The sequence below is a fragment of the Sceloporus occidentalis genome, unplaced genomic scaffold (genome assembly GCF_023333645.1).
Source record: "Sceloporus occidentalis isolate IW3139 unplaced genomic scaffold, rSceOcc1.0.p SCAF_1, whole genome shotgun sequence".
Classification (NCBI taxonomy): domain Eukaryota; kingdom Metazoa; phylum Chordata; class Lepidosauria; order Squamata; family Phrynosomatidae; genus Sceloporus; species Sceloporus occidentalis.
In genome coordinates, this window is record NW_028316981.1 from 272,732,443 (window position 1) to 272,841,606 (window position 109,164).

The following is a 109,164-nucleotide window of genomic DNA, read 5'->3' on the forward strand; positions in this document are numbered from 1 at the left end:
ACTACAAGACAGTATCAAGTAACCTTCAAGGCTGGAAAATCAGGTATAAATATTAGCCCCAGCTGTAGCCTTATATAGGCAGAGGGTCTCTTTCACTCACTGTCTTGCCCTCAAATGCATCTGAGCCACACCTCACTTTCTGTGGATTCCTCTGAAAGACTAGTAAATTTCACCTCCTCTACAACCCTAAGCTTCCATTATCCAATTTCCTTACTTCTATTTCAGCTAGCCTTGTATGGTGTCTTAAGACTGAATTGTTACTTTGTGTTTCTACCTATTTCCAAATAATACCTTTGTTCATGAAAGGTGGAGTCCTCCTCCCACAGTTAGTACTGGTTCACATGGGTGAAAATAATCCTCAGAGTTACTCAGCTTCTCGCAGGCTCCCTACTGAGGTAGTACATCCCCTCCCCCCCCCCATATGCTATCACTTTTGATGGGGGACCTGGGGTAATAATCTGGGATGCATGGGAGAGTTTCCTTTTCTTTTCTAACCTCTGCTGCATAGATTGGAAAGGAAAGGTTTGCTATTTTGTGGTTCCTCGCCAATCAGCTACTCCTCTTTCAAAATAAAAAGCATTGCTAACCACCCCTTTGCTTTTCCAAATGTGTGTTTCATATCATGCACAGCTAGGCAGATAGTATCAAGAGATCTACACCAATTAGGTCACCTCCTGGACTCCTCTGGCTAGGCACAGCTGAGAAAATATATATTGTGTGATTTCAGGCACGCGATCTTGACCAAGCATTGCAACAACATAATAGACTAGTTCCCAGGCCTACAAATGCCAATCTCCTTTGCACTGAAGTTCAGAGGCAAACTGAGGAATGTAGACTGCTGCCTGAGTCTGCGCCCCCTCAGCCCTCATCTTCAAGAGGATTTGGGACTCTCTGGAAAGGTGGACTGGGTTTTCCAGGGAGCAGGGTGACCAGATGTCCTCACTGCAAAGGACAAGGTGCCACAAAATGTAGGACTCTCAAGAAAAATGTAGGGACATGACCAAAACAAAGCTCAAAACACTCATAGAAATAGAAGTGCATGCTTCTTAGTCCTGCTCCAAATGGAGGACATTTGAAGGGAAAGGAGGATGTGTTGTCATCCCAGCCCAGAGGCTTCTCTTGCCTGGATTGTTTTTCAACACACATCATCCCAGGAAGAGGTGGAAGTGAAGAAGGAAGGAAGGGAAGGAAGGAGAGAGAGGAGGAGGGAAGGAAGGAAGGCTTCTCTTCCCTGGATTGATTTTCAACAGACACCATCCCAAGAAGAGGTGTAAGAAAAGAAGGAAGGAAGGAAGGAAGGAAGGAAGGAAGAAAAGAGAGAAAGAAAGGAGGGAAGGAGGCTTATCTTCCCTGGATAGATTTCAACATACACCATCCCAACGAGTGATGGAAGGAAAGGAAGAAAAAAAAGAAGGAAGGAAGGAAGGAAGGAAGGAAAACATGCAGGCAGGCCTCTCTTCCCTGGATTGATGTTCAGCATACACGGTCCCAAGAAGAAATGGAAGGAAAGAAGGAAGGAAGGGAAGAAAGAAGGAAAGAAAGGAGGAGGGAAGGAAGATTTCTCATCCCTGGATTGATTTTCAACACACTCCATCCGAAGAAAAAGGGAGGAAGGAGGGGGTTGGCGTGAGGAGGAGGACTAGGAAAAGGAGGAGGAGGAGGGCAGAGCAGCCCAGCCTGAGGAAAGGGGCTCATGTCCTCCTCGCAGGTGTGGCTCTCTCCTTGCCCTGCTGCCAGGGAGCCCTTTCACAGTCACACACACCCAGAGGGGGAAAAGGTGTGCCCCCTGACTGCCCTGGGGGCGAGGGTCGGGGCGTGGGCCGAGTGCCGTGAGGGGTGTCCTCCTCCCCTGCCTGAGCCAAGAGGGCAGGGCACCTGGCAAGAAGACCCTCCTGAGGGAAGGGGAGGCACTGGGGCTCGGGGCTTGAGAGGCGGCTGAGAGACGCTCTTGGGCACTGGCAGGGTGTGTGTGTGTGTGTGTGTGTGTGTGTGTTGGGTGTGTGTGTGTGTTTGTGTAGCTCTCCTCCCCCGTTTCTGAGGGGGACGGTTGTGGGAAGAGAGCTGCCCTCCAGCTGTAACCACTGAGCCCTCCTCCTTCTGGCAAAGGGAAAGGACTCCAGCGCCCGCGCTCTCTCGTTCTCTCCAGAGTTTGCCTTGGAGCGGGACGTTTCTTGCACCTTTAGCCGGGCGGGAAGAAAGAAAGAAAGAAAGAAAGAAAGAAAGAAAGAAAGAAAGAAAGAAAGCTTGGAGGCGGACGAAGCTGAGAGCCCCTCTCTTTGCACTGAGGGACCAGAGTCCTGAGACTTGTCGCTTTGGAGCAGTGTGAGCAAGGTAAAGGCAGCCAAAGGTGAGGGGTTCCCCTCCAGCCACTCTCTCAGCCAATAAGCTTCTGGGGGATGCTCTTCAGTTGTGAGGGGATCCTGGAAACAGACTTTTTGTTCTCCTTGAAACAGACTTTTTTTCCTTCACTGCAGCCCCCAGAGGTTGGAAAAGTTACTTTGGGGTAGGCACAACTGTAGTCCAGTGGCAGCTGTAGTCCAAAAAAGGTAACTTTCTCAAGCTCTGAGGAGGGCTTTGGAAAGAGAGGGCTTTCCTCTCTTTTTCCCACAGCTGAGTTTTTCTTTCCCTGCATGGCTGCTCTGAGGAACCTTTCACTTGATACATAACTCTGATGCATCAGGTTACCTTTTGTAACTCCAAGGTGGAGTTTGGAGGTGAAAACAGGATACTGTCTGAACTCTGTCATAAGTGTTCCCACTTCTCTCCCCTTCTAAATTGTTATTGTTGTGTGCCTTCAAATTCTTTCTATCACAGGGTTTTCTTGGCAAGATTTGTTCAACAAAGGTTTGCTGTTGCCATCCCCTAAGGCTGAGAGAGTGTGACTTGCCCAGGGTAACCCAGTGGGTTTCTGTATCCAGGATTTGAACCTTGGTCTCCACTTGAACCCCTACACCACACTGGCTCTCAAATTGCTTAATTCCTATTCATTCTTCATTTCTAAAATTTATTAGTCACTCATTACTATTATTATTATTATTATTATTATCATCATTATCTTGTCCCCCCCTGAAAAAATTAGGAATCAAAGTATTTACAATTTAAAAAAATAATACAATTTATAAAAATACAAGTGACCAATTGAAGCAATAATGTTTCCGAGCATCCTTAAATGAAAAGGAAGATCTTTGGAGGCATCTTTATTCAAGGAGAGCAAGTTCCCCAACCCAGATTCCTTCCAAAGTGTATGGGTAGACGTCCAATGGCCTTTAGACAGCCTAGAGCAGGGGAAGAGTAGTTCAAAAGGACAGCCCAAGTGGCTGACTTGAAAGAAATAGGAAAAAGCAAGGTCCACAAGAACTGCCAAATGTTAGTAGGGATATTTGGAATTTTGCACCTATGCCGGATGAGTTGCTTTGCTAAAGTCCCAAAATAACATCCCTCTGGTCCTCTTTTCCCCCTTTGCTTCATATGGAGATACGCGATGAAGGGCTGAAAGGACTAGGGATCCATTCCATGCCAATTCTTGAAACTTGTTGTTGGCAAAGGGATCTGCTACAGAGACCATGATTCTCAGATAAATTATTTCTAATAATGGTCCTCTTGAGAGAAATAGGGGTAGGAAAAACTTGGAAAAAATAGGAGCCTCTATCATTGTGGTTCTCAAGCTTCCTAATGCTGCAACCCTTTAGTACAGTCCCTCATACTGTGGTGACCCCCAACCACAAAATTATTTTCGATGCTACTTCATAAATATGTGTTTTCCAATGGTCCCTGTGAAAGGGTAATTCGACCCCCAAAGTGGTTGCAACCCACAAGTTTGGAAATGCTGCTCTAGCATAACCTGTCAATAAGATTGGTTGGTCTCCAGTAGTTGGGAGTGTTTAATGGGATCAGAAATGGGGTTTACCTGTATGAACACTCTTGCGCACATGCTCAAAGGGAATCAAGTGCTTCTGGCAGCTGTCAGTCTACTTCATGCATGTAATATCAGTTATTTGCCCACAGGACATAAAAAGATCACAGCCTCCAATGTTTGGTCTTACTGGGGGGGGGGGGGGGGGAATGTTACATATTTTTCAATACTTACAGATGATAATAGTAGACCCACAGCAGCATTATCTCAAAATTCTAAAATGAGCTGGTTTCCTGACTTTTTTTATTTAAATAGAACAAAATATTTCTTAATTCTCATCCTAAAAATGCACGTTTTCTTAAGAATGGGTTAAATGTATTACAGCTTTTTCCTGGGAAGTAGTTGTGCTATTCTTCTTTGCTAGACATTGCAGGTAATGTGTACCATGATGTTAATGTTGCTAAAGTATCTGGAAAATATTTTAGATGGTTTTGGAAGGATTTTGCCATGTTGGAAAGGCACGTATTATAGCTTCAATAGGCTGTGATAAAAGTGAACTTTCTAAATTCTAAATATAACTGAAAAAAAATATTTGTACGTTATTCATGCATTACAATTTATGACAAAAGCTTAATGGAAAACTAACTGTAAGTTTAATATGTTCAGTCTGTAAGTACTTCAGTGAATGTAAAAAAAATCAAAACAAGAAGGTGGTAGCAAAATGAGTTTTAGTAATTCTTGTGTGGAAAAAATCTGTATGATGTGGCACAGTATGTCTTATAATTCACATTCCAAGAAGACAAAAGAATTGCTATCATTATGTACCGTACTTTTGATAACTGTGTTTTCTAAAACTAAATCTTACATGATTAGAAAGTGACAAGTTGACAGAATAAGCTGTTAAACTTTTGGACCTGGATTTAAACCAGTGTTAGTCCCTTCAGTGTCACAGCTGCTCAATTCCTTTAGTTCTGTATCTTAGCATCATAAAACACTTTTTAATTGCAAAGTGCTTTACAATATTTTTCTTGTTCAGTCCCACAATTGTAATTCATTCATTCAAAACAACACACCATGTGTAAATTTGATCAAAATGAAGTGCTTTTTGGTCCCATTAGTTTCAAAGGAAAGAAACCTTTGTTTCTTGCCTGACTTTTCCATTGAAATCAGTAAATTCTGAATGTTGTACATTCCAGCTGGTCACTCTCCAAAACTGTCCAGGTAAAAGTGGAACTTTTTTGTCACTGAGTCATGCTGGGTTTTTCTAAGTAATCAGTTTTCTGAAGAAAACTTCTTTCCAAGAAGAGAGTCAGAGTCGCAGTGAGGAACTCATCCAGTGTTTGAACAACAGGAGGCATTTGTGTTCCATCACCTTTCTTTTCAAAGCAGCTGACATGGGACACAAAATAAAACTCCCTGGTTTCTCTCTTTCACTCAGCAACATTCAAGCAATGATCTTACATCAGGGTGATGGTGAAATCAGCTTGCGGTGTTAATGTGCATAAGCTCAGAACCATTAGTGGAGGCAGATATCCAGCCAGCATCAAATGGCACAGCTCTCCTTAGTTTAGTGAACATGGTCTATTAAACTACGTACTCTTAAACTGACAAGACTTGCAAAATAAACAATAAGCCTAAATTCATTACTGAATATGTGCTCTCTTCAAAGAAATAAAAGTTAAAACCTTCAGTGATGCAATGAAGAAACATCTGCTCTGTGGCACATGTGTGCCAAGAGTCTGTCTTACTAATGAGCCTTTATGCCCAAGATTTAGACAAAATATAATGTTCTTATGCTTGTGGTTTTAATGAGAAAAACATGCTTGTTGTAAAGTTTTTCACTGACATGTGGGTGTGTTCTGATTCAGGAGGGAGAGATCAAAATTATAAAGAAAAACCAGAAGCTACTGAGAAGACAATTATTATAAATAATACTTCCGTTATATAACTTGTAATGGAATCTGTTCACTGTTGCAAATAATTTTGTTTTAAAAAATAAGCTATGATGAATATAAATTAAAAGCCTACCAGAAAGGTAGCACCCTTTGCAATATTATTAGGTTTACTTCATTGTCCTTTGGTAAGATTGTTATTTAGTAAGTTGTTTAATTTCTGTAAGACTTTAGTAATGATGATAAAATTGGCATCATCATGTTGAAGATTCATTGAACAAATTGATATGAGAGGACACCAGAACATTTGCTATGTATTTTTTTACAAGTTATATTATTATAAGTTGTTATTTTATCATTTTTGCTGATTTTGATTTTAGGTTGTATGCTGTAGGCAGGGTTTATCTGTATCTTGGTTGATGACTATGGAAGGTGTGTAAACTTACGGCGCTATATAAATAAACTATAATGATAACAATAACAACAACAACAACCATTTTTCAGGTGTGATTAATATTTCAAATGTGAGGTATGACGATGAATGGGCTGAGAAGAGTAGGTGTGTGAACTTGTCCAGAATCCTTGTTAGAACTGTGACAAGAAATGGAAGGATGTGGGGTACTCTTGCTGCAAATCTGGGCCAGGTTATCTGGAACCGGAATCAAGACAGAGTCAAAGTGGCAGTGCTGACATTCAGTTGGTAACCCTTATTAAGTCTCTATTTTTTAAGACTTTGGCTGGACAGTAATACTATTAGCAGTTGCGTACTAACACCTCTGACCTTCACCTTCTTTGGCATTTGTAAAGCAAACTCAAGAGAAGCAGGGCTTAGTCAAGATGAGCAAGAATGGACTCTTTGTCTCTCACTTAATGCTGCTGTAACTGCCAAGGTGAATCCCACACTGTCACATTTTCCAATGTTGTCCGTAATCAGGCTCATCCAGCAAAATCTTAGCCAAAAACTATGCATGACTTGAGCTGGTACCTCTAGTGAAGACCACTCCCATCCTGTTTGTCCATGCTACACCATTACCTGATGAGGGTGAGTTGTGAAAATAGACATGACTGAAAAGATCCATGAGACTGTTTAGAGTGGGTTCCTATGCCAAAGTAACATACCATTTCACATCTGAAATGTATGAGGGACAGAAGGAGTGCTCACTACACCTCCTACCCCCTCCCTTGCTGCTGGGTTCCAAGGTGCAGAATCAAACCAGCTGGGTGTGTCCCTAACTGTCAAACTGTTGCTCCCCATCCAAGTTGGCAGCAGGAGCATTGGATAACATGGGTAGAGTGCCAGATACATTGGAAGCATGAGCAGGATTGGACCAGCTCCAGAGTAGAGGAGGACAGGGAGGAGTAGGAAAGGAAAAGGAGGAGAAGGGGCTGTAGTTGTAATTGTATCTGCTGCCAGTAGAGAAGCAAGGAGAAACACCTTGCAAGTTACCACTGGAAGAGTGAAGGGGGCTCTGGTGTTGTTTGGGTGAGTAGCTTGATATCTTGGCCAGAGGGAAGATATTGGCTTCCCACCAAGCTTGGTTCTGGCTAGTCCTACAGATTGCTTGCTAATTTCTGCTGCCTATATCCATGCTCCTTCCCTTCCTCTCCTGATCCCCTGGTAACCTGAGGTTGTGAGTGGGCTAGGCGACTGATAGAAGGCTTGTTCACAGCTACATAAAGGGACAAAAATCAGAAGTTAGGGCAAATAGGGAAACCAATGGAGTAAATTGCCTACAGAGCCTTGGTAATATAACAGGAACCACGGAGCGCTAAATGGCGGAAAAGTTTGGAATTTGGGCTAGATGTTGGGGGAGCTGAAATGCTGAGAAAGAGGCAGGGCAGAAATAAAGTGTGACTGCCCCATTCAGACTGGAGCAGCTGCAGGGTGTGAAGTAAGCAAGAGAAAAAACATGCTTAAAAAGCAGGAGAGGGTCTCTCATAGTTTATTAGTAATGGGTTCTTCAGATGCATTCAGAAGAACAATAGGAGGAGTTGTGTGGACCTAATTCAGTTAGAATTTAGAGTGTGGCTGACTGTGATTAGAAACATGATGGCATTTTATTACTATAGTGCTAAAAGTAATTACATCTCTCCCCTTGTTGTTTTTGATCTTTGGTGCTCAGCGCAGTGAACCTCCTTTCTGATTATGTGGAATGTATGGAATTATGTGGCAGTGACTTTTGTTTGGTGCTCAGTTATCAGATAGGGATGGGCAATCTGGTATGGGGTTTTGCAGATCCCAAAGCATTTTAATGGATCTGGATTCTATCAGACTTGACAGCTTATGTTATTGGCCATGGTGACACAATACAATTATGACAGATTCCCCACCAGATTTTTTCCCAGCACTGATATCAATGAAACACATTGTGAGAAAGTCTGTAACTCATAGATGGGAAAGTATTTATACAAAAGTCTATTGTTGCAGATATCCGAGCCAAGAACTACAATATATGAATGTTGCGTATTGAGCAGGGGATAAGACCGCCTATAGTTAGCACTGAGGAGAAAAGGGTGTGTGAGTGAATGGTGACACAGCTAGGTTGAATCTGGACTAGCCTATCACCACTGCAGAAATAGATCATGCCTTCATCTCTGATAAAATCAACATACTAATAGCAGAACTTGTAATTAACTACTAGCAAATAGTGAAGTATTTGAAATTAATTCCTTTTCCAATAATCAAGTATAACTAAGCTCTGTATAACATAGACCCCACCAGCTGAGGACTGTTTCATATTCACTACATCCTATTTTATGCATGGCAGGTTCTGTTACATAGGAGGAATTCTGGTCCCAGTTTGGGCAGTGTTTGTTGATTTAAGTTTGTCAAAGTGTGGGAGTCTTCCTGTGAAAATCAGAAAGATAGTCTATCAAAATATACAGAAAAATATTGAAATTCTGAAGATGTTTTAGTGGATCATTTTCAGTTCACAAACTTCTCTTGTTTCTTCTAAGGAATTATTAGACATTCTGGCTCCACAGTTAGCAGTTCAAGTAGAGTTAGGTACTTGAAAAAGCAGCTTGTAATTTTTAAGTAACAAAATGTTCTTTGGGGTAAAAAAGAATCTGAATGTATTTGGGATTTTAATCAATAGTGTTTAAGCAGGATTAGAGGAAACAGCTGGCTAAACAAATATTGGGGCAGAGTGGATGCAATGGTATAAATTAATAATGCTAGTCTTTCTTTATGCCATGAATGGGAGGTTTTGTGGCTGTATAGTATATTAACTATGGTCATCATATGCCACCTAGTGGATATGACAGTATTTTGCTGCTATCATTCACACATATACACACGCACATATGTGCACACACATTTGTAGCCAATTTTGCATTCAATTAACTCTAAGAAAACATTAATAGCCAATGGTAGCTTTATTATCTCAAGAACTAATCCTCCTTCTAAAAATCACTGTAGTATTAGTTGACCATATCAGCCAGTTGATTGGCCTTTGTTGTTTCTGAAGCATTTATTTATTTCTTTATTTTATGGTATTTATACCCCGCTCTTAAGCCCTAAAGGCTCTCAAAGCGGGTTACAAATCAGGTTTTAGATACAGCTATCTAAAAATGACAACACTTACAGCCAATACCAATAGGGTTTTCAAAACTACATTGCGCAAAATGGAGGGGGGGAGGGGACCTTTCAGTCTCTGAACTTTCATGCTCTAGACTCCTCCTACTCTTTCTTCATTTCTTATCTTCCTTCTTCCACTCCTCTCCCATGGTGGCATTTCTGGTTCCTTCTTTTTTTCAGCTGCTATATTGTGATGATAAAAGTTATGAGGAAAGGTTGAAGGATCTGGGAATGTTCAGCTTGGTGAAGAAAATACTGAGGGATGACATGGTTGCACTCTTCAAATACCTCTAGACTTGTCGCATGAGAGGAGGGGGCAAGCCTGTTCCCTGCTGCCCCAGAAGGTAGGACCAGAGCTAACTATTTTAAATTACCAGAGAATAGATTTCTATCGAACATTAGAAGGAAGTTATTGACAGTAACAGCAGTTCAGCAACGTAACTTAGACATGTAACCAAACTAACCAATGAAGCCTAGTAAGGTGATGGGATCTCCTTCTCTGGAGGTCTTCAAAAAGATGCTGGGCTGCTACTTGCTGGGAATGTTTTAGCAGGAGACCCTGCATTGAACAGGGGGTTGGACTGAGTGGCATCACCAGGCTTGGTGATACCTGGTATGGGGAGGAGGCTGCCAAGGAGGAGTGGCAGCAGAGGCCTGCACACACACACACCCGGCCACTGCTTGCCCCTTGTGGCTTCATTGGTGGCCTGTCTCCCTTCCTGGAGAGAAAGCTGGGCTAATGACAAAGCCACAGGGGGCTCACTAGCCCCTCTGCTGTGCTCACTCTCACTAGTACTTCAGCTCCCTCCTGAGGGAGAAAGCCAGGGTTGTGGCAAAGCCATGAGTGGCACGCTCACCACTCTGCTGCAGTGGTAGGAGGTCCCAACCAAAGTGTCCCTCCTCCTATGGGGTGTCACCTAGTATGGTCCACACTCCCCTCACCCACTCAAGGACACCACTGGTTGGACTCAATGGCAATGAGGCCCTTCCATCTCTATTTTTCTATGATTCTATTTCATCTCCCCTTTTATGTCCTATAATCATTATAGTATAATGGTACCTTTGGCTTAGTACATATTAGCTATTTTGTATACAGGATAACAATTGGTATGTGGATTAACAATTTTCTAGTTTTGATTTTTGATTTTTTTTAATTACCCAGTTTGACATATGCACAGTGCACACTGGAGCAGGCATAAAGGAAAGACAATCAAGATTATGAAAAGTAAGTCCTATATACAAGAGGTTGCAGGAACTGGGAATGCTTAACTTGAAACATGAAGAAGGCACTGTAGTCTTCAAATATCTAATGGGCAATCCCATAGGAGTGCACTGTGCTCCCCCAAAGGGCAGGACTCATTCTACTGGGCTTAAGTTATGGTTGAATATTAGGAGGATTTTAACAGTGTAAGAAATTCAACTGTAGAACCAGTCACCCAAATGAATGGAAAGTGTCCCTCATTGGAAGTCTGCAAGTAGCAATTGGACAGCCATCTGTTGGAGATTCTGTAGTTTTGGATTTATTGCACTGAGCAGTCAGTTGAAGTAGATATCCTTAAAAAGCCTGCTCAAATTCTGTGATTCTAGTCTATTGTTCATGAACCATGCCACAATTTCTACAGCTAACTGCATCATGATGCTTTTGATTCCCTGTATACAAGCTGGGGAATTCTGGACCTTGTAGTTCAAAGATGTAACCTTTCTGAGTTCTGGCTGAGAATCATCAGCCCTTAATAAAAAGAAATAAAAGAATCCAGCAGCAAGTGTGAGACTCAGGAGATTATTGCATTACCTCCACTTCCGGCATATACCTGGGATGTAACTTTCTTAAGGCAGATCTTATCGCATTCACCTATCGCTGGACAGTATACAGCCTTTATGCAACCCGGGCTTCTCCAGGCTTGTCCCGCATCTTTTCAAGAATGTGCAAATCCCATTTGAAGCTAATGTGATTGGAGGTGTGGCAACCGCACACCGTGGTGTTTTTTTGCCCCCCTCCCCCCCAAAGCAGGAAAATGCTGCTCCTTTTGGAGCCAGAAAAAGGGTTCTTTTGCCACTACTGTGGCACTTTCCGGCATTCCTTTTGGTATGTGTCATCTGGACGTTGCACCAAAGTAGTGCTGTGATGCTGCCTGCCGTGCAGTTGGTTTGTTGGCTGGCATGACAGTGGCTTGTGGGTGGAGTCAGGGTGTGCATCATGCAGCTGCCACGCCCCTACTTCACCCAGACATCGGCCCTTTTGGCCAGTCTGTTCAGTCCCTCAAAACTGCTACTGGATTTTTTCACTATTAAAATAAATGAACCTGCTTATCTCTTTGAATATGCCTTCTTTGAAAATACTGTAATAGAAAGTGCTGGTAGGGCAGTATGGAAGTTCTACTGCTTTGTAGGAAATGTTCTTTGCCTCTCATTTCTGGGAAAGAAATTGGATCAGATCAAAGGCTAAAGGTTCCTACCATCTCTAAAATTCTGTGATACTTTGCTCAAAGCACATGGCACAACAAGTCTGATCTATTCTGGATTTAGGCCATGCTGGGAAAAATGAATGAAACTGTTCATTTAAAAAAATAAATGAAACACCATGTGGAAAGCTTCCTTTGCCTTCTTCACTCAGCTTCAGAACAGGTTGTTTCCCTTTAATTCGTACAACAGGGTGGAAATCCTGAACATGACTGACAGCAGTGAACTCAAACATATAAAAAAGGCAGTATGAATGGTTTGCCTGAAGACTGTTCACATTTTGTTTAACCAAATGATGTGAAATATTACTTTAATAACCTGTTGGTCTGATGCATGAGCTAATGGCTGAGGCGAGCAATAATTTCCTCTGTCATTAGAAAAGTTAAGTTTACAAATTGAAATTGCACTTGATAAAATAGCTCAGCAGATAATAAAGCCAACACATATGATTTCAGATTTCATGTGTGGAGAAAACAGATTTGGTTTCACAGGTGAGAGATGTAGAGTGCTGTACTTCAGTTTCCTACCTGGCAGAATGGAGATCTTTTGTAGGGCCAAAAAGCCTGGAGCAGTATGAAGCTTTCCATTAAATGCACACAAAACAATTCTCTTTATAGCAGATATAATCTTCATTGCTTACATGTCACAGTTTAACAGAAAAGTTTTCTTCCTGTTTAGAAAATAAATGTCATCTTGGTATTTTATCCCATAGCAAGAGATCTTGTCACAGCGTTATGTTAGCAAGTTTCCTTTTGGAGGGACTGATGTGGATTTAGGAATTGGTTTCTCTATATTTGTCTTGATAGAAGGATAGATGGTTATTTATTAATAGTTTGAAAATACAGGGTTGCCCTCCTATACAGGACACACATACACACACAAGCTGTAGATATAATTTTTATGCATGGGTTCCCTGAGACCTGAAAATAATTTCAAGGCTTCCTCCAGGGTAAAAGGTTAAGAAAGGATGGTATTAAAAAAATAATGCATTTTCTAGGGATATCTAATGAGAACTAGGATTGCAGATGTAGCATCCCACATTTTTTCTGAGCTCAAGGTGGTTCAGAATAAACAAGTTTGCAGCAGTGGAGAATTTTAAGGGTTTTTGGCTGCTACTTAGTAACATAGGATTCTGCTTTATACTGAGCCAGACATTTGGGGCACTAGCTTGCTATAGTTTACCTGCCCTAGCATCAGCTCTTAAGACTTTCAAGCAGGAAAGTTTCCCAGTTCTGTCTGGAGATGGCAAAGGCTGACTATGGGACCTTTTATATATATTCTGCCTCTTGATATCCTTGTAATGCAGTTCACATTTTTGTTTTTTACTGTCAAAATGTTCCATTTGTGATACATGATCCAACCATATGCATGTATGTGCATATATTTACATACAAAATGCATATTGATTTTATCTGCGAACAAACTGTTCTGACTAGGGAGTTTGTTTTTGCTGTTCTCCCTGATTGATAACTCATTATTATGGGCTGTACACTATTGTTGACTTATGTTTCTTTGCACAGTGGCCATCATCTCCCATTGATTCACAACTGGTACCTCATTGTTTGCATGGCTAGAGGCTGGTACCAACTGTTACTGTTTTGAAGCTTATTTCCGAAAACCTCACATCACAATGCAAACCTATTCATTTAACCACCAGTCTCATGAATAATAATGCAAGTCACAGTATCAGATTTTGTATAGCTATACTTGGGAGTTAAACATAATTGTGTGTATTGTTTGCCAAAAGTTGGGGAATAGATGGGGAATGTGAAGAAAGGCATTAGAATGGAAATGGGTTTTATAATAAGTGGAAGGATAAATTCAGTGGGTGATTAGATAAAGTCATGTTAAAATTGAAAAAAGAAGTGGTTTTCGGAGGATTATGGGATGGGGTTGTTTGTTTGCTTGCTTTAAAAAATTAAGAAACTTTATTAAATATTTCCAGCATGCACAGCTCTCAGAATTATACACTGAGGCATGGATCCCCTCAGGAATCAATAATACCCTATCAGAGGAAGGAAGTAGAAAATACACATCTGAGTATTCATGGCTTAAGAAAAACCACAAGTCAACAGTGATTAGAAAGCACATGTTTAAAAAGTTAATAGAGTGCTGAATGAATGTTAGCTGCCTGGACATAATGGGAAGTGCAAGTGTGTGAATCCAGCAGGCCAAACTCCACTCATGTATGACCAAATGTAATGCAAGACACATTTAAGGCCACTGATTTAAGGCATTGGATTTTAGGCAATGTGATAATTAAATTCAAATTCTTGCTGTCTCTTGTTTAAAATTGCAGTATTTCTTACAGCTCATGAACATTTAATGTTCATAGTATGACTTTAAGGCACAAAACAACAAAATGGTGTTTATTGTGCTGCCACCCAGTGGCATACTTTTTTGTTGCCTCACACAATATAGAAATTGATAGGAAAAGAACATCTTGCCTCATGCACAATAATTGGGAATTTTAAGATCATTTACATTACAATTTAGGACATAATGTTAATTCTACATACTCATGAGCACTTAACATCTTTATGTCACTGATTTTTAAAAAATAACTATTTTGCTTGTATTAAAATTAAATATTAAAATTTGTTTCACTTTTCTCTCAAATAATTATTTGTACAGTCTTTTCTTTCTGCAGTAAATGGCTTGCTCTGAACATCAGAGCAATGAGTTGCAAAGAAGTAGGGGGCAGTAGTCAATAATATTTTATATATAATTTACATATTTGCTTAGATGATGGGAGGAAAACCTGTAACCTTCTAAATGTTCATGTCACTCCCTACAGTCCTAATCATCATAACTAATATAGTCAGCCCTTCTTATAGGTGGATTTGCCATCTGCGGATTTGACCATACGCTGATTGCAAATCGGGAACGCCGCCATTAGGGACAACTTCTTTCTCCTCTCCTCCCTTCCCTCCCTCACATCCCTGCTCCCTGCCTCCCTCCCTCCCTCTTACTTACCTTGAAGGCCTTCGCTTGCCGCCACCGCTGCCGCGGGAAAAGCCAGGTGGCGGCGGCGGAGGCCAAGCCTCGGCCTCTACGCCACCGCCATAGAAGGGCCCGATGGCAGTGCTGGAGGCCTCTTGGCCCCGAACAGCACCGCCACCCGGCCTTTCCTGCGGCGGCGGTGAGGAGGTAGAGTTGCTGCACTGGAGGCCTTTAAGGCCTCCAGCGCCGGCATCCGGCCTCCTCGAGGCCTCTGCCGCCGTGGAAGGGGCGGGTGACAGTGCTGGAGGCCAAGAGGCCCCCAGCACCAACACCCGGCCCTTCCGCGGCAGTGGTGACAAGGCCGGGTGATGGTGCGGGAGGCCTTGAAGGCCTCTGGTGCTGCTGCTGTCCACGCCTCCTCTTCGAAAGGAAAAGCGCGGAGGTGGCGAAGAGGAGGTGCGGAGAGCAGCAGTGCCAGAGGCCTTCAAGGCCTCCCACACCGTCACCCAGCCTCCTTGTCACCGCTGCCGCGGAAGGGCTGGATATCAGTGCTGGGGCCTCTTGGCCTCCAAAACCGGTATCCGGCTCTTCCGTGGCGGTGGAGGCCTCGAGGAGGCCTCCGGTGTGGCGGCTCTGCCTCCTCACCGCCACCGCACGAAAGGTCCGGTGGCGGTGCTGTTCGGGGCCAAGAGGCCTCCAGCACTGCCATCGGACCCTTCTACAGCGGCAGCAAGGAGGCCGGGGCTTGGCCTTTGCTGCCGCCACCGTCGCCGCCACCACCCGGCTTTTACCGCGGCGGTGACAGCGGTGAACGGAGGCCTTCAAGGTAAGTAAGAGGGAGGGATGGGAGGGAAGGAGGGAGGCAGGGAGGAGGGAAGCGAGGGAGGGAAGGGAGGATAGGCCAGGGAACAAATGCGACTTGAGCATACGCGGATTTGGGTATACGTGGTGGGGTCCGGAACGGATCCCCCACATATACCAAGGGCCCACTGTAGTGAGCAATGCTGGGAGTTAGTGCCCAACAAATTGTGGAGGGCTGCATAATTCTCAACCTGAGTTTGATGCTGGAGACTTTAGACCTTATGAGAAAGGCATGCTGCATTTCATTTGCTGTATGAAAGTTAATGTGATTGTTTGGGGGAACAATCAATTGTTGAATGGTAGTTATGTAGGTCATGTATTTTCTTTTGAAATCTACAACTTCAACAGTGTCATCCTGTACATGTCTAATGGACACAAGCCCTACTGAGTTCAGTGAGGCTTGATACAAGATAAACCAGTATAAGTCTCCAGTGTTACATTGCAAACCCAAATATAGCTACTGGAAAGTACGTTCCAGTGATCTTAGTGGGATTTACTTCTGAGTAAAGATGATGGTGGTGGTGGTGATGATGATGATTCAATGTATGCCCTGCCATTCATCATAAGACCTAATGATTCTATTTAAAAACACATGGTTAAAATAACAAATACAGATACATAAAATTGAAAATCACAAAATTACAAAGTCAAGAACTACAAACATCTAGTACAATAAATTACAGATGTCTGCTAAAATACATTAAATGCAAAACAAACAGCACCAGTCAAAGACAAATTAAACATTGGCTTAATCCCTGACACATTTTGCAAACAGCTGTTTTCAAATGAAACTACAAAAATAAACGTGTAGATACCCTTGGGTCATTCACACTATGAAATAACCTGGTGTGGAACCCAGATTATTTCATAGGCATTCATATTTCCCCCGACATCAGAGGGGTTGGCCATGGCCATTCTGTGAGGCTGAGAGAGTGTGGCTGCTGCCATGCTGCAGCTTTTTCCTTCCTGCTCCTCTTCTCCCCCCACACCGCTGCTGCACTGCCGCCTCTTCCTCCTTCCTCCTCTTCCTCCTCCCTCCTCTTCCTCCTGCCCCCTGATTGCCGCCGCTGCTTCCCTCCTCTTCCTTCCCGAGCTTCCTGCTTTCTCATCTTCCTCACCCCCTCACTGCCACCGCTGCTGTTTGCCTCCTCTTCCTCCCCGGATCTTCCTCCTTTCTCATCTTCCTTGGCCCCTCACTGCTACTGCTGCTGTTTGCCTTCCTCTTTCTCCTCTTCTTCCTCCTTCATCTTCCTCCTTTTCCTTGCCCCCCTCACTACCGCCACCGTTTCCCTCCTCTTGCTCCCCTTCCACATCTCCCCTTGCTGCCAGTGCTGCCAAGTCGCTTGCAGTGTGAACTTCAAGGAGGAATTCTATCAGTGCGAACTGAACATAGTGGGAACTATTACCCTGATCCATTCGGTGGGGCATCATCAAGGAGACCCCAGAGCTTTTCAATGCAAAAAAGTGAGTGTGAATGAGGCCTCTGATGGTTTTGTGATGAACTGGGTTTACATGTATCAAGAAAGTCCTGCCACAGGTGGTAGTCTACAGGTCATGCACAAGCAGAACTTCCCCTGAACACTTTTTAGAGATGCACTGCACAAGAAAGATCTCCTGTTTTAAGTATTACTGTGTCCATTGGTTACTGATCAGACAAGCACTGCCTCCAGATAAAAATATACTTAAAATAATAGAGCTGAAAAGGCCACAAGTGCCATCCAGTCCAACCTCCTGCCATACAGGAACTCACAATAAAACACCCCCCACAGATGGCCATTCAGCCTCTGTTTAAAGACCTCCAAAGAAGGAGATTCCACCTCTCTCCAAGGGAGTGTGTTCCACTGTGAAACAGTTCTTACTGTCAAGAACTTCCTCCTAATTTTTAGGTGGAATCCATCCATTGTTCCATGTCCTATTATCTGGAGTAACAAAAAAATAAGCTTACTCCATCCTCAATATGACACCCCTTTCAAATACTTAAACAGCCCTCTTCTGGACACGCTCCAGCTTCTCAACATCCTTTTTGAATTGAATCCAGTGCCCAGAATTGGACACTGGATTCTAGGTGAAGCCTGACCAAAACAGAATAGAGTGGCACTATTATTTCCCTTGATCTAGAAACTATACCTCTGTTGATGCAACCTAGAATCACATTGGCCTTTTTAGCTGCATCACACTGTTGACTCATGTTCAATTTGTGATCTACTAGGACTCGGTTCAGCTGGTCAACCAGTTACTAATCCACTTACCTACCAGTTTGCAAGAATATCAAGGGGGACCTTGTGAAAGGCCTTTCTAAAATCAAGATATGTTATATCCACAGCATTTCCTTCATCTATCAAACTGGTAATTTTATCAAAAAAGAGATCAGATAAGTCTGGCATGACTTGTTTTTCAGAAACCCATGTTGACTTTTTGTGATTATGGCATCCCCTTCTAAATGTTCACAGACTCTCTGGGCCAGTACAGTAAAGCAGCGTGCTGCCAGCGATACTAGGGTTAGGGAGCGCACACCAACCACACGCTCCCTAACCCTAGTCCATGGCAGCACCAGCATCATGGCAACTTCCCGCCCACACAGGGGCTACCATGATGCCGGTGCTGCCGCACAACGTCCCCATGGTCACTGCAACACAGCCCTTATGATGTTGCAGGAAGGAACTGCATTTTGCAGCTCCTTCCTAGAGCGGCTTGTTCCTGCAGCAACTACACAGCTCAGAATGATCCTGAGGAGAAAGGGGACGCCCCTTTCTCCTCCTGGCTGTCTGGGTGTCCGGGGGCATGAAGCCCCAAGGACACCCCTTTTCTGGACCATGGAGAAGTGGCATTTTGCTGCTTCTCTGTGGCCCAGATAACGATGTTTTGGGGCTGCCAGGCTGCCAGTGAGGCTGCCCTGGCCCCAGTCCAGCCTGAAAAGGGGCGAGTGCAGGCCAACCCTTTGGGGCGGTCTGTACCAGGCCTCTGTTTAATGAGCTACTCTAGAATCTTTCCTGGTATTAATGTCAGACCAATGCAGTGATAATTGTTGAGATCCTCTTTTTTTCCCCTTTTTGAACATGGGGACGGCGTTTGCCCTCCTCCAGTCTGCTGGGACTTCTCCTGTTCTCCAGTATTGCCAATGGCTCTGATATTACATGTTCCATTTCTTTCACTACCCTTGAATATAGCCCATCTGGTCCCGAAGACTTCAAATCATTTAAATTAACCAGATATTCCTGTACTACCTCTTTATTTATTCTGTGCTATTTTTCCTCTATTGTGCCCTCTGCTCCATTTTCCTCAGTTTGAGGTCCCTTTTCCTTTTCTGAGAAGACAATAGTTCTGCCTTTTCTCTGTCCCCTGTTAGCATTTTTCCGTCTTCTCCATGCATTGGCCCTACCATTTCCTTCTGTCCCCTTTTGCTACAGAAATACCCCCAAAAGCCCTTTTTATTGTTCTTAACCTTTCTAGCAAGCCTGAGCTCATTCTGCACTTCAGCTTTTCTGACTTTACCTGTACACATATAAATAAATAATAATAATAATAATACACATGCTAGCTATTTCTTTGAAATCCTCTTTGGTGATTTCCCCCTTTTTTCCATTTCTTATACATCTCCCATTTAAAACTTAGCTCAGTTGAAAGTTCTTTAGTCATTCATCCTGGTTTCTTGAAACATCTCCCCCTTTTCCACCTCAATGGAACAGTTTGAAATTGTGCCTTCAGTATTTCCCTTTTGAAAAACTCCCTTCCATCCTGAACTCCCTTCTCTTCTAGTATTCCTGACCACAGGATCACCCCCAATATTTCCCTAAATTTACTGAATCAGCTTTTCTAAAGTCTAGAACGCATGTCTGACTATGCCTAGCTTCTCCTTTCCACTGTATAACAAATATATACATGAACTAGTTCCAAATATGAAAGGTGAGGACCATCTATGTAGACCAACAAAAACAGCACATAGAAGGATTTATATGTCTTTTGAATACCTTAATACCTACTGGTCTCTTCTTTTTAGAATTTTTAGAATGTATTCTTTCACATTCTGGATGCCTGACTAATTTGAGAAACAATTTGTCACAAATGTATCCACTGGAAAAAGTCAACATGTGTTTACTTCAAGAAGCCAAAAAAAAATTCTTTAAAAGTTGTTTACATGAAATGACTATACCAGTTAATCAACTTGAAAGTAATTTGGTCTAATGGGAATTTGTACTTGAGGTTTTATTATAGTGAAGACTTGGCATGGGTAGAACCCATTTCATGCTCCACTTGCCATTATGTTTATTCCACTGAGTTTCTTGTAAATGTTGTTTATGACACCATAGTTATTTCTTTGGACATATGGTAGTATGTTCAGTCAGGACCTCCCCATCCATTAAATTTCCCTCACCAGTTATTTCTGGCAATGTATGAAACATTTCAACCTAGTTTTGGCAATATTTACCAAACCTGTATACTTTTTGTTGTTTATTTACACAGATGAACAAAGCAATAATACGGCTGACTGCAAATGTTGCTTGCTAAAAATTAGGCCTTGTTTTGAACCTTGAAAATAACAGAATTGGAGCTATAATTTTTCAGGCCCATGAAGGTTCCGCTTCAGACAGCATAGTAAATTCAAATTAGATACTGAATGATTCCCAGCTTTAGTTTCCCTGGTGTTTTTGGATTACATTGCCCATCATTGCAAATCATTCTGGCTAGGGATGATGGATGTTGTCCTACAATAACATCTAGGATCATGTTCCCAAATTTGGGTCTTCAGAGACTCTCACTTAATAAAGGCCCTTTCAGGTCACTTATTATCATATGATCAATAAATGGAGGAAACAGCTCAGCATCAACAATATTGACAGCATTATTGATCACTATGGACCATTACTTCTCTCTGTCACTTACTTTTTAGCTCTGGATTGCACCATTATTATAAACGATTCTATTATTTGTTTTATTTCAGAAATCATCATTATATTTCATCCTAGGAAAAGAAAAATGAAAAATTAGAGCTTTCAATACTTCAAAGAGGACTGCTGTCAACAACAGCAACAACCAGTAATTAGGAGGTAGCATAACATGAATTGAGCATTTTACACAGGATAATGGTCATCCAGTGTCAGGGAAAGAATAGGACCATCTGATACAAGGAGATGCTATCCAAAGAAAGCTGAAGCATTTCAAAGCAGAAATCACTGATCCCATCACAGTGTGTTTTTTATTTTGGTTAGTAAAAAGGCACTTAAGGGTGTTTCAAGACAAGAGACACAAATGTCATAATTGTCCAGAAAGCAAAATAGTGTTCTTGAAAAAGGCCCCAAATTAATGAACAAAGAACCAGGTGAAAATACTAAATGCGCAATAGCACAGTTGCAAGAAAAAGAAAAGAGCACCACTTCTGCTGCTGACTGAAAATGTGTCTCAGATATAGTGGGTCCTTGTTATCCACTGGGGGTTGCTCAAGTGCTCAAGTGCCATTAAATATAATGGCATAGCAAAATGGCATCCCTTATATAAAACAGAAAATCAAGGATTGCTATTTGGAATTTATACTTTTTTCAAGATTTTCAAACTGTGGATACTTGAAGCTGTGGATAAAAAAATGGATAAGGTGTGCTGACTGTAATGAAGTGAGTTGAAGTATAGGATAGAGGGTATGGTCAATCCTTATTTCTATCAAAAGAAAGTATGCAAAAGATCCTGCTGTTCAGAAATGTGTGGCTGAAATTCAGTGCTGTTGTTCAACCCTTGAGTGCAAGCAGGAGGGCCATAATCTCTCCTTTCTTCCACCTCCTCCTCGGAATCCTAAATATCTTAAAAACCTGTTTGAAAGGGTGGTGAAACTTTCTAGAACATATTTTCAGTGCTGGGAAGGGGGAGAGGCTGAAAATCCAGTGCTACTGTGAATGTCAGCTTATAGTTAGGCCTATGCCTCATGTTAGTGATACTAATGTGAAAATTACAGGTTGTTGTTATGTGCCTTCAAGTCATTTCTGACTTATGGCAACCCTAATGTGAACCTATCATGGTTGTGGTTGGTGTTTCTTTTCTTCTTCTTCTTCTTCTTTTGCAGGGGGGGGGATTTGTTCTGAGGAAGTTTGCCATTGCCTTCCCCTGATGCTGAGAGCATGTGACTTGCCCAAAGTCACCCAGTGGATTTCATGGCTGAGCTGGGAATTGAACCCTGGTTTCCAGAGTCCAGCACTCATATCACTATGCTGGCTGTCTGAAAGTCGTAGTCACAGTATATAAAGTATTTTTTTTTCATGAGAAAAAAAAATAAACAGAGACAGTAATGGTGTGCAATGCATAGTAGTCTTAAAAGCCTAAATGAGCAACTTTATTTTGAATCAAGAGCTGATAGCATGAAAGAATCTGATTTCATGAAATACCTAGCATACAACCTTGAAATGATATGTTTTGGCTTGGACCTTCAGTGTTGTTGTTCTATGGCAAAGCAGCATCTCTCCTTACAAGGATGGATTAAGTTCAGAATGACTACAAACCCATTTGGATTCCTTGGTGTGATTGCTCAGCTTAAAGAAATTCTATGAATGAGCCTGTTCGCAATGATTCTGGTGTAGGTGCCTCCTTTATTCTTCCTAAATTACAGATGATGCAGGAAGAGAGATGCAGCTGCATGTAATAGATAACTCCAGGACTAGAAAGGTCATGATGATATCACTGAAGTACAGATTTCCATTTAACTGCTAGTATACATTATGGCAGCATTTCTTATCAGGTTGTGGTAGTAATATTCCAAATACAGTTCCTTTTCTGCCCTTTGACCTTTTGCCAGTGGGATTAAGCATTCTTAGAGCAGAAATTGCTACATCAGCAAAGAGCAAAAGGGAGCTGCATTGCCAAGGAATGTCCAAGCACAATTTCAAAATTGCAGGTGCACACTTCTGAAATCATCACACTTTCTTTATATATAAGAATAACAACATGTAAAGCAATCACTTCAAAACAATGCTAGTAACTAGCTAGGCACAGGATACTGTGAAACCATGCTTTCTCTGCAGTTGCAAAAAGGATACTATGACAGTAACAGAATCAACGCTTAGCTCCTAATTTCACACCAAAGTATTTAATCAAGCTTTAATTCATTTTTCTTGGATTTCTGTTTTTATTGTTTTATGGGTCACATGATAGGAGAAAGGTAAGATAATAAATAAATAAATAAATAAATAGGTAGCCACTTTGCATTTCTGAAAGGCAAAAGTGCAGCCTAAATAAACAAATACACATTTTGTAATACTTTACAAAACTACTGATTAGTGTCACAGTCAAAATCAAAGGTTGGGAACCTCAGTCCTGGGCCAAAATCCAGCCTTCCCAAGGTCTCAACATACCCCTTAAGGATTTCCCAGAAGGCTATGTCCTCTTCTTCATGCTGTCATCATTTGATGGCGTCCCAGGTTTTGTATGTCTTTCCCCCATTGTAAAAGGTAGAAATGCCTCTCTCAAGGCAGTAAAAGTTTTAAGCTAAAATATACTGGCATTTTTAGTTCTCATCATTTTTAATTTGGCCTTATGTATTGATGGAATGTGGTCCTTGAGAACGTTTCTATAGCTAGATTTCTTTTAAACTGAAAGCTTTTTTCGTGCCATACTCTGAATGTTGGTTGAGACTTGAGAGGGAATACTGACCGGCACTTTGTGCTGGCCTGTTGGTGGAGTCACGGCATAGCATCTGCACACTTGACACTGTGACCCTGCCCCCATAGTGCCATTTTGGCACATGCCCATTTAAACGGTGTGTGCCATGATGATGCCACTGTGGCTCAGCACCCAAATGGAGCAGCGTGGAAGGGGTGTCATCATGGCACGCTGGCGCACCTATGATGCCCCTTCCAAGATGCTGAAAAGAAACTGCTTTCCGTGGCTTCTTTTTCTGTCCTCTGGAGACCGTGGTGTGCAATTGCCATGGCCCCAATCTGGGGCAAAAAGAGGTGGCTACATGTTGCCTGTCTGTATAGCCCCTTCAGTCCTATACCCAGTTTAAATGAGAGGAGCCCCACTGAGAATGTGATGAGAAACATTGCATGAAAAATGCTCTGTGTGCTGGTGTGATATAGACCCCAAATGAAGTTTTCTGTTTAGGAGATAAATAATGTCTGAAGTATGTACATTAGTAGAGCTGAGCTGGACATATATTCTGAATTGCTGCCAAGCGAGAGTAGTGGCTAACAAGTAAGACAAATGATGGACTGCAAATACAGTGAACCTTTGTTATCTGCTGGGGACCTACCATAGATACAAAAATCTGTGGATTCTCAAGTTCCATTAAATACAGTGGCATTATTAAATGGTGTCCCTTATCTAAAATGGCAAAATCAAGGTTTACTTTTTGGAATGTATACTTATTTTGAATATTTTCATGCCATGGATGTTTGACTCCTTGGATAAAGAATCCGCAAAGGGCTGACTGTGTTACCTCCTGATTCAAAATACTAGCGAAATACTTCACAAAACATATTGTAAAAATAAATTCCACAATGGAGTTTCTATAAATGGAATCTATAACCTGAAAAGTGATTCCGCAATAGAAAGATACACTTTATTCTATGTGTGTGCATTAACATAATTTTTCTTCAATAAAATGTAATGTAGTGGATATAAATAGAAAAATTATAAGAGGTGAACTGGGATTTAAGTCTTTTGTTTTAAAATAAATGTTATTTCCATTATATCTGCATATTACAAATTGTAACCTTAGGCAAGACCATTCAGCAGGAATGGTGCAAAGTTGCACTGCAGAATCCTTGTTCCTTTTTGGAGCAAACTTGCTCAAGGTCAAGCAGGAATATGGCACAGCTCTTGCAGAGTGTGGATCATTCCTTACATCCTCTATGGTGAAAATTTGTGTAGCTAATATTTTCTTTACATTTGGGACACATCTGGCTGATATAGTGTTTTCCACCTGTGCTAATCTCTTATACCACCTTGCAGCAGTGGATGCAACAAGCAAGGTTAATGTAAAATCAGCAAAAATGCAGAGGAAGCTCCCTGAACAATATGAGGTAGAAGAAAGCAGACGTGTATGGAATTCACTGACAAATTAGGTTCTGCTAGACCACTATGCCATTTCATTGCTGGAGGAAAAAATATAGCAGCAGCAGTACTCACCTTCTTAGCAAGAAAAGGCAGGAGGGAAACAAAATCAAAAAGGCAACACACCATTACCCTCTGGACATGGAGGTGGTTCAGTTAAGCACACCAGCTTTTGCTGCACACCTCTTATGTTTGGCTTGTCATTCTGCTACATTTGATGCCTATGCTTTGAATTAAGATAGCAGATGAACCTTGAGGTTTCAGTCATGAGCAGCAAAGAAAGGGGGAAGAGAAATGGGTTGCAGTGGGCCCAATTAACTACTATTTATGTATTTGAGGGTAGGCCTATGATAGCCTCCAGCAAATAGGTGATTCTCTTAAAGAAAAGGGCAGCTTGTTCTTCAGTGCAATCAACATTAACTGTGATGGAGGAAGAACAAATGGTATATCAGATTCTATCACTTGGTTATTTGACAATTTTAAGATTCTGGCAATTTGCCTAGCTTCCCTCTTCCTCTCCCCCTCCCTCCTTACTTCCTGTCTGTCTGTCTGTTTCTTTTTCTCTCTCTATGTGCTTCTGGAATTTCTGTTCTACTTTTCAAAAATGTAATCAACATAGCTTACAAATGATGCTGAGAATTAAATTTGTCATAACATGGGTAACTAGTTCAGGAATCACTGCCTATTCCTATACAAAAGTAGCCATGTTGATCCATGAAAAAGAACAATAACGAAAATCTACAACTGGGCAAGAGAGAGAGGTTTTTGAGCTTTCAAATGCTCCGTATCGGTTTTGAAGAATTCAAAACGCTTTTATTGTACTTCCATTGGTCCTAATAAAGGTGTTGCCTGTTGTTGTTGTTTTAAATGCATGAACAGTGTGTTCACACAGAGGCCTTCCCCAGTTCTACAAATTAAGAGTCTCTTTTAATTGGAGAAACAAGATTGAACAAGGCAGCTTCTTGTTGTTGTTAGTTGCCTTTAAGTCAATCTCAACTCATGGTGACCCTGTAGCTGAGAAATCTCCAAGACACCCTATCCTCCACCACTCTGCTTAGGTCTTACAAATTCATACCCATGACTCCTTAATAGAGTACATCCATCAAGCATGTGGTCTTCCTCTCTTTCTGCTTCCCTCCACCTTTCCCAGCATTATTATCTTTTCCAATGTATCATGCCTTCTGATGTGGCCAAAGTACGACCAGGGACGTAGCCGGGGGGGGGGGTTCTTGGGGTCCGGACCCCCCCTTCTATTAGAAAAATGAATGGTGTGTGCTGCTGCGCCGCCACACCCAAGCCCCATTATAATAGTGGCACTTAGTCTGGACCCCCCCCCCCTTCCTAAAATCCTAGCTATGTCCCTGGTTCGACAACCTCAACTTTATCATCTTGGCTTCCAGGGAGATCTCAGGCTTGATCTGTTCTAGGACCCATTTGTTTGTCTTTTGAGCTGTCCACATTATCCTTAGCACTCTTCTCCAGTACCAGATTTCAAATGAATTGATTTTCCACTTACCCATTTTCCTCACTGTTCAGCTCTCGCTTCCATACATGGTATATGGGGAATACAATGGCTTGTACTATTCTCACTTTCATGCTCAGTTGTATTATCTTTACTAGTTCTTTTCACAGATGCTCTCCCCATTCTTAGTCTTCTTCTGATCTCTTGACTGCAGTACCCATTCTGATCAATGTCTGATCCAAGGCATGGGAACTCTTACTATTTTGATTTATTCATTGTCTAGGCTGAATTTGTGTAAATTCACTATGGTCATTCCTGCCTGCCTTTGCACTTTCTTCTTAAATTTTCTTTAGTAGTTGTTCCAAATCTATTATGTTTTCTGCACCAGGCAGAAGATAGGGCCAGTCAGTGTGATCTTTTCTGCCTGCTTTCAGTTCAGTGTTTACAGAGTGTACACTGTACAAGCTTACAATAACAAATATTGTTCAGACACCAATGCAAGAAATATAGCTAACTAATCATAGCATACACAGAAAAAACCCTAGGTTGTTTTTTTTAATTACATGCATTGCAACTAAATAAAATGCATGACCCACTTATTCTGCAATAATAGCACAATTGTATGGATGTTTATTCAAATTATTTGAATTATTCTCTAGTTATTTAGGAGTGCAGAACTAGAAGCCACTGCTCTATATGTCTCACTTCTGTCTAGTCTAACTGGAAGCAGGTCTTTACCAGAGGCATTTCCTATTTTCAGGTTTTCTTTAACTGGAGAAGCTAGGGATTGAACTCGGTAGTTTCTGTATTGAAATTATGCATTCTATCACTGAGCAAGAGACCTTCACTTTCTGTGTGCCCAGGTTAAAAACAATGTAGAAAGAGGACTATGAATATAGAACCCAAAACTGTGATCCACAGAGTTTTCAATCAGGTGTACTTAAACAAGGTTAGTCATGCTGATTCCAATCAGACTGATCAGGAGTAAGCGCAAGTATAGTTTCTACTGCATTATGGAATGTAGCCATTATGACTCCTGGCATTCCAATGGATTTTGGAATTCATCCCTAAAAACCATCTGGTGGGAACCTCTAGCATCAAGCTGGAGCATTGTCTTTTGTTCCAAAATTTCTTTGATATTTTGTCTTGAAACTCTGTTTTACCATGTGTTCTGTTTCAGGGGCATCTCCTGCTCCCTAATATCATGCTGGGTTTGAATCAGAGAATGCACCTGTACTCACACAGGGGCAGGCATGCAATACTTAACAATGTGTTTGTTTGTTTTTGTAGAAGAAATTCCTTTTAGCATTAATACCTATATGACCAGGTAAGCTAAAGTCCTACATTTCATTCTTCTCAAAATAACTTTAGGGGAAAAAACTTGGGCTTTATATACATACTGCCCAATTTAAATCACAACCCTTTTAAAAATCACTTCCATAGCAATATGGTGGGGCTGAATGTATAAATATCCCATATGTATGATAAGGGCCCTTGGCCTTTGCATAAGAACATAAGAAGTGACACACTGAAGCTGACAAAAAGCAGTTCTTGTCCATCATTCTCTTCCCAGTGGCTAACTGAATGCCTATAGGAAGCCCACCAGTAAGATCCAAATGCCTTCCACTCATGTTCCTCATTGACTGAGAACTCTTTGAAAAGGCATAAAGTGTGATTGTTATCACATCAGATTGCTCATATGCCAGTACATCTTGTACACATATCGGTTGTATACATAATTGTAAATTAATGAAGACAAATTAAGGCAGAGAAAATGAGATTAATCCTACATCTTCTTTTGTGTATTCAGAATTCCAGTGTCTAGCCAAGATTTTAGTACAAAGTGAAAGAGTTTATTAGTCCAAGAAAACAGTGTGCACAGAATTCTCCTGTTGTGTTTTGTTTTTAATATCTTAGAGCAAGTGATTCACATTTCTAACCCCAGCAATAAATTGTCAGCATAGGTTGTTTGGGTAGCAGGGCAATATCAACAGGGAAACAAATACAAAAAGTTTGCTATTCATTTTCTGGAGGCAATTGTTACTTGACATGGTGAGCCTGAGCCAGTGAGTGGCAAAATCAATATCTGCTATAAATTATTATATATGATTTTGAATATAGTGCTTACGGTATGTTGCTTGATTGGGGGAATCTCCTCTGCATATTAGATTTTGTTTTGTTTTGGTTCCTCTGAAGGATCAGGGTCAGCCACAGTAGACTAATATATTAATAATGTTTTATCTCAGCCGAACATGACAACTCGATTTCACTCATATAACTTATATGTTACAACTGAAACTAGTATCACAGCCATGAATTCACTGGGTGGACAGTTGACAGTAAGGGGAAATTACAACAGATATAAGAATAATTTAAAACTGTTAGGAAATTGTTTTGAGTAGGACTTGTTGCTGAAATACATTGGCACTGAATAATCATACTGTATTTGTATATGTTCTTGTTTCAAAGGCATGGTATAATTTCTTCTCATTTGATCAAATTCTTTAGGGAATTGGAAGTCAGCACTTTATACTTTGCACATCATCTGAGTATTGTTCTATATAGTCTCAGTGACTTACATTAGAATGCTTTTGTTTTTAAGGGCCAAAACAGACGACCATAAAAGGGTGGCTCTACACTGCCTCTTTGAGTACCGAATCGGGGCCACAGAAACCACATGCCATGGTCCTGATCTGGCATTGAAGCAGCAAAATGTTGCTCCTATATGCCACTGTGGTAGTTTTTCTGCATTTCTGCAGTGCTGCGCTTGTAAATGTTGTGCCTCAGAAATGCTGTGACATCACATTCTGTGTGATCAGTGGAGTGGCATGGCACTGGCTTGGTGGTGGCATTGGAGTGTGCAGCGTGCATATGCCACACCCCCATGCCACCCTGAAGCTGGCATTTTTTACCGGTCTGCTTTGCCCCTAAGTCTGCTTGTTGTTGTGTGCCTTCAAGAAATGTCTCACTTATGTAACCTTTGGTTTGCCTTTGGGCTTGTCTACAAGTACGTGTACTATGTAAGTAGGTGTGTATTTTTGCACATTTATACTGACTTCATTTTCCTGTGCAAATTTGCATCTACTCAGATATATCCACCCTGCCTCTTTTGAAAGTGTGCAGCCATCTGAATGCATGTGAAACAGATAGATGACCACATATGCAGAGACATAGTCCAACACTCATACCAATACTCATTTTAGCTCTCATTCTATGGGCTAGTAGAGATTAGAAGAAAGGGACGGCCAGAGGCCATCCCATTCTCCTCCGGATCATTGCCACATGACCTCTACAATAATCCACTGCAAAAACAAGTTGCAAAATGCAGCTCCTTCCGGCGATGCTGCCAAGGTGCCATGAGTGCCCTGGAGCATCGTGGTGACGTGTCTTGTGTGCTGCACCATTTGGACATGTCGCACAAGAGACACTGGGACGTAGCCAGGGGGCAGAGGATCTGGACCCCCCCTTTAGATACAATGAATGGTGCATGCTGCCACACCCAAGCCCCATTATAATGGTGGCACTTAGTGTAGATCCCCCTTCCCAAAACCCTGGCTATGTCCCTGAGAGACATCATTGGTACGTGCACTGTGTAATCACACATGCACCAAAATGGCTCTGCCGGCACGTACTAGGGCTCAGGAGTGTGTGCTTGCTGCGTGCTCTCGAACCCTAGAATCGGCTCCAGCACGCCACTTCCCACCCGTCTGTACCGGGCCTATATCTGTACATGTGCCTATTCTTTAATAGTATTCAGCCTTTTCCCCTTGTGTGTGTGTGTAAGCTTTAGATGTCAGCTTTTGTTGCAGCTTTTTATGCCCAGTCTCTTAATATACTAGCATAATGACTTTGCATATTAGGTGCATAGGTGCACATTAGGCAGGGAAAAGGAGGGCCTGACATCACAATATCTCTGCTATTGAATATTTAGCACAGCATAGTTGTGTGGTAGTTGCACTGCAACAGTTCTATTACCAATATGGAGAGCAGAATCTGGTCTTAGATCCTAGCTTACATTCTATGGTACTGAAAACTCCATTTTCATTTTGTTGCCATCTGGACATTATAGTAACTCATAGGTGTGAACACTATAGAATATAGAGAAAAATGAATGAAATTACCTCAGCTGTGCCAGGTGTATACATATTCATGGGATCAAAGCCATTAGGCTGAACAAGATGTTTGCATCTCATTTATATCTTGCAAAGATATGACAGTCAGCACTTCCACTAAGGGTGGTTTAATACATGTACATTAAGATTGTAAAACAATTATTCTGTTAATGGTTAATGCAGATTTACATGAACTGCTGAGTCTTTAGCAAATTTACACATTAGTATTAGTTTATCTTTTTGCTGTGCCAGCATAATGTAAGAGCATGATGTTCACTGGCTCGGCTGTTAGTACATTATTTACTACTAGAACAATTCTTAGAACAATATTATAGGCATACCTCACTAATATGGTAAGTTAGTTTGCATACCACTACTGTAAAGTGGATATCACCTTAAAGCAAATCACAGCCTTCTGTTCACGTGCCAGTGCATATAAAAGCCTAAAAATATATTTATGCTACCATTTATTAAGTGTGCAATAGAGCTAGGCTTAAACAAAAATTCTAAAATAAAAATAATTTTAAAAATTGCCAGAAAGTGACACTGAAATGTACAAAATGTTGTTTACAGACTGAGCGTGGGTAACAAAATAGCTCAGGCTCTCTTCAGTTAAGCACTTAAAGTGAGGTATGGCTGTAGTCTATTGTCCTGTAAATGTAACAAATGTATCTTTCAACTTTTCATATAATTCCACTTAGGCAATATAGGTAACGTAGGATTTATGTGGAGGGGCTTAAAGACCCTAGAAACACCAGATCCTGTCTGATCTTGGAAGCTAAGTGGTGTCAGCCCTGGTTCATACTTGGATGAGAGACTGCCAAGAAATATCAGTTGCGGTAGCCTATGAGGCTTATTGCACAGGCCCTGGAATGGGCCTGTTGCATTACAAAAGGGGGCGTGATGGGAATGGGAGGGGCATAGAATGCTGTTTACCGCACAGGAGGATGCCGCCGCTGGAAGTTCCCATCACGTTCTGGATGCGTTCCAGAGGGGGCAATTTTCAGAAATGGTTTACAAGTGTTCCTGAAAATTGCCCTCTCTGGGATGCATCCAGAATGCAATGGGAACGTCCGGCGGCAGCGGCATTCTCCTGTGCAGTAATAAGTGTTCTATGCTGCCTCCCATTCCCATCGCACATCCTTTTGTAATGTGACAGGCCCATTCCAGGGCCTGTGAGATAAGCCTCTATATTTCAGAGGAAGAAATTGACAAAGCCACCTCTGAGTGTTCCTTGCCTAAGAAGACCCTATGAAATTCATGAGGTTACCCTAAATCAACAGGTAATTTGAAGGCATATACACACAAAAAACAATCAACTTACTATTCCATGGTTTCTGGTTGTCAGAGAAGATTTACAGGACACATGACATAGGAAACCAGACCGGTACTTATTGTTATTCTCAAAAAGAAACAAATCAATAACAGAAAAGTTCCTGTCTTCCCTTGGATACAACTAAATCCATTGTCACCTACTAAATGAAGTATCAAATGACACTGTGAATACATTGAGATATTGGGCTGTACAAACAGCCCCGAAGGGGTGGCATCCAGCCACCCCTTCTTCAGCCAGATCGGGACCTTGGCAACTGCATACCACAGCCCCAATCCAGCCTTTCCAGGGTATGAAAAGGAACCACACTCCTTCAGTGCTGAGTCGTATGGACACAGCGCCAGAAGATGCCACATGGAGCAGCATGTGGCATCATGGCACACTGGGGACAGTAGGGTGTGTGTCATGGAGATGCTATGCCCTGACTCCTCTCCCCAGCTGGCCCAAAGTGCTGGTCTGTACAGAGCCATCCTTCCCAGACAGCTGGTGAATGGGTGTTTCTATGGGAGAGCAGGGGAGAGATGGAATGACTGGGTTACTGTTTGCTGTCTCCACTCAGAATTTCCCATACATTCCTCCAAAAGTCTGAACAACTATACATTGGATTTGCAAGGTTCTAAGCTGGAAAGCAACAACTACGGGCATCTTAACCTAGAATCATAGAATAATAGAGTTGGAAGAGGCCGCAAGGGCCATCCAGTCCAACCCCTGCCGTGCAGGAAATCCAAATCAAAGCATCCTCGACAGATGGCCATCCAGTCTCTGTTTAAAGACCTCCAAGGAGGGAGATTCCACTACACTCCGAGGGAGTGCGTTCCACTGTCGGACAGCCCTTACTGTCAGGAAGTTCTTCCTAATGTTGAGGTGGAATCTCTTTTGCTGTAGCTTGCATCCATTGTTCTGGGTCCTAGTCTCTGGAGCAGCAGAAAACAAGCTTGCTCTCTCTTCAATATGACATCCCTTCAAATATTTAAACAGGGCTATCATATCACCTCTTAACCTTCTCTTCTCCAGGCTAAACATCCCCAGCTCCCTAAGTCATTCCTCGTAGGGCATGGCTTCCAGACCCTTCACCATTTTAGTCGCTCTCCTTTGGACATGATCCAGTTTCTCCATGTCCTTTTTAAATTGTGGTGCCCAGAACTGGACACAATATTCCAGGTGGGGCCTGACATGGAACCTGTATGCCATATACCTTGAAGGCTCTATTAGGATGTTCAGATGAATGTGTAGACACTGGCCTCCAGGAGCTGCTTCCCTCTCAATTCTCCATTCACATGGTTTCCAAACATCTGCACAGAGACAATGTTTTATAGTGAGACGCTATAAGCAAAAACTTTTCCAAATCATGGAAACTCCTTGTGCTGTGACAAACAAAATGATTTGTGGCTACTTCTGCTAAAATCAGACCACATGATTTTGATTTCGCATGGGTTTATTTATTTTGCTAAGATAAAAAGTTGTTGTCTAGAGTCAATTAGATTAAATTAGAATGCATCCTAATTTCTTCCACTGAACTTTGTAACATTCCTGTGAAGCATACATTTAAAATGATAACAGAAATTCATTGAAGTCAGATTTTTTTATAAGATACCCAAAAGACTGAAAATGAGTTTTCAGAGAATGCATTTATTGGCGGGATACAGACCGCCGCTTTGCGGCGGTCTCCCGCCGGCGCCATTTGCTCCGCGAGGGAGCCGCAGCAGCCAAACCGCGCGGCTCCCGCGCGGAGCAAAAAAGAAGCTCCATTTCGGAGCTTCTTTTTGCGGCGCCTTTATGACGTCGCGAGGCGCCTGGCGCGGACTCGCGACGTCATAGGCGCCGCGACACGTACGGACGCTCAGCGTCCGATACGTAAACATGGCGGCGCCCATGTGGAAGGGGCGCCGCCATGTTGTACGTATTCTATACGTACTAGGGTTAGGGGGGTGCGGAAGCACCGCACCTTCCTAACCCTAGTACGTATAGAAGACGTACTTTATGGCCGTCTGTATCCCGCCACTGAGTTGGCATAATAATAATAATAAAAAATCACACACACAAAAGTTTACAAAAAGACTTGAGATGAATGAACAACATTTTACAGAAAATAACTGAACACCATAAATTCAAATCATTTCTCAGTATAATCTTGCTATGATTGAAAGGAAATGTGACAAAATAGTAATGAAACCCCTTAAAGTTTAGCATGCAGATATACTGACAGTACAGCATAGTTAAAAGTGAGGAATTTATTATAATGTTACAGTATTTGTGGTATTTTTTACTATTCAAGATGTCTTAAGGCTAAGCTACAACATTCAAATAGATATTTCTACAAGCTCCTTTTTGGTCACACAAGGACACAAATTCATTTTAGCCATTTAGTATTTTTATGTAAGTCCTCTTCTGTCTGACACATCTAGACAGGAAATTTCTTATTTATTTATTTTTCCCCCTCAGTGGAACTTTGTATGACTGAATTATTTACCTAAAAACCCCACAAAAATGGGCCTTATAATTTTTCTCATGCTGGTGCCATTTGCTACATGTAAAAGTATTTAAAACCACAGCAGGAGGTTCACACAGTACAGATGCACTGTTCTTCAGTGATCTTTGCCAGATGAGGTGTTCTGATGCATCTTTAACCAGTTTGACTCATATTCTGGGAAAGACTGCATAAGTAAAATAATTTTAGACTTAACATTCTGCTGGTGGCAGTTGAACAGCACCAGCGACTTTTCACATATTGTGACCCATTGATCACATAAAGACCTAAACCTGGATTCTATAAAATTCTTCTTTGCCAGTGTAGTTATGTAGGAAGAGGAAGAGTGATGGTACACAGTGGAGCATGGTGACAAGAAAAAAGGTGGAAGTGCAAGCAGTAGAATGAAGAAGGGGCTGCCCACTTTTCTCTAGAGGCACAGGCAGTTTTCCAAGCCCCTCCACCCCAATTGTCTTATTCCTAAGAAGCCCTTTAAGTTAATCTGAGGAAGTAGACTTTAGTCTATGAAAGCTCATGCTGCCAATTCTTTTTTTCAGTTAGTCTCAAAGGTGCTACAAGATCTTTCTATATACTGATTCTACAGACTAACATGACTATTAAGTTTATCGCATGGGGGTTAAACCGCTCCCCAGCGCGTTCTAACGGGGGTGAGCGGGGGCGCACACGGAACGCGATGGGCACCGGATGGGGCCCAAAACGCGATTTTATCGCACGGGGGGACGCGGACGCCGGCGCGCGTTCCCATCGCGTCCCAATTCGGTTCCAGAGGGCGCCATTTCTGGGGACGCTTTGAAACAGTTCCCAGAAATGGCGCCCTCTGGAACCGAATTGGGACGCGATGGGAATGCGCGGCGGCGGTGGCGGCGGCCCCCCGTGCGATAAAGTCGTGTTTTGGGCCGCATCCGGTGCCCATCGCGTTCCGTGCGTGCCCCCGCTCGCCCCTGTTAGAACGCGCTGGGGAGCGGTTTAACCCCCATGCGATAAACTCTTTTATCTTTGAATTCTACCAAATGGACAAGAAACAGGCTACACAAAGAGAGATTCCTCCTTTTGCCACCATGGCTACCAATGCTGCCCTTCCATTTGCCCAAAGTAGTATTGGATGCCTCTTTGTATGATCACCAAGGTTGTAAAATTACTCATGTCAGGGCCCATTGCATGAGCAATTTACCATGACAGAATCCTGGTCTCACACAGTAACTTTTGCAATATCAACTATCCTGTGGCCTGTGATAAACCTTAATGTGGGACATTGAATAGTCATCTTGGGGGCTTAAATGTTCTCATCACAATGTTCATCAACACTATATGATCTCTCTCATGTTTAAACCAACCTACTTTATCAATCATATCTTATAATAGCTCTTTACCAGGCATTCAAGAAGCATGTAATGAACCAAAGCTTGACAATTTTACTTTTGGACTATAATTCACAGAATCCTTCAATCAGTTGGGGGTTTATGAGAGCTGTAATCAAAAAAGTATTTTTTCCAAGATGTCTAATAAACATGTGATGGAGAGGCAGAGGCTACTTCTTCCCTATATACATTCATTAGGATGCTTAGATTGTGCATGTAGCATGTAGGCTACATTTATATAGTCTAAGAAGCATTCATAGGTTATAGCATCCACCAAATAGACGTTTAGTGCCAGAACATGACTACTCTTACAGACTTGTCTACGTGAGGATCTTTGCCTAAAATACTGAAAAAACTTCTGGAGCTTCAAGAGTTTGTTCCATTTTCCAGACATTTTAAGGTGCCAGCATCCCATAGGAAATTTATAGAAACAGAAAAAATTTAGGCAGAAATTCAGATGAAAAGTTGAGATCTGACATAGCAGAGCTGTGTGACTATTTCATTGTTAATCTGAATCCTGTTAATTTGACAAATCATCGCCCATATATTTCTTTGCAAATATATTTTACTATAACAAAATCAAACAAGATGGCTTCATTTTAATAGACCTTATGCTTGACTTGTGGTAACTAAAAATGAAGATCTGAACCCAGATTAACCATGAAGATGGAAGTCATTTTGTTGGGTTTGTTGTAATAGCTTGCACAACATGCTAGGAGAACACAATCATGGCAGTCCTGTATCAATGCATTTCTATATGGCAGGAGCAGAGACCTTTTTGACCTTTCAGATATGTTAGATTTCAGCTTCCAGGAGCCTCGAACAGCATCACCAAATGTGAGATCTTCTGGGGGTTCTTGCCTGAACACCCAGAGAACCAAACTTTCTTCTTCTATAGGCATTGTGTATTGGTCCAGATAGCAGAAGATGCAATGTTAAGAAAGCAGGACTAATGTTGAGATTGTGCTCACTTTTTAAAAGGTAGCAAAATCAAGGTTTCAGTATTTTCATTTAGAGATTGTTGAACCAATGGGGTGTTCTGAAGTCAGCATTGATGGAGGTTATTAGTGTGGGTTTCATAGTAAGCCTGAATCTGACTTTTAGCTGAGTCCAAGAACTCAAGCAGCTAAGGCAGGGCTAGGCAACCTGCGGCCCACAGGCCGGATGCGGCCCGGCGAGGCCTTGGGACCGGCCCCAGCCCAGTCCTGCCGCCGATTGCCGCCAGGGCCTTTGGCATCTCGCACAAGGGGCACGGTGGGGCAATTGTCTATAGAAGCCTCAGAAACATGCATTTATCTTAACATTTTTTTAAAAATCAGCAAATTTTTTCGCATGACCTCCATTTTTTATTTAAAAAGTGCCCTCCATTTGAAAATTTTGTCCTACATTTGTCCTGGTTTATTTATTTATTTAATTTTTTTAAAATTATTTAATTATTTATTTTTTGGCTTCGGCCCCCCAGTTGTCTGAGGGACAGCAACCCGGCCCCCAGCTCAAAAGGGTTGCCTACCCCTGAGCTAAGGAATCCCAGGAAACTTAGAGAAAGCATTAAGGCATATATATCAGAACCAGTGTGGTATAGCAGTTTGAACATTGGATGACAACTCTGGAGACCAAAGTTCAAATCCCCACTTTAATATGAAAACGCACTGACTCTAAGTTCCTCAACCTCAGAGGAGCACAATGGCAAACCCCCACTGAACAAAATTTGTCCCATGATAGGTTTGCCTTAGGGTTTCCATAAGTCAGAATTCACCTGCAGGCACACAACAACTTATAACACTGCTTTCCCCAAATCCTGCTCCCCCCCCCCCCCCCAGTTGTCACTGTTTTATTTACTTAGAATACAGATGCTTGTTTGTGCTTAGCTTTACTGGTCAAGATTTAAAGCACCATGTGAAGATCAGACTAGGATGTCTGATGAACAATTGAGGAGCTGTTAAATAAACAGCCGGCGCAGAAAAGTTCAGCATGTTTCCAAATTTCATTCAGGATTCATACTGATTTTTGCTGCTAGGTTAGCAATATCTTTTTAGGGGTATTTGAATGACAAGCCCTAAATGTCGAAGTTGGTATTAAATTTTTCCAGGATTACAAAAGGAGCTTTACTAATGAACAGGGAGTGAAGACTGCTGAGTCTGTTAAACTTTTCTTTCCTATACTGTGGATATAAATGGAGGCTCTATTATCAGTGCCAGTTCTCTGCTACATTTGACCAGTTTTGAACTAACTTGTAAGGCATCCTCCACTGAAATGAAATGAACTCTTCCTTTATTCTTAAAAAAAAGTTGGAGTGGATCAGCTATGCAAGAGCAGGGATAAAGAATTAATCAGAATATTACATACTGTGGTTCTGTGTAACTCACTCTGACGCAGATACACTTCTGCTTAGTTATTGTTCTTCAAAGCTAAGAGGGGCCATTCCTGCAGGTTACTAAGATGTGGACAGCCATTCTTCAAGAGAAATTCCTGGTCAAGAATTCTTGATCAAGTGGGATGGAGTCTACAAAAGCTTATGCTAGATAAAACGTTACTCTTTATGGTTGTGCTGCCTCATTTGTTTTGTTTTGTTTTGTTTTGTTTTGTTTTGTTTTTCCTTGCTCAAGAAATACCTTTCTGCATCCTTGACAACACTATTTGGTGACTAGTCTTGTATCAGGTGAATAAATATCCTGAAAGCTTTGTTTTCAACAGCAGCTCGGACTAATCTAAGTTACCACAGACATTTGCAACCCCCCTCCCTCACATACACACCTATACACCTTAGCTTCAGCATTAAAGTCAATGACACTGATTTCTCTCACTAATGATATATCTTAGATAATTTGTTGTTTATATTGTACAAAACAGCCTGAATTTTTTTTGTCATGGTGTATGAAAATGGAGAAATGAGGCATGCAGTGAACCTTCTCTATCTTATTTATCAATTGAGTTCTGTTTAGCACCAAATCTCCTTGTGGCTTTTTCCTTCTTCCTGGCAAGGCATCTTCTCTGAATCTGCATTATGGCCTTCTCCCACTGCTTTCTTAGGAGCCTGCACCACACAAAAGACAACAGCAGAAAAGGTCCACAGTTTCAGGCTGTATTGCCCCTCTTGTGAAAGCTCAGTGGTCTTCTGAGGTGGGGTTACTGTCTCCCTACAAACTTCCTTCCCCATGTGCGCAGTCTTAGCCTTGTCAAGAGAGCCTAGAGGAAATTTCAGACAATGGGAATGATGACACAGATGTAGCAGACCTTTTCCTCCTCGTTCACCTCCAACTTCACACAGAAGAGATGAGATCCAATCACAAAGATTCCCCTCCATGCACGTGCTTAATAGCTTATTAGAATGGGATGTGTATTAGTAGCTTGAACAAGCTTTAAATGATTCAAACTCTTCCTTGAATATTGGAGATATTGGTCTTCTTTTCCTGAAAAACAAGAATTAGGAAGATAATTTTCATTTTATTGGGGGGGGGGGGGATCTCAATTCACTATTTGATTCCCCTTATACAGTGTTGAAAACAACTTAGGTAAATAGGAAAAGAGCTATATAAAGCATATGGAGTGAAAGTTGGACAGTGAAGAAAGACACAAAAATCCAGTCATTTGAAATGTGGTGCTGGAGAAGCGTTCTACAGATACCATGGGCTGCTAAAAAGACAGATAGTAAATGGTTCCTAGAGCAAATCAAGCCACAGCTCTATCTACAAAATCTGAGCAGGGCTGTTGAGGATAGGCTAACTTGGAAGTCTTTCATAGGGTCACCATAAGCCAAAGTAAACTTAATGGCAGTTAGCAACAATAAAATGGTATTAGACATTATGGTGATATTTGGATCCTTAATGTTCATAAATATAAAGAAGTAATTCAAACAGCAGATATAAATACAAAAATAAGCAGGAAAAGAACTATACTCTGTAACATTTACACTTCAAACCAGCATTAGCAAGGCTGTATTTTCCAAAATGCATGGAAGTTTTTTTAAGTAACCCTTTTAACTCTTTGCGTAATTTAGTTCTTGGCACACACAGTGAACATGTAATTCTAGATAGTATTGCCAGTGTGTGTGTGTGTGTGTTTGAGTAGTGAATTATGGTTTGCTTGCAGTATTGCTGAATGTCATTGAATATAATGGAAAGAAGGGGCTCAGAACACAGTCTTTTATCTTTTTTTTCTTCTGCTGATCTCACTCACATGACCACAGCCTTGAACACAACTTTAATTTTGCTGTTACTATAGTGACACAGTACACAACAGTTTCACTGACAGACTCTTCATGGAATGTATTCCTTAGGAAAGTCATTAAAATACAGAGATCAGAATCTGAAAAGGTATGCATTTCCTAGAGAAGGCAAATAAGCTTATCTGACATACTTCGTATACTACAGTTCCTAGATTTTTATGCAAAAGGCCCCCCACACACACATATTCAGTGGAACATATGCCCAAGTAAAAGATGGGTGGTAGTATTTGTTTTCTGATACTATTGTTTGCTTGTATGATTGGTTCTCAGAGCTTTTGCACTATGTTACAAGTTCTTTTATTTTATTTTCAGAGCAATCAGGTATATACACTGCAAACATTTTGAAAACTTTTTTTAAAAAAATTCACTAGTATCAGAAATACCCATGTGTTACTTGCTTACCATATGGATGAGAAGCCTGTCAGGAGAAAGGTGGAATTTAGCACCACAAACAAAAATGAAGATATAGATGTGAGCACTCAAATCCCTCTGCCTGGATGACCTAATTTTTCAGTTTCACTTTCTCCCACATTTGTTGTTCTAAATCTCAAGTTTATTCCGTCAAAAGAATGAAGACATCTGCAAATATAGTAAAGTTCTTGGTTCTTTTTTTTTTAAGTAGCCAAATAAAGTTCCCACCTAACCCCAAACTGACATTTTGATTCCTCATGAGGCTATCATTTAAAAATTGCCCATGCTTTATAAGAATTGCTGTTTTTATTATTCCCAAGAGCAATGCAAACTATGAAATAAAAACATAGCACAGTTTCCTCCTAGTACCAATTATAGAACTGAGAATCAATTCTGATAGAACATTTAACACTGATGAAATGGTTCCCAGAAGGATCAGTCTGGCTGCAACACTAAGTACTGATTTACATTCCATGTAAATGGATCATCCCTGTAACTTGCTCTTTCGTGAACCCATTAACTGTAACTAACTTTAAATTTAATCATGACTTGTCCTAGAACTATTTACTCAAATTCACAGGAAGGATTTATTGCTCTGAGAGCTATTAAAAGTTATTTTCTGATTGCAAAATCTCACTGTAGAAAAGGACTTGAGAAAGCCTCCACCACAATATGCTCCAGATATTGGAGTTAGGATGGCTTTTACCTCTACCATACTATGGTTAAATTTACAGGGACAATATGATGTTGCATTTTATGCAATAATTAAGCATGCAAATCCCCAAACAATCATGATGTGGGATAACAGGGCCATCAAATGAAACCAAAGCTGTCAGTATTAATTACTTTGCTCATAAGTAGAAAAACTGGCTTCGTCCTATTACCTTTGTATTGTTTGACCTATGAATCAAGTATTATATGTAGAGAATTTGCATGAAGTTATTTTTTTTAAAAAAAAAATCCATGCTTAATTTTGTGAAAAGAGAAAAAAACAACTATATTTATTGAAAAAGCAAGTGCAGTGTATTAGCAGCTGGCTAATACTTTTTTGTTGCCTCCCCACCATGCATGTGCACTGTCACACAAACACACTGCCTGCAACCTCCAAGTATTTCCCATATCTGCCTAGATGCCACATTAGTTGGCCACACAGTTGCATGTGCAATATTCCACTGTACATGGCATTGGTTCATCAATATGTCAGTGATATATTGATGACTGTTCAACAGTGGAACATACTCCCTCAGAGTGTGGTGGGATCTTCTTCCTTGGAGGTCTTTAAGCAGAGACTGGATAGCCATCTGTCGAGGATGCTTTGATTCTGACTTCCTGCGTGGCAGGGGTTTGGACTGGATGGCCCTTGTGGTCTCTTCCAACTCTACAATTTTATGAGTCTGTGGAGGCCCCCCCATGTATGACCCCTGCACCCCAAGCCCCCCCCCCCCCATTGGACTGTCTAGTTTGTATTGTAATTCTTTCCTTCTGACTTGGGCAAGGAGGCAGCCACACTCTCCTCAGCTGAGAAAGAAGCCCTTTCAAAGCAAAGATCCAGTGCCATTTGCACTTTCAAAATGTCCTCTTCCTGATTAATTTTGATTTTTAGAAAGCCTACAAATCTGCTAGCTTTATTCTGTATACAAAACATCCCATCACCAACATCTCAATAACAGCGCCACGATACTTTGCCATAGTAAACAGAAATAACAGTTGTCATTAACAGGCATAGGACAGTATGCTCCTGTGCAATGCCAGGTCCGTGAAAAATAAGACCCACATAATTCACGATCTTCTTGAAGATAAGAACTGCGACCTGGCTTGCATTACTGAGACCTGGCTAGGGCCTGAGGGAGAAGCTGTGTGGGCACAGGCCCTCTCTGCCGGGTTCTCAGTTAAGGACCAGACCAGGTTAGGTGGGCGGGGGGGGGGGGGGGAGTTGCCTTGATCTATAAGAACACCCTTCCCTTAACTAGGAACCATGTTCGACAAACCTCCTATATTGAGTGTATTTACCTGACCCTAAAAGCCAGAGACAGTCTGGGGATTCTGTTGGTCTATCGGCCACCCCGTGCGCTAACGGACTCCCTGCTCGAGCTGACACAGCTGGTCTCGGAGCTGCTGTTGGAGTCCCCCAGGCTTCTTGTCCTGGGGGACCTCAACATCCCCTTCGCGGCCAGCTATAGTCCATCTGGTGCAGCTCGAGAGTTCATGGATACCATGACAGCCATGGGCCTGACTAAATTGGTCATGGGGCCAACGCATTCTGCTGGTAATACTCTCGATATGGTCTTTTGTACGGACATGGAAACTCCGTGGGCGGAAATAACTAATATTTCTGCCTTGTCATGGATGGACCATTTCCTGGTTGAGGCTAACATCAAGGCTTCTACCCAGATCCCCCCCCCCCGGGGGTGGCGGACCCATTAGAATGTTCCACCCTCGAAGGCTGATGGAACCCAAAAGGTTCCAAGAAGCCCTAGAGGGAAACATGGTTGGATCTGACGGCGATTCTGTTGATGCCCTGACTACCATCTGGGACACCAGTCTCTCCAGGGCTATACACAGTATTGCTCCCAAGTGTCCTCTCAGGCCTCCTTCCAAAAAGCAGCCCTGATATACCGAAGATCTCCGGGCAAGGAAGCAGGTTCTGCGACGACTAGAGCGCAAATGGCAGAGACATCAGGACTTAGCCGACAAGGCACTCCTGGACTCCCTTTTGGAGGACTACGGAGTGGCGATAGACACAGCAAAGAATTTGTTCTATGCTGCGCTTATCGTGTCCGCTGAGTCACGTCCGGCAGAGCTGTTCAGGGTAGTGAGGGAGCTTACTCAGCTACCCTCCTCCCTGAACCCTATTTTGGAACCATCTAAGGCCTGCTGTGATGAATTTAACAACTTCTTCGTGGATAAAACCTCTCGGCTAAGGGCTGATCTCGACACCATTATTAGTTCAGAAACCAGAGCAGAGGTCACCAGAGCTTCCGTGGATTCAATTGTACTGGATCACTTTGAGTCTGTAAGTACTGAGGATGTGGACAAGATCCTTAGAAGTGTTAGGAAGACAACTTGCTCTCTCGATCCCTGTCCCTCGTGGTTAGCGGCTCAGGGGGGAGCGGTTGCAACAACTTTGTTACACCGCATAATTAATACATCTTTCAGGGAAGGGCAATTTCCATCCAGCTTAAAATTGGCCATTGTAAAACCGCTGTTAAAAAAGCCCTCCCTAGACCCCCTGATGCATAACAATTATCGGCCAGTTTCGCTATTGCCTTTCTTGGGGAAGGTGATCGAGAGGGCAGTTGCAATCCAGTTTCAATCGATCTTGGATGATACTGATTATCTAGACCCATTTCAAACCGGGTTCCGGGCAGGCTATGGAGTTGAGACTGCCATGGTTGCCTTGGTCGATGATCTCCATCTGGGCATGGACAGGGGTAGCGTGTCCCTGTTAGTGCTCTTGGACATCTCAGTGGCTTTCGATACCATTGACCATGGTATCCTTCTGGAACGCCTGAGAGAGCTAGGAATCGGGGGCACTGCGCTCCAGTGGTTCCGTTCCTACCTCTCGGGCAGATTCCAGATGGTGCAGCTGGGGGACGAATGCTCCGATAAGAGGGCGCTCACATCTGGTGTCCCTCAGGGAGCTATTCTGTCCCCCATGCTATTTAACATTTACATGAAACCGCTGGGAGAGATTATCCAGAGGCACTGGGCGCGGTGTTATCAGTACGCTGATGACACCCAAATAGTCTTCTCTGTGTCTCCGACTGATGCAGTGACCAGGGATGGCATCTCTCCTCTTGATGCCTGTCTAGACTCGGTAATGGGCTGGATGAGGGAAAACAGACTCAGCCTGAATCCAGAGAAAACGGAAGTGCTCGTGATAGGTTCCCCCGGTCCGGGATTGGAGGTTTGTCCACCTATCCTGAACGGGGTCACGCTCCCCTTGAAGGACTCTGTTCGCAGTCTGGGGGTGCTCCTGGACTCGTCGCTCCACCTTACATCTCAAGTGGATGCGACGGTCAGGAGCACCTGTTTTCAACTTCGGTTGATACGCCAGTTGCGACCCTTCCTGGGCCGGAGGGACCTTGAAACGGTGGTACACGCTCTGGTAACCTCTCGTTTGGACTTCTGTAATGCGCTCTACATGGGGCAACCCTTGTACCATACCCGGAAGCTACAGTTGGTTCAAAATATGGCAGCTAGAGTCGTTACTAGATCTTCCAGGGCCACCCATATAACACCGATACTAAAAGATCTCCATTGGCTGCCCATCCGCTTCCGAGCACAATACAAGGTGTTGGTTATCACCTATAAAGCCCTAAATGGCCTGGGCCCAGGGTACTTGGAGAACCGCCTCTCCCCATATAATCCGCCCCGCACACTCAGATCTGCTGGGAAGCATTTGTTGACAGTCCCAGATTCTAAACATGCCACAACATCGCGTAGAGCCTATTCCATCTCGGCTCCTTTGCTCTGGAACATGCTTTCCAGTGAGCTCTGCTCGGCCACCTCCCTTGAGCGGTTCAGGAAGGGATTAAAAACCTTCCTGTTCCAAACAGCTTTCCCCTAACTTTTTCCCTTTGTAGCCTCCTTCCTCCCCTTCACTATTATTATCTTTGTTGTAAACATCTTATGCTAGTTGGATACTGCTATTGTGATTTTAATGTATAGTTGCTGTTATTGTGTTTTTATTCTGTAACTGTTATTGCTGTAACCCGCCTTGATCTACGAAAGGCAGGCTATAAATAAATATTTTATTATTTTTATTATTAGTACAATATCACCGTGTTTACAAGGATAGTGAACTTGTTATTCTGTATCTTGAAATGGACCACCTATTTGTTCCTATATGAATGTGTCCCTTGGTTGTGATGGACTGCTGTCCCCTTATGTGATGTAAGCAGGTACTTGAGACAAATCTATTTTATTATATGTAAGATATAAATAGAAATGAAAATGTGTTTTGATCCCCCACCATGAAATAAAGAGGCCAGACACGTAAATTGGATGTAAATAAATGGGCCTTTATTAGACCTAAAACCTATTTAAACTCCAACTGATAACTGTAAACTTTTGAGACTTCAACTGAGGGTGAAATCCTGATGCGGGTTCTGCTGTCTTTACCTAGACTGGCTCTTCAGCCTTCCCATAGGGTGAAAACACCAGACTCTGAGGGCAACCAAATCCTCGGATTGTACCCTCAGCCAGTCATAGGGAGGTAGATATGAGGCATGCCCTCCCAAACTCCCTCGAGTTTGTAAGAGAGGGCAAACCCCCCTCCCCCCATATCTTCCCCAAAGGCTGTTTCACGAGCAGCCTCCATGGCCCTTGACATGTAAAAGATGCCCCAATCCAGATGTTTCACCTCAGTGGGGTGCCTGGGTGCACACCGATTGTTCCCCCACCCCCATTTAGGCCAGGGGAAACCTATTTAACATCCTGCCCTAAGCCCATTACCCATCCCTAGAAACAGTATGAGGTAGGCAAAAAAAAAAAAAAAAAACAGGAAAGAGGGGAGAAATTCCTACCTGGCCCAAAGCGACCAAACATTTACATACTACCATGAGGGTGGGATGCAATCTCGCAAAAGAGGCTGATGAGGGGACAAGACAGCTTAAATAGCTTTGGTCTGCTCCCTGTTGGCAGGTTGAGCCCATAAGGCCCCGCCTTTTATTATAACCCTGGTCTGAATTCATGGGCAGTCTCAAATATTACACCCAAGCCTATAGTGACAAGCCACTGTTTGAGTGTCCATTAGATGTGTAAAGAATACTTCCAAACTTCATTCTCCTTAATGAGAAAGGATATCTTGACAGTCAATAACTTATTGAGAAAATAATCAACCACAGCAAGGGTTTGTTTGTTTGCATTTCAGGGGCACGTTCCCACTATTTTTTATTTTTTATTTATTTACGGTATTTATACCCCGCCCTAAAGGCTCTCAAAGCGGCTTACAATTATTATTATTTTTAATAAGACAGTTCCCTGCCCTCAAGCTTACAATCTAAAAATTGTAAAAATCACTATGATTTAAAGTGAATTCCTGATCCAGGTACTGTATATGACCATCGTTCCCATTTGAAACCAGTTCTGATCCTACTTTGATCGATTTCTGTGACAATAAAGCAAGGCAAACACACACACACACACAAACCCAGACAAGTGTTTCAGACACTAGTTTCCTAGCGGTTCTTTTGAAGAGAATCAACTCTGAAGTGTGTTCAAAAAATGGGAGCAAAGGATCTGAATCACATCATTCTTGGGGGGGAGGGACTAATAGCTGAAGGGTATTTACCATCCCCCCCCCCCCGCCAGCACTGCCTTTGTGCTTGTGGTGTGACCTATGGGCACATGATTTTTAAAAAAATAACATTTATAGAAGATTCGATTGCAACTACTTGCCTCACTGATTGCAAGTAGTTGCAAAATCAGTCAATCGAGTCTTATATAAACTTCCCAAGCTGTGCTGCCCAGGCTGCCACTTGCATCACTGATGATGCACAGATGATTGACATGCATTTTGAAGCAGTGCAAACAAGTGGGGATGACAATTGTGCCAAAAAAAAAGTGATTACAAGGGCATAATGAAAAGATCCACTTTCATAGTGGAAACGACAGACCTTTTGGAAACAATTTACATATGTAGAGAAGGCGAATCATACACTGGGTTAAATGTAAGTGGGAAGCCCCAGGTCTATTTTGTGGAAGCCTACTGCCACCCTACTCCCATGTTTTGTACAAAACCTCTGCAGAAAGTGGTTTTCTGTGCAATGATTCTTTTGCACAAAAGCTTGCCTTTGTTTAAAATGACCAGCTGATTTTTGTCCAAAAAAGTCCTGAAATTCTTCCTCCTTCCCCCAAAAAACCAATATAATCTCATTAAGTGATGAGAAAACTTGAAATGCTTCATTGTGGTGTGCAAGAACAAACTAGATGTATTTTCAGGGGAGAAAGGGGTTGTTTTGAAAAACCAAGGATATATGATATACTTCAGTGTATGGTGAGGAAAAGCAGGAAGGCATGAAGAAATAAGAGACAGGTTTGCTGTATTTCTCTGGACAGCTCTTATCCATTGCTAATCCAAACAGGAACAGTACCATGCTAAACTAACATATGTTGTCACCAATCTAGCTCAGCATGTTTCATTTAGTCCATGAAGCCAAAACTTTTCCTGGGTTCCAAACCCACTGTGTCCATCACTGGCATAAAAATCAGTGACTGTAATGGAAACCAAAAAGTCTTACAAACACTTTGCCTGCTGGAAAAGCAAAACCAATTACAGCCAATACACACATTTATAAAACAAACATTTCCTAAATAGAATCTTGACTTAGAACTCTTGTATTCAGATAAAAGGATGTTTTGCAGTGTATGCCACCAAATATGTTTTCTCAGTTCTGTTTCAATTCCTAGACTAGCAGTCAGTTGAGAATGGGAAAAATAAATATGACCAGCATCACACAAGACAAATTAGTGTTGAGAGGCATATGGTAGTCTTGAGAGGACCACTCCTGTTCTTTTGACAGACTAGGGAAAGGTAATAATAATAACAATGATAAATTTTATTTATGTTTCCCTGCCTCTCCAATTGGATCGAAGCGGGGTTACAGACTGAAAAACCATTACAAAATTGTAAGGTAAGCATTGTGGTAAAACAAACTGGAGGTGAGATATATATTTACTCAAAACTTTTGGAACCCTAAACAAAATCAAGCATCAGAATTGTTCTGCAACTGTCTTCAAGAAATAATTTAACAAGTTATTTCACATCCATAGGTATAGGCAAATAAACAGACAGAGATAATTCCTACTTATTTTTCTATTTAGTAAAAAGTTATTTTGGAAAAAAAAAGTTACATTGGCCATGTATTACTTTTGAATTTTTAAATAGAAAACAAAGAAAAAGGTCCCCAAATAGACTGAAATGAAGCAAAAAGAGGTGAATTCACACTATACAATCATAGCACTATTATTCCACATTAACAGCTGTGATTCCATCCTAGGGAATCATAGATTTGCAGGTTAGTGAGGGGTATATGTTCTTATATCTCCCAAACTACAATACCCAGAATTACATAAAATGCAGCCATAACAGTCAAAGTGGAATCATAGAAGAATAACTGTGTAGTGTGAAATGTCCCTACTTGATCGCCTACTTGATGGCTACTCCCAAGCTCCCTTAGTACTCTCCTTGCTGTCCTTTCTTAAGCAGGTGAAGATCTTTTTGGTTTCAGCAGGCCTTTAAGAGCTGACAGCTCAGGGGGCAAAGGCCTTTCATTTACAATACTGTGTTGTTTATATTTGTTCTTTTTATTGGTTATACTTTTAACTCCTTTTAATTTTATGGATCATTTAATTATATTTTTAAATTTTATATGATGTATATTTTTTCAGCTGTATCTGATTTAACTTTTGTAAGCCATTGTCAATCTTAGACTGGCAAAAAGGCAGGGAGATGACGACGATGACGACGATGATGATATAGCAAGTTGGCTGTTTGTCCATATCATTACATTGCCTGACACCTGCAATTTAAGAGGATCATGTAGTACCAAAATTAAGTACCGTCACTGGTTATGCTGATATCTGTATTTGTTGTTGTTGTTGTCTGCGTCCAAGTCATTTTTTACTTATGGTGACCCTAAAGTGAACGTATCATAGGGCTTTCTTGGCAAGTTTCTTCGGAGGGGGGGTTGCCATTGCCATCCTCTGAGCTGAGAGAGTGTGACTTGCCCAGGGTCACCCAGCAGATTTTTATGCTGCAGCAGAGAATTAAACTCTGATTTCCAGAGTCACAGTCCAGCGTTCAGACCACTACACCACACTGTCTCTCTATTTTACATTGCTGGAAGTGCATGTGCCAAGCTGCCAATGGTCCTGGATCAATAATTTCCTTTTAGCCTAAATTATAGTGATGCTTACCTGGGAAGCAATGCTGCTGGCATGCTCTTGCTGCAGGACAATATCATGGTGTGACTCTGGATGGTGATGCAGTGCCAGAGGCTGTGGCTGCAATAGCTTTTGCACCTACTCCTAAGCAAGTAATTTCTTGTGAGAGCAGCAGCTCATGGATTAAATTGCAGAACAGATGATGGTTAAAATAAACACTGCCTGTAAAATCAAAAATAGGTCCCATTTTGCTCTCTGGTTTTGCTTGGTTCCCACCCTACATTTCAATACAAAACAAGGTGGTGGGGAAGGAAGAGTGCATTTTCTATATCACTCCTATTCATTCTTGTCTGCAGTGTATCCTCTGTTCACAAGATATTATTTTCATGCACATTTTGAAAGGAGAGAGAAAGAAAGAGGGAGGGAGGGAGAGAGATAGAGTGAAATGAAAATGATGTTTCCAAAGAATCCGATATTCTGAACCTTCTGCTTAACATTTCCTTCATTTTTGTCATCTTTTTTGTGTGTCTTCATTTGCTTAATTAATACTCTGAGGGCTGGCAGAGTTTTCTCCCTGCAGCGCTCAACAGCTATGCTGACTGCAGAGACCCTACCTGGCACACAATTTAGTGCGTCAGCATTCTAGATAGAAATGAATGAAAAATCAATCAGGGCAACTGCAGTGGTAGCACATGCAATCCTAACCTACTTTGTGCATGGTTTTCAACATTTACTGTAGACTAGACTCTAAAATGGTAAGTGTATTCAAATAAAGTATGCCTTTGCTGGTCAGCCCCTATGCTTCTTAGACAGATGAAGGCATCATACTTCTTTGCTAAGTAAACTAGGATGTTTTTGAACATCCCTATATTATTATAATACATATAGCATTTGAGTTATGGCCCATGATAGTTAGTTGGGCAGAAATAGAATAAATTCAGAGTACTGAACCAACAAACAGACCAAAAACCATTTAACACTTAAGAACCATAGGGACTGCCTATTTCCATTTTATGATTTGAAGAAGACAATTGCATGTCTTCTCTTTGTATACTTTTAATGAGCAAAGTAATTTATTGCATGTCTCAACTGATTGTCAGTTAATACCCTGTACAGCAAACACCCTGATAAAGAAGCTAATCTTTAAATGTACTTTTCCTTGAAAGTCACTCATTGCTTTAAGTTTTCTAGCAGAGTGGGTTAAATCATCATAGAGCAATGAGAGAATCATGGGGCTGTAACAAGTTGTGCACTGCATCACTGTTAAGATTTCCACATTTCACCAGCTACTTTGTATGTGGTGCTCTCACAGTGAAGAAGATTCTTGGACTACAAAAGATGAAGAGTCTACTTTTTCTGGTGCTGATTTCTTTCTGCTGGGCTGACGATCATGCTGCCAACTTCACACTGGAGCATGACAGAATTATTCACATCCATGGTAAGTAAAAGATTTAAACAGCAACTGTGATGCTGTAAATTTGCTACTTTTTCTTTAAAGATTAGCTGTCTTTGCTGTTATGTTGCATTCATATACTCTGAACCCTGAAACTTGCAATGGTTTAAGATTTTAACTGCAGTTCTTCAGTGTGCAATCCTGCAATGATTTTTCACTCAGAAACACTCTATGCTAAAAAATAAAGTGCATGCATATTGAGACCAGTAGATAAGCAATTGGTTTATGAGATATACTTGGCTTACTGCAGAATTAATATTATATGCAACATATCATATAGCAGAAGCCTTCCATATCACATAGTGATAACCGATTAGACAGTGTTGAAAAAAGATCAGTGGACAACCCAAGCAATATAAAAAGTAGCTTACCTCACTAAAGAGATGCCTTTCCACATAAGCTTTCATTGGTATAAAAAGATATGTAGCCTCTCTGCATAATCCTGTATATCCATTTCAATCCTAAGGTTATGGTTGGCTGTATGAAGCTCTGAGGCTGCAGTGTAATGCAGCTGTTTTTCAGTTCCAGGCAGCTTCAGCAGCTGAGGGTCATCCAGTATGAAGCAAGCCAAAGCATTTATTAATGCAAAAGTGACAGGCAGGATAAAAGACAACGAGCTTCTCCCAGTTGTATATATTACATTTTGACAACTTAAATTATGCAGCCTATGAGTACCATATGAAGTTTGAACATTCAATGTCACTTTTCTGGTGCACTTTCCAAAAACGTGTGCTATGCTAGACTTTGATATAAAAATAAGGGTTCAGCATTTTCAGTTCTCTCAGTGTGGATTTCCAAAGCCTAGCACCTCCAGATAACAGATTCTGTCTTCAAGGTCAAAAATGAAATTGGTATGTATTGGTGTAGGAGTGGTAGACACAAGAAAAAAAATTCATACTGTTTATTTGAGGCAAGACTATTAGACTGAAAACAAATTCACTTTGTAAAAGCATGAGTATTATTAAGGGGTCCATTCTAAGAATTCAGCTCTTGATTTGGTTGGTATTGTCTGTTGATATTGGCCCCTTTGGAGCAATACTTTGGTACTTCATAACAGCAAAAGATAAAAGATTGCTTGATACATGAATATTTTTTTTTAATTCCAGGACTTTTAAAAAATAAGTGAATGGCAATGTGTAACTTTTGCTTTGGCCCAGAACGTGTTTCACCATAACTTACAAAATGGTTTTCCCTTCAGGAACCAATAGAGACAGACGCAACACACTCGGGTTTCGTGCCAAACCTATGGCACACGTGCTTTCTCTGACATTAAAGCCATTTCTGAGGGCAATCAGAGAGATGGAAGGGCTGGGAAAGAGTAGGAATAGGCTCACACCTCTCTGGGCACAGTTAAAGGTCTGGGAGGGCAGGTAACAGGTGTGTGCTTGTTCCTTATCTTCCCCCCACCCTCCTAGGCCTTCAACTGCCTTCCTGGAGACAAGTAAAGGCATGGGAGGGCAGAGAGAAGAGGTTCTCCCCTCCCCCGGCCCTTCAGCTGTGTTTGGGGAAGTCCCGCCCCCTGGAAGTCCTATGCCTTTGCATTTGGATGCTCAGTCTCTAAAAGGTTCGCCATCACTGCACTAGAGCTTCTTTTTCAGACAGCAGTACTTTAATTAAATGGCAACTGTAACTGTAACCTACTTTTACCTATTTGAAATGTACTGACACTTCAGTGGAAAGTAAACTACTGTTTCCCTTCAGTTTGTGACAAGGAAAACTAATAGCTATCCTATGATTTTTTGAATTAATGAAGCAGCATAAAGGATGTTATCTTTTTAAAGGATACTCTATTCAACTGTTTTTGTAAATAAGACAAAAGTGTTTGTGTTTTAACATACATGGGGGAAACAGAATGGCAAGAAGGGGCGGCTTCAAGCTGCCCCTTCTGAAGAGGGATGGGGCCATGGCAAACACATGCCGTGGCCCCAAGCCCCAACCTGGCTGACAAAGGAGTGGATAAGATCTGCTACTTTTTTGAGCAGGGAAAAGCTGGCTTTGTCAGCCCCACTGCCACCCCATGGCAGCTTCATGGTGCTCTGGCGATGTGCAGTGTGTAAATGCCACACCTTCAGAGTGTCATGAAGCTGCCTACATCTGGTCAGCCGGGTGGCTTCAAGCTGGCTTCCTGGCATCATCACAGCATGCGCCGTCTAAACACCACACACTGATAATGTCTTGTTTAAACAACCCAGAAAAAGAAAACAGTAAACTAGAACTGAAACTTCAAGTAGTAATTTAGCACTCCAGAGCTCCTAGTCAAGAGCAAATTTACAGCTGCTGGCATTCATGTGACAACATTTTCAGCAATAAGGCAATGATAGGCTTGCAGTTCAAATGCAAAAAAAAAAAAAAGTATAAAACTAGAGCTTGGAAGAATATTACTTCCTTGGAGTGTAACTTCCAAAATCCTCCAGCCAGCATAGAAAATGACCATATTATCAGGATGCTCTGGGAGTTGTAGTGCAAAATACTAACCTTCCAATTTCTATATCAAACTTAATGTTCACACATTCCCTGTTAAAGGAACTGAGCCTGTTTGCCCTGGAGAAGATTGACTTGGGAAGATCTTATTCCTGAACACATTAATCTTTCACTATTTAAAAAATGAGAATCATACATACACTTTCCTTTAAAGAAAGAGATTTAAAGATATATGTTGAACATAGCCCAGCACTTAAAACAATTTAACAGTTTGCCCCCTATATATACCCTATGAAAAGGTAATTTTTTTTCTATCATATTCCATCCATAGTTGTTCTTACAGATAGATCTGTTTAATTTAAACTTCCATCTGGCCTCTCTGTCTCCAGCTAATAAGACAGTGTTTATCGCAGGCCACATCTGGCACTAATCTATGATAATATTGTAGAGAAAATTATTTTTGTATGTGACATGTTTAGAGAATGTGGTGTAGAATTTTGCGACATTTTATTTTTCTTTCTTTCTTATGACAAAAATGAATTGAGCCAAGTGTATGCCCCAAATGAAAACAAAATGCTGTCAATGACCATGCAATTAATATCAAAATTTTCTCAGTTATGGAAGAAAAGAAGGCCAAAGAAAAAAGTGAAAACCATAGATATGGTCCACCTTAGAGATTTTTACATTTCAGGTGAGGTACAAGAATTAACATCTTGCAACCAGTCCATATGTGTTCTATGGTTAAGGCAAATGACTGAATACCATATATTCACCATCTGTAGCAAAATCATTAGCAGATTGAGTCATTTGTCTTATTTAACCAGAGCCTGAAAAAGTTACTGGGACTGTCATTTAAAATTTGCTCTGGGTTGTGTAGTTCAAAACAGTTCTAAGCTTTTCACTTACAACATTCATTAACCTTTTCCGAAATAAGTATATCTTGTATCTGAATCACTCCGTCTTTGGTTAATAGACTCTACATAATACAGCCGAACAAATTATCATCTCATCTTTTCTTGAAATAGTTCCCAGAAGGAGAATTTGAATCTTTCTTTTTTAGATGTTTCGCACTGTTCAGCTAATTCTTTGAGCCAGGGGACATGTATAAATAACTGGGAGTTTAGACATCAGTAGCAAACTGGAAGATTATATGTGGCCTCCACTCATCTGTACCAAATAAGCCACATGTTCTCTCCACATACCTCTACCTAGGTTCAGCATTATATAAGGACCATTTACACATATATTAAAATCAAGCTAGACATGCTCCTTCATGGACTTTCGAGAATGATAACTAAAGCTGCAATTACAACCACTTACCTTGAAGTGAAGTCAATTAAATTATAGTAGGTTTCTATTAGAAACATGCATAGAAGTGTGTTAAACACCTAAAGTCTGAAAGTGAGTTTAGGAGATTTGTTGGTCTCATTTCACTCAGAATTAGTTATTGTACATAATGCTAAAGCTGGGAAGAAGTATCAATGTTGATCTTAGAAGGCAGTTTTGCTACACCAAAGAGGTGGGGGTAGTGTTGCCGGAACAGGATCATCCCAGGCCCTGAGGTTTCCACGCCAAAAACTGAGTGCTCAGGACAACTTCTGGTGATGTCATTAAATGTTACACATTAAATAGTAACCACAAATATTCACCGTTAAAGGCACACACAAGCACATACAAACACACAAACACACACACACACACACACTCATTCATTCATTCATCCATTCATTCATTCATTCATTCATTCCTGCTTAGAAATTAAGACAAAATCATAGTGAATGGGGTTATTCCAGATCAAGGTGAAATGAGGTGTTATTTCTTCTCAGTTAATTAAGAAGACAGGATAAGGAACATTTCTTCTAGCCTACTTGCTTCTGGAAAAAAGATGGAAACAGAAGACTTATCTACTGTATACATTACATGTGATGTGTTTTTCCAGGCCTTATGCTGCTTTTGAAACTTGTGGAAGGCTGGTCACACCATTGGGAATTTTTTCTAGGGTCAGCAGTACTGGCTTGTCTAAACTTAATAGTGTTGCTAAAAGACAGGAATCAATATTCTAAAGGGGTTGGCAACTTGAGAAGGCTGGGGGACACATTAGTCTCTGAGAAGACCTTGGGAGTCTTACCCCTGCTTTACCCCACAAAATTAAAAAAAAAATTCTGCCCCCAAATGCCCTCCTGGGGGATATGGGGAACAGTTTTCACCCTGTTAATAAGCCTTACTGGGCCATTTCAGGAAATAACAAGTACAATCTGTGGCATGCAAACAACTCACAAGTCTTTTTCTGTCCCACACATTCCTATATTCCCCAAATGAAAATGAGGACGGCTCCCCAAAAGAGGCTTCAAAAAGGGATAGATTGACTTAAATAACCCCATGACCATTAAAAAAAAACAACAATAAAATTAAATAAATAATTTTTTTATTTCTATCCCGCTTTTTGCCAGGCAATCAAAGCGGCGTACAACAGGTTAAAATACATCCCTATATACATAATGCCCCTTAAAACAAGATTAAACAATGTAAGTCTTATTTGTGGCTGAGCATTTTATTCCGGGAAGGCTTGCCGGAAGAGAGCCGTCTTAATGGCCTTTTTAAAGCTCTCTAGATGGGTGATTTGACAGATCTCGTCTGGCAGGCCATTCCATAAGTTGGGAGCGGCTGCAGAGAATGTCCTCTGGGAGGTCGCTGTTAACCTGGTCTTTAAGGGCTGTAATAAATTCCTCCCAGAGGACCTGAGTGTACGGGGCAGATTATATGGAAGCAGGCGATCCCTTAGATAGGTTGGGCCCAAGCCATGTAGGGCTTTAAAGGTGATAACCAACACGTTGTACTGTGCCCAAAAAAAAACCAACCCCCCCCCCAAAAAAAAAAAAACCCAGAAATCTTACATGGGAATCAAATCTGGCAGATCTTAGCCTGTTAGCACACAGGAACAAAAATTCATTTTGTCTACTTCTGGTCAAAGACTGGGAATATCTATTGTGGTCTATAAACATAAATGAATAAATTAACGAATGACTAGAATACCTGTTTGAAAATTCTAAATAGCAGCAAAACTCACTTAGGCCCAAGACAAATGGGCCGAAAGGGCTGTGGCAGTGGTGACCCTAGTGTTCCGGACCGCACAGCAACCACACGGTCCAGACCCCTAGTATGTAATGGTGGCGGCCTGATGGCGGCGTCCCATCCAAATGGGTGCTGCATGTTGCTGAGCATCTGTTACGTCACAGGTGCACCATTGGCACACCCATGACATGCTCCGTGCACTATAAAAAGAACCCATTTTTCCGGGTTCTTTTTTCTCCGGAGGGACACTGCACGGTTTGGCGGCTGCAGCGTCCCTCCAGAGGGAAACAGGCTGCCGCCAGCCCACCCTTTTGGGGTGGTCTGTCCCGGGCCTAAGTGATGTTGGGCCATTCATTGTCCCACTACAAACTACCTCATAAAATTTTTATGAGTATAAAATGGAAATCAGAATAGAACGCGGGGTAAACCAACTGTGCTTTTTGAACCTCTTTGGAGAGTAGATGATAATAAATACTTACAATATTAAATAGCAAATATTTCATCCTGGAGAGAAGTGACCAGTGGGGTCCCACAGGATTCTGTCCTGGGCCCAGTGCTATTTAACATCTTTATCAATGACTTGGATGACAGAATTGGGGGCATACATATCAAATTTGCAGATGACACCAAATTAGGAGTAGCAGCAAATATCCCAGAGGACAGGATCAAAATTCAACATGACCTGAATAGACTAGAAAGCTGGGCCAAAGCTAACAAAATGAACTTGAACGGGGAGAAATGAAAGGTACTGCACTTAGGGCAGAAAAATGAAATGCACAGATATAGGATGGGGGACACCTGGCTGAAGGAGACTACATGTGACAGGGATCTAGGAGTCTAAATAGACCACAAGTTGAACATGAGTCAACAGTGCGATGTGGTAGCTAAAAAGGCCAATGCAATTTTAGGCTGCATCAATAAAAGTATAGTGTCTAGATCAAGAGAAGTAATAGTGTCCCTCTATTCTGCTTTGGTCAGGCCCCATCTGGAATATTGTGTCCAGTTCTGGGCACCACAATTCAAAAAGGACATTGAGAAACTAGAGTGTGGCCAAAGGAGGGCAACTAAAATGGTGAAGGGCCTGGAAACCATGTCCTATGAGGAAAGACTCAGGGAGCTGGGGATGTTTAGCCTGGAAAAGAGAAGGTTAAAAAGTGATATGATAGCCCTGTTTAAATATTTGAAGGGATGTCATATTGAGGAGGGAGCCATCTTGTTTTCTGTTGCTACAGAGACTAGGACCCGGAGCAATGGATGCAAGCTCCAGGAAAAGAGATTCCACCTGAACATTAGGAGGAACTTCCTGACAGTAAGGGCTGTTCGACGGTGAAACAAACTCCCTCAGAGTGTAGTGGAGTCTCCTTCCTTAGAGGTCTTTTAAGAGAGGCTGAATGGCCATCTGTTGGGGATGCTTTGATTGTGATTTCCTGCATGGCAGGAAGTTGGACTGGATGACCCTTGTGGTCTCTTCCAATTCTATGATTCTATAATATGTAACAAATATCACTGATCAATCCCAAGTGCATTTTACATTGTTATGGAAGTTGTAGCTGGATATTTTAGCAACAGGCTTATAATTATTTTTTTAAAAAGATTAGAAAACAATAAATTTATTTTTATATTTATTTTTGTCTGTTGGACAAAAATGTCTCAGATTCAAAGATTATAAATTTATTTCCTATGAATTTAAAATATTCCGGCACTATGTGCATCTCCATAATGCAACTTTGTGTTTTGGAGAATACACACTATTTCAGAATTCTAAAGAGAGCAATAAAATCATTGAAATACCCAATTTGGCTTGCAAAAATATTAATGCACAAATTCTGCTATGGTTGCTGTCTCTCTGAAATCAAAATTAAAAATATCTACGAATATATTTTATTTTACTTTACATATTTATATGCATCAAACAATCATAATAAAAGACATCTCCACTGTAAATGTAAATGTGAATATCTAACATCAGTTTGATTATCATGACATCTACCAAAGAATTCTGGCAATTTTGATTTGAAGAGAGTGTAGAGACTTTTCTGCTAAAAATTCTCAGCCTATTCACAGAACTATATCCCTACATGGTTCCCAATCTTTGGTCCTCCAGGTATTTTGGACTTCAATGCCCAGAAGCCCCAACCAGTTTGGCTAGCAGTCAGGAATTATGGGAGATGAAGTCCAAAACATCTGGAGGACCAAAGTTTGGAGATCACTACCCTAGAGCTTCATGGGGTAAAGATGTTTTCATTAAACCAAGTCAAGGCATCAGACTTATGCATACTTATCTACAAATAAATTCCATAGAACGTATATTTGAGTAATGCTTGAATGAGCTTGTCACCTAGTGCAGGGACAGAGGGTTTCTGGGGTGGGGCCAAAAGGGCACTCTCCCCACCTTGCTGCTGCAGCAGCTAAATATAAAAATGTGATTGGCCCTCTCAGCCACCCTTTGTTTTCCAAATCCTGTGGGACCATTGATATGCAGGACCAAGAAGGCAACCACCTCCCCCTACCACCTTCTGATTACCATGTAGCTATGGCTATGCAGGACCCAGAAAGTGTGGTCCACACCATACACACCTCTACTGATGCCACTGCATTGAATAGAGAGTTAGAAGACAGGTATACTACCCTTAGTACTTATTAACATTTTCTGTGCCTTCTGGAAATAGATTTCTACCAAGGTAGATTAGATCCAGATGACCCAAAGATATGGAAGGTCTCTTTGCCTGGAATTCAAGGTCATAAGAAAAAATCTTCTATTAAGCGAGTTCTTATGGAAATAAAAGTATGCATTCCATATGTATACTATTGAAGGGTGTGTTTCACTCCATATCCCTCCCCAACTAAATATCTACAAGTACAGGGGAAACTATATATAAAGTTGTGAAGTGATTGCAGATTTTTCATATCAGAGTGTCTCTTTTATATATGCAGAATTAACTGTCTACTGAAATGGTTTTAATGTGATGCAGTAATCCAGTCTTTAATTTGTCAGGATTCTTCAGGCACAGTTTTCCAGTCAGGCTTTAATTATACATTTCTACATTTTTAAAGTTTCATTGCTCTAACTATTTTCATTGCAAGAAGTGTAGTATGTAAATGTGTGTCACTTTACTGTTTCTCTCCTGAAAAGTTGCCATCATGGCCAGAAATGTAAGATTTCCATGGCTATGTGTTGGTACAATGAATTGAGCATTGTGGAATGCTCTTATCTTTTAGAAACTGCTCTGAACTCTTTGTAATCTAAGCCTCAAACAAATCAGGCTACTTTCATCCCTCATTCCCATCAAGACTCCTTTTCCTGCCCTCTTTTATTGCTTCCTTGCTAATCTGGCTGTCTAACTCCAATCTCTGTGTCTCTGTAACAGAATACAGATCACCCATTGAGTGTCTATCTGCTTTAGATTCCTGTCCCAGGTCATCAATGAAGAAACTTCCTTCAACATCAGTTTGAATCAGCTTCTAGGTGGAACATGTGTGAGCCATATGTGTCAGAGTTCCCCCCCCCCTTAAATAAATAATAAAAAAGCCAAAAAAATACTGTTTTTTTTTCCAGTTATGTTCAGGCTTCAGTAAGTTATTATTATTATTATTATTATTATTATTATTATTATTATTTTGCAGTGTGTGAATGTTGGGTAATGCACTTCCTCATTATCTGTAATTATAAGAAATAGTTATATCTGTAGCCCAGACTTTTGAAAAATATGTGGGTTAACAGGGACCAGACGGTTACCAGAAAAGAGATTTACTCTATTAGCTAGTTGGAATGGATGGCCCTTATGGTTTTTTCTGATTCTATGATAACATAAAGAAAACAAAAATAATGACCATGGAATACCAACATAAATTCCAATTAAATAATGAGGCAATTGAAATAGTCAAAAATTTCTTGTACCTGGGATCAAACATTGCCCAGAATGGAGACTGCAGTCAAGACATAAGAAGAAGACTAGGAATGGGAGTGACAGCCATGAAAGAATCATAGCTAGAAAAGATCCTAAAGAGTAAAGATATACAACTGACACCAAAGTTACAGTCATTCATGTCATAGTATTCTCAATCACTATGGAGATTATCACACCTAGTTTTTAAACTGTGATTTTATTGAGAGGAAAGCGGCATCAGTGATGCTGATCGCATGAATCTGCCCCATCCCAGATGCATTCTTTTTGATTCCAGGGGAAACATGTGAATGAACTGCCAATCATGCAATACCCTGGGTGTGATAAGCCATTCTCGGGCACTAGCATGATTGACAGTCACATTGTCTCTCTGAGATCTGAAATCTCATAGTTTCAAAAAATCATTTTAAAAAGCTTAAATCAAGGCTCCAGAGCTCCGTAATTGTGACAAAAACCAGAAACAAACATACAAAAATACTAAAGTCATGTTGGGTAGGCTATAAATGAGGGAAGGCAGGGTTATGAGATGAGGCAGGAAGGGAGAGTGATGGGGCAGCAGCCCTGGCCACACAAATGAAGACATGAATGTTCAGACCATCTACATCCGTGATGGCAAACCTTTTAGGGACCGAGTGCCCAAACTAAAAGGCATTCCGGCACCAGATGTTACCTGGTTCTGGGGTGGGACGGGACTTTGGGGTAGGACTTCTCCCCCCCCCCCCCCCTCTCTGGAGACAGCTGAAGGCCCAGGACAACTGGGAAGAGGAGGAACAGGCACCTGTTCCTCCTCTTCCCCACTTGACCTGAAAAATGGTTACACATGCCATCTCTGGCTTCATATGTCACCACGGATCTACATGGTTGTTTGAAATATTAAGTCTACAGTTCTGTTTGCCTATTCATTTGGGCCAACAGCTGTCAAAAACATAAGCGATCTTCATATATATAACATTAATCTACTGTTAATATAACAGTAATATATTGAAGACAAAAATGGAAAATAAACTCAACATGTTTAAGGCTTGCTGCAATATTTATGAAAGGCCATTGAAACTATTGCTGCTTTTCAAACCCAACCTACATGCAAATACCAAGGATAGTAGACAACCATATATGTTCTACTTATTGGTTTCATTCTCATGGAGGTGAGTTGTGCCTAATTAGGACAGGGCCATAAGTTGTTAGTAGAGCATATGGCTGTATTATCACCTATGGTCTGCCCTAATTAAGCACAACTTACCTCCATGAGAGTGAAGCCAGTTAGTACTGACACTACTGCTTAGACTATCGAAGGGTTCCTGTATTCCATGTAAAGATGATTGAGAAATCAAAATACAGTTATAATTATTTCTTTTGATATTAGCTTGTCATCAGAACATTTAGTTTGCCCTCAGAACATTTCCTGCATGCTCCAGTTGAAAAGCAGTGATAGAGCCACGTCTATGGAGTTTTCACTGACCATACTGGAGGCTACTGCTGGAGATGCTCCTCAAACCAGAGCCCTTCCCAGACACAAGAAGGCCACTTTCACCTCTTCTAACCTGTTGCTGCCTAAAATCTAGGTCTCAGGAGTGCTGTGCTAGTTACTGGTGTATTTTTACTTCCAAAGAAAGGAAAAAGTGCTTATATTTCTGCCTCGGGTGTTTTTGATACTATGTACCTTGACTTCAGTGAGTGGATGTAATTTGTTGTTCCACCTCAGGCAACAGCACTATTGTATTGCTTTCATTAAACTTTAAATACAAATAAGCATAAGAGTTCCATAAGTTGCTGTCTCACATAATTTGTCATTGCAATAATGCATGAAAATGCAGACATAAAACTCCATGTCCTCATCCATAACAAAGGTCTATTGTGATCAGTTGTTAATGATAACCACTTCACTGCTTCACTGCTTTTGTTGTTTCCTACTTGTTACCCACCCACTTAATCGTGTACAGGATTGTTCCTATTTTTACCTGTGAAATGTAGGACAGTGCTCCATAGTAATTTATGTGTTTTCTTCCCAATATGTGATCAGAAAATGGACCTCGCCTTCTTGTGGAAGCAGAACAAAGTAAAGTCTTTTCACATCGGGGTGGCAATGTTACACTGCCATGCAAATTTTACCGTGAACATGCATCATCTGACTCAGGCATCCACAAAATTCGGGTCAAGTGGACCAAACTCACCTCAGATTACCTCAAGGAAGTGGACGTCTATGTTGAAATGGGATACCACAAAAAGAGCTATGGAAATTACCAAGGAAGGGTATCCTTGAAGAAAAGCACTGAAAATGATGCTTCTCTTGTAATCACAAATATAATGCTGGAAGATTATGGGAAATATAAATGTGAAGTTATTGAAGGCCTAGAAGATGACACAGCCGTTGTATCTCTAAATTTAGAAGGTAAGCAGTCTTGCCTTGAAAGAAAATACTTAATAGAATGATTGCTACATGAGCAGTGGAAGAATGGTTTAGTATGACATGAAAATGTTGAGGCTGTCGTTGCACAGAAAGATAGCTTTATTTTTAAAAAGGAAATTTGTCATTTTTAATCTTGAGAATCTTATTTAAGTCCATCCAGATCTCATTCCTCTCTTGAATTTCAAAAGATGTTTTGCCCCCTTCATTAACAGATAAGCATTTATTGTTGTAAGAGCTTTGATAAGGAATTAATGACTTTATCAGGGACATCTGAAGTAAGCCATTGCTTACAAATACTCATGCCAGAACAATCTAGGCCACTTCACATGTGCTACAGTATACTTGTCCCTCCATATTCGCTAGGGTTAGGGGGACAAGACCCCCGTGAATATGGAAAAAATGCAAATAACAAACACACCATGTTTTTACCTGAGAGGACACCTCTCTAGGAATCTCTAGTTCCTCCAGGGCAACTCTGTGGCCAACGTCTGACAGACACTGACCATAGAACTGCACTAGTGGAGCTACAAAGGCCTAATAGTAGAGTATTCTCTCTAGGAATCTCTAGGTCTTTCAGTGCGACTTTTAGTTAAAGTTGACCATAGAGTTGCACTGGAGGACCTAGATATTCCTAGAGAGAACACATAAATCAAATCTGTGAATAACCAAATCTGAAAATATCAAAGCTGCAAATATGGAGGGATGAGTGTATTCTCATCCACTACTATTTAAAGACCTAACATATCTACCATTGTAAGAGTGGAATTCTCAATATGATTCAAATGCAAGCCCCAACGAGTTTGATGAGATATATTCCTAGGTAACTAAGTACAGAATTGGAGTCTCTGAATTAGCTGCCTAAGTCATATTATTTCACTAAAGCTGAAGTGAACTTGAAGTGACTTGTTCCATTTAGCCATGATATCACTGCCTAATGTCTTTTAAGGAACAGAAACTACAAAAGGAGGGGGAAGCTATTCGTAAGTGCATGTGTGTGACACATTTCATTTTCAATTCTGTAAGTATAGCGTAAGCTAACTATAAATCAATAGTGCAGCAATATTTTATTTGACTCTGAATAAGATGAAGATTTGATCTTGCTATTTTTGTATTTTATAAAAAGAAGTGTATTTTTTAATGAAATGGAAGAATATATGAAACGTCAGCTATGCACAGATGTCCAAGTAACTTTAATCTTCAAACATAAAACCAGAATGAAATAAACTGAACAGAAACAAAAACATAAGAACTTGCCATGTACCAAATCATACTATTAGATAATGTGAATCAATAATCTGTACATCAGAGAAAGCCCAATTCACAACCCCAAGTGAGTCTGCTGGGTGTCCTGTTTGGCCCGTGGACATTCTCTGATTGCACTCTTATGCCATCTGGTCTTGAGCAGGGTCATCAGAGGGAGCTAACACACCATTCTTAATCGCCATCTCTGGTTGTACCCAAATGTAATCTAAGCTGTGGTAGAGGGGAGTTAGAGAAAGTTTACATGACACCCCAAACCAGTTTCCCACCTATAGTTAGTGTAGATTCTATGTGGACCATAATCCAGTATTCCACATGGGATTTCAGATAGGAGTCTTGCCAGCCTTGCATTTAGGTGACAGGAATTGACCCTGAGATTTTTCAGATGCTAGTCTTGTCCTCAATAAAAACACCAGAAGAACAGTCTACCTTACAAGGAATATGTAGTGCAAGAACAATTTGTGCTATTGTTCCTGATTCTGATTTTTTTAAAAAAAAATACTGATAGATGTGGAATAGTGGGAACTAAAGGGTTAAGGTGCTGTGCTTGAATAACAGTTTTCCTAGGCTGTGTCCACTCTACAGAAATTATCCAGTTTTACACCACTTTAACTTCCATGACTCAATGCTATGGAATTCTGGGAACTGTATGGCAAGACATTTATCCTTCTCTGTCAGAGGATTCTAGTGCAACAACAAATGGCAGTTCCCAGAATTCCATAACATTGAACCGTGGCAGTTAAAAATAGTGTCAAACTGGATTATTTTTGCAGTGCAGATGCAGCCCCAGAGTAGCAACAATACTGCTGTGATGGCTCACGACCCACCTGTTGGGTGGGACTGTGATTGAATAAAATTGAGGCTATGATTAGAAGTGTGTGGCTGCAAAGTAGAAGGAATGTGGTTCCTTCATGCTGGCACGGGAACAGTCTTTTTGATTCTATAAATGGTTTCCTTGAGCTGCTTGCACCAGACATGTTATTAATTATTAAAAGAACTGGAAAAAGAACTCAGTAAGAAGAGCCATGCTAGATCAGTATGAAGGCCTTTCTGGTCTAGTATCCTGTTTCCCACAGTGGTGAGTTAAAAACATATGGGAAGCCTAGAGAAAAGCAGGCTAATAGTGTTCTACTGTTATTATCCAGTAACAGGTCTTCAAAGGCCTGCCATCTCTGACTCTGGAAATGGCCTATAGACATGATGATTTTTGTTTGAGAAAATGCCAAACTACTACAGAAAGAGAGCAGAATGAACTTGTGTATGAAAGAATGTAAGTGTTACAGGAAGAGAAACAGATCTTTAGTCCTTCCCTACTAGCAGTCATTATTAGGTTTATCTTCCATCAATCTATCTAAATCTCTTTTAAAGGTGTGTGAATTGGTGACCATATCAATGAATTTATAGCAGTGAATTCCATAGTGAGACATATTGTGGAAAACTGGAAACCCATGGTCAAAGCTGAGTTGGTCAATTTAGTGCATAAAGCTTGGCTTCCCATTAGATCATCTGCCATATGACAACCATGGCGGTGCTAAGAATTACAGATTTAACTTTTTGCTTACAAGACACACTTGACTACAAAAACATTGTTACACTTTAATGGTTTTATGCCCCCCTGCTTAATCCTATTTTGTGTTCTGCATATATTGCTCACTACTTTTTTTTACTTTGTTTATACTTGGAAAAGAGACAAATTGGTAATGTTTGAGATAAAAATGCCCACCTCCCGCAAAAAACTGGAGAAAATTTGGGCTACCCTAGCATATGAATCAACTTTTACTCTAATAATTAAATCAAGTCCAGAGGTAGCATTTAACAGCAATAAAATTACAGAAATGTAATAATGTAATCTCATAAAAATGTTGGACACAGTGTTGGAGTGTATGATTCTTGAAACATATGCGGCCTTTTACCCTAAAGTTATGGATTTTTGGAATAAAGTTCTAAACTGTTTAGAACAAAATTCTAAACATATGATAGAGCAAATGTCATTGTCTCATAATCTTTATTAAAATGGACAGTTTTTGAATGGGAAAAATGAAGTGCCACATAAAGATCTAATGTCAATTCTCATTTGAGCTGCTAAGGCCAAAATAGCAAGATCCTGAGAAAATGCCAAAGAATTAACTCTGCAGCTCTGGCTGGATTGCTCTAGGGTATTCTTCCAGTTGAAAAATTGGCAGTAATTTTGCACAGATATGGAATCCATTTAAATCTTCGATTTGATACTTAACAATGAAACAAGGATCACTATTATCTCATAGGATATTTTGGCACATTTATAAAAAGAAATCGTAAGAGTATTTAAAGTAGGTTACAGAAAAGAGACATTAGCTATATAATTTACTGTTAATGTTGTAAAATATTTTTTAAATAATATTTAAAATGAAAAATATGGTCATTAAAAAAAAATCTAAGTATAGCCAGGGTAGTACAGAAAGAAAGAAAAAACACACCAGTTAGGTCATGCTTCCCCAAATCTTTTCACTGTGTGTTCATCATGCTTATGAAGATTTTTACAAAATGCAAAACTATCCCTTCAAAACATATTGCCACATTTCTTTGAGAACATTCAAACGTATGTGATACAGGCTTTCATTTGGTAGATGGAGTTAATATAACCAGGAACAAAGGTGTGAATAAATATTCAGTTTTCTCTAGATACTGGACTGAAAAAAATGTTTTTTGTCAGATTGACAAAACCATTTATTTTCAGAAATGGCTCTAAATTGGACACAATAACTGATCATTCCTAAGTGAGCTCACTTTTCAGAACAATGTGTGTGTTGCTAAGCCAAACCATATATTAATCTTTGTTTGTTTTGTTTGTTTATAGTATTTCTGTATCACTTCCCAGCCCATAAGGGCTCCTCAGAGAATGATCAGATAAAAGCTAATTAAAATAATCCAAAGCAGTCTAAAAACAATCCTAGAATCCAGTTTTCAAACAGTTAAAACAGCATTTCAGATACTGAATACCATGTGGAACAGCACCGTTTTGTCAGCCTGCTGGAAGCTTAAAAGCAATGGGGCCAGCCTAACCTCCTTGAGTAAGAAGTTCCACAGTTGAGGCATTGCTACAGAGAAAACTCTGTTACATTTACTCACCAATCTAACTTCATATTGTGTTGTAACACACAACAGTGCCTCCTCCTCAGCTTTCTGACAAGTTCATATGGGAAGGCTTTATAGGTCGACACCAATATCTCGAATTGAGCTCTGAAGCAAATTGGAAGCCAGCAGACTTCTTACAGGACACGTGTATATGTTCTCCTATACACACACCTGACACCAATCTGGCTGCTGCAGTTTGCACTAGCTGCAGCATTGAAATACTTTTCAAGGGCATCCCCACATAGAAAGGTTGTGGTGTGGTGTAGTGGTTTGACTCTAGAGACTAGGGTTCAAATTTCGGCTCAGCCATGGAAACCCACTGGGTGACTTTGAGCAAGTCACACAGGCCTGTTACAGACTGCCAAAATAAAGCTGCTTCGGGTCTCTTTGGAGGTATGCTGTTTAAATGATGCATGCATCCTAAGAATCCGGAAGCTGCACCAAAGCTGCACTCCAGTGCTTGGGAATGGAGTGTGGCTTTGGCGCGACCACCGGACTCTTAAGACCCATGCATCATTTAAATAGCATACTTTCAAAGAGACCCGAAGCAGCTTTATTTTGGCAGTCTGTAACAGGCCACAGTTTCAGCCTCAGAGGATGGCAATGGCAAACCTCCTCTGAAGAAACATGCCAAGAACACCAAATAATAGGTTCACCTTAGCATCAAGAAATTACTTAAAGGCACACAACAACAAAAGCCTTTGAGACCTGGCATAATATCAGAGAATGAGAAAGGGCTATAGCTGAGTAGAGCAAAGCATACACTTTGAATTCAGTGTCCCAGGTTCAAACAGTAGCATTTCTTGGTAAGATAAGAAAACTTGGAGAGCTATAGTTGGTGTATTTTGAGTGTCAAATGACACGTTAATATAAATATCTGCTACAACATTTTTCCTACAGCCATGAAGTCTTTAAAAGCTCAGGGTCTTAGAAAACAGGTTTGAAACAGAAGCTCACATTTACTTACTGATGGATAACTGATCACAAAAAACAGCATTTGCAGTGGAGCAAACTCTTCTCTCAAGCAATGTTTATCTCTTAAAGGAGGTATGCTTCTATTTATGTGCTAAGTGCATAGTTTGTTTTGGGCCTGAGACAAGTCATCCATAGGGATATAATTATTCATGTACATTTTAAATTCATGTATGCAAATGAAAATTTTCAAAAGTTTTCTCTCCCTCATAAGTGAGATTGCAGTAGTGTTTGTGAATTTTCCAATATATTTTTGCATTTCAGGACATTTTTTGTACAAAATGTAACAGTTTTTTGCCAAAACATTTTATGCAGAATATCTTTCCACAAAATACATGTTTTTGCACACACACACACACACACACACACACACACACACAAAGAATGAAGGGAAAAAGCAGTGGTCTTTTTGCTTTTTCTGGGAGACAAAAAATACACTGCAGTTAATCATTTTTTGCTACAGGATTTATTATCCATTCACATCAAGGATTAGACTTTTCCAATATTCATTCCATCTCTAATCACCCAATGGTTTGACTTAATGTAAGACAGCTTCCTGTGCTCCTAACCTCATTTCCTGGCCATAGGTTAAGGATAATCTACATCAGGAAACAATGATACATTCTGAAGAAATGTGTTAATTTTCTTTGTCAAAATTAAGGTGACATCAGTTGGAAAATGCTTGTCAGGGCAAATATCTGTGCCAGGTTAAGATGGTTCCACTATGGTAGAGTGTATAGCAAGTTCTTCTGTATCCCATGTTGACTCTGGCTGTCATGAGTCTGATTTTTTTATTTAGATTAGTACTGAAGGAAGCCAATTTCTTTACTCTGGCTGAAACTTTTTTCCACACGGACCTATGGTACAGGAAATTTAAGTCCCACTGTAAATACAATGTGGTTGCTCTTATACTTAATAATTGACTACAGTGTTAACATCACACTCAAGTGCTCTTTACAAAAATCACAATTAGAATCTGAAACTTGAGCCCAGTACAGACGGGCCTTGTGGCACGTCTTGATGACGTGCTAGGGTTGCCTCGGGGCGTCACTTACAGACACCCCGCAACCTTAGCACGTATTCCGTAAGTCAAAATGGTGGCACCCTGTACAGATGGGTGTTGCCATTTTGACGTGATGGACGCTTAGCTATAATGACATCATGAGTGCGCCATTGGCGCACTGCGGCACCAGTATCGCACCACAAAAAGAACCTGCTTTTTGCATGTTCTTTTTGCTCTGTGAGGAAGCTGCGCGCTTTGTCCACTGCAGCTTCCTCGTGGAGCAAAACAAGGCGCCGACAGACTGCCCTTTTGGGTGGTCTGTACCAGGCCTTGATTATTGTAAAAGTAAAATTAGTCATTGGAAAACTGTGTTGTCCAATCCATATGGATTCCACCAAATCGCATGCCCCTGCAAGACAGAAATCAATATGGAAAAATGTTTTCAGACCTGTTTGGGGAAAGATGTTCACCTAATTATTCAACATGAGTAACAAAAACTCATCTTTGTCTCTATGCAATCTTCTGCCAGTATGCTGAGAAGCATAAATAGATGTCAGAGCATGCAGCTGGCAACTTCAGTCTCCAAAGGAATAAAGATAGAATTACATGAAATAACCCATTGTGTTAGCCGGATTTTCCAAAACTGAACATCAGTGTTCAAATCTTGGCATGGCTTTGGATAGGGCACATGAATATGTATGAGCTAAGTCTTTGGCTTTGTAGGCCCGTATTCATTCTGCATTGAAAACCAGGTGTTTGATGTTGCTCTCCAGTTGTAGTTAGCATTACTTAACTGTCAGCAATCATTTGTGTGGAAAAGCAATACAGAATAGCTTATCTTTAACTGGTCATCGGCGAATAGCAGCTCTTGGTCAAAATAATGAGTGACCAGATATATATATATATATATATATATATATATATATATATTTATATATATCCTTCCTTTCTTCCAGAATGGGATCCAAGGTAGCAATGTAACCTTTTACAAACAGAAAACAACTAAAAAGCTTTTAGTGCAAAAGTTCAAACAACTAAATCAAACTCTTGTTTTAAAAACACAAGTAAAACAATAAAAATTATGCAAGTTAAAAGCATTTTTAAAAGACATATTTATTTTTGTCAACTGCTCTTGTGTCGATCCCAACTGATGGCGACCCTGTGGATAAGACAGGGATAAGATTCCCTGTCCTTCACTGTTCTGCTTAGTTCCTGTAAACTCATCCATCCTCTCTTTCTAGTTCCCTCCACCTTTCCTAATATTATTGTTTTTTCCAATGAGTTGTGCTTTCCATGATGTATCCGACATATGATGACATCTTGGCACCTATGTTCCTTTTTTTCCTAGCACAACACTGCAAGAATGTTGCTTGTGTGGTAAAGACCTTCCTTGCTTCAGAAATCTGCACATTTTCAAGGATCGCTCCTTAGTTTTTTGTGGGTTTTTCGGGCTATGTGGCCATGTTCCAGAAAAGTTTCTTCCTGATGTTTCGCCAGCATCTGTGGCTGACATCTTCAGAGAATGCTCTGCCTGGAAAATGTTGGGTGTATATATACTGTGTGAGCCTGGGAATGCAGGAGTGATTTGCATGTGTATGTTCTGTGCTGATGGCCAGCCTCAGTATGGATGCCGGCCATGAACTATGGATGCCGGCCATGAAAGCCTTCGACTTTACATTTAGATTGCTCCTTACCTTGGTGAAATAAAATACTGGACACACAAAGCTAAATGTAAAATGCAAAGGGCTAAAACATGAAAAGCATATACAAAACACTCTAATCAGATAAAAATTTTCATGCAAAAAGAATAACAATGCCTGTTGCACCTAATTCACACACACACACACACACACACACAAAATTCAATTAAAAAAAAAAAAGGAATTAGGAGACATACCCCAAAAGTTGAGCATGCCTTTTAGTTTAGTCTAGTTTAGTTTAATTTAGCTTTTTTGGTTTTTGTTTGTTTGTTTGTTTTTTTGGGGGGCAATATCTACTTATTCTATGTCTTTAAGCTCTGCAAGCTGTGGCATGAAGTAGACGCACCAAATAAAGCAGCTTCTGGCAGCTTCGCAGGTGTGGCATTCAGATGACCGCCCCATGGTGAGGCTGCACCAAGCCATGAAAAGCTGGCCTAAAAAGGGTCTGGCCAGCATGGCTGGGGACTGCAAAGCTGGACCTCTTTGGGAGCAAGGCGTCCGGTTACAGTCATCCTGGCCCAACCAGGGCTGAAGCGGCCTCTGGCCACTCCTTCATGTCCATCTGCTTCACCCCTGTTTTGTTGTTCTAACTTTTGATGTCAATAATACTGGATATGTTTTAGGGAAGCTCGTGTGATTCATAATAGTCTGTGGTGCATAACCAAATCGTAGTGTGAAGGCAGTCACTTTCTAGTATGTTTCCCCCCCCCCCCCCTCTGTGAGTGCTAATTAACTACAATTCTCAAAATCCCTGGCCAGTATGGCTGATGGTCAGGAAATCTGGGGACAGATATTGTTGGGAATCTGGGATTCCCAACAGTATCTGAGGCCTGCTAATGAATGGGAGGTGGTAGTGAGATGAAGCCTGCTCCTTTAGTATTTGTTCATTGCTTTCATTCATAGCCTTCCCTCCTTCCGTTTTGTGAAGGAAACGTAGGAAACAACCTTCATTAGATCTTACAGTAGGAATTCAGTGTTTCAAAAGCTATGTATCTCTGTTTCTTGTACAAACCAAACCGGCCTTTGTTCTCTAATCTGTAAGTGACTGACACTGAATCAGTTCAGATACTAAGTTGTGAACACATTTTCTGGTGAAATATTTCTTATGTGGCCTCTCCCTCCCTCTCTGTCTCTCTCTCTCTCTCTCTCTCTCTTAAAACTTAGAACAGCTTTCAGACAGGAATCTTTGTATTTTTTAGATAATCAATAGACGTTTACATCCCGTCCCACCCTTGTATTTTCTCTTTTAGGCATTGTATTTCCTTACTTTCCACGACTGGGTCGCTACAACTTAAACTTCCATGAAGCTCAACAAGCCTGCCTTGATCAAGATGCAGTTATAGCTTCCTTTGACCAGTTATATGAAGCATGGCGATTAGGCCTGGACTGGTGCAATGCAGGCTGGCTCAGTGATGGATCGGTACAATATCCCATCACCAATCCCAGGGAACCTTGTGGTGGGAAGAACACAGTGCCTGGAATCAGGAACTATGGCTTCTCAAATAAGGACCTAAGCAGATATGATGTCTTCTGTTTTACATCCAAGTTTAATGGTAAGGAACTCTGACTAACTCTTTTTAAACTAGGTGTTTTAGGGAAGGAACAGCACGACCCTCAGATATTTATTTATTTCAAGAGGAATCATAACTGGACTTGTGGGGTTGAGGTGGGGAGGTTGGATTAGACTACAGAAACCAATCTGGAGTTGTGATCCAACAAAGTAACTTTTGATAGATCTGATCATAAGTAAATGTAAAGTATGCACTTTGTGTGGAGAAGGCCTCAGCTTAAATCCCTAGCATTTTAAGTTAACATATCTGGCCAGAATTCACTTAGGTAGTTATGGGTGCCAGCATGGCATAGTGCTTTGTGGGTTGGACTATGACTCTAGAGACCACAGTTCTAATCCTGGCTCTGCCTTGGACAAGTCACACTCTCTCAGATTCAGAGGATGGCAATGACAACCCTCCTCTGAAGAAACATTTCCATAATGGAAAGCCCATGAAAAACCCCATGAAAACCCACTGGGTGCCTTGAACAAATCATTCTCTCAGACTCAGAGGATGGCAATGGCAAACCCCCTCTGAAGAAACATGTCAAGAAAAAAAACATAATAGGTTCGCCTTAGGGTGACCATAAATCAGAAATGATTTGAAGGCACACAACAACAACAACAAAAAGTTATGGCTGCATAAACACCATATTTAAGTAGCTACACAGGACTCTCAGGCTGACATACACATCCATTTCCACTTACTGGGCAACAGCCACTGTGATCAATTGGAGCCTGTTGATCTGGAAGCAGCTCGCTGATATTCCCAACCCTTCCATGAGTGATCTCTGATGGAAAAGGCAAAAGTAGGTCCCTTTTGCTATTCCCCTTTGTACTGGAGATTTTTCATGTAAGGAGGTCTGAAAACATCAGTCTTCTGCTTTCCAGTGATAGGGAAGCAGACCACCTTCGATCACAATGGCTGCTGCCTGGTAAGTGGGGATTGAGGGACTTTCATGATCCCTAAATGTATGCCCTAAACTAGAGAATAGGTAAGGATTGTGAATACAAAACAATCATGAAAGTTGTTGTTGTTATAATTTCTATCCCATATTTTTCCCATTTCAGAAATCAATGGCTTACAACAAGTTAAAAAAACACATTGTTAAAAATTCACATGGTACAAAAGTTAAAACAAGATTAAACAATTTAAAAAATGAAAACCAGATTAAAATGAATTCCAGCTAGGGTTTGTTTGTTTTTTTTAAAAAAAAAAAATCCTTAGGCCAAAATAATCATCTTCCAGGAAGCTGTTACCAGATTTTAAAATCAAAATTCAAAGTAAAACAAAATTAAAATAAAACAAAACGTAATTAAAAGAAGGGGCAGGTATAAAGCAGCCTCAGCACATTAGATAACAGAGAAAGATAGCAAGAAACATAATTCTGAATTGCTTCATGCCTAATCTTGGGGCTAATACAAGGGTGGGAAAAGTATGACCTTTAGAGCCTGAGCAGAAAGTTTCACTTTAACAAGAAAGGGTGGGGTACAAAAGGATGGGAAATGGCTTTTTTCTTTCTTTCTTTCTCAGTATTAGAATGCAATAATAGCACAGTCATCATTCGACAAACTGACGTGCTCTAATGCCTGCAAATGACTACCCTGTACAAAAGGGAGGGCCAGGACCATTGTTCAGCAAACTACTCCTTTTTGGCAACAGACTTTCTTCTTAAATATGAAAACTCAGTTGTGGGTCTCTCACATGTGTCTTAAGTTGAATGCATGTTACAGAGCAGATGTTTGGCCGCCAGCCCACAGACTAAGAGATACTCCCATTCTTTGCTTATACATGCTTGGGGCATTATTCACAACAAAATTTATTTGCTTTAAAACATGCAAAAAGTAAACATTTCTTTTGCTTTGGACAATCCTGAGTTTGTACTATATTTCCAAAACACTGAGCAAATGTTTATCAGATCCTGATCCAGCTTGATTCTTGCAAAGCGGGCTGATTAAACTGATACATACACATTTTATGCCACTTAAGCATTTTTCTGTAATTTGTGGAAAGGAAATAAATAAACACCATGGAATAAAACAGGGCTAGCCAATTTCTGCAGCATGGAAACTGGCATTTTGTATTGCAGCTCCCATAACACCTCATCCAGTATTTACTCCAGCCACGATTGCTGTGGGTTCTGGCATTTGTACTCCTGAAATAATTTTATCAAGCTATGCTTTTGACTTACATTAATGAAAATTAATATCACCTCATGAGTTGTTGACTCTTTCATACCCCATACCCATGTACACTTGTTATATGCCTACATATGTATTATATAATTGAAGAAATTGACATTGGACATAGTGAAAGGTGATGGCTGCCATGCCAGTGGAGTTTTGAGTATGCTCTTGGTTTTTATCCAAACTTAAAGCAGCTATCCAAAGTGCTGAAACTTATTCCAAAAGTGGATTCATCACTCTGGATCACCCCTTAAAGTTCATACAAAAATCAGGAGTGGATTTGCTGTCACCTGACATGGGAATCACCAGCTACCATCCACTGACTGGATATTTGCAATTTTCTGTGTTTATACATACTCACCTGCCCACCATGAGGTTCAGCTACCTGACAAGATAGATGTGAGCTAATATCCAATGTTCTCTTGAGCACAACATACCATAATCATATGTCCACAACTGTAACAGCTTTCCTTCTTCTCAACCTGTACAGTCATGACACTACGTATGATAATCAATATAGATGTTCTTAGAGTCTGTGTCAAATCAAAATAGCAAATAGTAGACCTGAAAAAAGTGCAAAAATCAGACAAGGAGATAATTTTCTTGCTATCAGAGTCAGGGGTTGTCCACATGGGCCAAATGGCCTGGCTCTCCCCTGGTCTTGCATCATCTAGTTCAAACAATGCAGGCCAAGACACCTGTGACAGGATTGGGCTCATAACGAGCCTTTACAATGTAGTAAAATAGAGTTTTGCTCCTTACCTTTCACCTCCTCAGATGGGTGATCCATCTGAGAATCCCCCCAGTCAATCCACCTGATGCAGAAACAGAGCACATGGCCACATGGTGCATCCAGGTGCCCTGGGAAGGTAAGGAGCAGCTGTGGGTCCTGGGTAGGAGCAGGGATGGTTGTGTGAACACCCACCGGTCCCTGCATCAACCCAGGGATTGACTCAGATGAGCACCAGGGGCAGGATAGCACAGGCTCCAGCAAGGTTTGAAATGAGGATATGTATAGTAACATTTAGATCATTGAAGTTACTGAGCAAACACAGCATGGAGTGGCAAAAGGAGAGGAAAAACTGGTTTGTGCAATTTGTGCGTATAATATTTATTTATTTGGACTACTTTAAACCACCATTTCACAAGGGGATGTACAGTACCAAGGGGGTGTACAGTAAATCAGATAAAACAGCAATACTTAATTAACAGCAGTTAATATTTGCATGGCATATTACAATTGTTCTTGATCTCTGTACACTGTCCCATCACTTCATATGAATAGAGACTTGTGGTTTTTATTTAAATACAACCCCCACATAGCTACAGGAAAAGAGATCCCACTTCAACATTAGGAGGAACATCCTGACAGTAAGGACTGTTTGACAGTGGAACACACTCCCTCGGAATGTAGTGGAATCTCCCTCCTTGGAGGTCTTTAAGCAGAGGCTGGATGGCCATTTGTCAGGGATGCTTTGATTTAGATTTCCTGCATGGCAGGGGGTTGGACTGGATGGCCCTTGCAGTCTCTTCCAACTATGATTCTATGATTCTATTATTATGAGTCATAATTCATATTAGCTTTTACAGAAACAATGTAGCTTTTTATGACATCTCTGATTTTAGGGAATATCTGAGTCCAAATGGTTATACAGAGACAGTTAACAGAAGCTGACAAGACTATATTAATTAAAAAAGAGAGATAGCTGAACGTTTAGTTTGAAAATTGTACAGCTATGAGTCCTTTAATAAATCAAGGGGTGATGCATTTTAGTTTTGCCTTAGCCATCTTTTCATGCCCATTTTTCTCTTCCTGTTTTAGGCCGTTTTTACTACCTAATTCACCCAACCAAACTGACCTACGATGAAGCAGTGCAAGCCTGCCTCAAAGACGGTGCACAGATTGCTAAAGTAGGCCAAATGTTTGCAGCCTGGAAACTCCTAGGATATGATCGCTGTGATGCTGGCTGGCTGGCTGATGGCAGTGTCCGGTACCCGATCTCCAGGCCAAGAAAACGCTGCAGTCCTACTGAAGCAGCAGTGCGCTTTGTGGGCTTTCCAGATAAAAAGCACAAGCTCTATGGTGTCTACTGCTTCAGATCATACCAGTGAATGTACCTAGAGCACAACTATGTCCAATTCATCAAGAACATGTGAAGGGTTTTGTTTCAGTATGAACTCATGCAAGTTACCAAAACTGTGATAAATCTTTTTTACTTACTGTAGAGTCAATTTCATAAAACCAACCCATTAATTTGTTTTGGTTATTTTTAAAAAACAGAAAAATCATCCAATAGATATTTTAAATTAATATAATTTAAAGGAAGCTCTAGGTAAAGATGTGCTTGAAGTGTACCTATTAAGCTACATCATTCTGAGAAAACATTTTTTATTTTATTTTTTGTCCATGGATGGGGCATGCAATAGCTTGATGATTGCTAGGACTAAGTTAAGGAATGTAAGGCTACTCAAAGCAAAAACCTTTTTCAAGGGAATACGTTTACATATTTGCACCATGTTAGAACGGACCAGAGAATAATGACTGAGATCTCTAGGTCCTAACTATGATGATCTCTTTTTAACTGCCATTCTTTGTGGTTTTGTGAGCAGTTAAAAACAAAGATGTGAACACAATTTAAACCAATAGTCTTTTATAGTCTACAACATGAGAATTGTTTCACTGTTAAAAATCATGCCTTTCAGCAAAGATCTCAGTAATCCCATAACATTCCAACAAGCACAGTTAAGTCTTCTCAGTATCATTCCTGGTTTTATTATGTATGCAGTAGAAATGTGTGTATGAATTATTAAAGAGTGGACCCTAATTTCTTCTAGTTTTTAACACAAAGTAAATATACCTGAAATTATTGTATTACTTTGAGTAGCTTTATGAAGGTATTCCTAAAGGCCATTTTGCTAAGCAGCATTTAGCATCTACTCAGGGCAGTTATATATAAATGAACTGCTGGACAGAATCACACACACAAATGTATTAAATATAGCAGCTTGATTTCATGATAGCTTTTAAAATATTATTGTCTTTATAAATGAAACATTTAAATATTTAATATTTCTTTCTTAGTTATTCATGTGGAAGATAAGCATTTGATGAATCTTGAAACATAATAGCCACGTTATGATTAAAAGAGGGGAGAAAAAACATGTTAGGGCAAATGTCTGTGTATTCAGTAGCCCCAGATCTAGTGCTACCTGTAAACTCCAGTTTTCACTCACCCACTTCTGTGAGTGTTACCATTCAGTTTAGTGGAGACAGCCACTTTTTGTGCCTATGGAGTTGTGCCTCCACAGAAGTGAATAAGGTTGCCCTTGCAAGTCAAGGAGATTTTTGCCCATGTTGAAGTCCTCATGCCTATTAGCAATCACTATAAGCATCAGAAAGCATAAGATCAACTGTACCAACATCTTAGTCTTGATTTCTTGAAATATTACTATTAGGGTTCTGCAGAGTTATATTTTTGGACTAGAGTTCTTAGGATCCCTTAACTGGCATGGCCAGCAGACATGGAGACAAGGAGATTCCGGGGGTTGTAGTTCAAAAATTGAACTTTTCCAGTCTTTGGGATTTGGGAGTTTGTTAGTTTGTCAGCTGTGGCCAGTTTGTCAACTGTGATATCCAACTATGTACAGTTCTTTACAAGAAAAGTTATCTGGTCCAACATATTCCTGATGGAAACTTTTTATAAAGCAGCATATATTGCACAGTGGATGAAGCTATTGGAAGCCTTGGACTTCAATGCCACAAAAATAGTTGTGACTAAGTGCTTATTGAATCTATTGCATTATTGCATGAAGTTCATCATGATGAGCTTCTGCTTGTGCAACAGGACTTTCTCCTCTTACACCCTGTAATTCTCCCCCCCCCCTCCATATCATCCTCAGAGCAGATTGTTATGGATTGTGCAGTGCTATGACATTATAAGGAAGCATTCTATTGGGGAAGGCGGCTAATTAAACACCACACAGTTAATTCAAGTCCTGTTGATTTCAGTGGGACACAGTGAAATGTTCTCAACAACTATTCAGAAGTGTGTCACACTGAGTTTAGGGGAGACTTGCTCTCAAATAATTGGCTATAGAATTGGATTCTTTTTCTAACTAACTTGCTCTAGAGTAAGGTCTAGAGGTCATGAGGATGAACTTGCAGGACCTAAGCAGAGCAGTGGAGGAGAGGAAGTCTTGGAGATGGTTCACCATGAGTTGGAATGCAGATAACAACAATAAATGCGACTTAAACCAGTTTTCAGTAATTACAACAGGTTTATACTTCTTTTGGGAGCATGGATCTTAATGTTCATATAACATGACCTTGGAATAACTGGAAAGAATGCAGTTAACTGATTGTGACCATGGTTGCTTTCACCGGAAGGCACCAGAGGATACAAATACACTGGCACAGAAGTGTTTTTTCCCTAACTCCATTAAGAGAAGTCATAGAATATTGATATTGTTAGGCATACATGCCAATTATAATGTTATTTTAAGTAATTTATGAATAAAGAGAGAGAAGGAGGAAAGACAAAATAAATAATTTATGCAGGAATTTGCATTGATTAAGATACAGTTAAAAACATGAACCTTGATGTGATTTTGGATTCCTTTCTATTCTATTCTACTTAGTGGGCATGTACTAGTAGTGTTCATTGGTAGCCTGGCACCTTCCTTGGTGACTTCAAATTGTTAAGAAGACCAACATTTCCATTTGCCAATAGTGCCACATTTAAATGGGACAGCATGATATTCTGCAGTGTCAGACCTGATATATTTCCATAAATGTATGAAGATAATAGCTTTAGTTTTTACAGATGAATAGCTAAATTAATCTTTTTCATGAAAGTTGGTGCTTATCCAAATACCTGTTAACTAGGATAGGTAATGATGAGTAGATTAGAAACGTGTTGTGCTGTGAAAGTATTTTATTAGGCATTAGAATATATATATTGTGATTTCAAACAAATGATTAATACCAAATCCTTGCAACAGCTTGAAACATTAAGCATGTATACGGTTATAAGATGATGGTCATGGGAAGGAAAAAGGTACATATACTTCCTTAAGAGCAGCAGTTTCAGAGTGTGTTTGCATCATACTTATATTACTGATTGAAATATCCTGTTCAAATGCTATCCTAGATTTTGGGATTCTGAATTATCTGTTCCATGTCATGGAAAGGCACTATAAGGACGTTTGACACACATTTTTTCCCATTCAGATCATTTATTTATTTGTGGGAGGGATCTTCTGCAGGTCCAGTAATAATTTTGCAGAAACTATTATTGGTTTTTTTTTTGTTAGTGGAAATGCATCAGCTTTATGACCCTTTGTGTCTAGTTCTATATGCATTTACCTGGGATTCAGTCTCATTGAACTCAGTATTGCTCAGTCTCACAGTATAAATACATATAATTATACTGGAACAGTGCAATCCTCTATAAGTCTACTCAGAGTCCTCAAGGCTAAAGATAAAGTATTAAATATGTAGCATGAAGATGAATATCTTTACTTTTTATTTTCCAGTAATCATGGACCCAAACACCAAAGAAAAAGAATGTTTAACCTCCAAAGGAGGTTTTCTTCCTTTTTTTTTTTCCAGCCCCACATTGTGGAAGCAGGGATTCAGAGAGAGAAAACAGCTGAAGGAAAAGGTTTAATTCTCCCCATATGTGGGCCCAGTCCAGGTCAGAACCAGTACTTACTTTTACATTGAAAAGAAAGAGAAGCTGACCTGCATGCTGTCATCTGGCTATATTGTGCAATGTAACTCTCAGAATAATTCCCACTGAATCAAACATTGGATATAGGATTACAAGAAGAATGGGCCTCATGTGGTCCAGAGGATACACACTGTCTCCTCCTCATAGTTCCCACTGCTGTCAAATTTTGATTACACAGCAAAAAGGAAAAAAATGATTTTACTTTAGAACAAGGTCTGTGGTGAGTGCACATCTTGAGCTTAAACTCCTGGACTCATGGAAGCCAGGTTTGACTGAAAAACAATGTGTGTGTGTTCTTTGCATGCTTGATTTAAATTGAAATTTCAGAGACTGTTAACTGACTTGACTGTAAAACAAGGTATGTGGCATCCATTTGGGAAGGTGTGATATCACAAAGCAACTTAGGGTGGCACAGTTTAGAATAGCAGCAATGTGCAACAATCATAGTCTCAGAAGGGGAGAGTTTTCATAGCTGTACTTTTGAGATCACTGCACAAGTAGAGAAAGCATCATGGTTGTTGCACAGCATTTACTATGCACAACAGTAAGGCACTTTGCAGGAGTGGCTGCTTTTACACAGCAAGGCTGCCTTATGCAAAAAGACAATGAACTACAGGGCACTGGGAATCCAGAATGAAGAGCAGCGGAAAGTCATGGAAATTGCCAGAAAAATGGCTCCACCTTTCCTGGTACCCCATTGCATGGTCAGAATCCCTTGCACAACAGGATGTCTAGCATGGTGCTCTGTAATTCTGAAGCATGGGTGCATATCATGTCAGCAAAGTATCTCTGTCATTGCAAAATGTATGCATCACAGCCCATGATGTGGGATCTCAGCCCTTATTTTTAAGCTGACATTTTCTCCAGGAATCTAAATTCAGCTTTAAAACAATGTGCATGCTCACTGCATGTCTTGTTTTAAAATAAAACTATAAGAGTTGTTACTGCACTGCTACTAAAGCAGTGTAGTGACAGCAGTGGAAGGATACAGCTCCTGGTGGTTCCAGGGAGGAGCAATGAGGCCTTATGACTGTTGGAGGTTGCCCATCCTGGATATCCATGTAAATATTCAGGGCATGACAAAGTATCCAGCACCTGTACTGCACTGTATTCCTTCTTTTTCATTTTACCTTGATGAGATTATATGTGCATGTTTGTCAATATTGTTTTGAGTTCAAATAGTAGGTACTCTGTAAATCTGAGCAATAGGCCTCGTTAGACACTTTAACAAGCTTCAGTAAAACAATTGCCAGGGCAGTGAAATCTTTTAACTAAAACATGAATGGAGATACAGGTTCATTCAGAGCTTTTACACACTGAGTTATCTTCCATCTCGGCTTGCCTGAGGCTTTTCTTTTCCCCAAGTTTACAGAATAGGAATCAAATTGGACACTCTGATAAGAGCAACCCTCTGGCAGAAAAAACAGCCAGCTTTCTGCTGCTGCTGTTTGGATATATACTCAGATGCTGGACACTTAACATACAATGCAAATTGCTTAGATTGTACTAATTTGAAGAAGATTACATTTTTCAGTGTCTTGTCATGTCTGCAGCTGCCCCCATAAGGCCAGCATTGTCATAAAGGGATCCTATGGTAGCACTAACCCCCCCCCCCCCCCCCCGGTATTTCTGATGTAGGGTGGCATCTAAATAATGATCTTCTATCTAAATTCTAAATCATCTAGTCCCATGTGGAATTTTTACATTTAACTAGACTGGGGGAAAACATAATATGTATAACTTTGATTAGCTTCTCTCATAAGAATATTATTTATTTTATAGTGTAGCATTATCTGACCTAAACTAATTATTCCACTGATGAGATACAAAACATTTAGAAAAATACTAACATTGACTTTCTCTGGAATTTTGAGTTTGGCCAAGGTCTGCAGCATGTAAGATCTGTCCAGCCATTGTTAACCTGTCACTATCGCAAAAAGTGCAAAATTCTAAAGCCAGCCAACCTCTAGACAGACACTCAGGGCTATTCCAATATATAGCCATAACTTAACATGGCATATTTTCACCAAGTGGCACTTTCCTGACCATGCCACAGAGACAGGACTTAGAGGGGAACATCTAGGCCAAATCAATATTGCATCATCAGATAAATCTGCAGATCAAGTCTTCAGGTTTTCTGTGGTAAAGGGACTATCAAGTATTCATTGAAACAAATAACTGCATAATAATGTAGTCCATTTTGTTTGAGTTCTGCCTTTTATATTAAACACAGGAAACTGCACCTGTCCAGATATTATTGGACTGACATGCCTAGCATCTGTTACCACAAGCTGTGCTGGCTAAGACTGCTGGGACTTGCCATCCAACAACAGCTGGAAGGCTGCAGCTTCTACCCCTGTTTTAGATACAGTTAGGACCAAAACACATCGCAGAAATAATCCTGTCTGAGACTGCTTTAAGTGCCCTGGCTCAGTGCTAGGGTATTCTGGGAACTGTAGTTTGTTGTGGCACTAGAGCTTTTGGACAGAGAAGGCTAAATGTCTCACAAAACTACAGTTCCCTGAATTCCCTACCATTGAGCTAGGGCAGTTAAAGTGGTCTTAAACTGGATTATTTCTGCAGTGTGTTTTGATCCTTAATTAGTGGTTTCCAACTTTACAGCCCATCCATCTAACACCACTACTGTGATTTCTGTGCCATGGAAATATCTCATTATTTAAGAGAAGATTTGTTTTCTCATAAATATTCTAACTGAAGTATGAGTATCCCTAGAGATGCAATAGTATTGATATATAAGTTTGCAACAAGCAACTTAAGTAGTTGGGTGAGAACAATAATTAAAAAGTGTCATTGGAAAGAAAATGAACACAAAGTAAAAAAAAACAATATTTTATACAGTTATTAATATGAATGATAATGCATAAGCTTTACAATGTAACTGGGACTTACAGAGCATTCTTTTGTGAGGAAATGGTGCTTGGACGGTGTCTGAAGGGAATGCTTAAGAACTGGTTTATGTCAATGTTACTGTTCCGGGAAAGAAAGAAATGATTACCATATAATAAGAATGGATTAATGCACTGTGTCATTTTTCTTGTATTTCACAATGTATCTAAATTTTAATGTCCTTGAATGGCAACAATTAAATCATGTCGATCTTTTCAAAACAGAGAACCTCTTTCTTTATGGGCAAACAATATTTTCTTTAAAATGAGAATGCAATCTTCATCTGTGTCATGGTTGCCCTTAATTTGAATTTATAAGAAAAACAAATAGCCAGCATCAATGGCCTGAATTGTATTGTTTAACCCAACTGGAGAAGATCCATATAGGACTGACTTATGTGTTGACTCACCATTCAATATTTCATTCAGTGGGCCTACTCCAGTTGGGAATAATTCACTAGACTTCAGGTCAATATCAGCCTAAACCCTATTGTTTGTTCTGGTCAGGACAGATCCAGACAGTAAATTAGATTTATCAAAGTGTTGGCTCACTATTCAGCAATTCATTCAATGGATGTATTCTAGCTGGGGTTAACCAACTGGATTCTGGATATACAATGGGCCCTTGGTATCCACTGGGGTTTGGTTCCAGGACATCCTGTGGATACCAAAATCCGTGGATGCTCAAATCCTATTATATACAATGGTATAGTAAAATGGGGTCCCTTAAATAAAATGACAAAATCAAAGTTTGCTTTTTGGAATTTATATATAAGTTAAAAATATTCTCAAGTCATGAATGCTTGAATCTGTGGATAAAAAAAAATCTGTGGATATTGAGGGCAACTGTATTCTAAGTTCTTCCTCTTCTTTGCTTCTATGTTGTTACAAGAACAAAAAGGATGGCTGGCTAAGTGAATTGTGTGAAAGACTCTAATACACACCAGGTTTTGAGCCCTTGATATAATGCTAGTTATTACACACAGAACAGGATGTAAGCATTTAAGTGCTCTGAATAGTGTTGGAGGCTGGCACCATTTTCTGACCTCCACTGCAATGCAGATGTTTCCTCTTTTTCCTAACCTCCTCCTGGCATTCTTTGGTGTGTAGCTAACCCTGAAATCTGCATCTCAATATTGGCCAGTGTCCTGGATTCAAGAAAAGCAAAGTAAAGAATTACAAAGTTGTTGGTGGAAGGCAGTCTATCCACATCTCCTAAACTGGGCAGAGGCAATTTCACGGGGAGCAGGAGCCAATTTACTCTCTCCTGCCATGGCTGCACCTTTTATCCACCCTGCAAATGTCAGCCAAAATAATGACCAGAAATAATGCAATATTGCTTTCAGGCACTTTTCTCCCTAGTTTTGTGGCTAAGAAAAATAGAGATTAGGGGTTGTGGGTATGGGAGCATGTTTTCCTGACTTCTCCTGAGTTTTAATTTTTCAGCAGGAATTACACCCTCAAATGTGGGGGAATTGTGGTGGAGCTTTTGGTGTCACAAAAAGTTGGATTTAAGGGCAGTTTGTAGCCTACAAGCCATACTTTTCCTGTTCCTGTCCTAGATCTGTGAAAATATATGAGATGTCTAGTTCACAGCACTGAAAGAATTTGCTTCCAGATGGACAGCTTTCAATGCTCCCATTCAGAGGAAATTATGGAGCTTTATCATATATCCTTATGGTTTTTTTTAAAATCTCTTTTTCAGTTTTTCTGTGGTGAGAGGAGTGAGATGGGAAAGTGGGAAAACACATAAAAGGTTATGAATGTTGAGTGATGTAATCTCAACACACACTGAAACACACACAGCCACACCAGAAATTTATGTGAATAGGGCAGGGCATTGTCACAGTAAAATCCTAGTCTGGAAAAATCCTGGCTGCATCTGCACTGCAGAAATAATCCAGTTCGATACCACTTTAACTGGTATGGCTCAATGCTGTGGAATTCTGGGATTTGTAGTTTGTTGTGGCACCAGAGCATGCTGACCAAGAAAGCTAAATATCTCATGAAACTATAATTCCCAGAATTCCATAACATTGAGCCATGGCAGTTAAGATGGTGTCAACCTCGATTATTTTTGCAGTGTGGATGCAGCCCTTATTTACCAAAAAAGATAGTAGATCGAAGTATATGGCAAGCTATCATCCCCGGTTCTATTCCAGAAGGAGCCAGGACAGATCACTGATGAATGTGATCAACTCTTGCAAATGGCAGACTTCCCATGTTAAACCACTTTGAGCAATACTTTTATTGCAAATGTGTGATAATATCTAAATAAAGTCATGTATTTTATTTTACAAGCCTGCATTTATTAATGCAATATTCATTTCCCCCAGCTACATAATTTGTGTTAAATTTAGAGTTGAAACACAGTAACAGCAACAAGATCAACAAAATGCCACAGGTAGTCTTAAGCCATTGGCATTTCAACTGATTGAGGCATACTGACTGAGGCTTTCTATTAATTTAATTGTCTATCCATTTATTGGGATGCTTCACAGCATTCTGGTAATAAAAATATATATCAGTTGACAGTTGTTAAAGGTAAATTACTTTGGAAAAGGTCATGTGGACCAAACATTTGCTCCTGAGTATTTGTTATTGGATTTGTTTATACAGCATTCAACACAAAACCAAACAATCATGGCATGGAACAATATTCTGTAACAAAATATCACATCCCATTTTTGTCAAGGGCATTGTGCAAATGCAGAAAACAAACTAGCCCCAAAGGACCTACATTAAGGTTGTGAAAGATATGCCTAACTGATCATCTGCTCAAACGGCAACAGTCAACCAGCCTTGGTCAAGTTTTCTTTATTTGTTCCTTCCTCCACCCTTCTTTGACACCAAGAAAACAGCAGCTACTAGAGAAAAAATATGAGCACATTTTCTGCTCTTCTCTTTGCAGAATGTGTGCAGCAGAATAATTCCTTCATCCTTACTGTGATCAAGTGAAAGTTCAATTCTCTGCAGTTATTCTTATCCATCATGTTCATTGTGAACCTTTTTGGGGCCAGCCTTTGGACTGAGTTGAGTGTCCCTTAAATATGTGTGTAACTTCCTGTTAGAGAGCTGAGTTGCCCAGAAACTCCATTATCACACAATCCAACACTGAGCTGTGTACACTTAGCACTACTGATCTGAATGAAGTAAATGTCACGACTTCTGAAGATGATTTTCACTTCATAGATGGATCTTGCACATGTGTAAGGGCTTTTATTTACTTCAGTATCCCTGGTAAAATTACAAGCACTGCATATAGCATTTACAAGCAATGAGCATAGCAATGCATTTTGACATTCAGTGATGTAGAACCCAACCTTGAGGTCCAGTGTTGAGATGTAAACCGAAACAAAAAAGCATCTATTGAAAGGCAAGGTTAGCTACCTCTTAAAGGGATTTTGTAGGAATCTTATGAATGGCCTTAACAAAGAATAAGGTTAGCAGATAGGCACTATTAAAGAAAGCATCAATAAAATAAAATAAGATTTTGTACACAAACCTGACAAGTCAGTCAATTGATGTTGACACATGGCCCAGGCACACAAAATCAGTGACAAGACTTTCTCCATTATTAATGAAGCACAGACTCTCTTGCTGAATTTTCCTAGCATTAAAAATGCATATATTTTTAGGTCATAGGATAGGTGTGTTTTCTGCCTCAAAGAAGAAGGCCTTGAATTGCAACATTGTAACAGAAGATAGCACAAGGAAATGACAGAGCTTGGAACTGGTTACAAATAGTTCCTTATTAGTTCCTTTGGGTGCGTTACAGACCGCCGAAAAGCGGCGGCCTGCACCCGCCCCTTTCCCCACCGGATCGGGGCCTCAGCAGCCAGAGCGGCAGCCGCTGAAGCCCCGATCCGCCACTTTCCAGGCCGCGGGGAAGCGGCAAAAGGCCGCTTCCCTGAGGCCTGGAAAGGGGTGTCCTTGGGGCTTCAAGCGGCAGCGGGGAGGAGGAGAAAGGGGCCGCTTGGCCCCTTTCTCCTCTGCGTCGCTGGGCGCAGCCATCTAAAGGCTGCGCCCAGCGATGCAAACCTGGAAGGAGCTCCGAAACAGAGCTCCTCCTGGGGCCGCGGAAAGGGTGCACTAGGCGCCCTCACGCAGCCCCACTACGTCACAACCATGCCGCCCCGTTTAGAGGTGTCACGGTTGTGACGTAGTAATGGCAGCGGCCGTGTGGAACGGCCACCACCATTTTGTGCACACTCCGCGCGTCCTAGTATTGGGGGCGTCCGGAAAGGACGCCCCTTTCTAACCCTAGCACGCACGGAGCACGCACTTTTAGGCCCATCTGTAACGGGCCCTAATCATTAATTTGTTCCTTTACCAAATAACTAAGGCTGTCGTCAAGGCAACATCTGTAATGCAGAATTAAACCAAGTTGATATAACTTTAAATGCCATGGCTCAAAACTATGGAATTCTGGGGATTCTAGTTTTGTGAAGCATTTGGCCTTCTCTGTGTGAGAATTCTGGTGCCACAGCAAACTATAGTTCCCAGAATCCCATAGTATTCAGCCATGGCAGTTAAAGTGGTGTCAAACTGGATTATTTCTTCAGTGCAGATGCAGCCTGAGTCACACTACAATCTCAATATAAAGAGGAATAGAATCACACTTTTGAAACCATAAATGTAACTGCTTTGATTAATTTGAAGTTACCTTTATGGTTATGGAAGAGGGAAGCTGATTATTTAGGTGTGTTTTGTATTGCAAGGCAGTGGCTTACAGTTTTACAATATTTTAAAAAGTTACTAAGAGTTTGTTGTTGTGTGTTTCAAATCTTTTCTGACTTATGGGGACCGGAAGACAAAGCTATTACAGGGTTTTCTTGGCAAGATTTCTTCAGAGATCGTTTTGCTTTTGCCTTCCTCTGAAGCTTAGAGAGTGTCATTTGCCCAGGATCACCCAGTGGGTTTCAGTGGCTGAGCAGGGATTTGAGCCCTGGTCTCCAGAGTCACAGTCTAGAACTCAGACCACTATACCACATTGGCTATCATACTAAGAGTTTCTAAAGAATGCTCTACTGCTGAATGATGAGACCAGAAAAGTTAGTTTTGAAATATTAACTATAAGAAGGAGGGCACTTTTTAACTAGGTAAGTTGGTTATACCTTTGTTATTGAGAAAGCAACTGGTTATTTGTAACTCGTTACTTTCAAGCTCCAAACCTCTGATGCCACAATAAATCCACTAATCTTTAAGATGCCACAAATTCCTAACATCTTTGGTATAACAAAGCCAACATACTGTGAAAATGTAGATGGTTTTATGTGAAAATGATCTGATTCTTTTATCTGAAACTGAAGTATTTTTAGTGTAAGCAGGTGACAGAACAACCTAATCCAGCCTAAACATATAATGAATCTGCTGAGGAAATGGCAGATGTCAGTCTACACAGCTAGTTATTTACCAGATCCAACCTTCTATACTGGTTTCCACTTTCAGCTGCTGACAATCTGGATTGCCTTCTAGATTTCTAGAGTAGCTTTTCTGGCTAGATGAAGCAGGGTGTTACTTGTTCTAGATGAAGCAGGTTGTGCAATTGCTATGCCTCAATTCGTTTACTTATATCCCACCATCTTCCCACAGATACAACTAAACAATTATTTCACAGAATTTTACAAAGGGTTAGAATGTCTTTGCCTTTCATTTCTAACCATTTCTTTCCCATTTTTTTCACACACCTGCGTGCGCACACACACACACAGAGTGTTGATAGTGCTACAGTGTCATGACTTTTGACTGCAGTCCCCGGCAGCCGACTGATAAGCTGCTCTAGAAATCTAGGAGGCAATCCAGAATGTCAGCAGCTGAAAGAGGAAATCGGCCAGGCCCTTCCAGGGCCATGTGGAAGACGACTTTTCTCTTCAGACAGAGAGCTCTTTGAATCCTGGATAAGGTAAATAGTCTACTGTAGCTATAATCAAAGTGCTCTTTTTTTGAAAAAAGAAATAGTCAAATGTGCTTCATGAAACTTGACACAGCCTTCTGAAAACTCACACTCATATGCATCTTTCTGTAAGTTTTAAATCAGGGGTAGGCAACCCTTTTGAGCCGGGGGCCGGGTTGCTGTCCCCTCAGACAACTGGGGGGCCGAAGCAATAATAATAATAATAATAATAATAATAATAATAATTTTTTTAAATTAAATAAATAAATAAGCCGGGACAAATGTAGGACAAAATTTTCAAATGGAGGGCACTTTTTAAATAAAACAGTGAAGCCACGCGAAAAAATTTGCTGATTTTTAAAAAAATGTTAAGATAAATGCATGTTTCTGAAGCTTCTATAGACAATTGCCCCAAATGGCCCCTCGCGCAAAATGCCAAAGGCCCCCGCGGAAATCGGCGGCAGGACCGGGCTGGGGCCGGTCCCAAGGCCTTGCCGGGCCGCATCCGGCCCGCGGGCCGCAGGTTGCCTACCCCTGTTTTAAATGATCAAAACGTATTAGTCAATGCAAGTCAAGCAAAGGTCAGGATTCAGTAGCATTCATCAGAACCAGGGAAAGGGAAGCACTGCATTAAACAAATGGTAGACCAGCCTTGTCCAGCCTGGATTGCTCCAATCTTCCTCGGCTGGCATGTGACCTGGTCCTCTTGGTGGGGCTGGTAGTTGTAGCTGGATACATCTGGAGGATACCAGGCAGGGAAGGCTGTTGTAGTCAAGGGCACATAATCTGGCACCCTCCACATGTTTTAGACTACATTTCCCATCACTGACAGTCACCATTGGCCAAGGCGAGATATTATGGGGATGTACTTCAAAAAATAACTAGAAGACATCAGGTTGCCTATTTCCATTGCAGATGGTTTCATATCTCTTTCTTTGTATTATTGCCATCTGAACTCACAACTAAAAAAACCCAGTATTAAGGTAGCAGGTTAGTTTTAGAAAATCAAAAAGATTTGACCAAATCATTCCTTTTCAGCCAGCGTTCTCCATGTATCCAATGGCAATCACGTGGTCCTTTTTCATAGGATTGTTGCTGAACTGAAACAGGAGAAAAAGATTTTGCATGCAAAGATGTGGGTGTTTTATTAAATGACTCTTCTTTGTAAAGATGATCCATCTATGTGGTGGACTTGCTCTTCTTACCCAAAATATTGGGGTCCCAGGTCCCACAATTGTATTTAGTGGGACAATTAATTTAGTTCAGTAGGAAGCAGCAAGAGGGCTTCATGTAACGCTAAAAAGATGAGACTCAAGCTTAGGTAAAATAGTTTCAAACCAAAGAATTCCAGACAGCAGATTCCAAATTAGATTAGTTTTATTTATAACTGCAAAGGGAAATCAACTTTCACTGAAAGACACTCACTCACTCACTCACACACATATACACACATGTATAAGAACGAATGGTGTAAAGCAATTCCAGAGGGTTTAGCAGAGGATGATACTTTACCAGATTCAAGCATGGAACTCCAATCGGGGGATGTAGTGTCTGGCTTGGCATGCATCCTGGGACCTTCATGAGCCTCTGTGTGTGTGTGTGTGTGTGTGTGTGTGTGTGTGTGGACTGCCCCAAGTGGGCATATTTATAGGAGGAAACGTGCTGAGGCAGTTTCTCAGGAGTTTGAGAGGATTATTCCAGGAGAAAGAGTATCCAGAGTTGTGTGGAAATGGCAGGGCAATCAATTTGGAAGTTTCACACAAAGAAGTGTCACCTCCAGAGGGAAGTGCCCTCTGATTCCCAATCTTTTGGGAAGCACCCAGTGTATTGCCCACCATCACACTGCTGTGTGAAAGGACCATGCAGAGTCCAGTTTCAAAGGTCCTATCCTGTCGATATGTGGTAGTGCATCCAAGCCAGATCTGCCAGATTTCCTTTTTTGGGCAGGCTATTGTCCTCGCATTGGGGTGCCTTCGATGGATATGTGACCAAACATCCTTTTAAATATTAAATTGATATCAACTAGGAGTAAAGGAAGGCTATTTCATGGGCTAACACCCTAAAAGTAATTCTAAAATGTTTCTGGACAATGGTATCACCCACTGAACTCTGGACTCTGGTATCACCTATTTTATCCGTATGAGTTTGCCTCCTAACGCTACATTCCAGGAGACTATGGAGCATTACAGACCACCGCTTTGCAGCGGTCTGCCGGCGCTGCTGTTTGCTCCGTGAGGGAGCCGCAGCAGCCAAACCGCACGACTCCCTTGCGGAGCAAAAAAGAAGCTCCAAAATGGAGCTTCTTCCTGCAGCGCGGTTATGACGCCGCGAGGCGCCAATGGTGCACTCGCGATGTCATAAGTGCCGCGCAACGTGCGGACGCATAGCGTCTGCTACGTCAATATGGCGGCGGCTGTGTGGAACGGCCGCTGCCATGTTATACGTATTGACTATGTACTAGGGTTAGGGGTGTGTGGAAGCACTGCCCCTTCCTAACCCTAATACGTAGTCAATATGTATTTTATGGCGGTTTGTAACCCGCCTTAGAATATTGGTTTGCATTTCTGAGAAATTAATTCAAATCTTTTCTCTCTCATGTGTTTTATAAAGATACTTTACCCAAGTAATAACCCTTCTAGTGCCCTAGAAATCTTACTGACATCCAGGAATCTTGTTACCAGCATATCCCATTACCTATCCATTTCACGCTTGTGGAATGCTGTGCTCAACACATGTCAGTGTTTCCGATCATAGCTCTGCCTTTATAAAGTATTTAGGTATTCCATTAGAGTCATCTGGAAATGGCGGTATACTGCTTTTTTCCAAGCACTGGAAGTAAGCATGAGCTAGAAGAGAAGACGCTTTATAATCAACTACATTAATATTACTGTGTAGCTTTCTCTAGTTAAAAATGAAATGACTCTCAGTCTCCTCCTAGTGATAAGTGTTTACAGAATTTTCTCTGTGAAATGCCTACATGTGCTTTTCAAATACCTTTATTTATCTCATTTACAATCCACTCTTTCTTCAAATGCTGTGAAATGGCATGTGTCATCTTATCCTGCTTCAGTTTTGAACACCACCACTGATTCTAAGTAGCCTGGGCTGCTAAAAATGACTACCTTTATCTAAGATGAAATCCTATGCATCTTTACTCATAAATAATTCTCAATATGTTTAATGGGGTTTTCTCCCTAGGAAATAAGTTTAAGGACTATTGGCTTCATGATCTCCACAGTTAAGCAGAGGTCTCAATACAGTACAATATACTGTGTAAGGTTCCAGGCAAATCTTGATGTTTGAAAGCTATATTAAATGCAGATGTAACCCAGATGATGATGAATCTGGAATCTTTACTGGAAAGGGAGTTCCCTCTTTTCAATTGCTTTTTGTAGAAATGCTGTGCCAAATTACAGCAATTCTTTGTTTTGTTTTTTACTTGCTTCATACATTAAAAAACAGCATGTCTTTAAAAAAATTAAATCTATGGTAGTATTGTGGTCTTATGGTTCCATTGTTAAAAGGACAGCTAAGATACCGTGACCTGCTATGGGATAGAGAGAAGGGTCCAGTGACACAAGGGAATCTCCTTAGTGCTCCCTAGTTCTAGCACTGCCCTTTTCTCCCTGCACAATGATACCGCTTTGATTCCACTTTAATTGCTACTGCAATATCCTATGAAATCCTGGGGAGGCACTAGAGAAGAGGTTCTCAAACTTTGATCCTCCAGCTGTTTTGTACTTTAGCTTTCTGAAGCTTTCACCAGCATGGCCAATAAATAATAATAATAATAATAAATTTATTTGTATCCCGCCCCTCGGAGAACAATCGGGGCAGCTAACAAAGTTAAAAATACAAAACATATAAAATCCCTGGTACCCTCCCCTCCTTAAAAAAGTATTAAATCCAATGCAATATATAAAAAAAAAAAAAAACAAAAAGCATCAACAAACAAACAAACATACAAGTTAAAAACTGACCAGAAGGTCAAGAACATCACACCAGCAAACAATCAGTGGGAGCAGCAGTATCTTTCCCAGACATTTTTCTAAGGCCGGGTTCTCTATTCTGGAAAGGCCTGCCAGAAGAGATCCATCTTAACAGCCTTTTTAAAGCTGTCTAAGGATGTAAGTAGACGGATCTCATCTGGCAGGCCGTTCCACAGTCTGGGGGTGATGATGGAAAATGCCCTCTGGGAGGTAGTCGAAAGCCTAGATTTTTGTGGCTGAAGTAGGCCTCTCCCAGAGGAGTGGAGTGCACAGGGAGGATTGTAGGGGAGAAGGCGGTCCCGAAGATAGTTTGGATCCAAGCCATTTAGGGCTTTAAAGGTGATAACCAACACCTTGTACTGGGTCCAGAAGCTAATGGGCAGCCAGTGGAGGGACTTTAGAACCAGGGTAATATGGTCCCTCCTGGATGTTCCAGAAATTACTCTGGCTGCCATATTCTGTACTAGTTGCAGTTTCTGGACCAAGCACGAGGGTAGCCCCATGTAGAGCGCATTGCAGAAGTCTAGACGTGAGATTACCAGCGCGTGCACAACAGTCTCAAGATCCCTTACTTCCAGAAAAGGGCGCAGCTGGTGTATTAGCCGAAGCTGGTAACAGGTGCTCCTGACTGTCGCATTTACCTGTTTTGACATCAGGAGAGACGAGTCAAGGAGCACCCCCAGACTGCGAACGCAGTCCTTGACGGAGAGTGTGATCCTGTCCAGGACTGGAGGTTGCAACTCAATTCTTGGTTTCGGGGCCACTACCGTGAGCACTTCCGTTTTGTCTGGATTCAGCCTCAATCTGTTTTTCCTCATCCAGCCCATTACTGCCTGAAGACATTCATTGAGAGAGGAGACGCCATCAGAATTCAACGCCGATGAACAAGACATGGAGAAATAGATTTGGGTGTCATCAGCGTACTGATAACACCCAGCTCCATAACTCCGAATGATCTCACCCAGCGGCTTCATATAGATGTTAAATAACCTCGGGGACAGAATAGCACTCTGTGGGACACCACAGGTGAGCTCCCTTTTACTGAAGCAACTGTCCCCGAGCAGCACCCTCTGGGATCTACCCGAGAGAAAGGAACGGAACCACTGCAATGCAGTGCCTCCAATTCCCATCCCCCTCAGATGATCCAAGAGGATGCCATGATCTATTGTATCAAAAGCCGCTGAGAGGTCTAAAAGCACCAACAGGGTCACACTGCCCCTGTCGATGCTAAGACACATATCATCGGTCAAGACAACCATGGCAGTCTCAACCCCAAAGCCTGTCCTGAAGCCAGTTTGAAATGAGTCTAGATAATCAGTTTCATCCAAGACAGCTTGGAATTGAAGAGCAACCACCCTCTCGATTACCTTGCTCAAGAATGGTAGCAAAGAGACTGACCTATAGTTGTTCATATCCAGGGGGTCCAGGGAAGGTTTTTTCAGAAGCAGCCTAACAGCCGCTTCCTTCAGACAAGATGGAATATGTCCTTCCCTGAAGGATGCATTGATGATATACGTAAGGAACTTCCTCAATGCATCCCCCCACCCGGACGGCCAGCCATGATGGGCAAGGGTCGAGAGGGCAAGTTGTTTTCCTCACTCTACCAAGGAGCTTGTCCACGTCATCAGTACTCACAGACTGAAGCTGATCCAGTACAATCTCATTAACGGAATCGCTGGACACCTCGTCCATTGTTTCTGTTACAATACTGGTGTCTAAGTTGGCTCTTATCTGAGAAATTTTATCTGGAAAGAAGTTGTTAAACGCATTACAGCAGGCCGTTGTTGGGTTAAGGGTTCTGCGCAGGGGGTACCTGCGTCAGTTCCCTCACTACCTTAAACAGCTCTGCTGGACGGGGCTCTGCAGACGCAGTATGTGCAGAGGAGAAATGTCTCTTCGCTGCACGTATTGCCTCCCGATAGGACCAAAGAAAGTTCCTATGGCAAGTCTTGTCAGATAAGAGTCGAGTTTTTCACCAGATGTGCTCTATTCGTTGTCCAATCCGCTTCATTTCCCGAAGCTCTGGTGTATACCATGGCTTATGGTTAAGAGCGGGTTGGAAAGGACGCTTGGGAGCTATCGTGTTGATAGCCCTGGTAAGGTCGGTGTTCCAAGTGTTAACTAGAGCTTCGACAGGGTCACCGGCATGTCCAACCATTAAACCCTCCAAGGCTTTTTGGAATCCAATTGGTTCCATTAGCCTTCGAGGGCGGACCATTCTAATGGGTCCACCACCCCCGGAGGGGCAGATAGAGGCTCTTAGTTCCATCTTGACCAGGAAATGATCCGTCCATGACAAGGCGGTGGTTTTAATAACCTCCGCCCACGGATATTCTTCAGATTCTAGGAACTGAAGAATGAAAGACAGTGTACTAGAGGTCTCTGGCATAGAAGTCTAAATACCTCACAGATCTACAGCTTAACTTGGCATGGAGTCATGGCAGCTGAAATGGTACCAAACTGATGTACAGCTGTGTAGTGTGAAAGACATGACTGTTGCTGCAACAGAGCTCCGAGACATTAGTTTTTGAGGCAACAACATCTAGGAGGGCTGGGAATTCTGAGAGTTGCAATCCTACTTACGGGAATGTATCTCCCCATACAATCCACCCCGCACTCTTAGAACAAGTGGGAAGAACCTGTTAGAGGTGCCATCATCCAAACATGTTTCCACTTCCCCAAAAGCTTTCAGTATAACTGCTCCTAGACTATGGAACGAACTCCCAGAGGAGACTCGCCTTGTTACATCCTTAGAGATTTTCAAGAAGGCGGTAAAGACAGAGCTCTTCCGCCACGCATATCCTCCTGACCTTTTATGAAGACCATTGGTATGGACTGAGAGCACCTGACCCCATGATTGACCCCGTGATTGATTGATGATTGAAGTTTGATGATTGATGTTTTATGTTTTTAGCTGTGGTTTTAATTGTAATTAATGTTGTAATATTACAAGTGTTTTTAACTCTGTTGTGATCCCACCTCGATCCATTGGGAGAGGCTGGAAGATACAAATAAAAACTATTATTATTATTATTATTATTATTATCATTAAACTACCTTTCACAGGCTCCACACTTTACCACCTATAATGCTCCACAACCTGAAAAATTAGAAAAGTCTCCTCGTTCCATGAAAGGCTTCCCCAGAATGGTCAAAAATATAAAATCCACCAGTGGCTGAGGTACTGCCTCTCAGTTTCAACAAAAGAGAATAATGTATTGTTTAAAAGTCTCAACAGGGGTATCATGAGATAGGAAGAAGGATCGGAAAAAACACCAGTAATCTTGTTTCCAGCCCAATGTGAGCTGGCTGGCTCCAGAAGTGTACATTGCCGTACCATGGAATCTCTCTCTCTCTCTCTCTCTCTCATTCTCTCTCTCTCTCATACGTACACACACACTGACTGTTAATCACACAGACGTGATCTTTTTTTCTGATTGTAGATGTCTTGACCAGGATAGAGCTTTCTGAAAGAACAAAAACAAACCAGAGCTAGAGAATATGCAAATTATTATTATTATTATTATTATTATTATTATTATTATTATTATTTATATAGAGCTGTAGATTTTCACAGCGCTGTACATACAATAAAACAGATAAAAATAAACCTGCCTATGTTGTACATTCTACAGAATAATAACAAAATACATATAAAATAATATAGAATAATACAGAATAATACATGATAGAATTTGATAAAAAAGCAGGCAACAAATTAAAAAATGACAAATATCAATATCAAATATCAAATAACAATCACACAATGCTTGGAACGCTTCCCTGAACAGTATAGTCTTCACCTCAGTTTTGAAACTGGTGAAAGTAGTGACAGATCTAATGTGCATACTCAAATGAGCCACCTTCCCTCCAGCAAGTAGCATAGTCACAACTATGTCTGTCTATCTGTCTCTCCTCCACCATCACCATCATATGTGTATGTGTGTGTTTTCCCCTGACTATGCTGCTGTCTCCAGACTCTTCTATTGCTAGCTGCAGGCAAAATAAGAGAGTACAAATATTTGAATTTACAGATGATCTTGCCCTCTCTGCAAGCCAAACAACTTTATGAGTTTCTCTGACACAGAGTCTGCTCCTATGAAAACATAACGGGACAGGACTTAGAACTGGATCCCAAACTCAGCTGCAGTTACTGAAAAGCTATCCTTGTGAGATGGGGAATGGAGCCATACAGAGCTCTCTGGCTGTGCAAAACTTGAAGAGATTTGCTTGGTCATGCTCAGAAATAGCTGGCCAGGGTCTGAAAGCCCTGATGGGCATGTATGAGCACTATTCTGACCCAAGCAGACAAGATGGATACTGCATAATCTGAGCCAGAAAGTAACCCAAAATCAAAAACCAAAAAGACTTGGCTTGTAGTTTCATTTATCTCGCATCTTTATTCCCACATGGAACATGAGAGGATTTAGAGGCAGTTTCCCATCCAGGCAATGGCCCAGGCTGCTGCATTACATACTTTTATATGACCATGTCCTGGGATGTTCTTCTGAATTTGTGCTGCATAACATTCTTTCTCAATGAATTATCATAAATGAACTGCACAGTATGTAGAGTGAGAGGAAAGGCTTCCCAACACATATACAGGGTTCATATTAAAGAAGAGGGGGAGTTCAAATGCCAGGATTTGGTGGTCCAAATTACAAATTTTGAATATTTTGCATACCTTATTATTATTATTATTATTATTATTATTATTAACATTACCCTCCTCTCCATTATTGCCCTATGATTGGTGTCAAACAGCATGCATACTATGATTCTAACACAAAATCATCTTTCACAGAACTACAATGCCAATCTGTGTCAAAAAAACATTTCAGCTGTCAGTTCCCCCAACTTTAAAACTTTAAAAATGTGTTAGAGTTAGCAACTTTTGCATAACTATACTCTCTAACTGCTGGTGTGCATATTTGGGGACTTCCTGTTTGTTTGCTTTTGCACATTCACTCCCTTCCTGCATCTCTCTAACCTTAAGACGTTTTGTTCTTCTTCCTCCTCTCTCCTCCATGTATTCGGATATGGATAAATATTTAAGTATGGGGTGGATGTGTCTGGGACTGATTGCTCAGCCTCTGCCTTGCTAATGATTACTCTGCTAGTTGGGTGATTACTATGAACGTCATTGATCTGTGTAGTATGGTTTATTTATGAATACATTTATGAATAAAGAGAATTTTGAACTCTGGAACATGCCTCAAGCCTTTTCCTGTTCATATGTTTTCATATATGTTTGTTGAAAAATTCAGAAAAGCCATCTTTACACATGAAAAAAATATTCATTTAATCTATAGTTGAATCAAAGAAGTTTCAGTGTTGATAAGGCAAAATTAATTGTCTTGAAGGTTACTTTCTATCTCTGCCTGTTTTTCCTTACTTTCAGAGAGAGTCATCTAGCCACAGTGAAGCAATTTGGAGTCCTGCAGTTTTCAAGCAAAGAGGAAAACACATTCTTTCTTATATTGAGTGAATAAGCTACATAAACTTGTTCTTGGCAAAAACTATTCCAGCTAGTTAGCCAACTAGCAAAATAAAGTAACAGTGTGTCTTTGTCCTCCATTTTCAAGCAAGCATCCAAAATAACGTACTACTTTCCTCAACATATTTTTAGGGTGTGTGAAGAAGGTGATTCCCTCTCCACACCCTTAAATAAAACATTTACACAGAACATTTCTGCAGTTACTTTCAGGAGACATTTTTCTATAACTGTTTCAGACCAACTGTGGTAGGAAATAAAAAGAGCTGAAACACTTTCACTTGACATTTTTGGCTGTGATCATCATGGTTTGGCTTGGCATTTGTAGCTGGTTTTATATGATGCACACATGGCCACACAGCAAAACCAATTAATCAAAAAATTACGTTGTCTTCACAATACACCTCTCTGTTTCTCCTCCAGAATATCTCCACAAAAGCAAAGTAAGACAGGATGTTAAGCTTGTGAATGTTTCTTAAATAAGACTCCATGACTTTGTTTGCTGATCTGAAAAAAGGTTGGAGTTGAGCAAAAAAAAAAAAAAAAAAAAAATGCAGAACAAGTTGCAAACATGGGGAAAATAAAAATATATATACAAGGAAAAAACTACTTTATGTGTCCACAATTTTTTATTTGCCCATAAACTACATTTATGGCATATTGGCAGCTTACTTATACCCAGGGCTTTTGTTACAACAGTAAAAGAAGATTCCTTTTGCCAAGGAACTAAAACAAAGTTCCCAATTTACTACCTAAAACACCACCCATGCATATCTCTTATTGCTCAGGCAATCAGATGGTAATGAACTATTTTGAATGTTGCAAATCTTTGGCAGGTTTTTATGTGTTCTAATGAAGAAGAAAATCCATTGCAGAATATTATTTGCATATGGCATCTTAAATCTCCATGTGATCTGGATATGACTAAATAGGGAGGGACTAACAGCCTATATTTGGGGTTTGCTTCATGCTTGCTTCTGAACCTATAAAATCTGGGCCAAGTTATGCAGGCTACAAATTGAATGCCTCATCTTGAGGTGTGTGTGTATGTGCGTATGAGAGAGCCAGCATGGTGTAGCGGTTTGAGTGTTGGACTGTGACTCTGGAGATCAGGGTTTGATTCCCAGTTCAGTCATGGAAACCCACTCGGTGACCTTGTCACATTTTCTCAGCCTCAGGGGAAGGCAATGGGAAACCTGCTCTAAACAAATCTTGCCAAGAAAACACCATGATAGCCTTAGGGTCACCATAAGTCGGAAGCCACTTGAAGGCACACAACAAACATATATGCAACAATTTACCAGCAACACCAGAAAAAGATCTACCAATACCTGAAGCATAATAGAAAGAAATGTGAGACAAGAACTGGAGCTTGGAAAAATTTCTTTGGGGAGCACAGCTCCCAGAATCCCAGTCAGTGTGAACAGTGACCATGCTGCCTAAGGAATACTGGGAGTAATATTCAAAAACTGATGGTTTATTTATTTATTTCACTTATATGCTGCCTTGAAGGAACCCAAGGCGAGTCAAAAATTTAAACACATTACAATAAAATTTAAAACAGTTAAAATAATTAAAAAAACAATATAAAATTACATTTAAAATATAACAGAGGTTAAAAGGCAATACACATGTTTAATATAAAAATCACCACGGAATACTTATGTTTTAAATGCTTGCTTGAATAAAATCTTCTTAGCCTGTCACTGAAAGGCAAGCAGGGAGGGGGTCAAACTACCCTCCCATGGAAGGAAGTTCCACAGGGTGATAGCAGCCTCTTGTGTCCTCATCAGGTGAGCCTGCAATGGTGGTGGGACCAAGAGAAAGCTTGACCCCAATGATCTTAGTGTTCTGGCAGGTTCATATGGGGAGATATGGTTCTTCAAATAATCTAGACCTAAGCCATATAGGGATTTATAGGTCATGACCAGCACTTTGAATTGTGCCTGGGAATGAACTGGTAACCAATGAAGCCATTTCAACAAGGGAGTTATATGCTCCCTATGACTGGCCCTGGTCAGCATTCTGGCTGCAGCATTTTGAACCTGCTGAAGTTTCCAAACAGTTTCCAAAGGCAGTCCCACATAGAGTATATTACAGTAGTCCAAAGGGGATGTAATCAAGGCATGTCACCGTAGCCAGATCTGACATCTCAAGAAATGGATGGCGCTGGCACACACTCCTCCTGCAAATGTATTCCTGGCCACTGCTGAGATCTGGGCATCAAAATTCAGAGATGAATCCAGAACACCCCAACTGCAAGGCTGAGATTTCAGGCAGAGTGTACCCCCATCCAGCACAGGCAAGGTCCCTATTCCCTGATCTGCCTTACAACTGACCAGGAGCACTTCTGCCTTGTTTCAATTAAGTTTCAATTTGCTTGACCTCATCCAGTCAATTACTGATAACAGACATTGGTTCAGTACAGAGACAACTTCCTTGAAATCAGAAGGGTAGGAGAGAGAGAGTTGGGTGTCATCCACACACTAGTGACACCTCATCCCAAAACTCTGGATGTCTCCCAACGGTTTCATATAGATGTTAAACAACATGGGGGACAAAGCAGAACCCTGAGGAACCTCACAGGCCAATGCCCAGGGGATTGAACAGGGGTCCCCCAACACCACCTTCTGAGTTTTCCCTTCCAAGAAAGACTGAAACCACTGCATAACAGTGCCCCCAAGTCCCATCTCAGAGAGGCAGCCCAGAAGGATACCATGGTCGATGATATTGAAAGCCTCAGAGAGATCCAACAGGACCAACAGGGATACACTCCTCCTGTCCAGCTCCCTGCATCAGTCATCCACCAAGGTGACCAAAGCTGTCTCTGTCCCATAGCCAGGTATGAAGCCATTTCATCCAGAAACCGCTACAGCTGGGAGGTCACCACCGACTCCAGAACCTTGCCCAAGAATGGAATATTAAGATCCTGCATCATCAGACATAGCTACAACAATGCAGCACCATATTCTGCATCCACAAATTCAACCATCCATGGCCTGAAATGTCTGTCTGTCTGTCTGTCTGTCTATCTATCTATCTCTGTCTAATTCCACAAATCAAACTTTGATCTTGACATTTTACATAAGAGGCACCATTACTATTCCATTGTTTATAATGGAACCTGAGCATCCACAGATTTTGGAATCCATGGGGAGTGGGTGGTGGTCCTGGAACCAAACCCAAGCACATGCCAAGGGCCCACTCTAAGTCCCAGTTCAGCACCCCCACAAATCACTTCATAAGCTAAGTGGTTGAACCAATTGAAAAAGCTCTGAGACACTGAAAAATAGGCACAGTATGATGACACATCCCCACCAGCAAGGCATTGTGCAAAACAGTAGTGGCAAAGATCACTTTGCATCTGATTTTTTTGTACTGCTCCTATCTGGTGGGAGGAGCTCAGACATGTCATTATTGAGGGCCATTATGTCAGAACTCCTTCAGTTGGTTCTAATCTGGGTTTGGGGTGAAATTTTCAGTCATGACAATAGTGCCACAACTGTAAATGTGAATGGCAATATTTACAATGCCATTAAGTCTGGTTTATCATATCATAAACATTAAACAAAATGCTAGCTGTATTTATTTTCCTTTTACAAAGAAAGATCAGTGGGATTTATGTCTTAGCAAACATATTTGATGGCCTCTAAGAGTTGTATAATCAATTATTACATTTCTATATGCATTAACTTTGAAAATAAAAGCAATGTGCCTCATACTGGGCGTCGACTGGATCTGGATGAAAATAAGGACCTTTCTGTAAATTATATTTCTCCATCTCAGATGACATCTGAAGCACCAGCCGTAGTCTAGCAGTTAGTGCTATTCATCTTCTTAAAATGCCTGGCTTCCTTGTTCTTGTAACATTATCCACCAGCAGTAAATTATTGATTTGATTAAAAAGCTATTTTATAAGTTTACTTGACAGAGATACTGTTCTGCAATACCTTCAGGCAAAGGCCATTAATGCCTCACTCTGTTCTCCACAACTGGATAATTTATACATAACCTTTTAATATTCACACATAAAGGCATGTGGCTAAAGGTTACATCATCATTAATGGAGCCCTATCTCCTCTCTCTCGCACACACATACACACACACACATACATTTATGTCACAACTGTGTAAGGTTATAGGGCCATACAAAATCAGATTTATAGGTTAACCACTTTATACTCTTTTGCTATAGAATATGAAATTAATCATGTCAGAATAAAATGTTCCACATACTGAGCTTGCCCTTTTCATTTGTACCCATGTAAATTCAAATTCCAGACACAAAATTAGTTTTGACTTCACTTTTTAAAATACTTCTTCCACATTCAAAAATAACATACTTTATTCTATATTAATCACTGGAACATTTAAACTGATCAAAAAATAATAAACAGAGCTACCACCATGGTTGTAATAAAAGTGGGGTGAAAAGAAGGGAAATGTGCAAAAGTGTTCCTTTTCTTTTCTTTCTTTTTTTTTTTTTTCTGACTCCAAGCTGCAAACTATACCCATTAAGAGTATTATTTTGAAAGCTTAGGTTTGGGTCCCAGAAAGAGTCTGGCTCTAGATATTGCAAAGGGAATGGAATCTAATAGTCTGTTTCTTGGGTTCCAGGAATGTAAGGGATAGACTTCAGTCCCCTTATAACTAGCAAAAGATGTTATATCTAGTCTAATGGGAGATAGCTGACACTTTACAAATAGCATTATCAGTAAAGTGTTACCATTTTTCATTCTGTAGAAAAAGGCTGCCACACACATCTCGAAACAGATCTCCCAACAGATAAATTACCTGTGTCTGACATCTACTGGTAGTGTGTTCAAATTACAGTTGTAGAAGAATGATGTGTTTATGGAGTGTGTGTATATGTGTGTGCATGTGCACAGGTGTGCACATCATGAATTTCATAGGGTTTTCTTAGACAAGGAATACTCAGAGGTGGTTTTGTCAGTTCCTTTCTCTACAGCACAACACCAGGCATTTGTTGGTGGTCTCCCATAAAAGTACTAACCAGGATGGACCCTGCTTAGCTTAATACTGTTCAAAATCATTTTTTCTAGACGGAAGCAGTGGGAGGGAGGACTCATATTATGCGACCCCCGAGCTCACTATAAGAACAGGCAGGAATGTTGGACTAGTTTAATCATTCTGTTTAATGCATGTCATTTATCTATTTATTTTTTAAATGTTTTAATTGTACTTTTTGTTTGTTTGTTTGTTTTTTAATTGCTGTGAAGCCGCTCTGAGTCCCAGTCCTGGGAAAAGAGCGGGATATAAATAAATAAATAAATATATGCAATAGATCACCTCACTGCATTAATGGCTTTTTCACTGTGCCACAGAGTGTGCCTTTGCCTATGTACAATTCAATTTTATCAAACCACTGCAGCAGCTGACAAATCCCAGGTGGACCGCAGCTGCTGCTGCTGCTGCTGCTGCTGCTGCTGCTGCTGCTGCTGCAACTTGCAGTGAGGAAGGAAGGAAGGAAGGAACACAGATGGCGCGCATCCTTCTTTTCCTTTCCCTCAGAGCCCTTTGTCATTCAAACTGTGTCCTCCTCCTTTCCCTTCCTACAGTAAGGAGTATCAGCACATCCCACCAGAGCTTGAGAGCTGCCAGGGCAAGGCTTTCGACTGAGTACAAAGACTTAGAGAATAACTCCATGCTCCACGTTCAAAAAGAGGCCTTTTAAAGCACAGGCCACACTTAGACAAACCTATGTCGCTCACAGGATGCTGCTCATGAAGAGGAGCAACCCTCCTCTACATACCTGAAGTGGCATATGGGATGGTGCAGACCACACCATCTCACACCTCTGAGGAGGAGGAGGGGTGGCAACCAGTTGGGCCTTCCTCCTACCTTCACCACTGCTGTGGCTCTCTTGGATGAGGGAGCCCAGGTACTGGAGAAGAACGGTCAAATGCATGTGCAAGCACCCCTCTCACCTTCTCAGGTGTTGTGGCTCTCTCAGATGAGCAAGCCAAAACAATGGAGGAGGAGAGGCAAACATGCAAGCACTCCTCCCACCTTCTCTGGTGTCGTGGGTCGCTCGGATGAGGGAAACAAAATACTGGAGTAGTAAGGGCAGCACACACCCTTTCTGTCTCTTCCCACTGCCTTCCACTTGCCCAGCTGCCTTCCCAGCTCCCAGCAGCCCTGGGTGGGCATCTGGGTGTTTAGTGACTTCAGGCGGGCAGCTGAGGCAGTGTGAGGGGGGGAGCAGGGCAAAGTAACCCTCACTGCTTCCTGACAGGCCTTTTTGGGTCTGGCTGGGCAGTGGGCAGCTGGAGAAGGGGGCAGGTGAGAAAGATAACAGGAGGGAAAGGACAGGGCAGGGCTCTGCAGATGAAAAACTGCAGGGTATATAAGTGTAGTATTGTACAGACCAGGGAAAGGTTGATGTTGGCATGTATAAGATCCCACTGTCTTCCCCCCAGCCCCAAAACTGCTCCTTTTTGATACAGCTTTTCAAATAATCCACCCAGCTGGAAAATAGACTGATGGCTGCCTGCAAAGAACGGCTGTGATGCTTCTAACAACTGTGTGAAAAGTGGTTTCAGCGGGTGCGCCTTAACCTGACCCAGTGCACTGGTGAAAATTCCCTTGCTCTACATGGCCTGTATGTATAGGAAGGCACTAGCTAAGCCCTTATTTTTATCCATCACTTCCAAATCATGGCGAACAACACCCTTTAGCAGAGCTTAGAAATGTTACTTGTTTGGATTAAAACTCTTAGAATTCCCCCTGCCTGTACAACCACGACAGATTTTGGGAGTTGGTCCAAAAAAAGAGGAACTTCTATAAACTTTATCCCAAAACACATGTAGCCCAAGATCTTATATTAGCTTGGAAAGTGTCAGTGCCCCTCAGCTTAAGCAAAGAGTAAACCTTAGGCAAAGGGTGACAGCAGCTCCAAAGAATCAATTGTATCCTGGAATGGGGACAAGATGGAACATCTCTAGTGACTCCCCATATGCCTTTGTCTATAAGCTATTGAAAGAAAAGCTCCTGGAGCATGTCCTAGCTAGGAATTGGTCACTTAAACCATTCTTCTAATAGTCATGGTTCAGCAGCTGATCTTTTTAAAAAAAATCTAAAACATCACTTGTACAGCACAATTCTTTAAACACTAATGACAACCATATGCTGCAGGGTTTCTTGGCTTTCACTCTTTGCCTTGGATGCAAAGAGATTACATTTGGAAGAGACTTTGGCACCATAAATCAAAACACCATCAATGTCTTTGAAAACTTCCTTATTAAACTTGGCTCCCCCTTCCTTTTACTGCAACAAACTTTTTAAAAAAAAAAAAAAGAGAGAGAGAGAGCATAGAAATGATACAATTTACTTTCCCATGCTTTATGCTATGAGTGAAAAACAATGTCTTATTAAGTTAAGCTATAGTAGTTTATATTATAAACTATGGTGGGATTGAATTTAAAAGGCACACATAAAGTCATATAATAAATACTTGCTTTTACAAAATGGCAGTTCATTGTTCTGCATGCAGACTGCTCCAGGTTCCAACTTAAGGTTTACCAGATCTCAAGATCTGGCAAACTATCTGAAATGTCAGGGAATTGCTTGATTCTCTTCATGTCAAGTTTGTTATTCTTAGGTACTTTCAAGCCAACTCGGACGTATGACTTTGCCATAAGATTTTCTTGGTAAGATTAATTCAGGAGCAGTTTAGCATTGTCTCCTTCTAAGGCTGAAAGAGTGTAACTTGCCCAAGATTGGACTTCCCTGGTTGAGTGGGAATTGGAATTCCAATCTCCCAGAGTCCCATTCCAAGATTCAAACCAATACACCATACTTGTCTCCCTCTTGGTCTCTAGGAGGGGAAACAAATCTCAGAATGAATTGCACAGAAGTAAAAGATCTACAGGGTTGAGATTGACTCGAGGGTGGACAACAACAACAACAACAACAACAACAACAACAACAACAACGGGCTTACATTCTTTATGTGATTTTTAATGTAATTCTTTATGCAACAGGTAAACCATGAAGAGTAGCCTGTGGACTGGGACCTCCAACTAAGATAAAACAATTTTTTCTTCTTAAATTTCAACTAAATTCATATGATTTACCTCTGTACCACCAAAATGTTCCTGATGCAAAAACATGGAGACTTCTTGAGGAATCCATTGTTTTCTGCCAATAAAGAGGTCCATGGAATGGAGACATATTAGATTGCAAAAAAAAGGGGTCCCTGTTGAGATGCAAATGGACTTTAAATTTCCTGGACTTTGAAAAACTCCCTATTGCCACATGACCAGAAGGAGGATGGGCCTGCCTGCAAAAGATATCCTCCCCAGCATCCGATCTTTACTAAGGCCTGAAAGAACATGCAGGCATCTGACTAACATCTCCAATTAATTTTTCTCCTGTTTGGTTTGTAACCTCTTGTGTGATGAAGAAGCCCATGGAGCTTCGAAAGCTTGCAACAAGTATATTATGCACTTTGGTTGGCCAATAAAGGTATTACTGATGGATTTTTGTTTGGATTCTTTATGTGAATTAGCCTTGAAGCATATACAACAAGCTTCACCCATTCCTGGGCTCTGTAGGTCAGCACAAATGTGTCCCCATGTGTTTTGTGCTTGTGCAGCATCACAGCACTAAAAAAAAGAAAGAAGGGGGAAAGGGCCTGGGCTACCAGAAAGACTTCTGTAATCCTCAGTATCAACAGGAACCTTAGAAAAAAATTATCTGTGTTATATGTGCTGTAGGTAAAGCTATGAGGGATGCAAGTCTTAGTAACTTGTATCTTGCTGTCTGCTTGGCCACTAAAAATGCTTCCCACCCCCAGAACCTATGGGTTGCCTTATTATCTGATCAACTGGGTTCTACCTAGATTTGGACCCATTACCCTCATGCCCATTGCCATAATCAGCTGATCCATGAGCAAAAACAAAGCACCTCCCAACCCATGCCTACTGCACCTCTATGGCATCCATCATCTATGAAGCCATGAGGTTTTCTTCCCATGACACCACAAGAACCAGTCCCTGGGGAACTTTCAAACCACACATTTCTAGCCGTATGACTCCTCTTCAACTGCCATGCCAACATCTTATAGAACCCTGTGATTTGCTATCTCACCAAAGTACAAATTCCAGGATTACACAGGGTGTAACCACGGAAGTTAAAGTGGAATCAGAGTGCTATAATTGTGCAGTGTAAAAGGAATCTTTTTCCCCCCAGTTTGGGCCCTGAAACCTTAGGGAATGGTAGATCCTTGTGTTTATATTTCTATTATCTGTTTGTCAACTCAGAGTCTCCTCACCTACTGTTTTTCTTGCTACAGGCCTGAAGATATATTTTATGTGAGTTATACCTCTAGAGCCCCATAGGGAGAAAAAGACTGTTGATGGGAAATGCATTTGACAGCAATTTGCTGATGAGGAAAAGATGTTATCACAGGGGCTCGACAGACCGCCCCCTTTTCCTAGCCAGATTGAGGCCCGATCAGGCCTTTCTAGGAGGGCAGGAAGGCAGTCCAGTGCGGTGACTCATAATGTTGGGTAGAGAATGAGGGATGCCCGAGACATTCCTGGCACATTCTGTGCAGAGACATACAATGATGATGTTAACCTCCAGGAATTCAGGAGGACACTTACAAGGTCTCAGAAAATGTCTTCGTTGCCATGCTTCTGTCCATAGGACATGTTTGGCTTTCTATCAGGTCCTGTCTTGGGCTGGGGTGGGGTGGGGGGAGGAGGAGGGCAGCATTAAAAAGGTGGGTTTTCTGTCAGGATTGTTTAGGAAGAGACTTCTGACAAAGAAAAAGGCCATAGGTTGGAGCTAAATCTTCATATGTCACTAACAAGGTGCCAGCCTTCAGGCTATTGAGAGAGGCAGTGAAACTGAACCTAGCATATGCTACTGGGAGAGCAATAATTTCTAAAGTCACTTAGTTTAGACATCTCATGGTTCTTTTTTTTTTTTTTACATTTTAAAAAATCCCTTTCAAATCACAAAGCATGGCAGAAGAAGGGTTTATATGTGTCTCTACTTCTTGGAAAGACTTGGGTATACTAAGAATCCAGATGTTACGTAGCAAACCATGGCACTCTTTGTATTTCACTGATATATTTATCTATACAAAACCTTTCCTTGAGGTCTAGTTAAACAGCAAGATGGCATTGGAATACTTTCATAAATTAACACATAATATGGAAAAACTCAAGTGTAAATGCCCATTAATGGAGAGATGTTTGACCTCTCATTGTTGTAAAATATGTGGGATGCAATAGGTAATGTCAAATCTTCAGATCAGATGTGAACAAAAAGATTCTAACAAACCTGTTTTTATTTTCAACAGACTGTCACATCATTAAGATGTCATTTAGCTGGGTTTGTCCTGGTCTGAACTTACACAATCATTATACTTAGTTCAGTTTTGCAGTTTTCTAAGAAACAGACAATTCTAAAACATTACAAGTCACAACTAAACATTGACATGCTTAAAAGCATAGCTTTGGTGGGATAATACTGGGATAATACCTAGTAAATGGAAGCAATTGTCACTGGATCACACAAATAACTTCTGAACATCTCTCTCTCTCTCTCTCTCTCTGTGTGTGTGTGTGTGTGTGAGAGAGAGAGAGAGAAAGAGAGAGAGAGAGACTGCTATTTATTCTGGTCCTTGCCCTGGTAAAACATGGCCTGTATTTTTGCCCTTTGGTGCTGGCTTGCAGTAGCTTTGTTAATGTGCATTCCTACAGTTTTAATTTTTTTAGAGTTTAGCTGTCTCTCCATGTTCTCTACAAGATCAACTACTCAGTTGCAAATAAATGCTCTTAAAGCCAACATGTCTATCCCTAGTGGTAGAATTCAAAGATATAGCCGTGTTAGTCTGTAGAATCAGTACACAGAGAGATCTTGTAGCACCTTTGACACTAACTGAAAAAAAATTGGCAGCATGAGCTTTTGTAGACTTCAGTCTACATTTGAGGAAGTAGACTGAAGTCAACAAAAGCTCATGCCGCCAATTTCTTTCTTTCTTTCAGTTAGTCTCAAAGGTGCTACAAGATCTCTCTATGTACTGATGTCTATCCCTGTGAGTTGCATCAATTGTGAGGTTTAAGAAGCTATCACAGAGGAATAACTTGATACAAAGGGAAATGTGAATTAAGGGAACAGCAACCTGGAAGGGGCACCACAAAAGTAGAAGGATAAAGAGGGAAAGAGGG

General features: G+C 40.9%; 1 protein-coding gene across 2 annotated transcripts; it reads left to right on the plus strand.

Annotated features, from left to right (window-relative positions):
* The first annotated feature begins 2,097 nt into the window (after positions 1-2,097).
* Positions 2,098-76,139, plus strand: HAPLN1 (hyaluronan and proteoglycan link protein 1). 2 transcript variants are annotated; one of them, XM_089512602.1, is made up of 5 exons: positions 2,098-2,347; positions 50,213-50,338; positions 61,772-62,140; positions 71,458-71,760; positions 75,766-76,139. In XM_089512602.1, the coding sequence occupies exons 2-5, from the start codon at positions 50,239-50,241 to the stop codon at positions 76,053-76,055; spliced, it is 1,062 nt and encodes a 353-aa protein (XP_089368728.1). In that variant the 5' UTR covers positions 2,098-2,347; positions 50,213-50,238; the 3' UTR covers positions 76,056-76,139. The 2 variants fall into 2 exon arrangements, with proteins under 2 accessions (XP_089368728.1, XP_089368719.1); XM_089512593.1 differs by having other exon boundaries at positions 2,098-2,331.
* Positions 76,140-109,164: the final 33,025 nt, after the last annotated feature.

Bases quoted from the DNA above. Each gene is read 5' to 3' on its own strand.
- HAPLN1 (XM_089512602.1), top strand. From the start codon at position 50,239: ATGAAGAGTCTACTTTTTCTGGTGCTGATTTCTTTCTGCTGGGCTGAC. The intron at 50,339-61,771 runs GTAAGTAAAAGA...ATATGTGATCAG, and splicing joins CAGAATTATTCACATCCATG to AAAATGGACCTCGCCTTCTT. The intron at 71,761-75,765 runs GTAAGGAACTCT...TTCCTGTTTTAG, and splicing joins TTTTACATCCAAGTTTAATG to GCCGTTTTTACTACCTAATT.